Below are 124862 nucleotides of genomic sequence, written 5' to 3' on the forward strand. Positions count from 1 at the left end.
AAAAGAACCAGCATAGGGTGGCAATGTAGAAATTGGTGGTCAGGAAATGAATATTTTCATATGACCTGAAAGCACATAAAAAAAAATGAGGAAAGACCTACTAAGCCTCCAATAGTTTGGTATTTCACTGATGATCCATTATTAGCTTGCTTTGTAAGACTTGCTTTTCAGATGATTTGCTTTGAAAGCTTTTATACAAATGTTCAACTTCAAAACCTCTGAAGAGCATAAAGTAAACTTTTGTCTCCATATAACAACTACAATATAGATATTATAATCTCTTAAAAAATAAAAATGTTCTTGGAGCATTCATGTGGGCCACCTAACTGCTGGAGTAAGTTAAAGGCTTGTAAGGGTGAAGTTAACACCTTTGCCCAGTAAAAACATGCTGCTACAAATCATATGAAACCCAGCCTAACACAAGACAATGAAAACATACTTTAATCTGAAGGCAGAAGGGCATTACCATTTCCTCCTCATATAACCAAAGGGAAATATTTTCAATCAGCCTTGAAAATCAGTACGACTACAAAGATTTAAGTACAGCTGTTATTACAGAACAGCTGCTGTACTGTAAAGCACCTGCTTTACAGGTGCAGGACACAGGACACTGTTTCACACAGTAGCTGATACGCTAAGTGCATTCACCACAACAGAAACTCATTTGGGGACCCAATGATTTATTTCCATCCTTTGCAAAGTAAAGACTTGTCTGAAGCCATAGTACTCGAGAGAGAAGCCATGAAATCAGGTTTTCTAACTGATTTTTTTTTAATAAACTACGGAAGAACAAGATAACATTTCAACTGAAGTCAAGACAGCTGCATGCTTAAAAGCAGATACATACATGTCTCTGGATTTTTGGTGGTTTTTTTTAGAAAAAAGAAAAATGGTCATGTGAAAGCTGGAAATAATGTACAGATTTCTATACATATTTAACTAATAGCAAACTAAAACAAACAGTAACAATTGGAAAAATGTTTTAACAATGATTTCAAATCTAGGAAGCCTTAAAATTTCAGTTCTAGGAACCCTTATGCTGAACAAGTTACATTTTTATACAACATTGAAATAAGATCTATAAATTGAGGCACTAGAAACAAAACTTACACAATAGCTCAAATGCATCTAATGTGCAAACAGAACAATCTACAGGCAATAGTGTGCTAGAAATATAGAACTAAAATGGCTGAGTTAAACTTGCACTTGCTCACATCGACACAGTGATATTAGTGGAAAACTGCTATTTTTTCCAGTTAAGAGTAAAATCAGATTCTGATTGTTGATTCAAAACAGTTCCCTTCCTAGCCTTTTCTCATTGTCCTTGCTTGCCTCTTAAGTATTATTATTATGAAAAACATTGGAGATGTCCCTGTGCCACCCCATTCAGCTGTGGTTATAATGAAATGCAAAGCACATCTCTTTGTGCACTGTTGCATCTATGGTGTTCGATTCACCTATTCCATCCTTCTCCCCTACATGATTGAGCTTCTACAGAGCTGGTAAATCTGTTTAGAATTAGATACTCATGTTCTGAGAGATGTTTACTTTTCACTTTTTGATTTACATTTTCTGTGGGGGACACGGAGCATTAAAGATTAGTAGCCTTCACAAAGTAATTGGAGTGATCACATAGCAAGAACTTCAGACAAAGAAAGAAGCTCACATGGATACGTATGTCGCTTTCTTTAAGCGGAAGAGTATTCAAGATACAGTAAGGTTCACACCCAGATGCTACAGTAACTAGCACCCTCCAAACCCCCCTACAGTAAAGTATACCTTGCTATTTTAATCAGGCACTTAAAAAGAACAAAAAACAAAGAAAAACAAAAGTAGTGACATTTAACATAGGTATTGTGATAGCTATTCTATATGGCCAGAACATCTTGTATGAAGCACTCAAATTAACTGTCCCACAGAACTAAGGGCTACAGGAGGAGTGACTCCCCCACTACACAGCATGTTTAAAAAAATATGAAAAGTTTAGCAAATATTTGGTAGAAGCCACAAGTTCATATTCTTCACTATCTTAATGCAAAACATAATGCAAGGTAGTCCCTTAAGAAAATGGATCCAAAAGTAAATATTCAGTGTGCTTTAATTTACAAGGTAATTTTTTCTACCATAAAAAAATCTCTCCACAGATAATAAGCTCCCTGAGGGAATGCATAAAGTTTTGAGCTCTTTACTGGGGAAAAAATATCATATAAGACAATTTGAAACACTCCAACAATTAACAGTTGCCCTATGTTAATCAATTACACATTTTTGATTAACTTCTTTGAAAAACATGGGTTAAACCAACCAACCACTGGTCCTCTAAAATGGATCTTGATCTCTCTTCTTTTAAAAAGTTTTCTTGAGATCAGAGTAACTGTTCTTTTAAAGTGATAATGAAAATTTTTTAGTCCAATACACTTCAAAAGGTACAGGATTCTACTCACAAGACTTCATCTACCAGTATCAAAATGGTTAGTTATAGACTCAAAAAAAATAGAGGTTCAAGGAGAAGAGATGTAAATTCAGTTGTAAGGCTAAGCATTTGAGACATTATTTTGGCATTACAGCCAAGTGTAAATCAAGGGACAAATGAAAACATCTAAAAACACACAAAATACAATTTAATGGTAAGGAAATGCCAAGTGTTTAAACCATTCTTATGTAATTTATTTTTTACTGATGATTTACAAGGCCTTGATTATTAGACAAAATAGCTTATTTTAATTAAACTCAAAAGATACAAACCAGTAAGAGTACAGAAGGAAATGCTATGTAGTTCCATAGAATATATAACACCCAGTGCAAGCACTGTTCCATTTTTCTCATCTAATCCATTTTTATAGAATTTTTGCGAAGAAAGAAACATTTTGGTCTAGCCAACATGTAGTGTACAATTTCAAACCACTGAATTAGGTTCTAGTTCTGGCATTACTCTACAGTCTGTACTGCTGCCACAGATTTTTGAGTGTTTCATGTAATCAAAAACTGATCTAGATATTTTTGAGCAGTTAACAATGAACAAGAGTTATAGACTGCCTACAGTTCAGTATCGTACATTAACTGAAGCTGAAGTTTTAGTATCCTTATTGCAATTTTCTCCCAAATTTTTAACAAGCAGAGCTTCTATGCAGATCTATTATTGCTGAGGGTAATAAGGCTGTTGAGGAAACGGGTATCCAGGTTGTTGAGGTGTTGGATATGGTGGTTGTCCAGGGTTCTGAAAGACAGGTGATGGCACATATGGCAGATTATACTGGCCATACATGTATGGATTATAGCCTACTGGCATCGGCATCTGGCAATACCTGTGTGAAGAAAAAAAAGCATGCTTTAGTTGCCAAACACTGGTGACACTAGTTTGCAAGTAATTTAACTCATCGGTAAGACAAAAAAAATGCAATCACTGCAAACGTTTTCTTTTCATACTACTCTGTGCAACAGATAGTGTGGCAACTTTTAAGGACCAAAGTATAATGCATGGAACATAAATGGAGACCGAAGGTAGAGCAAAGTAACTTGCCAGAACTAGAAGAACTGATGCAAACTGATTCTCTTATGCTTAACATCATTGTACATATATTAACATTTTCATTGCCTGCTACTGAAAAAGATAGCAGCTGCCTCCAAATCCTTGTCCCGACTCCAAAAAAATGAAAAAGCATCATAAGAAAGTACATTATTCAAATGCAATTTGTTCTGTATACTTCAGCATCTTCAGCGAGATACCAGGATCTAAAAAATGATATGCCAACACTTAGCAGACAAACACCAACTAATTATGCAAGGGATGGCAACAGTCCACAAACCATGGTTAAGGAACTGCAGTCCTATCTCCTCCTTTTGAAAGGGGAAATGGAAAAAAAGGAAAAACCCTGCAACCAAAATGAACCCCCCCACAAATACTGTCAGCAAATGATTCCAACAGGAATTACATAATTAAAACTAAGAAATCACCACACCTCAAGAACACTAAACATATGTTCAATGATAAAAAACGATTTAAATATGTCACAAGTAACAAATAAGTGCTTTTAGATTATGGGATAACACAACAGCATAAGTACTCCAATAGCATACCCTGGGAAACCTGGATAAGTTGGGTAAGGAGGTCCCTGTGCCTGTGATGGTGCAGTGCTTGATGCACCAACTCCCGGAGCAGAAGCAACAGCAGGAGCTGCAGCAGGTCCAGATGGTGCTGATGCAGAAGGAGAACTGCTTGCCACAGAAATCACCGGTGGCGGCGGCCGTGCTGGTGGCTGTGGTTTAGCACCCTAACAAGAGACAGTGAATTAAGTTGGAGCTTCTTTCAGGAAGTCACGGAATTAAAAGCTATGGTTATATGATTCACCTTTTTTTTAAAAAAAAAAAAGAGACATTCTATATTCCCCTTATATAGATAATAATGCATAGCATCTGGAAAGCAATGAACTTTCCATTTCAGATATACAATTATGAAAACCACTAACTCTCCATAAAGTTTTGAGACTTCTCCCTCTATTTCACTTCTACACTTTTCTAAATACACCAATACGTTAAGGAATTATAAACAAGGTATAGATCAGAGTTCCAGCGTACCTGAACCTTCTATTTCCAACCCACCAATTCTGTAGCATTTACTTACCACCATGGTTCTGGGTGCTGGAGTGGGAGTTGATGATGCAGCAGGCTTACTTCCTCCAGCCGGTGTGGTCTGATATGTAGGCAGAGGAATAGAGGGTGCACTGGGCTCCCTAGCAATGCTTTGCTGCAAATCTCTATTAAAAACGGACAAGCAAACATACAGCTTTATTTACAAATTGTTATACACTTCAGCAAACTATATTAAGAAAATGTGACAAACTAAATTTAATATTTAAAGCATAATCAGTGAGCTAGCTCAAACAATTTAGAGTACAAATCACTTTCATTACAGAAAACCCTCCAGCCAATCTTTGATTAAATGTTACATTTATTTTTCTAATAACATCTTTAAGTTCCAGCTCAATACTAGGTATAGATCACTACTCTTGGATATTACTTTGGTAAGATACAAGGAGGCTTTGGTGTCATGTGTTAGCTTCCATTAAATGGTGAACAGATTTTACAGTCAGCTTGTCATGAAAATTCTGAGGAAGCAGTTCTAAGTTACATATTCAGATGGATGGAGTATATTTCTTGATGCAAGAGATTTAAAACTTGAGATTTGACAGATTCCTCCAAAACACTTCAGGAAGCAGTTAAAGTTTCAAAAAACTTCGCATAAAAATATAGTAGACAAGATACATAGCAACATATAACAGCTGGAACTTCATACCTGGTATTCTGAAACGGAAGACAAGGGAGACTGACAAAGGCATACAGTCTAGTTAGCAACAAACTACAGGCTCCTATTATATAGCATGCAAAGGTGAGCTCCAGAGAAGAACAAAACTAGCAACTTTACTGTTAGGAAAAAAGTGAAGAGACAAACAAGAGCTCCAAGAAAACTGTCTTCGCAGTTATCCCTGCTGTATCACTAGGAAAAAGGAATGGTGAGAAAAAGCTGGAAATATTGTCTTCTCTCACTGTTACATACACGTATATCAAACTACTTGTTGCAGACAGTGGAATAACTATTCAATGCTGTTATTATCCTGAAACTATCAAAAACAGTATCTACCGTCTTAGAAAAATAACTAAGAGAAGGAATTAGCAATTTTCTTCTTAAAACTAAGCTGCAAAGATTGGTGGCTTTCAGAATGAAGTCTATTTTGGCCAGCCAGCAACCAAGCACATCAAATGTAGAGCTTAAAACACTATTAAAACCGGTCATCCAGTGGGCAATCATGAAACAAGGTCTCCAGCGCTACATGAGATACCAGTTCACCAAATTCATTTTTGCTATATCAAGACAGAAACCACAGCCAGTATTTTGATTTTAATGGGGCGGAAGGGCAGGTAGGACACAGTGCACAACACATATTTCAGTCACTCAAGAACCATAGGCTGAGCATACTGAGAAATACATTTGGTAGACATACTACAAATATCCCAAATCCGATCATTTCTGCAAACCTTGAGAGTTTCATGTCAGTGAACAGTTAACACGTGAGAAGTAAAAGAGAGTATCATTGCAAGATTCAGCTGAATGTTATATCAACACTAAATCTACATGTTTAACACTGAATTTTAACATATTAGAGACGTGAAATATTCATACCTAAGCCTCAGTTCAGGAGCTTACAGCTTCCAAACTTCATGTATGTAGGAAGGGAGGGGAAAAAAAGAGGCAGAAGGGGTTGTATATGGTTGCAAAGTATTTAAAAACACAATAACCAAGTGATAAAAAGCAAATCCAAGGATGAGGTTAGAAGAGGTAAAATTTGAGGGCTGAGCATTCACAACAAGGTACATGCACAGAACAGCTTCAGTTTCACCAATTGTAATTTTACTAAAAACTAGCCCTTTTTATTAAAGGCTATGTGCTTTGCTGAAGGAAAGCTGAAAATTGGAAAATGCAAGCCTTTTCAGTTATCCGTTCTTCTTACACCAAGTGCATAAAAATTACATTTGAAGCATACTACACTAACTTGATCACATGCAAGGGACAATAGCAACACAACTGTTCCCTTCAGAGGAAGGATAAGAACTACTTCCCTTTCTTCAGTAGCACAGGCAACCCACATAATCCAAATAATAACATAACAGACCAGATCAGACTACAGAGCAGAGACCAGTGTTTTTCCCTCCACCACACTGGGGGACACAGAAGACAATTATATGCTGAAGCACTTAGATAACTTCTCAAACCAAGATGACAGCAAGGGCAAGGTACAGAAATCAAAAGCTCCTCAAACAAAAGAATAAAATAAAATTACCACCAGACGCACACCAAAAAAATGCAGTAGAGTAAAATCATGGTAAGATGAAATGTGTTCATGCTAAACTGTATATGGGAACAGGAGAACAGACTTCTAGGTAGCATTCACTATTTACGTCTATTATTTTTGTAGGTTTTCAAGGGAAGGGAGAGTAGGGTTAACACACAAGGCAAAGAGGAAATAGTCAACACATTCTTCCTTTCTTGTGTCATCAAGTACCATAATAAACTTGTCCAAGGATTACCTTCTGATAAATACTTAATTTCTACAATGCGTAAAGTATTTAAATCTTACTTGAGCAGTTCATCTCTTTCAGTCTTGCGAGCAAAGACAATGTCACTGCATTTGTTTTGGAATTTCAGAAGGATTTCTGTCAGCTCATTGTAAAACTAGTAAAGAAAAAATTAACATGCTCAATCAATACTTTCAGACTCCATGCTAGTGTATTTCTACATACTGACCCAGTTACAGGCATTACATTAATGCATTGCCCAGAACCTGCCATTCCAGTAAAATTTGCTAGTGCCTTTGTATTCTTTTCCGAAGCAGATACTAGTCAGCTCTTGTCCTTACCTCTAATATTGTACAACTGCACATATTTATAAGATTAAAAACTACATACATAGTTCAAGACTGGAAAGTCTATTTAAAAACAGAACAAAACTAGGTCACTTAGTGAGGAACTGTACGGATATTTTTTGATTTTTTTGTAATTGTTTTACTGCCTTCAGTCAGTTCCATGCATTCAATTTTCATTGACATTTCAAAGTTTTGTTTTCTTTTTTTCCTCTAGCAGACTACCAATTCAATAAATCAGTAAAAGCATTTAGTACTGAAGCAATAAGACACATTCCAGAAGCCCAGATCAAAAAAGCAAGTTAAATAAAACCCTCCTCATCTTTCCTCATGTATGCAGTAGCAGTATATAAAACACAGATTTGATAAACTGATTAATTATTATGAGAGAACAAATGAAAGAATTCTTCAGATAATATGGCTTTTCTGGGTACTTCAGCATTAGTTACTCAGCTGTAATCAATACCTGTTCCAATTTTAATATAAATCAACACTCAGAAAAGCTTGATTTTCAGAGAGGAACAAAGTGTTTCACAGCTGTCAAAACAATCAAAATTCAAGCAACTCACTGTCCTCACTTCAGCAGTACAATCTTCAAAAACGTACCTCCTATCTAGCATTGACTATGATGTTTATTATGACTTTAGATTCACATCTCACTGTGTAAATAAAACATTCTTCCAATTCTTTAAGAATTACTGTACCTTTGTGCCTTCTTTTAAATTGGCTACAAGTTCCACAAATTTGTCATTTGCCACAGCTAAGTTCTTCAAAACTTCTTCTCTTAAATTAGATTCATTGTTTGACTGTTTCATCTTTGAAAAATCTTGATGCGCATTCTTAAAAGGAAGAAGGGAAAAATGAGCAGTGATAATAATGCAGCCTGGTTCCATGTAAGATTCTGTATCTCCTGTTCTTAATTTTACTCATGGCTTCTACCCCCCTTTTCCCAATGCCTACCTTTATCACCTTCCAGCCACACACTGTACTTCCTGATACTTGTTAACTGCCAAGTGCAGTGGCTATTTCAGAATTAAACGTGTATTAATTGACAGGCAGGAGGTATCAACTAATTATCTGTTCTCTTTTGTTGACCTCCAGCTAATTCTTCAGTTCTACTGTAGAGATTCCTTCAGAGAATATACTAATTAGGCTCTCTGCTGCACTATACTCCACTGATATTCATAAAATCATCTCAAAAGTTACAATCTTTTTTAGAAGCTCTACCTCAAATTTGGTTGATATAGGCAAGCTATTAAGAGGACAGAGAAGCAGAAAACTGACAAGAGGCTCACTTGCATCTCATTTCTTTAGGAAAAAACTTAAAAGACTATTTCAGCTGCCAGAAGCAGCAATCAAACTTGTATTCCAGGACACACAAACATCAAAGTAATATCCATCAAGATTTTAGAAGTATCTATGTTAAGAAACGTGTGAATATAAGATCCCTGATAGAAGCAGTGTCCATATTGTCATCTAGAAACAACAACTCTTCAGAAAGGGAAAAATTAAGTGCAAGTTGTAGTCAGAAGTCACAAGTAACCTTGCACACAAATAGGCCCCCTCATCACTCAAACAATTATTCTTATTTGTCTAAGCACTAGGACCTACTCTTTTGCCAGACATTTCGGGTACCTGTCCCTAGTGTTACTGACAAATTAAGACTGAGATAAGTCACAGTTTAAGAAATTTTCAATAATTTTTACTTTGAGCATTACAGATGCTGGAAGTCAAGCACACTGTAAATAACAATAAGAAATAAACCAAAATGTTCTTCAGAGACAGTAAATGTCTAACAGACAAAGACAGGTCGCTTGTTATCCCACAAATAACTATCAAGATGGGATGACAGGAGGAGGAAAAAAAGATTAAACCAAACCAAACCTTCTTATGCACAGTTAAGTTTCTTCAAGGGCAAAACCATCTGCAGAATTGGGCCAAGAGAACTGACACTGTAGCTCTGGCAGAGTCTGCTAGAAATCTGCATTTCTTTCCAGTGAATACTAAACCAAAACCCTCTATTTTTCCGTGATCAGAAGAATAAAGGAGTATCAATTGTTCTATGACAGTCATAAGCAAAATGGAATAGAAAGCATATCTACAGAAAAAAAAGCTGTAGACTTCTACTGCACTGGAAATGCTGAGGAATTGCTGATAGTTAGTTTGAGAGCAAAGACAACATACAGACGGGTTGTTGTACCTGAATGTTTTTGAGAAGTTCTTCCTGCTTTTTCAAGGACTCCTGCACTTTCTGTGTGTAACTTCCATAAATTCTGTCCAACTCAGTCACAGAGATAGCCTCCTCATTTATAGCACCGTCTTGTGCAAGTGCAGCCAGGAATTTGCTCGTCATGTCAAAATTTACAGTTTTCATGTCATCTTCCAGTTGTTCTCTCTCCTTTTTAACTTCATCCAAACCAGCCAGCAAAGTTCTTAAGACATTAACAACCTAGGTAATAAAATTGTCAAGTTAATGAGTTCTGAAGAATTACTGCAAAAGTAAAAAATCCATTATTAGTTTCTATCTTGCACTCCTCACAGATACTAGCAATAATACTGCATGCACTTCTGTTTACAAATGTTATTTAAGATGACATATTTTAAGGATTCATGACTAAAGACAAAATGCAAAGTAGCAAAGACCTTCAAGCTTTCCTCAAGCTATATTCTCCTCTACAATATCTGCTTCCACTAATAACACTGAATTACTACAAACACAATGTTGTTGTTTTTTGTTTTTGTTTTTCCAAAAAGAGATCAGGCATCTCATAATACTGTAAACATGGAAATCAAATACATTTACTTCAAACCAATTCCCATGAGAAAAGTTACAATATGAGCCAGGACTTCCTCAGAAAGCAAATTGGTGTAATTGCCTAATATTTTAAAATCCTGGAAAACATTTATTTTTATTTTTTTAAATCTAATTGCCCCAAGAGCCTGAGCACTACTTTCTACCACCCTATACAAAGTATTAATCAAATACTGCTCCTTTTACAGCTGTTTGTTACCCAGTCTTGCTGTACTTAGCAACTGAACTTGCTTACATTAAGCATAACAAAATATACTCTAGCAGACTTTAAGCAGAACAAGCAAGCAAGTTTTTTGGAAGTTCTAGTCACCCCCCTGCATCAATTGGGATAGAAACAATAGCAGTTAAGAATCAGCCTCCACATCGGTCAACTTGAGTCTACTTTGTTAGATGAGTAGCCCTTCTATCCAAAACGGAGAATAATTTCCATGCTTTACCTCACTTCCTTGTAATGTTTTTGCTGGGTTAGCAGAAGGAATAGCTGCATTGAGCTCTGCCTCTGGCTTACACAGAAGTGCAATTGTATCCCGGTGGGACTGATAGCATTCTCTAACTTGCCCATCTGCTTGCACAGCTTTATTCAAGATACAATGGAAATTGGCTCCCTCTGGTGGTGGGAAGAGAAAATAGGCGTTAACATTTCAAAACCCGTCTCCCACCAGACCCGTTTTCAATGTTCTTCAGCAAGTCTTCATACATTTTTATGGACCAGCACATTAAATGTTTGTGTTAAGTCTTAACACCATAAGTTTCCTATACAAGCAGTGCTTAAGCAAAGCATCTCTATTATCCAGAGAGGAATATGACAGCATATTAATACACACTACTTTGAGCCACTCAGATTTTAAAGCCTGTGCCTTCACTTTACTAAGGCACTGGTACCAGTCCCTCGCTAGCTTCAAAACTAAAAAAACTAAAAAAAATAAAAAATATTAAGTACACAGAAGGCCTGATATTGTGATGATCGTGAGTAATTTAACTAACCGTTGGAAAAAAGAAAAATCAATGACAAAAGAACACCTTAGGAAATACAAAAAAAAGATGTTAACTCACAAAGACACACTAAACTAAAAGACCCACATAAGTGGTAATTGAAACCAAGTTCTTAGGAGGGCAGCTATCTTTCATTATATACCATCTCTGAAACTTTAGCATTCACACGCGCTCCATGGGTGCAAAAGCAGGAAACTCTCCACTACTGTAACAACCCTCAACTCCGAGTAATAGCACAGATAGCAACAAAGATGTTTTACCACACCCTCTCCTAAACTGTGATTTGTATCTTTAAAGACAGCATCACAACACTGAACGCTACTTCAATTTACACAATGAACATTTTTAGAACATTCCTAAGATCCAAGCCAAGAAATATTAACTTTACCTGCCCTTAAAGGCTTATAGAGTTCAATGGATGGCGTTCGCTGCCAGCGTTCTTTGAATTTTGTTCGGAGTTCATTGTCTGTAGTTTCTTCTTCATCTAACAACCGTAGGGACTGCAAGAGTTAAAAGTGTTACATGCATTATAACCCCTTGTAAACATGAAATAGCTAGTATAGAAAATACCACCAACACAAATATCTTGTATAAATTTAATTCGGCAAATAAAAGATATAGAAGACAAATGATTAAAATCTGTACGGCATGTTTCCCTGCCTCCCCCAACTTAATCTTAAAAAAGAAAATACTCATAAGTGAACATTCATACATGACAGCCTGGTTTTGGCATGTGTGGACTAAACACTTAAACAGCATGTTTTTATTACAAGCACTGCGGTTTTAAAACGCTATTAAAGTCTCAAGCGTTTTGTATAACCGTGCACCTTTTCTATTGCCACTTAGAGAAAACAAGTTGAGTGGTAGTGTGTTTTTTTTTTCCCCAAAGAATGTCTTGAGTGTTAGCAGTTGCTGAGCTTACTTCATCTAAGATTTCTTTGTTCCTTTGTAGCAGCTCAGGCAAATCTTTGATCAGCTGATCAACAGTCTGAATTCCTCCCTGTTCAATCACAGACTTGGACTTGTTCAAAATGGACTGAGGAACAGTATCACCAGAAACATCTTCAATAGCAGCCGGAAGATTGAGGGAAGCCAACACACTGAAAAAGTCAACATGTTATACAGCAACTTGTGTGATGTGTTAGATACCTGTAATATACCCTGTAATAACATTGCTATCCAAATAAATGATCACACAGTCCATTATCAGAATGGACGCATTGTACAACATACACTTGGACAGAAAGGTCAAACTGAATACTTTAAACTTATTCCTAGAGTACACCTCTCCAAAAGCAAGTTTCAAAGCTCTTAAAAGCTAAACAAATCCTAGTCTTCTAGCTTCCACAAAAGTGGCAAACATTTTCAGTAACAACTATCTGGTAAATAAATAACCAACTGCCTTGAGTTACGTTCCTATCTTTCAGGTTGATAAGATTTTATTATTATTAAAGAACAAAATCTTGGGGGAAGAATACCATGTAGTGTAGTGGATCACTGGCTCAATCAAGCTGACCACTGAAACATGAAAATCCCTGTAGATTAATGGTAGTGGAACTCTTTCTGAGCAAATGTCAGATCCCTAAAAACTGACGAAAGGCTGAAGAAAATGGAATACTGTTTGTTCTTTAGATGCATTCAAGTAGTTCTAAATACCACTATAGACCTCAAATTTGCCAGCCTACTACACAGGAATAAAAAACTTTACTGTAATCTGGATGCTGACAGGCTGCAAGGGAACTAGTATTGAGAGGCTGTTCCATAACTCATCTTGATAAAGTTAACTAGAAGCCATACTTACCCATTTGCCAAAGTTGTGGCTTCTCTCATCTGGGCTATTAGCCTGTTTACTAGATCTGCCTTTCTCTGGTTATAGACACTCACAGATTGCTGAACTTGCAATGGAACCATCTTCTCAAACAGGTCTACAAGGGAAGGAGCATAAATTACTGCAATTGCACTGTGAAAGTAAAAGGATACAAACATCTTCATGGCTCTTTAGTACAGGTTGCAATACAGAGACCGATCTACACAGTGTAAGATACTTCTCCTCTGCTCCCCAGGATGTGTTAAAAATAAATCTATTTCTACAGTTCTCTAGCTTAATATAGTGAATATTTCTACAGGTCTTTACCTAATATATTTAGATTTCTATCTAAGGCAGAAATTGAGTTGAAGTAATTTAAAAGCATTACATTGAGAACATCTGTATGACTACAAGTCATATCTTCCTTAAGGCTCTTTTTAAAAGGAAGAAAAGGAGAAAGACAAGAGCAGATCATTTTTCAGAACTTTCCTGTTCAGACAACGAACTGATATTTTGGAGCTTTACGAAGGCCAGCAACTAGATTAGTGAAGATTATATGATATGATACTTACCCCTACATTAGTGTTCTTTCTGAAGTTAAAAAGATTGGTTTAATATAGAAGAACAGCAGCTGAGAAAAATCTGAGAATATCTTAAAAGTAACATTGCAGATAATGACCTGTGGTTTAATCTCCTAGTATATTGGTCATCAAGCAGTAAAAGAACAAATTAGAAAAAAAAGACACTTTCAAAACTGTGGTAAACTTCATAGATTCAGAAGTAAACATTTGCATTTTCATGGCACAGAGGAGCATTGGTGACCATGTGCGTTTCACAAGATAGCAATTACGCCAAGCTTCACACACTTTGCTTACCCATGAATTTCTGACTGAGGGGAACAACAACTGGAGTAGACTTCACAAGGCTAGCTTTTCCAATGGGCTCCAAGTCTTTCAGGTCAGGAACACGGTCATGATAAATGAAGTCATTGTCTTTTTTGGCAGCTGTAAGTGCACGGTTGATTTTGTCAACCAAATCTTTAACATTTATGTATTCATCATAACGAGATGCCACTGTTTTAACCAAGTCTGCTGCATGCTAGAAAATAAAAAACACAGTTAAAATTAAAACAGTGTTTTCTCTCTCTCTCCATTATATTTATTTAGGAAAACAGAGGAGTATCCCAGTTAGCCAAGTGACTTTACTTCCAAAGCATTTGGTTGATATTCTTCTTTTCCATAAATGATGGGGAAGATATTTTTTTGGGTATCAAAATTGAAAAAATAATTTACTAATTATAATAGTTTCGTGGAAAAAAAGACAGTGGGCAAGGGCAAGTTAATATCCCACAACAGTTTCACTATGTGTCCCCAAAACAAAAAAGAAGCAAACATGGGTTAGAGGCAGTAACACCACGAAAACCCATTCTCAAAAAAAGTCACGTCATTTTCATGTTAATTTATGAAACCAACAGCTCGTTTTTGCAGATAAGGTTCAAATCTTGCTCGCTTGCTCACATGCATAGAAGACACAAGAACAGAGTCCTGGTTTTCACACCTGCTACCAACACCTAATCTCAAACTCAAAAGCTGCAGAAGTGTTGTTGAAATCCTACTGCACATTAAAATAAAATACAAGGTCCGATGTTTCTTCACTCCCATTTGCTGCATCTACATACAACTCTGATGTATCTGGCTTTCCTACACCCAATTTATTTTCAGAGTGATGCAGGACAACACACCATCTTTAGATTGTATCTGTTTCATCCTAATCACATTTGTGTTCCAAATACATAAAAACAAAACATGTAAGAGGCAATTTTAGTCAAAATTTATGTAAACTCACACCAGTTCAAGAACTCAAGGTTCTGAGGATTGAGAAGTGGAACCTAAGAGATATTAGAAATATATTTGAAGTTCGCTGACATTTTTTCTATTTTCCATTGTGCCAAAAAGCACTCTAACAGCAGTTCTTTTCTCCCTCCTTCCCCCCTCAATACTATAAGTCTAATTAGCATTTGCAAGAAACAGGGCAACAGGAGAACATACAGGAGTGTCATATATACTTTAATTTGGAAGCCTACAACAACTGTTCTTACCCCACCCCGTACCTAACCCATCTTTGATCTAGTTGGATCTAGGAAAATAAAAAAAGTATTACTTTATTTCACCTGAATTTCTCAGAGCAGCTCATCAGGAAGGATACTAGATCTCTCGTATACTTTAATTATGGAAGCAGCACTGTGATAACTACGGAGAACAGGATTTAAGCTTTACTTTACTAAATGTATTCAAATAAAAAGAGAGGACTAACTTCTGACTACACGCCATTCATGACAGTGCTAAAATAGGTAATAATGACATATTTCTCTTCAGAATTTACTAAAAAAATCTTAACTACTCAGCATGAAGGGATACTTCCTATAACAGAGCATTATGTGGGCTGAACATAAAAAGGCATTAATAGTCCATTACAGTGATATCCTAGAGAAAAAGCTCTGCCAGACAGATTTCAAACTCGAGAGTAAACAACAGGTATATATCTTCATCCATTACCCAGTAACAGTCATAGTATTCGCTATTAGAAGTTCATATAGGCACTTAATTGTTACACGAACATTAAAAAAAAAATCAAGCTCCAGAAGCAAGCAATAAATGCCTAACAGTAACTTTTAAAATGTCAACGTGATAATCCTACATCTCAAAACTTCCCTTGTGCTTTTCAAAAATAATGAAGATTTAAATTGGGGTTACAGGAAAGGATTTAAGTACAGAATAAGAAAATTTTCATTTATTTTAATAAAATTACTTAGGAACATTTATTAGCAAATCTGTCATGTTAACTATTCTGAGATAAGCGTACATAAATACAAAAACGCAGACTTAATGTGTCAAGCAGTATCAAACTGTCCAAAAATCATTAAAGTGCAGAGATATTTATCTTGGCAGCTGCTAGTAATTTGATTCACTTGATAAACATGACTTAATTTTTTCTTCCAAAAAATGCGAGAAAACAAGTATACATTTTACACACCTGTAGCCTCCCAATCTCTTCACCAAATTTCTTCTGCTGTTTCGCCAGGATAGATTGATGGTATTCTGCATTGGCCTGCATAAGGCAGTGCTTTGCAGCCAGAACAGGAAACACCTCCTGGAAATAAAAATACTGACCAGGGGAAAGTCCAACCACATAAACCACCACAGACAACATGGGATGCAGGAAGAAAAAGGAAGAAAAGGAAATTAGAATCACCCAATTAATGGTTTAGATAGGTTAAAATATTAGAGGTAAATGTCAGAGAACATGCGACTTAGCATGGATTGAATCCAGATTTTTTTTTAAAAAATCCATTGCTGCAAAATTCTTAATGGCTATTATATTAGATGAACTACAATTTAAATTCAAGCCATGGAGTCACAACATTTACTCCAAAGATTAGAAACGCATGCACATGTTAGAAAGGATAGTTACCAGAACATACCCAAACACCCCCAAGACAAAGCCAAGACAGTGTTCTTAAAAGAAGGGAGAAAGGGGAGGGAAGAAAACAGGTATTTTTTATTTAATGAAGCGATTACACTTATAACAGCAGAAGGCCATCAAGAAAGTAACTCCAGAATCACGAAAACAAATAACAAATAAAAGGACCAAAAACATTGAGATGTAAGCCATTAAAAAGTCACTTTTAGACTTCTATATAAATGCACTTATCTTCACAGAAGTACCAACCAAGACATGAAGAAAACATAATACTGCACCCCACGGCATTAGACATGGTCTTTGATCAAGGATTTGGCCTTACTGTTTTATTTCTTAAATCAAGGAGCACTGGAAAAGCAGAGTGATGTTTTAAAGAACTCAGGACATAAAAACTTCTTCTTCACATTTGTGCAACCTCGCTGCCCCCACCAGAAATGAAAAGAGGACTAATTTTAAAGAGAAGCAGCTAGGGAGACTGGTTGCAACTGGAGTCTGACACATCAAGTCACCTTCTATTTCACACTCCTAACTAAACAGGTAAGGGCTCTCAGAGCTGATGTTAACATAATAAGGTTTGCTGTTTCTGTGAGTTATTTCAAATAATCAATTGACAAATTACTGTACAACTGGAACAGGCAGCAAATCTATTGTTTAGAGAGATTCACAAGCACAAAAGACAAAGCAATAACTTCATTCAATCTCATCACCCCTCAGAATTCAATTACAACCACAGTACCTAAGCAAGAAATTGGCCCAATCTGTAAAACGCCAGTGAATGTACAAGAGGAAATACATGCACACACAAAAGAACCCGAAGTTGCAGCCCGATAAAATATCTATTTAAAGTTAAGTTAGGCTTTATTTTTTTCCCAAAATATATGTTAAAAAAAATCACTGACTGGCCAACAGCAAAGGCATTTCTGTGGGAATTATTGCTTAAAAATAAAAATGCGTACTTTTACTTTAGTACAGTAGCACTTACAGTTTATATGGCTATCAAGATTCTATTCTACAGTACAAGAAAAAAATGACCTGATTTTTTTTCCAGAGAAAATAATTGCCAAAATATTTACTAAAGAGACTTATCCGGCTAAGAACATATATCAACTTGAAGGACCAGACCTTGACATTTTTCATTTATCCCTAGTCAAAATATTTCCACTAAGTTTTCTAGTAGGGAAGGCATTATTTTTTTGCTTTGTTTTAGTAAATCTAGTATATTCCACATTTGTAACAAGACCAACCACTAAAAGCTGGAATAGTTATTTTAGAGTTCTGAAACTATCAATGAACAAGAAATAATTGAACATCAGCAGTGTGGGATGCTTCCCACAGATATTCAACCAAAAAGCACTGTGTAAACCAATCTCCTACTTTGCTTGATATAACTGTCAATAGTCAGTATCAAAAAATAAGTACATTTTATCCAAGTTTAAAGTAACTCACTGCACAAAAGAATTTCTACTGTCTTATGATTTGAATACCATGCGTAAAGCCTTCTTCATTTGCTCATTCTTAAAGTACCGGTTATTTAGTATATACTCAAAGTATGGAAAAAAAATCTTCCTGTATCCGCCAAAATCAAAGCCACTCACAGTCAAGCCTAAACAGAGATAACTTACAAATATCAAAATTGTTTTGGGGTGGAAGAAGAGGAGATGGTAGGGAAGCAGACAGAGGACACACTTTCAGCCATATTTTACATTAACAGATAGGTGATCAATGATACCATATTCATCCTGTCACCAAAGACAACAAATTTCAAATGAAAACTTGGACACTAGAAGCTGATTAAACCCCATTAGGAAGTGTTAGTTTGAAAAACAGATTTAGTGTATTAAGAAGGCATCCCTAAACATATCAAATATCCCAAGATCCCTTTAAGCAAATGTGTCACAAGTAAACACATCACTTTTTTTTTAGTTGCTTAAGAAAGTGTATTTTTCCTCCTAGATTCTTCACTGTTTTTTAAGGTACAGGTTCAAATACAACATAAATGTAGCAACGACGGTCAACTTTTCTCGAGGATAACATTTTACGTGTTCTTCATCAAGCATGTTGTGAACAACAGCAGATCCCATGTTATTTCTATGAGGGTTACTAACCTTGGGCAGAGTATCTTTATATTGACATTGTTTGTAAGCATCGCCATAATAATCTGCAGCTTGATTAGCTAGTTTAGCTATGATACCGTCTTTCATTTTATCTGGGGTTGGAGAAGAAAAAACAAAGAACGATTACGATTATCATCAGTTTTTGAAGATGACATAATTTACCTGTTTATTTTTAAGCAGCAACTGTATTGCAAGGGTATAATTTTACAAGGGTGGGATCCCGTTCTTCTCTCAATATCCAGCTGCAGCTTCCAGATTTTTTCACTTCAGTCATGAAGCTGCAAGTTCAATCAGTCCTAAGAGAAATCTTTCAGTAGCTGCTAGCATTTATGCAGGATTAAGAGTGATGCCTCACCTTGTACCAAGGGCAGGCTGCCAGTAACATGCACAGTTCCATTCTGGCTTTGGCAGCTCCTTCTCAGACCTTTCCTTGTGCCAGCACATGCCTTTGTGCGGTCACTCACAAAGAATTTAGCCAAAATATAGCCAGCAAAAATATATTCAATTTTCAGCAGGATCTGTTCCCTAATCAAACTCAATATCAAGACTCAAAAACTTGAAATGCGGCAGAAGAGAAGAGACCGGTCCTTTCCATAGCAGCCCATACTGAGGTCAACTTACAGCAAATATAGAAAGCATTCTTAAACATCAGTAACCACAGTTCCTCCAACTGGCGCCCACTGCTTCACAGTAGAGCCACATCCTCAGCAGCATTCCCTGCCTCTTGTTCTCACCCTGTTCCTAAAACTAGAACTGTTAAAATGGGAACACACTATCTATTTTCATCTCCTTTCATAATGGCCTCTGGCCTACACTAGCAATTCAGCCTCCACAGACAAGGCAGGCAATCAATGCAAGTGTTGGCCATCTAAATAGCTGCTCTTACAAACAAGCATTCACTGATTCAGGTGATTTTTATATACTGCCAGACTGATAGGCATTAGTAGGATGTATGGGAGGGGGGATTAAGAAGCCTGAAGGGCATACTTACTCACTAAAATCAAATCCCAAGTGGGCTGCTCATTCCAGCCCACGCACACATCTACAACACTGCAGATATGAGCTATGATGTATCTATGTTCTATGACAGAAATGTACTTAAGATATGCCAAACAGATCTTTTCACCGTGGAACACGATTCAGACATATGGAGAGAAAGGAATTGGCAACTAACTTTTTTGTTAAAGTGTTTCTCTCCAGTACACTAAATATTTAATAAAAACAAAACACCTAAATAGAACATCCTTGTAGCCCCATCTAGTGTGTGTGTGTGCTAGTTACATATTCTTTCACAGAGCCTCAGCTTAAACAGAAAAAAATATTAGTACATTAGCCACATTAACAACAGAAACATTAGAGATTCATTTGTCCATGTAAACAGTTTGGAATAGATCCTTCACCATTAGAGGCTTTTGTTTTCACTCACATATCCTTAAAATATCAAAGCTGCTATGCAAGCCTAGAGATGGAAGAGCAAACATTCAGACTTCAAGACACTTAAAACATTAAGTTCTTCAGAAACTCTGGAACTAATCTGTAGTTCTGCAATGAAGTTTGACTTTGCAGACCAATTTGTTTTTTGTCAAACAATTTTGCTTTCAATTTGTGAATAAACTCAGTTCCATCAGAACCAACAAGATCAGCTGGGTAAGGCTGCTAAACAGACTGTCTCATGCTAGACAAAAAACAAAAATTGCATGTAATGCAAATCATCAGTGCAGCAAGAAACTGAATTTGAGTTTTGAGACCAAGTTGTGGACTTATGTAAAAGCAATGTCCAAATATCCAGAGACCAAAATACTGCTAAACAGCCTAACAAAGAACATAATCATGGTTTATCATTTAGTTGAAGGACATTCATTTCTGGTTAAGATTCTTTTAAGATTAAGGCAGTATGGCTATGAGGCTTTTGAGAAATCTTCCCTGTGAAGAAGCATACAAGATAAGAAACATCGCCTTCCTCCACTGTACTGCAAACAATAGGGTGGAGAGCAGGGGTAGGGGGTGTGAGCATCACATCTGACCTTTAGGTCCTTAGTTTTACTTTTGGATACCTTTAAGTTCTAGATGTACAGCTTGTTGCAAGAGAGAGGAGCAGAAAAGCAAGAAAATCTAGTACTGAAGATGGTCCTGTTCCACAGGAAAGTTCCTGGAAGCATATGTTCTTCAATAACTGCATGAAAATATGCTGCTGCTGAATGAGTATTTCATGATCAGCCTTTAACGGTTAGGGACATAATTTTTGTTCTGCCTTCAGAATTTCACTTTCAGAGACAAACTGGGCATTCTCAAATTTAAACAAGGTCAAAGAGTTCCCCTCTTAAAAATGAGGGGCAATGGAACAATTTAATTCCACTAAACTCCTAGGAAATGTCCTTTGCTTCCCTGTACAGTCATTTCTCTAAGTTCTCATGAAATCATTCCCCATGTATAGGAGGGGAGTAGTGGTAAAGCTCCTGTGCACTATTTCTAGTACTCTTGGTTCTTTTAGATGATTTTAGTTTTCAACAAGGAAAAATATGTAAACCAACAAAATCCTTTCTAAAGCAAGGCTAATTGTTTTGAACACAAGAAGAAAGGAAAAACAAATGGAACAAATGCACTGTCAAATGAACCTTAGACAAATTCTAAAATGACATCTGTAGTTTGTTTAATGACCTGCATTTGCAGGTGGGCATGGTGTGGAAATACGTAATGGGAAAAATAAAAACATTTGAAAGGCCATTTACCAGCTCTTAGTAACATAATATGCTTTTAAATTTTTATGGAAGTTGCAATGAGCACTTAAATATTTAACCCAACCATTAAAGTATACCTCTTGTTGCTTTCAAAAAAAACACTTCTTGGGCTTGAGCCAACATAATAAGACTGAGAGTTCCAACTGTGTCTGGAGAGATGTCCACTGTAGGTTCTCGATTCAATGTTGACAGAACAGTGTCTTTAATGTGTTGGAAAGCACCACTTGCAAACTAAACAAAAGAAAACAATATATTATCCTTCACATTCTCAAACAGATTTTTACCTTTGCAAATATAATACATAAAATAATTTCAAAAAATAGAACTTGTTCGGTATCCCGTTTACTGTTTAGCTACCAAAAAAAACCCTTGCAATTTCTTGTTCTTGAAGTTAACTTGCATTGACACATTTATCAAGACAGACTACAAGTAAAAGCATTCTGGCTACGGCTAATCGCATAAGAACGGGAAAAACGTATTGCATTTTACCAAGAAGAATACAAGAGATTATTGCTGTAGAACTTGTTAAGAATATTAGCCAGTCACCAAATCTTAAGCTGAAGGTTGTTAGTTACCAACACTCCTGGGGGGAAGGGGCAGAGGGGAGCTAATATGCAATTAAATCCTTCAAAACTAGCAAATATGCACAAGCCAACACCAGGCAATTAGTCAACCTACCTTTGTAGGTAAGGGAAAAAAAAACACATGCAGCTATAAAATTGATGTTCTAAGATTAATAATAGAATTCAAAAGCATAAGCAGGGGTCCTCTGTACCTGATAGTGTTTGGCTGCAGCTTTCAGTCCCTCATCATTATCTAGATTCTGTTCTGCTGCAATCTGGCTTGCCAATGCTCCACAGTTGAACAAAACACAAGTCTTCTCATACCCCAAACTCGCCAGAGCTGCAATCAAGAGAGACAGTTACCCACACTGTTAAGAAAATAATCCTCAGTACTTTAGCGTCCTGCAGAGGAAACCACAGTTTCAAACCAAAAAATAAAGCAAATCATAATGAAGTTTTAAAGTTGAAGTCCTCTTTAGTCTGAAGGCTGAACAGAGCCTTGTTTAATACTTCCACTAAATGTTTCTAAGTGAGGAACTATAAAGACCATAGTATAAAGATCTACACAGTACATGAAATAATCTGAAAATCTCTTTTGAAGTGTGTTTTCCAATTTTTTTCTGAAAAAAACATCTTGTAGAGGTTACACATCGTTCAAAAGACTAAAACAAAAAATATTATTTCAAGTTTCTGAAGTGCAAAAATACTTTATTTCTAGAATTATTTTATACTTTGGACTGCTTTTCAAGTGTGATTTACTACAGTGAGAACAGCTGTTTAGCAATATTGCTTTTCCTCAGACTCATCTGTTTATGGTTCTACCTATTAACTTAAGCCAACATATTTCAGATTACATGCCATGATGTGAACTGGGTCACTTTTCAAGCAGTCACAGCATTTGTGATGGGCTGGATGGGCTTTAAGGTCCCTTCCAACCCAAACCATTTTATGATTATCCAGAAGAACCTTCTGGAAGAGTTAAGAAAATAGAGCAAGGAAATACATGCAGCATTTGCTTACATATAGGGATGTGGTATATTGTTCTGCATACAGTTCACCCAAGAATGGCTGTAGCACCTGTATTCAGAACACGGCAGTTGCATAGATTTTCAGTAGTTGCTAACAGAAAACTATATGCAGGATACAAAAAAAAATTTTTTTTTTTTTAAAAAAGAAGTATTGCAACAGATTTTTCAGGCTTTGTCTACAGCTTCAAAATTGCAATGGTCATCTTGCAACATCAGCCATGATGAACACTTAGGTATAAATAGAAACATCAGAGAATTATGACAGCTGGGCAGCTTTACACTTAATTCAAAAGCATTTAGTCTTCGTTTCTGCATTGGCAAGTGTTCCAAATCCATTTTATGACCCAAAAATTGCAGTGCAGAATTGTCCCTATGCAAGTAAAATGAAACAGACAAACTCCTTACATTTGCAGAAAACAAATATAATTTATTTTTTTAAGTGTTCAAATCTGTTTGAAAACATTTTATAAATTAATAGAAGAATCATTTCAGTGCATTGGCAGGCAGGTCCTTCTAGTCTCTTGAAGATCATGTGACATCCAATTATGTTACTGAAGCCAGATAAATGCTCTTCTTCTGCAGGGGACTTGCTTCTCTTAAAGATTGCACTTTTCAAGAGGATCTGACTCATATAAAGCAATTAAAAGATGGCTTACCAAAAGCCTACCTTTGAAACTTAATGTCATCTTGAATCGTTTTCACTAAAGTCAGCTGGGGGTGTGCAAGGAACAGAAGTGATTTATCTCTTAGTAACGTAGCTGGACTCGTGGAAAGTTATACTGATAATACTAGAAAGACTGTTAACCTTTCAGCTATAAAAAAACACTCTCAAATTTTATCATTAACTCTTGCATTCTCAGTGTGATTACATACCCAGTTTGACAGAGCCTCCAAAAAGCGATCCTTTATCAAAAGCATCTTTCCATGTAAACGTTACACAGACCTGAAAGTTGTGAAAAACATCTTTATTTCTAAAATAAACAATGGAGTCTTCAGAAAATATCCCAAATTTACATACTTATCTTTTTTAATTCTAACAATATAAAACATTTAATTCACCTGTGACATTACAAACACTGGAAGTGTCAGAAAATCATCAAGAGTTACTTAAAAAAATTATTATATTTTTTCCTTCCTGTTAGTTTTTTTCAAATCTTTTTTTAAAGCAAGCAAGATAAATTCTCAAAATAGACCTTCAGCTCCATTCCTCCTCTGAGTGACAGACAAATTTATTTCCAAACTAAGATATTCTTCTCACATGAAGTCTGACAGACAGGTATGGTGGTCACAGTTAAAGGAAACTACCCAACCAGGCAGTTGGGTACTAGCATATTCGGAACTTCTTTTTAATACAATATTTATAACATGATATTAAGAGTGAATTCAATAGCAGCATTGCCAGGAAATGCACTCAGGGAAGAGAAAGCAGGTAAAAAGTGTTTTATATTACACTTCTAGCATACATTCCATAGACAATGCAAATACTTCACAGAACCTGCTTTGAAGTTCCGCAATTTGATTCAGCTGATAAAATTGATTGTAGGCCACAGGTATCAGCCCAGGAAAGATAACAAAATCCCTCATTTTAAAATGCCCTCGGAGAATAACTTGAGAACACACAGTACTGTTCAGTAATATTTTCCTCCAGAAGAAATGCCGGTTCAGGAATTTCTGGTCCCAACTGTTCATTCCTGCTTCCACTGACTACTTCAATTTGATAGAACAGTTTACAGATCTGCAAATCTTGTTCCTGAAGTTTCCCAGTTCTCCACCTCCCAGAGTTAGCAGAGCACCACATCAAAACATTTGCACATTAAAACCAAAGTGTAGGTGGGCTTTACTTCACAAACAAGTGAAGGCAGCTACACAGAAGACTCAAATCAGTTTGAATTGCATCAAAACCACCCCCTTGTAATCCCCTAAATCTGAAAGAAATGTTTAAATTATAACCTTGCCATTCAAATATCATCTGCCAAAGAAACTGAAATTCTGTCCTACTTGTAAATGCCTCCAAAGAAAATCTACATCTCCCCCCGCCACCCACCCCCCACCCCCCCCAAAAAAAAAATATAGGAGCCTAAAGATCTATTTCAGTCTCCACTTGAGGAAAGAAGTTTTCTTAAGCTGAATTCATCCTCAAAACCATAGAATTCTAAAGAAATGTGTTAATTTTTTTTTCTTCCTCTAACACAGCTATAGAGGAACTACGTAATTTATAGATGCAGAGGCAGAAAAATAGTAGTAAACCAGTGGGTTTACTGTTATTGCTATGAATGAAACATCTGTTCTACCTCAAAAAACAAACATCATATTCCATCCATTACTAACTAAAGCTTTTCCCATATAAATTACGTTTTTAAAAAAGCATTTATAACATAGCCTGAAATAGACTTCTTGGGAAAAGGAAAGGAGTTGAAGAAGAATATTATGGCAAAGCACACTATCTAATTTAGACCACAATAACCACCAGCCAACAGCAGAACTTTTCTGAATCTTTAATATGAAGGCAATCCTGGCCACTAGAGGTGAAATTTCAGTGTAGACTATTTGTGAGTACAGACTGAAAATCAACAGAGGTTGGGAAAATAAGGCTCATAGTTTAAATGTCTTGCCTGAGAGAAGTACTGTTTTGTGGATTAGGTACAGGCTTGGCAGTCATATCCTAGTTGCCATGATCACAATTCAGTTTAATGGTTTGACACATCATCTTACCTGATTTTCAGAGAACGGAAACTTTGGTTCAATTGAACACAGCTGATCATAATATCTACAAAAAAAGGAAGAGATCCATGAGCTAAATCAAATTAAGAGTTTTGTTTCTTACGCTGGCAAGTAAAGAAGAGGGTACAACAACCTCCCCACCACCACCAATTATGGGGTTCACTCATAGCTATGAAGGATCTGCAGGACAGACAAATCCTGTCTAGAGGGATCTTTTCAGTAGATGAAAAAGTTCAAAGGGAATGATAATGTGGGAACCCTGTCACAATCCAAAGTAGAAGAAGAGTGTAACAGAATAAGCTGTCACCTTCTGATGAACAATAGGTGAGAAAAATGTTATGGAAAGGAGTCCCTGCATACCTAAACATAGAGGAGTACATCATCTTTGGAGCATGACTTAATGTCTAAAGTACATTTAACAGGCTACTCTATGGTCCCTTGATCTGAATATTATAACCTAGTCTCCTACAATTTGACACCTGTTTAAAGTTCAATGTATTTGAAATAGATGACATTTGCCTTGCAACATATCAATTGAAGAGCTTAATCCTTGATAAAATCTTTCAAGTTCCAAGTTTAGTTTGCATTACAGCATATTATAGCAATCACTGAATTAAAACCAGAAGTTTCCCTGCACCCGTATTTTGTCTACTGGGTGTAAGATGTTTAGGAAAGAGTGTCAGAAAGAGAGCAAGTACAGCACAGTCCCCCACACAATCAATCCAAGCAATAATTAGCAGTTCAAAGTTCTCCCACGTTATACACTAGACCTACACCACTTATTAAACATGATAGGCTACATGCAGAACAACACCCACTAAACTGCCAAATGAAAACACTTAACATATGAAGCCTGTTTTCTATATGCCCCCTGCAACAACTGCCATACGTAATGTTGGCTGTATGGCCATTGGTCAAGTTCTGTTTCTTTAAAAAAGATTTAATATTCCCAATATCCAAGACACCTAGTAGCAGCAAGTTTCACAACCTGTGAAACAGTTAACATTGTTCCTGTTTCCTCAGATTACTTTATTAAATATTAGCCGCTGTTGATAAACATGAAGCAGATGTACAAGTCCCACATGCAAGGAATGTTCGTTTAAAAATTCAGGAAGCATTTTTAATATACAATAAAAATAGTGTTAGCATTTTCTTCAGTAAATTACATCTGAAGATGTACAGGTTTATGGCTTCAGATGAAGCACTGCAATTTAAGGCTTTTTAAAGACACTTAACATGGATTTTAAAGCTTGTGGCAATTTTTCTGTTGTCTACACAAATCTATAAAACTCTATTCTACCTTATCACACACTGCAGCAATGAGATTGCTACTACAAGGGCAGCCATTATGAAGTAAGACTTCAAATATGCCTCACTGAGACACCTACTCCTACTCTATAAATCAAAGGTGTTTTCCCAAAAGAACTAAAATAGTGGCAGTAAGTCTGATAAATTTATACTATGTGACCAGGTTAAAGGTAAGAACTAAGATAATTACTTATGAAGTTAGCACATGAAAGGTACTGTTTTCAAAAACATCTGCTTATTTTTTTTAGTAAAACGATTTTTATTTTTGTCTGTTTTCTTCATCTTTCATTAGATGGTCATACTTTGAAAGCACATTTAACTACTACATTTTAAATACTAACAAGTACAATTTTCTTTAAGTGACCTTACACCCCAGGCCTGATATACAAAAGTCATACAAAACTGCCTCCCTTTTTTAGGTCAAGTTCAATTTTGCATTGTTATGCTCTCATCAGTTTAAGTTTGGTCTGATTTGTCACACGACCCCTCCACACACACAGAGTTCCTAATAAATTTCACTGATATAAACTAACACAAACAGTACTAACTATCACTTCAGTAAATACCAGCGCAGAATACCACTTCAACTGATGTACTTGAACACCTTCTTCATTGTCTGCTGTCTAGACAGTCTTTTCCATTTAGTATTACACAGAAAATGGGACTTCCTATTTAATCTCCTCCTGTTACCCAATTTAATTTGCCAACCAGAAGACGCCAACAAAGCCAAGCTGTCCTTCCACATTCCACAATTACCCTGTCCCCAACTGCCATTAGGGCAACATCAAGATGCAAAGCTTGCTAAATGGCCTTGGGAAGTCAGTGTGTTGCCAACAGACTATGCTTTGTATGGCGGCAGGACCCCGAAGAAAATAAACAGGTACATGTTCCTACCAATGCACACTGCCCCATTTACTACCTATGAATGCCAACAACATGGAGATTTTTGTTTAAAAGAACACAGAACTTCCTAGATTACAATTTTCTTTATTATTTCAAGTATACAATGTTTCTTTATACTAAAGAACCTGAAATTCCATTCAACACTAAGATTTCTTTAAAATTCTTTAGACCAAAAAAATCAATTAAAGTCATTCACTGTCCTTTAGCAGTAAGTAAACGTTAATATAATGGTAAACTCACATATTAACCATAAAAACAAAGCTAGCAAAGACAAAAATATTAAAGGAAAGGCCACATCTGCTGCATGAGTCAGTAACAAAGGTGTTACTTAAGATTTACAGTAATTTCGAAGTATCAAGACACAAAGAACAGAAGTTGCTGCACAATACGAGCATTGTGTGTTTGGCTCTGCTAACGTGGTGAACTAAGCAAAGTCACACAAACGTATCAACTGCCTGAGTTCCAACTACAGCAACAAAAAGGAGAACAGACGACAGCAACACAGATCTGGTTCTTTAACTAAGAACTCTTTCACTAAAACAGGCATTACATGCTCCCAAATGCTGACAAAAATGAGTTACAGCAGCCAAATGAGTTGGAAGTCAAGGTCTAAACTAGAATTTCATTGAAGTATATGCTTCATGCATTAAGAGCCTGAAATCCTCTTCCTCCTTTAAAGAATCACAAAGAAAAAAAAAGCTTCAAAAGAAGATAAGAGAGACCAAGATCTGTCTTCACTCTCCTAGATAAGAACTGAAGTCCTGAACTTGTAGCTGGGAACCAGAGCTGCGAATTTCAGCCCCCAGAGAATTTGACCACTCAAAATAAAGCCACACACTTCTTATTAGACCAATTAAACTCATACCACCACAGCACCACTCCAGAAGAGGGAAATGGAGTCCTGGTTATTTTCAGTATTAGGGGAGGAAGCAAGAAATCCCTTGAAGCTATAATTAGGCTAAGGGGAAAAAAAAAAAACACTAAAACAAATTTAGTATGACAGAATTTAAGGAGAAACGTGTACCAAGCTTACCTAGTCACCTTCAGAGCAGACAAATTCTCACAAAACAAAAAAAGCTTGGAAGCGAGCAGGGTTTTTTTCCCGAATTACATTTTCCCCCTTCTGTCAGGGTATCTCAAGTACTTCTCCAAGAAGCATTTGCACTGATCAGCCAAACAACAGCCTGTCTCACACATTCGAAGTTTTACTGCTCGGTGTTTGCCTAGATAGTGGAGTTGCAACTGAGTACTTTTCTTCCCTAAAAGTTCTGCAGTAACTACTCATCAAAGCAAGACTTCTAAAAGACTGCAAAACAGTGGGCATCCCTAGACTAATTAGCAGAAGATTAAGCCCTCTTTTCTTAACAGTTAAGTAGTCTACTGTGCTCCACTAGGTATTATGGTCTATAAAAAGCCACAAAGTAGTAAATGTACGCAAAGAGTATCCACATTTTAAATCAACTCTTCCAACCTTACTTCATTAACAAACCAGATTTAAATATACCAAGTGTAAAAATCCAACTTAAACACAAATCTTGCTAAAGTTGTTAGCAAAACACAAGACTTAGTACAACCCAAATAGCAATAGGAAAATACTGAAAGTTGGAAAGGGAAATGAATTTGCAGAGGAACCACAAGGCAATCTGAAGCTTGTGCTACTGCAGTCACAAGCTCAGCTGGATACTATTCAAACTTGTCAGCAGGTGCCCTCACTTTACAGAACATGAACAGAGAACGTAATCAGAGTATTTTTACAGAATAAGAATTTATTTTCCAACAACTGTAATTAATATAAACAGTCGGACAGGGACAAACCATAACTTTTCATTAGAGAGAAATGAAAACCTATCTGATAGTTTTCTCCCTCACTTAAGTACATTTTATGCCTATGCTATTGTTCCCATGAATGAGACTGAAGTAAAAAAGGATATTTAACTGTAAAATGAGAATTAACGACTAAGTTCAGACCACTGTATCTCACTTCCACTGTAGAGGGAACAATCTCAAACCACATCATTTTAAATGCAGGTGTTTTATGCTTTCTGTGTGAAGCAGCAGCCATTGCCTTTTCCACCTGTGGCACCAGTGAGAGGCCACATTCAACTTCTGACTACTGCCAACAGCACCTGGGCAAGTCGAAGCCACCTGCAGAGAGTACAGGTCTCTCTGCATATGGAACTGACTTGAAAAGTGGTTACTTACACCATTGCAAGCAGTTTCCCTTCATTATTTAGAGAGAAAACCTACAGTGAAGTTGCATACTATGACCTGAATTACTTTAATGACCTACTGACACCAAAAGAGGGAGGTCCCACTCAGCTTTGTGACTTTCAGCCACGCTCCTTCGACCCTCTTTTCCTCCTGCTCTGATGTTGATCTGACCTCACACTGAACTCACTGACATTAGAAAGCCACATACATCTTTTGGTTTTCAGAAATGGACTAAGAGGACCAAAACTGAAGAGATTGGGCAGGGCTTTCTCCTTTCAGCTGTATAAAGTTGTTATTGTGAGATCATATGAATTAGGTGGGCCAAACAAGGATTTCTGCTAGAAACTAATCATAAACCTGATTGGCATCATCAGGAAAGGGAGCTCAATTCCAGCATTCAAGAGAAGATAAAATTAAGCCTTCCAACATGGCTGGCTGAATCAATCTTTCAGCTCATAGATTCTCATTATTTCCCTGACCTTCACAAGGCATACACAGTAATACCTTCAAAAGCATGCACAGTAATAAACAGGAATAGAACAGGAAACTACAGAGATACTGTAAAACATGATCAGCACAGTCACAGCTTTTATAGTCCAAACACCCAGTGAGGGCTTGATAAGCCCTCAAAAAATAAAAAGGAGTAACGTGTATTACAAGTCTTTTCTTCAGCGTCACTGATTTCTTCTCCATTCCTCCTAACTTTAAAATAATTATTAATCAAATTCTAGTGGCAAACATCAAACGTGTTTGTACTTGTTCGTGATGTTACAGAAGCGTGTCAAGCTTATGGTTGGCATTTCTCTCCACCCTAAGAAATCCATCTACTTTTATTTTTCTGAAAAAAAAAAAAAAACCTTAATGCCACCTTGTAAAAACTCTTATTTTGGTACTGCAAATCTTTGATTCTAACTTTGCAAAGTGAAGTCTGTACTGGTGGTTCATTCACTAGGTTAATCACAGTGATTTCAGTGATTTGAGCTATGATGGGCTTGAAATGTTTCCTGCACAGAGAAAAAGAACAGGATTAACACAGTAAATCAAAGCTACAAACCGTTAATGTTCCAGAGACGGGAAAGAAGGAATGGTTTTGTAGATAACGGGGCAGTTAGTCCCACAGCAGCAGCCTTGGCACAGTTCAACAAGCAGAAGGCTCAGCCTCACCTTCTGCTCACCTAGCCTCTGGCAGTCCCTGCAGGAGGGAGGCACCACCCAGCCTCCCTTCACCAGGCAAAGTTTGGCGGAAAATACCAACGTGACCACGCAAAAACATCACACTGCCGGTGCACACCAAAAGAAGGCGTGACGGCAGGGGGGACTGAAAGAAGAGCGGCTTCTACATAGAACCAAGGGTCACCGGTACGCTGGAAGCACTCGAAAGGGGAAGTCGGTGTGGCAGCCTCCTCTTCCTCCTCCCCCTCCTCTTCTTCTTCCTCCGCTTCCTCCTCCTCCCCCATCCCTCCCACGCTCCCAGCCCGGCCCCGAGGCCCGCGGGCGGCCTCACCGAGGCGGGTCGTGCCGTGCCGTACCTGAGGAGGGTGTCGAGGCAGGCATCGTGCTTGTCGAGCGGGCGGCCCAGCGCGCTCTTGCGGAGCTTACTGAGCTCCTCGGCGGCACGGCAGTGCTCGGCCTGGGCGTCGCCGCCCGGGTAGCTCTGCTGGATGAACTTGCACAGCGGCTTGGCCAAGTCCACCTCCGAGGCCTTCTTCAGCTGCACCGAGATGAAGTTCGTCATGGCCGGGTGGCTCGGGGAGGCGGGGGGGGGGAGCTGAGGGGAGGGGAGCGGAGCGCGGCCCAGGGCGGCTGCTGCTGCTGCTGCTGCGCCGTCCCGCACTTCCGGGATCGCCGCGCGCGCTCCCTACGCAGCGTGGGCACGCACGCACGTACGCAGCCCTTTTCCCTCCCCCCCTCGCCCCGCGTATCTTCCCCGCCCCCGCGGTACCAGCCGCCTCTGCGATGAGGGGAGGGATAGGGTCCTGTGGACAACTCGCGCTGAAAACTGTCTTTTTAAATAAATTAACACATTGGTTCTCTGTAGGGAGTGCTGGAATCGCTCCAAAAGGGTCGTGGGATCACTCATTAAAAAAAAAATAATTCATCAAAGGGCGTTGGAAGCACTTGTCAAAAGGGTGGTGGAGGTGGGGAAGGGACGGGAGCACCTCTGCTGTGAGGGGAGGCTGAGAGAAGGGGGCTGCTCTGCCTGGGGGAAAGGAGGCTCAGGGGGCTCTCATACATGTCTATAAATACCTCCAAGGGGATCTCATCAATATCTGTAAATACTTGAAAGGAGGGTGCAAAGAGGATGGAGCCGGGCTCATGTTAGTGGTGCCCAGTGCCAGGACAAGAGGCAATGGGCACAAACTACATAGGAGGTTCCTCTGAACATCAGGAAACACTTTTTCACTGTGCAGGTGACAGAGCATTGGCACAGGCTGCCCAGAGAGGTTATGGAGCCTCTTCCTTGAAGATCTTCAAAAGCCTCTTGGACATGGTCCTGGGCAAGCAGCTCGAGGTGTCCCTGCTTGAGCAGGGAGCTTGGACCGGGTGGCCTCCAGAAGCCCCTTCCCACCTCAAACCATCAGCAGTTCTGTGAAATCTCTCTCCTGGTGCTAAAGGGCATTTTCACGTGTCTCTGTGGCTGAGGATATGTCATGCACATTGTGCTCACTTTCTGCTGAATCAGCCCTGTGTGGCTCAAATACGCAAGGCAGGCAGACCATGAGGCTTGCTCGAATGACGGCTGAAAAGGAATGTTTGATCTTTTTTCTTGTTCCCCATTTCTTGTTTCAGACAGGTAAAGTTGTGAGTCTGCTGTTTTCTTACTGCTTAAGCCATGAGTGATGATACCATAAAAGGGAGTGATAAAAGTATTTTTTAAATGGGGTTAAAGGTTTTGCTCTGCATCTCACATTTTGCTACAAACTGATCACAAGTTCTGCTATAAAGTCAGTGATTGTTTCCTATTTGGAGATGAACTAGGCAAAGGAAGGCAACCTCCTTTGTTATCTGATGAATGTCAGAGGAAGAGGGTAGAGCCTGAGAAGTGTGCCCTAGCTGCTGCTGTTGCCACTGGGACGGGCAGCTCCTCCAGCATTAGCAGCTGCTGTACGCAATCCAGAGCTGCAGGTCACTGGCACAGGGAAGGAGGAGATGGAGTTAACTTCCTGCTGCTGCTTGCATGGGCCCAAGTGGTGAGCCAGGTATTTACAACTTTGCCACCTTGCTTCTGCTGCAAACCTTTACTGCATTCACCAAAAAAAAAAATCAGTATGTATGTTAACATATGTTATATGTGGTGTATATTTATATATATATGTGTTGGTGCCCCACACAGAGTAAACGCTTCAATAAATTTCTCATAGCTGAATCCAAAACACATAGTAGTTAACTTGATTTTACATTAAAAAAAAAGAAAGGAATGTTATCATACAATGAATACAGAAAGTAAGCTGTCCCACCTTAGTCATATCTTGGAATGTGACTTCCTCACTGCTTTTTTTCCCCCAGGTTTTATTGCCCCGCATGCACTTCTAAGCATTTAGTCTCTGAGCCTGTGTCAGACTTGCCCTGGCGGCATTTTCCAGTCCCAGAGAACACCTCCACCCTCACAAGCTCAGATCCTGATCAGCCTCAAGATAGAGTCAGACGGGCTGTTGCCTCCCTCTGTTTCCAGCATCAACACCTTATCAACACCTTATGGGGTATATTTAACCTACACAGCATTACATGATGCACAGCTGCCTATACATGGGAGACAGAGGCCATTAATACTTCCCAGTATAAACAGTCAGAAACACGGGAAGGGTGTGAACAGGGAAGGGCAAAAATTGCAGCCATGAGATCATAGTTTTACTTTGGAGCCCCGGTGACCTTTAGATGATGTTGCTTAACACATTTAACGACTGATATTTTGCATTCCTAAACCATCCACCAACACAGCACAGAAATTTCACTTTGTTTCTGAGTAAGTTACCAGAATTCCAAACATACAGGTAATTTGCTTCTTTTCCATGGATTTCTTGTCAGTAGTCCCCTAATGCTCTTGTTCTGATTATTACAATCATTATAAGCTTTAATGACTTGTCTCCTTGTTACCTCTGGCCAGTTAAGTACTATTTCCCAATTTAGTGTGAAGAAGCCACGTTGTTGGTAGTCAGAAGTGCAGAGTGCATAATCTACATCTTCTGACTCAGAGTCCTGTGCTTTAAACAGAGCATACTTCCTTCTTCAACAGATTTATGCTAGTGTCTAAAGGAACCAGTTTAAAACGGCTTTCCCCTAAAATGTTTGAAATAATGCAGCATAAACAAGTTAGCCATATTTAAGCACTACCAAGGTCACTGATATATTTAATTTTGGTGTAGACAGATGATTAGGTGTCCCCAGTTTTCCTCTTTTTTTCCTGAACAACCACTGGGTATACATAGGCACTGCAGTTTTGCAAAAAGTATTTCTAAAAGCCAAATTTGCTTTCAGTACGCAACTGGCTTTTCTGCATGCTTCATATATTTGGTCTAGGATTTTTGGACAGAAAAGTTTTCACTGAATTCTGGTATCCTATTATGAGGGGAAGGAATTTGCAAGTAGCCTTGCGTTGTTTGACATGTCCCTGAACTAGAGATACTGAGGAAGTAAGTGGTAGAAACAAGAACTTGAGCAAGGTCAAGATAAACAACTTGGCTGCAGTGTTAAAGATGAGCTTTGCGCAGGGGCCAGTTGCTGGCTGTCTTGAGGCACGTGCCTAAGGCTCTCTGACCAATTGTATAACAGATACGGGTGCATGAACAGCGTATGGGGCTATGAGGAAAGTGTATGTAGTGGAGAAAAATTGCAATGAAGGTCTCCTGTTCAAGAGCCATCAGGAGTCCGTGCCGTTAATCCCTCCAAATGATGACCCCGATGTCATTGGGAGAGAGCAACACTGAGAGAAGCGTCGGGAGGGACCCCAGCCGAACGACTCAAGCTGGCGGCGGGACCGCAGTTTTAATCCCGGGACTTCACGTCAAGAGGCAGGTGAGCAGCTGGGGCATTAACTACGGGAGCTAATCTATCAGCCAAGGAGGAGGCGATAGTTAAGTTATTGACTCAACTCCTGGTAAAGAGAATGAAATATGACCCATATAAAGTGAAACTATTGCTAAAGTTCTTGCAAAAGAATGGGGCTCTGTCAACAGTTCCAGTGGTGTTTGATGTAAACACTTCGGAAAAGGTGGGGACAACTATATGGGATGCTGCCTTGTGGGGAGTTACAACAGCTGCTGAGGTGATGACAACCTGGTGCTTAGTGACTGAGACACTGAGATGATGGCAAGCGGAAAAAAGGCTACAGACAGTGGCCGCTCATGCTACGCAGGCGGGTGAAATAAAAAGCAGTGACTGCATACCACCAGAGAAAGCAAACCTGATAGACTTGGAACAGAAGCAGACCTGATAGGGGATCCACGTGTTCAGGCGCATCTAGATCCAAACATCCTCTTGCTAACTGCAACCCTAGTCCTCCAGGCAATGTTAAGAATCCCAGAGACCGGAAAGCCCACACAGCCCTTTACAAAGGTCCAGCAAGGGGTTTCTGAGCCATACATGCAGTTTATAGACCGGCTTTGCGATGCACTAGATAAGCAGATTGACAATCGGGAAGCAAAAGAGGCCTTGCTACAAAAGCTAGCAGTAGAAAACGCAAATACCGACTGTAAAAAGGTGCTACAGGCTCTGCCTGTGAATACAACAATAGTTCAGATGATAGAGGCGTGTAACCAAGTGGGCTCTATCGAACACCATACCGAATCGCTGGCATCTGCTTTTGCAGCGGCACTAACCATCAGTCAGGACCCCAAAGGTCAGAAAATAATGCTATCTGCGTGGAAACCCGAGCCACCTAATTTCCGCATGCCCCCCGCGTGGGCAAGGGGGCGGCTCGCCAGGAGTTCCGCCCACTTTATGTCCCAGATGTGGGAAAGGACGCCACGGGGCGAGCCACTGCCGCTCTAAATACAACGCGGAAGGGCAGCCTCTGTCGCCGCGGCAGGAAAACAGGAAGAGGAGCGCGGGGCGGGGCCGCACGACGATACCAGCAGCCCTGCCTCCCGGTCAAAGGAGGAGCCTCCCACAAGGGAGGGCTCCAAACGTAATGCTAAGGCAGGGTCCAGCGCTATCTGCACCCACGCCGACACCGCCGCCACCGTGGACACCCTCTCTGCCAAAACCAGAGGGAGTGCCGGAGTGGATGTCTCCGCAGTAACCTCCCCACCTTGTGGGGTGCTCACGTTCATAAAATTCCATTGAACATCAAAGGACCAATTGGGAATGGCTGTAGTGCATTGCTGCTAGGACGATCAAGTACATCTTTGACTGGATTGTTTGTTTTGCCAGGGATAATTGATGCCAACTATAATGGACAAATCCAAGCTATGGCTTGGACACCGTCTCCACCATTGTCAATACCAAAGGGAACTAGAACTGCTCAACTGATTATTTTCTGAGCAGTAGTACCAAAGGCTGTGGATGCTATCAGGGGAGCAGCAGGATTCAGATCAACTGGATTCTCCAAGGTATTTTGGGCCGTGACACAGCCCAACATCAGCCAACGCTTACTGTTACCCTTTGGAATAACTCTGAGCACCCACACTCCAGTCGATGCAAGATGCTGGTAGACACTGGAGCGGACGTTACCGTCATTGCCATTAAAGATTGGCCCTCTGCTTGACCCATGACAACTCCCACAGGCGAATTGGTTGGAGTGGGAGGAATGTCAAGCACCTTTCAGAGTGCCACGATGCTTACTATAAAAAAACAAGAAGGTACTACGTGCACAGTACGCCTGTACATTACTAATATCCTCATCAGCCTGATGGGGCGAGATGTGATGGGACAATGTAAATTCACCATCCCCTCCCCTGAAAATTTTCGGTAGCGGTCATTGATGAGCGACCGACACTCTGTCTCACATGGGAAAGGGAATCACCTGTATGGGTGGATCAATGACCACTCACAAGAGATAAGGTCACGGTGCTGCAGGAGTTGCTTCAAGAACAACTCCAACAAGGACATGTTCCGACAAACAGCACATGGAATTCACCAGTGTTTGTCATCAAGAAGAAGAGTGAGAAATGGAGACTACTACATGATTTGCAACAAATTAATGCAGTGATCGAGGACATGGGGTCCTTGCAGCCAGGATTACCCTCACCTACAATAATACCCTGTAATTGGGACATCATTGTTATGGACTTGAAAGATTGTTTTTTCACAATTCCTTTGCATCCTGACGACGCTCCTTATTTTGCCTTTTCGGTGCCAAAGATAGGGAGGAGCCTGTGGACCGATATCATTGGACCATACTACCACAGGGAAGTTAAAAACAAGCTCATTAGGACTTGATATGTGGTTAAGTGACCTAGGTTATCACGGGTTGGTTAAGGGAATTAGTCAAGATGGCAATTGTAATTCTGCTTGTGATTTTCACTCTATTGCTTATTGTACCTTGCTTATTGCAATGTCTGCGGTGCTTGATAGAAAAATCTATAAAAAGCATTCGGGTGGTTGAAAATAAAAAAGGGGGAATTGAGGGGAAGGAATTCGCAAGTAGCCTTGCGTTGTTTGACACGTCCCTGAACTAGAGATAATGAAGTAAGTGGTAGAAACAAGAACTTGAGCAAGGTCGAGATAAACAACTTGGCTGCAGTGTTAAAGATGAGCTTTGTGCAGTGGCCAGTTGCTGGCTGTCTTGAGGCGCGTGCCTAAGGCTCTCTTGTTAGCGTAGCAACCACATAACCACCAAGTGATTATATGAAGGTGCTTTATTCAGCGCTGGAAGCCGGGGCAGGTGCCCAAATCTGGCTTCAAGTCCCGTTACTTCCCAGCCATTATTTATACATACAATATTGCGTCAGGTATACATATTCATTACAGGTTGCAACATCAGCCTCGCTTTTCATTCTAATTAGCTCCCCTCCCCTTTGCACATGCGTGGCGCACTCTGGTGGTCGTCCAGGTGGTCGTCCAGATGAAGTAAGGAGTCTTCCTCTCCGCTAAACTCTTTCACCTTTCTCACTCGACGCATGCTCCCTCCGCTCCTTGGTTCTGCTTCAACTCATTTCATCATCTCCAGGCCCTTATCCAAGGTCAGGTTGTACCTATTCCCTCCCAGGGTTCCCCTTCAACGATTCCTTTAAATGTTCAATGTACTCCCTAGGTTTCCAGTATACATAGATTACTTGATAATGTAAGTACATTTAATAATATTTAATTATACCGTATGATCCATCACCTGAGAAACATTAATAGAACATCCATTCGATTCTCCCCAACACTAACATTTCCCCCCTTTGAAAATACTTCACTCATACCAAGAGCAAGTATTTTCATTACTATTAAAACATAATTATATACATCCTGTTTACCGGTAACATGCATATTCGGGTTCGGTTCAGGAGACTCATAAGGTTTTCCATACATGATTTCATAGGGACTTACTGACATCCCACTTCTTGGCTTTATTCTAATTCTTAGCAAAGCTATCGGTAAGGCCTGTGGCCACTGTATCTTAGCCTCCTGACAGATTTTGCTTAATTGTCCTTTTAAAGTTTGGTTCATCCTCTCTACTTGACCACTAGATTGAGGCCTCCATGGGGTATGTAAGTTCCAGGTAATTCCTAGTAACCTACTAACCTCTTTAACCACATTGGCAATGAAATGTGGTCCCCTGTCTGAAGAAATACCCAATGGTACACCAAATCTAGGGACTATTTCCCATAGTAACCATTTTACCGTTTCTTTAGCTTGGTTGGTTCGACAGGGAAGGGCCTCTGGCCATCCTGAAAAAGTATCAACCCCTACCAATAGGTATTTATAACCTCTTGCTTTAGGCAGTTCCACGAAATCTATTTGCCAGTAATCTCCAGGCTCTATTCCAGCTCTAATTCTCCCCATCTCAGCATGTTTCCTTGCTACCAGGTTATTCTTTAAGCAAAGCTCACATTTTGACATTACTGACTTTGCCATTGTTAACATGTGTACCGAGATGACACCTCGTTTCAAATAGGTCACCATTGCTTCTGCACCCCAGTGACATTCATTATGTTATATTTGTAAGATTTCTCGCATTACTATAGGAGGCACTATAAGTTGTCCTGTCGCAGTCACATACCATCCATCAGGATTCTTCTGGGCCTTCATCAAATTTGCAAGTCTCTCATCTTCTGCTGAATACTTTGGGTTTTTAGGTAATTTGAAACAAGAGAGGCCTACCTTCGATGGAATTAGAGCCATTACTTTCCGTACTTCACGCGCGACCTTCCGGGCCGTCAAATCTGCCAATCTGTTACCTTCTGCAATCTCTGACATCCCTCCTTGATGAGCTTTACAATGCATTATGGCCACCTGTTGGGGTTTCTGTACAGCTGTTATTAATTTCAATATTTCTTCCTGATATTTTATATTAGTCCCTTGTGAGGATAGCATTCCCCTTTCTTTCCATAATGCCCCATGTACGTGGACTACCCGGAATGCATATTTTGAATCTGTCCAAATATTCACATTCTTACCCTCGCTTAGTTCCAGGGCCCGCGTCAGGGCGACTATTTCTGCTCGTTGGGCTGAAGTCCCCGGAGGTAGGGAATTTGCCTCGATCACTACCTTTGATGTAGTTACTGCGTATCCTGCATAACGAGTCCCATTTTCCACAAAGCTGCTTCCATCCGTGAAAAGTTCCCAATCCGGTCTCCCCAGAGGCTGATCCTTTAAGTCTGTTCTGCTGGCATAGGTATATTCGATGATCTCCACGCAATCATGACTGAGGTCTCCTTCCTCCGTAGTTGTTCCTAGAAACACTGCTGGGTTCAATAGGTTAGTAGTTCTTAAGATTACATCATCTTGCTCAGTTAATATAGCTTGATATTTCATCATTCGGCTGGGCGATAGCCAATGGCCCCCCTTTTGCTCCAATACCGTAGTCACCATATGTGGCACGAACACTTCAATTTGTTTCCCTAATGTGAGCTTCCTGGCTTCCTGTATTAAAAGGACTGTGGCTGCCACGGCCCTTAAACACGAGGGCCATCCGGCGCTTACCGCATCCAATTGTTTAGAAAAATACCCCACAGGTCTTTTCCAGCTCCCAAGTCGCTGGGTCAGTACTCCTAATGCCAATCGTTGTCTCTCATGCACAAACAGCTGAAAGTCCTTTGATAAGTCCGGCAAGCCCAAGGCAGGCGCCTTCATCAGGGCTTCTTTTAATTTCTTAAAGGCCTCTTGTTGTGGCTTTCCCCAGGTAAATGTACAGGCCTTTTGGGTTTCATAGAGGGGCTTTGCTATGAGTCCATAGTCCATTACCCACAGTCTACACCACCCGGCCATACCTAGGAAAGCCCGTAGTTCATGCAGATTTCGCGGCTCGGGGATTTCACAAATAGCTTGTATTCGGTTAACTCCCAATTTTCTTTGTCCTTGAGAAATTTCACATCCCAAATAAATTACTGTTGTGCACGCGATTTGTGCCTTTTGTTTAGAAACCTTATACCCATTTAGTCCCAATTGATTCAAAATATCAATAGTCACCTGAATACATTCCGACTCTCCTTCGGTAGCTATTAATATATCGTCCGCATATTGTAGCAGCAAGTATCGGTCCTTTGGTACCTGGATCTGTTCTTGGTTAATCCAGTCTTCTATTTCTTTAGCTAGTTGACTGCCGAAGAGGGTCGGGCTATTCTTGAATCCTTGAGGCAACCTTGTCCAGGTTAGTTGCATCTTTCGTCCGTTCCATGGATTTTCCCATTCAAAAGCAAAAAGCTTTCTACTTTCCTTGTCAATGGGTATGCAGAAGAAGGCGTCTTTTAAATCAATTACCGTAAACCACTTATATTTCTCTTTTACAGATGTTAACAATGTATAAGGATTAGCCACCACTGGGTGAATATCTTTTGTTATTTCGTTTATTGCCCTAAGGTCCTGCACTAGCCTGTATTCCCCATTAGGTTTCTTTACTGGGAAAATTGGGGTATTATATTCAGATTTGCATTCCTCCAGAATGTGGTAGCTAAGAAATTTATCTATAATCTTTACTATCCCTAGCCTAGCTTCTAGCTTCAACGGGTACTGTTTAATCCGTACCGGTCGGGCCCCTTCCTTAAGTTCAATTTTTACTGGCTGGGCTAGTTTTGATTTTCCAGGCCATTTCCAACAGCCTATCCAAATTTCTCAAATCTGCACCTTCTAACTTTTGCAATTTCTTCCTAATATCCTCTTGGGCTTGTCCCAAGAAAATGAGTGCTAATTGAGCTTTAGCTTGCTCAGTCTCTACGTCTAAATCTGTATATTTCTTAGCAGTTTCTTTCAATCTCTCTAAAAAGGCGGAAGGTGATTCCGCTTTTTCTTGCCTGACATTATACAATTTTGACCAATTTATGGTCCGGGGCATGGCATTCTGTACCCCGATTTGTACCCAATCTTGATATCTCTTCAGCCTCCTTATTCCATCCCCTGAGTTATAATCCCATTGGGGATCCTCGGTGGGGAAGTTTTGATCTAGATTTCCAAGCACTAATCCATTACGTATATCTTCTCGGGCTCTCTCTCTGGCTGCCCGTAATACCATGTCCTTTTCTGTTGAATCCATCAAAGTATCCAGGATCACCTGGAGATCATCCCAATCGGGATTTTGGGTTTTAATTGTCATTTTCATTATCCTAGCTACTTTATCTGGGTTTTCCCTGTAGGTGCCGGCTGCTTGCTTCCATATCATTAAATCCCCAGCTGAAAAAAAGGCACCTTAACATATACCGGTCCTTCTGTCCCCACTCCTTGCCTGAGGGGAGCGATTATTTTCCCTCCCTGTTCATTTATAGTTTCTCCTGCCCTTCGCTGTTGCCGGGTCCTATGTGACACGGGGAGACTAAAATCGGGGATTCTCCATCACTACTGCTATCTTCCTTTTCTCTTTTCCCTCCCTGTCCTGGCTCTTCCGGCGGAGCCAACGGCGCAACTTCCAGATCAATATTTCCATTATTATATTATTATATTATATTATTATATTATTATATACATTATTATATTATTATATTATATTATTTCCCATAATACTTATTATTCTCTATTGCCTGATGCTGTATACAGCGTCCCTCCTTAGTACATGCACAACAACGTTCCTCAGTTTAAACTTCAAGCACCATTATTCCACAAGCATGCTGCCATTCAGGCTTTCGGCGCAAATAAAAGAATAATTCCACATACGGCAGTTCATCATATTCTCCTTCCCACTTACAAAATAGCATTAATTGTAAAATTGTATTATATTGCAATGTCCCATTCTCAGGCCAAGTTTCTTGGTCCTCTAGTTTATACTGTGGCCACCAAATGTTACAATAATCAATCAGCTTTCCTTTCCGCATTTCTTGACCAAAACCTCCCTCTTTCCAGTGTGCTAGCAAACACCCCAGCGGGGATGTCCGCGGGATAGGTACATCTTTTCCCAGAATTTCTTTAATCTTTTTCATTTTGAGCTTATGATACGGACCCGAAAGCTGCCGGAGCAGCAACACACTCTCCCGAAAGCTGCCGGAGCAGCAACACACTCTCCCGAAAGCTGCCGGAGCAGCAACACACTCTCCCGAAAGCTGCCGGAGCAGCAACACACTCTCCCGAAAGCTGCCGGAGCAGCAACACACTCTCTCGAAAGCTGCCGGAGCAGCAACACACTCTCCCGAAAGCTGCCGGAGCAGCAACACACTCTCTCGAAAGCTGCCGGAGCAGCAACACACTCTCCCGAAAGCTGCCGGAGCAGCAACACACTCTCCCGAAAGCTGCCGGAGCAGCAACACACTCTCTCGAAAGCTGCCGGAGCAGCAACACACTCTCCCGAAAGCTGCCGGAGCAGCAACACACTCTCTCGAAAGCTGCCGGAGCAGCAACACACTCTCCCGAAAGCTGCCGGAGCAGCAACACACTCTCCCGAAAGCTGCCGGAGCAGCAACACACTCTCCCGAAAGCTGCCGGAGCAGCAACACACTCTTCCGAAAGCTGCCGGAGCAGCAACACACTCTTCCGAAAGCTGCCGGAGCAGCAATACACTCTCCCGAAAGCTACCGGAGCAACAACACACTCTCCCGAAAGCTGCAGCAACACACTCTCCCGAAAGCTGCAGCAACACACTCTCCCGAAAGCTGCAGCAACAACACACTCTCCCGAAAGCTGCTGGAGCAACAACACACTCTCCCGAAAGCTGCAGCAACAACACACTCTCCCGAAAGCTGCAGCAACAACACACTCTCCCGAAAGCTGCCAGAGCAACAACACACTCTCCCGAAAGCTGCCGGAGCAACAACACACTCTCCCGAAAGCTGCAGCAACACACTCTCCCGAAAGCTGCCGGAGCAGCAACAGCACACTTTCCAGAAGCTGCCGGAGCAGCAGTGTGCTTTCCCAAAAGCTGCCGGAGCAGCAGCGTGCTTTCGCAAAAGCTGCCGGAGCAGCAGCAGCACGCTTTCTACATACCAATAATACCTGGTGCTGACCCTTCAGCACAAACCAATACAGTTACCAATGCCGAACCTGCAGAGCTTTCGCTCTGTCTAACGGACGGCGCCTAGGCTTACCCCGGGAGCTCCCTGCCCAACCGAGCGTGGCTTTCGCTGCGTCTGACCGGCAGGCTTTCCCAACCAAATCGGTACCGAATACCCAAAGTTGAAAGCACCTTTGCTTACCACTCCAGTGGTACGTCGTGAGCAGCGGAGGTCGGTCGTGGTCGACTGCTCCCCGAGAATCCCTCGGTGCCGGCTGGAGCGAAACCGAGACACGATCCGCCTCAGCAGTGCCCACGCTGTCCCATCTGGGTCGCCAAAATGTTAGCGTAGCAACCACATAACCACCAAGTGATTATATGAAGGTGCTTTATTCAGCGCTGGAAGCCGGGGCAGGTGCCCAAATCTGGCTTCAAGTCCCGTTACTTCCCAGCCATTATTTATACATACAATATTGCGTCAGGTATACATATTCATTACAGGTTGCAACATCAGCCTCGCTTTTCATTCTAATTAGCTCCCCTCCCCTTTGCACATGCGTGGCGCACTCTGGTGGTCGTCCAGGTGGTCGTCCAGATGAAGTAAGGAGTCTTCCTCTCCGCTAAACTCTTTCACCTTTCTCACTCGACGCATGCTCCCTCCGCTCCTTGGTTCTGCTTCAACTCATTTCATCATCTCCAGGCCCTTATCCAAGGTCAGGTTGTACCTATTCCCTCCCAGGGTTCCCCTTCAACGATTCCTTTAAATGTTCAATGTACTCCCTAGGTTTCCAGTATACATAGATTACTTGATAATGTAAGTACATTTAATAATATTTAATTATACCGTATGATCCATCACCTGAGAAACATTAATAGAACATCCATTCGATTCTCCCCAACACTAACACTCTGACCAATTGTATAACAGATACGGGTGCATGAACAGCGTATGGGACTACAGGGAAAGTATATGTAGTGGAGAAAAGTTGCAATAAAGGTCTCCTGTTCAAGAGCCATCGGGAGTCCGTGTCGTTAATCCCTTCACTATTATAAGCTTGCTTTCTGTTAACAAGTTCTGTGTACAGGTATTTCACTGAGGCAAGATTTTATTGTGTAGATTCCGATCATGCCACTTTATCATTCAGGTTCCTCCCCATTTTGATATTCATAATCTTCTGGTGACAAAAGGTAATCCTGAAATTTTATCATCATTATCTTTGGACTATGAGTTTCAAGAGTGATGATCTTGCCAAAATGGGGGAATGCAGAAAAGATGCTGTATGAAAGAAGTTCAGAAGAATAAAAGAAGTTGCAGAAAAGGCTCTGACTGGATCCAAATAACCCATCTAGTCCTGCTGCCTGTTTAAAAGCAAATGTAAAATTCTCCTGACACAAGTGCGATGTAAGAGAGGTCAGGCACCAGCTTTATTAACCGTGACTGCGGGGAGAGTGCACCTGGGCAGCATCACCCTCTGCCCCTGCTCTCTGCCTGGCAGCTGCAGAGACCAAACTTACACACTACTTGGAAGATGGGGAAGAGGTGAGGAAAACCAGGCTGCTGTTAACAAAGCCAGTTGTGTGTTCTGGAGAAGAATGGGCTTCAGACAATCATTCATTTGTTAACAAAGCACACCTAACCACGTACCCTCTCCTGGGAGGCATGGGCTTCTCAAGTGCCTTACTAACTGCCACAGTGCTAACACTGTGTTGGGGCCTGTGCAGGTTGCACCCGCTGATGTCTGAGCTCAGAACTGGGAGACAGACACAGACTGCTAGCTTTTTGTTGAAGGGAATGTTCCTTTTGAAAGGATAAATTTCTTAGTCAGACCTCTCAAATCTTAATAATTTTTCCACCACACTCAAGATCTGTCAATGAAATTTCTCCATAATCAGAAGGACATGGAAACATTCCTACCCTTTCCTTCAAATTCCACACTCCTTTACCTTTCATTTAAAAATGTAGAGGATCAGTCCCATTTTTCCTGAATTTTGATTTATTAGGGTTTTGTATTTTTCAGAGGTGAGGAGAGACCTGAAACAGAAGATAAATGGATAGAAACTGTCAGGCAGAGTCCATGCTCGTCGTTGTGCTTTCAGAGCCACGTTCACAAGAACACTCTAAATACCGCCCTCCTGCTGTTCCAGCACTGAATAAGAAAAACACATCTTCAGTCTAAATTCCAAGTGTGATACAGGTCAGGAAGAAGTGAGAGAATGGAGGACAGGGAAAACAGGTCTAAATCAGTACTGTCAGTGCTCTCACTTAAGCTAAACAGTGTTGTATCATGGTGATTCCAACAAAGTTGCATTTCAAGCACAAACTAAATAAAGATAATAAGTATGTCTTTTACTTGAAGAGAGAGTGCTGGCATAATGAGACAGAATAAGAAGAGCATCAAATGTGTAGCTGGTGGCAAGGAAAAGAAGCTAGTGGATGAAATAAATGGCAAGAAGGAGCAAAAGTTGGCATCAGAGAAGGCTGAAGATAGAGGTGAAGTAATATTAACTTAGATCAGATATGAAAGACAGAGAGGTTATGCAAGGCCTGGAAATTGATGACCTAGGTAAATGATTTTACATGATGCATTGTAGATGGTCTAGAGTGGAGCAAGCAGGGAATCCAACCAGCATTAATACAGTATTTTCCATAAGCAGTTACAAAAATATTAGCTACGAGGCCAATTAGAGTGCAGCTTACCTAGAATTTTCCTCAAGTCTTAGCAGGCTTCAGAAATACGCCATATTACCGATCACATAACAATTGCACCTGTGTTTGTTAGTCAAATGCACCACATTAACAAGAAGAAATAGTTTTTAACTGTCCTACATCATGTTATGTGGTATTGGGTCCTCATAATAAGCACCAAAATCATTGCTAAGTTATATATCCTATTAAAAATTTGTGGTAAAATTATGTTCCACTCAAAAGATTTATAATCCTATGAGATTTTTAAAACATGATTATTTTTTCCTGCTTACGTTATTCATATCACTGTAGTTTTAGAAGATTTACAAAGCAGAACAGCTTGTAGAAGACAGCAGCAACATTCATTACTAAATATTTGAGAGGCTATTAAAACATCTCACAGAAGCTGAAGGTCAGGATTAGCACATGTTGATATAAGCATAAAATGCTTCTTGCAATGCATTGAATAAAACTGCTGTTTACTTATATCACCATAGTCCTATATACTTTATACTAAGTTAAAGTCACACTCTGCCTCCAGATACACACTTTCTACTTAAACAGATGAAATGTTTGCATAGGAAATTATCTCGATACCAGGCAAAGCATAAATGTACACTGCTATAGATGCACTGATACACGTCAGTATATCTGTGTTTGTGAAGATACTTACCTTGAGGGGCATCCATGCATAAGGAGAGGCAATATCATTGTGATTTGATGATGGACATATGCACAGCCATTTACTGAGTCCAACCCTGCATATAATTTTCTGAAAAATCCGAAGACATGCATGAATATTTGACTTAGACTTTGGCCTGAAAACTCTGTAGCCAACACTTTGGTGTGGTGTTTATGGTGTGTGGTTTGAAAAATATCCACGGCCTTCCTCTGAAAGTTTGTTGAAAGAAGGTAAAAGATTTGTTCTATCTTTGTTCAGCATTGAAGTGTTGATGTTACTCAGTAAACTGTTAATTCAATTTTGCATATGTAAATTACATATTTTAAAATAATTTTTACCCCTAGGAATGTAAAACAAGGTACGTGTCATATTGCTTTAGAAGCAGGTGAAAAATCGAACGTCTGTTTTTTGTGATAATGGGCTAAATTTTGCATTACATTGCACTTATTCTTGCTATGAACATTTCCTTCAACTGTCATAGGATTTCAGAAGCCCCAACAGGAGATGGATAGCATTCTTATGTTATCACATCTTTAATGAAAAGTTAAAAGAATAACGGATTAATGACCTCAAAACAGAAGGTCTTCCAATACATGTGTTACATTCCTAACTGTGCTGTGGTTTTACTGCTTCCAATTTTAAAATAAGAAACAAAATAGAATTAAATATGTGTTTTTTAATTCATGCCAGAATAGAGACGAGTTTTTGATTTTACAAATTGCTCTTACAAACTTGGCCAATTAAGCTGCCCCTTAAGATCTGAAAGCCAGAAAGCTTTCACTTAAATCTTTTTAATTTTTCAATTAAAAATTAAGTCAATAATGTGAAGTAAGAAAATAGATGACAGATAGCTGGGTAACCTTCAATCTCTTAATTACTGCAATACAGGGTGTACCTAAAGCAACAACTTTGTTTCATTCACAGTAAAACATTGCTTTCTTTATTTAAAGCATTTTATTTAACATTTTATTAAAAAAAAAATCTGAATACATCAGAATATATGTATTCAGACAAAATTTCAAACTCTGTGTTTAATTTGAAGACTAGGAGGTTTATTACACTGAAGATATGAAAGAAATTACATCTGCTTAATTGAGGAAGATCCTTTATAAGTCATCTTTCACTTAGCATTTATTTTAATAGTATTTTCTATTTGGAGTATTTCTTATGCTGAAACATAAAATATTCTATTAGAAATCACTTCACATAGCTTGAAATAGGTCTGGAATGGACATAGGTAATTAGGCTGTCAGTCATTATACAGCATCATGTGTGCTACCGTAGAGAGATCACATCTTGCTACGTGGAGCAAGCAAGATGGTAAATAAGATCTTGACAGAAATACCTTCACTTGAAGTTCACACAAAAAGCACCGCTGAAATTTGGTTGTAAGGTCTCTTTTTATGGCAAGTGGGAGGTTCACACCGCTAAGCTGTACACTAACCCTCTGTACAGACAGCGACGGATTATATTTGCAGCACTTCAAGTAGGGAAGAGCCTGTAGTAAGTCGCAGTCCAAATATCGACAAGTCCCTCACTGCACAAGGCAGCCTTCTATTTTGAGAAGACTGTAATCACCGTTGTTCCCCCAGTGGAGACAAGCCTGTCACTCATGTGTGAGGCAGGAAGCATCTGTCCTCTAGCTGGGGGCATCTGCCTCTGCTACTGCCACTAGCTGCCATGACCGGCCAAATGTGTAGTGCAGCTCCTCCCTTGTTGCTGCGTTATTCGCCACCTACGCATTGGGACAAGCAACGTGAGGCTGTGCTCTGCCTGCTCAGTAAAGTTGCAGGGTTTTACAAGTGTGGTGTTAAATGCAAAACCAAAACTGTTTTTGAGCATGCTTCTATGGACTTGTCCTCTGTGTCCCTGCCCATGCACATTGCCATTGGCACTGCGTGGATGAAATCTGTTACGCAGAAAGGAGCTCACAGTCAGAGGATAGAGCTTGCCATACTGCTGGGGCAGTATTCAGAGACAGTAGCAGGAACCAAGGCCTAATTCTACGTCCAAAGGGGGTGGTAAGGATGCAAAGAGAAAAGGAAAAACCTGATTTTAAAGCTGTAAATATCAAGGTTTCTCCATCTAGTGTGTGAGTTGAATGAACTGCTCCCCACGAACGACGAATGCAGTAGAGGAAGAACAGGAATGTGGGCCCAATTTGGTGGAAACAACTCCACAACAGACCTTGAAAAAAGGAGAAAGATCAAACAAAACACAGAAGACCCTGAGAGCATGGCTGTTCCATGGCCCATCCAGGGTGGGGTTTGTGCCTTTTCCCAGTTAAAGACATCTCATTAACACCTGCACTGCCAGTCTTACAAAGAGCCACCGCTAATAACAATATAGGGAATCCACTTCTGAAAGCAGCGAAGATCGAAGATCGTTGTATCCTGCTGTTAAACTTGCCATAATATCATCTTATCTTACACATTCCAAAGGTAATGAATCAGAACAAGGTTTCTGTTACATAATGTAACAAAAGCCAGCACAGACAGCTCTTTTGCAAAGTTTCGTTCAGCCACAAAAATCTGGGGATGAAGAAGTGGCAACAGGATTTGCTAACAACACTGCCAGAGTATTCCTCCTAAAAATGCTTGCTTTGCAATGTTCAAAGGAGAAAGGAAATCCAAGCTCAGACTGGCGCAGACTTCAAAAAGAAAGATGCAAAAAATGTGGTTTAATCTATTTGATTGTTCTACTGGCTGTACATGGACGTTTGTGGTGCAGGCAGGCAGCAAAATGCAGCATTAGCAGCGTGCTTGAATTGCATGGAAAAAGGGAAGGGGAGGATGGTTTGATCAAGGGCATTTTTATAGTACGTGTCTTTTTATAAATCTATTTTTTTTTTCATAAAAGGAGATAAATGTGACTAGAGTTGCTTTTAATCATGGTAGGACAACCGCAGGAGATCACGGAGTCTGACTCAGATATTAAAGGAGAGAGTTTGAGACACTGGATGAGCCAGCTTGTGTTAGGGGACTGCACTTCAGCCAACAACACCTTTGCAGAAGTTAGGCAATTAGGGCAGATTCTAGTCCACTGGTTGTCACATATATGATTCATCCTGGCATGATGTATCTGGACATACCTTGATTAATACCAGGAGGTAAAATGTTACTGCAAGGAATTCAGCATGCAAATTATGCTCTGCAAAGCTCAGGAGATTATCCCTAGTGCCCACCTCTTGAATTCCCAGGTTCGTCTGGCATTCTCTCTGATGTTCCTGGAGGTTCTTAATGGCATGTGGGCAAACTGAAATGTGTGTAATGAGTAGCTTTTAGAGGAAAAAAAAAATCAATTTTCTTAACTGTAATGTTTTTCTCTGTGAAATCAGACAGATATTCATTAGATTTGTGTATGCAACATTTCTTTTATTCATGCTGATTGGTATAAACTATGATGTAGCATTCCTTTCAAACTAGTAAGCCTGGCAGCTTAACACTGTTTCCTCTACTTCCAGATACAGAGATGTTGACATGCAATAAGATACTTCAAGAAATACAAGATAGTATATTCCTGCTTCAAATATTATGTCTAAATGAATGTTTAATTACTACCCATTCTTCATGCAGGCATGACAGGTTTATCAGCAGCCACTTTTGCAATCAGCCAGCGCTACCTACAAGCTACTTAGCTAGGTGTTTGACAATGACTAGGCATAACTGACATAAAATTGTCCTTGGAGTCACTCTGGGACAGCAAGTGAATTTCACGGTGTCTTAAAGTAAAAAGTGCAGACTAACAGCTTATTTACCAGCAGAATCCTTCACGTTTCTGTAACTCCGGTAACACCAGATATGCATGCATCTGTCTACTTTCAGGCTTGTGTTTTTGTTTATTCTGTCTCTACCTCTATGTCTGCATTTATTTCTAGCATCTGCGTCTTCCACTTTTAACAGGGTTCAAAGACTACACTCAGATTGGTTAGCTGAATGTGAGTCATCGTAGCAGATCAGTTCATCTTCCCATGGCATGTTTTGCTTTATCTCATGACTGTCATTTTTTCCAGTTCAATCTCACCAGTATTACCTGTTTGGCATGGTAATTTATCAGTCATTAATGAGGTACCTATTTTCAGGGATGAAACAGCTGAATAATTTTTTTCTTTACTATGTAGATGATTCAATATGATTTTCATTCAACACACCTAGTGCTTATATGCTAATTATTTAAATGTTCTCTTTTATTGCCCAGAAATGTGTGCAGCGATTCAATCGTAACCATGCCTGTTTGTACAAAACTCACATAAGGTCTAAATACATACACATTGTGTCTAAAAAACAGCTCAGTGAGAGAGAGGGGAAATTTTACTTGTGATGTACTGTTTGTTAAGAGGAAAAATAAAAACTGAAGAGGAAGCTTTCAGGCTTCTTTTCAAAAGTGCTGCAGTTGTACTCAGTAATTTATACTCTTGGGGCTAGGGCAGCATGCCAACACTGTATCTCGTCACCAGCAAACACAAAGTTTGGTCCAACTTGCTTCCCCTCCTGTTTCCTCATGTACTCACACATAATAATAAATCATGTCTGAGAATAGCACATTAGCCAGATTACATGCAGAGAAACGGAGGAATTAGGAATGTTGTCACTTTAGGAAATGGCAAAGGGAATGCTGCAAAGAATGGAGCACTGTTGGGCAATTATTGCAAGCTGAGGTAATGACTCAGAATACTTGTTGTGAAAAAGCATCACATTCAAGGTGTCCCAATTAAGCCAACTTCAATTTTTCTACAGCTTCTACTTGCTCAATGAGGGACATTGAGAGTATGCTTGTATTTCTGTAATACCTGTTATATTACTATAGGTATTTGCAGGGGTCTCTGCAAAGATTTAGGAACACTTTGTAAATGCTAGTTAAACTAGGCAATAATTGAAGCAATTACACACTAATAGACTTGTCTTAAATATAGGACAGAAGCGATTTGCTGGAAGAACTCTCATTCCAGGCCCAGGAAAAGAACCAGGGACTTCTGTTTGAGTAGATTTCATTAATATATTATGGCTGTCACTGTCTCTCCCCTTTTACTTCTCTTCACATTCCTGAGAACACATGTACCACAAGAGGTTTTCCTAACTAATGAAATGACTAGGCTGGTAGTATTTGCTAAGGACCTTTCAGTGAGTAAGCCAGCACGAAAGCAGTCTGAGGTGTGGCCAAGATGTCCGTCAGTACTTCTCATGCATAGTGCTGAAAATGCCTATGGGAAACAGCAATTATGGTACAAGTTAGGGCAACTCTTAGGGTAGCTGGAATGTTTCCAGGGACCGAACAGGCCTGTGGCAACTTCAGAATGGAGATAATTACATATTTCTTATACCTGAGAGGATCTAACCTGCCTGACATTGTCTCAGTTTTCCTGTGTTTCTCTTACTGTTCTGAAGAGAAGACTCAGTCATGGGACACAAGGCTGCTGCTTGAAGTACTGTACATGAAAAAAACAAACAAACAAACATGTCTGAAACAACACACAGTGGCAAAGAGCCAGCAGATGAAGATAGGCCGAAAGGTCCAAGGTTACTTATCTAACACACCATGCAGATTCCTGACATAGCCCCAACGGAACTAGTTCCCAAACTAGAAACCTGTACAAGCACAGCCCCAAGCCAACTTATTTTGTATCTCAGCATAGTATATGGAGGGTTACAGCACAGAGGTAGCTTTAATGCCACATTGTGCAATCCACAATTCTGTTACTGTCCATGAACAAAACGCACTTTTCCCCTTCTATCTTAAAAAATCAATGTTAGGAGGGAATGAAAAAGTTTTAAAGACCATTACCATATAAATGTTGTTTCCACCCTCACCCTCAGCACTGCCTAAATAAATAGGGCATACTAATAAAAGTGAGAAGAAGCTCATTTTTTCTAGCCACAAGGTAAAGATAAAAGTAATAATACTCATGCCAGGCTTTTGATTTATTTCCTGAGAGTGGTAGTGTCTATTATGAATCCAATACCAACTGCAAATGCCATGGTGACAAAATTCACCTCAGAGTAAAGAGATTACATATAAAGCTATGGTGTATTAATTTAATATCTGATTTTCTCCTTGTTGCAGGATCAACTCTGTACTTATGACTACTGACGTGAAATAAAATGCAGTGACCAGAAGTCATTTGAAATTAAGCCAGATTTTATTGTATAATGGACTTTTATCAGTGTGGGAGAAAAACGGGACTCTTAAAACTTGTGTAGTTAGTGGTTATGGAAAGAAAGTCAATCTGCAATTAAACTACAACGGTGGTACGTTAAGTAAGACTGAGTAATGGCAGTTAAACTTAATTAAATCTAGAAGATACTTAAACTATCAGTAACAGTTTTATGCTGAAACCATATGATGAGTTTTGATTTGATTACTCTCAGAAGGCCCACAGCTGTACAACTCTTTAGGCAAAACACCTACTGAGATCCATATGCTGGTAAAGAGAGATTACAGACACATTTTGAAGTCAAAAAAGACAGTCTGGATTCAAGCAAGGATTACATAGCCACTGCATAGTTCTGTGCGATACTGTCTGTGTTATCTTTTGATGGGGGGTGCCTCTTCATGGAAAAATATTGTTTGGATTAAATATTTGTTTACATGGACTTCTGGAAAAAATTACAGCTTAGGAAAACTTTCTGCAATAATTCTGTTCTGGGATTTAAATGCAATGAACATGTCTTGGCAGGGAAGGTGTGGAGTCTACTTGCAGCTATATTTTGTGGTACGGGTTCTGTGGTCTCAGCTGCATCACGTAAACACACTGTGCACTGCCAGAAGCCCTGACTCCCCACTATCCACTGTTTCTGCACACCCCGAGACATTGAGAGAGAGTAACCCAGTGAAGCCAGCAGAGCATCCTTCTGGCAGCACCCACCAGTATGCACAGCCAGGAGATCTGGGCCAGTCTGGTCTCGAGAGTACTGCTGCTGAGACAATGTATGGCAACAGGACCATGCCACAGCCTGCACCACCAGCACATACCTTCACCCGTGATGTGCTTCTTCACATTTTCTGCCACACAGATAGGGTGTTCCCCCTCATTTGCTGTGCTGACCACACTGTCCACGAGACACAAGAGAGGACCTCATTTCACATGCCAGCTCCAGAAGGTCTAAGTGCTTGGTGACCACTGGATGCAGAGTCTGCCTACGATAACAAGCAAAAAGCCATGCTGGTGGCAGACAAGCACAACTACAGCAGCTATACCTGTGCTCTCGCTTTGGCTTTCACCCATGACTGCAGACCTTCCTCCAGCAATGCCAGCTGACTGACTACCAAACCCTGGGATGCCAAGCACTGCCTAGCAAGATGCTGCCGCAGAGCCTGCAGCAGTAGCACGGTGTGCCTGGGTGCTTTGTTTAATATACACACGGGTGTCCAGCTGGCTGATAGGTGCCAGATTTCTAAGTATCTGCAAGATACTCTAAAACCAGACAGTGGGAGGCATAATTTAGGTTTTGGGTGGTTTCTGAAGAAGAGGGGACCAAATCAATGCAGCATTGTTCTCTAGAGCTGACTGTGATAGCCTCTATTTGGGTATAGCTTATGCTAGTAAGGACAGCAAAAGTATTTTTTTTCTTGAAAAATATTTGCTTTTGGGCCTGACCAGGAACATGGTCACGAAACCACACAAATACCATGTTTCCAGAAATGGTGCCTTGGAGACAGCTTCTGTTTTGCATGCTCTCACATCTTTAAATGCATGAGATTGCACAAATACTCCAGAAATGCTTTCAAAACCCAAAGATGTGTTTTCTTTTTTTGACATACCTATAGCATATCCTTATGTGTGGACATCCCTATAATAGTCTGGAAGCACTCTGCAGCGTGAACATAGACAGAATAACCTCGAACACAGTGTAGGCATAGCCAACATATCTGTTTCATTCTCTAGGCTCAAGTTAACGTTTCTGGAAGCAGCATCAAGATATTGATTACATTGTACCAAAGAGGGAAAATATCACTCTGGTAGTCTGACCCATTGAAATCCAGAGAGCATGGTCCTTGTGAAACTCCTAGGATCCCAGAGAAAAGAAGGGAGTGCTGCAAAATGCCAGGAATGTTGCAGCTTCAGTAAAAGCCTTCTCAAATAGAAAGATCTGATTGACTGAAGTGTTTGCTTGAAGAAATAAAATGGATAATCCAGAAGTGGTTTCCTTTCATCATACATACTTTAGGCAAATCAGACTGGGAGAATAACACATTCTTATCCTCTGTTGAAGAATGTCTTGATCTTTTTTTCTAAGAATACATATAACTGGATGCTAGTTCTGAAGATGTCATCATGCCCTAGGATTGCTTGAATAAATAAGGGGAATTGTAGCTATTGCCAAGATGTTCTTCATTCCTATTTTCGGGCATACTTCTGAAATTCATTCTTAAGCAACACTCACTGCAATCAAGGGAACTTGTGCTTAGGTAAGGACTGACACAAAGCCTCATCACAGCAGGATTTTCTGGATTACTGAATTTCAGCCCAAGTCTACAGCTCAAGTCATGAAACTGCTCCATACACTTAAAACACTTCTTGCCGAGGCGATCGGCTCCGGGGCAGTCGCGTATGCGTAGCGGGGGATCAGGGCAGGCAGGGCTATTTTTCCGGCATCGAGGCCACTCGAGGGATCCTCCAGGACCCGGCAGCCCTCGCGAGGGACACTGACGAGGCGTAGGCGGAGCCAGCAGCGCCCCCTCCCCGGCCGTTCAAAAGCAGCCCCTAGGGAGCGCGGCGCATCAGAAAGGAGTGGCGGGGGAGGGCAAGGAGGGGGGCAGAGCGTTGCCCCCCGTCCATACGAACATCTTCTGTAACGGCTGTCGACCGCTAGCTAGGCTGCGATGGTCTACACCAGGCAGAGTGCTCTCTCTAGAAAGTCTGTAACCACCCACCCAGACTGACTGCCTGCTCAAAAATGCGGCAGTTCAGGTCTCTGGATTCAGGGAGTGTCTGAGCCTGTTGCTGCCATCTGAGGGAGGCAGAGAGACTGTGTGTGTGAGGTGCGAGCAGGCGGATGACCTGGTGGCCCGCCTGGTGGCAGAACTCAAGGAGGAGGTGGAGGGGTTGAGGGCTATCAGGGAGTGTGAGCGGGAGATAGACTGGTGGAGCAACTCCCTGCAGGGCCTGAAGGAGAGGTACCGCGGTAAGACACCCCAAATGGGGGTGTACCCCTTGCCCCATCGCTGTCGGGCAGAGGGAGGGGACCTAGGAGTTGAGGAGGAATGGAGACAGGTCCCTGCTCGACCTCGCAGACGACGACCCCCCCCTACCGGCACCACCTTTCCAGGTGCAACAGATTTGAAGCCCTGGAGCTTGAGAGACCGGTGGGTGAGGATGAGGTAGAAAGTCTACCCAGGAGGATGCCTAGGGCGAGGAAGTCGACTCCACGCCTCAAGACTGCCTCCACCAAGAAAGACAGAAGGGTAATCTTTATAGGCGACTCCCTCCTCAGGGGAACAGAGGGCCCTATTTGTCGGCCTGACCCTACCCATAGGGAAGTCTGCTGCCTCCCTTGGGCCAGGGTCAGGGATGTTGCCAGAAAGCTTCCCAACCTGGTTTGCCCCTCTGACTACTATCCTCTGTTGATAGTCCAGGCTGGCAGTGATAATATTGAAGAGAGAAGCCTGAAGGCTATCAAATGGGACTTTAGGGGACTGGGACAGTTAGTGGATGGAGCAGGAGTTCAGGTGGTGTTTTCGTCTATCCCTACAGTGGCAGGGAGGGGTACGGAGAGGACACGGAAAGCCCACCTGATTAACACGTGGCTCAGAGGCTGGTGCCGACACAGAAATCTTGTTTTTTTGACCATGGGGCGCTTTACTCGGCACCCAGCCTGATAACTGCAGATGGGTCCCACCTATCTCTAAGGGGAAACCGGATCCTAGCCCAGGAGCTGGCAGGGCTCATTGAGAAGGCCCTAAACTAGGTAAGAAGGGGGACGGGGATGAAATAAGGCTCGTTAGAGGTGTGCCGGGGGAACAGTGTCAGGGCCCAGGCAGAAGGCAGTGGCCCAAATGAAGTGCATCTACACTAATGCACACAGTCTGAGCAAAAAACAAGAGGAGCTGGAAGCCATCGTGCAGCAGGCAAACTATGACTTGGTTGCCATCACGGAAATGTGGTGGGACCACTCCCGTGACTGGAGTGCTGCAATGACTGGCTATAGGCTCTTCAGAAGGGACAGGCAGCACAGAAGGGGTGGTGGTGTGGCTCTCCATATTAGAGAGCGTTTTGATGTTGTGGAACTCGAGACTGAGTCTGGGAATGATAAGGTTGAGTCCCTATGGGTTAGGATCAGCGGGAAGGCCAACAAGGCAAGCGTCCTGGTGGGGGTCTGTTATAGACTGCCGAACCAGGATGAGGAGACGGACGAGGAGTTCTAAAGGCAGCTGGCAGAAGTTGCGAAATCACCAGCACTTATTCTCGTGGGGGACTTCAACTTCCCAGACATATCCTGGAAGCACAACACAGCCCAGAGAAAGCAGTCTAGGAGATTTCTGGAGAGCGTGGAAGATAGCTTCCTGATGCAGCTGGTTAGAGAGCCTACCAGGGGAGGTGCCCCGCTAGACCTTCTGTTCACAAACAGTGACGGACTGGTGGGAGATGTGGTGGTCGGGAGCTGCCTTGGGCAGAGTGACCAGGAAATGGTAGAGTTCTCTATTCTTGGCGAAGTCAGGAAGGGGACCAGTAAAACCGCTGCCTTGGACTTCTGGAGGGCTGACTTTGCAGACTTTGAGCTGTTCAGGACACTGGTTGGCAGAGTCCCTTGGGAGGTGGTTCTGAAGGGCAGAGGAGTCCAGGAAGGCTGTGTACTCTTCAAGAAGGAAATCTTAATGGCTCAGGAGCGGTCTGTCCCCACGTGCCCAAAGACGAGCCAGTGCCAACGAAGACCGGCCTGGCTGAGCAGAGAGTTATGGCTTGAGCTTAGGAGAAAAAAAAGAGGGTTTATAATCTTTGGAGAAGAGGGCGGGCCACTCAGGAGGACTATAAGGATGTTGCGAGGCTGTGCAGGGACAAAATTAGAAAGGCCAAAGCTCATCTGGAGCTCAATCTGGCTACTGCCTGTTAAGAAAATGTTTTTACAAATACATCAACACAAAAAGGAGGACTAAGGAGAATCTCCATCCTTTACTGGATGCAGGGGGAAACTTAGTTAGAAAAGATGAGGAAAAGGCTGAGGTGCTTAATGCCTTCTTTGCCTCAGTCTTTAGTGGTAAAACCAGTTGTTCTCTGGATACCCAGTACCCTGAGCTGGTGGAAGGGGATGGGGAGCAGGATGTGGCCCTCACTATCCACGAGGAAATGGTTGGCGACCTGCTACAGCACTTGGATGTATGTGAATTGATGGGGACGGATGGGATCCACCCGAGGGTACTGAGCGAACTGCCGGAGGAGCTGGCCAAGCCGCTTTCCACCATTTATCAGCAGTCCTGGCTATTGGGGGAGGTCCCAGTCGACTGGTGGCTAGCAGATGTGGCGCCCATCTACAAGAAGGGCCAGAGGGTAGACCCAGGGAACTATAGGCCTGTTAGTTTGACCTCAGTGCCAGGGAAGCTTATATATAAGTTCTTGATATATGCTCTTATATAGAGCAGATTATCTTGAGTGTCATCACGTGGCACTTGCAGGGAAAGCAGGCGATCAGGCCCAGTCAGCATGGGTTTGTGAAAGGCAGGTCCTGCTTGATGAACCTGATCTCCTTCTATGACAAAGTGACACGCTTAGTGGATGAGGGAAAGGCTGTGGATGTGGTCTGCCTTGACTTCAGTAAGGCTTTTGACACTGTTTCCCACAGCAATCTCCTGAAGAAACTGGCTGCTCATGGCTTGGACTGATGTATGCTTCGTTGGGTTAAAAACTGGCTGGATATCTGGGCCCAAAGAGTCGTGGTGAATGGAGTTAAATCCAGTTGGAGGCCGGTCACTAGTGGAGTCCCCCAGGGCTCAGTACTGGGGCCGGTCCTCTTTAATATCTTTATTGATGATCTGGATGAGGGGATTGAGTGCACCCTCAGTAAGTTGGCAGATGACACCAAGTTAGGTGCGTGTGTCGATCTGCTCGAGGGCAGGAAGGCTCTGCAGGAGGATCTGGATAGGCTGGACCAATGGGCTGAGGCCAACTGTATGAAGTTCAACAAGGCCAAGTGCTGGGTCCTGCACCAGGGGCACAACAACCCCAACCAGCGCTACAGGCTGGGAGATGAGTGGTTAGAAAGCTGCCTGGCAGAGAAGGACCTGGGAGTACTGGTTGATAGTCAGCTGAATATGAGCCAGTAGTGTGCTCAGGTGGCCAAGAAGGCCAACAGCATCCTGGCCTGTATAAGAAGCAGTGTGGCCAGCAGGTCTAGGGAAGTGATTGTCCCCCTGTACTCGGCTCTGGTGAGGCCGCACCTCGAGTACTGTGTTCAGTCTTGGGCCCCTCGCTACAGGAAGGACATGGAGGTGCTCGAGCGAGTCCAGAGAAGGGCGACCAAGCTGGTGAGGGGTCTGGAGGACAAGTCTTACGAGGAGCGGCTGAGGGAGCTGGAATTGTTCGGCCTGGAGAAGAGGAGGCTCAGGGGCGACCTTATCGCTCTCTATAGGTACCTTAAAGGAGGCTGTAGCGAGGTAGGGGTTGGTCTATTCTCCCACGTGCCTGGTGACAGGACGAGGGGGAATGGGCTAAAGTTGTGCCAGGGGAGGTTTAGGTTGGATATTAGGAAGAGCTCCTTTACCAAAAGGGTTGTTAGGCATTGGAATGGGCTGCCCAGGGAAGTGGTTGAGTCACCATCCCTGGAGGTCTTTAAAAGACGTTTAGATGTTGAGCTTAGTGATATGGTTTAGTGGAGGACTTGTTAGCGTTAGGTCAGAGGTTGGACTAGGTGATCTTGGAGGTCTCTTCCAACCTAGACGATTCTGTGATTCTGTGAAAATGGTCCACAACAAAGCCAGAGAGATGAACAAAAGTGAACTGTGGGTGGAAAACTCTATGTTGAAATTTTAGATGTTGTCATTCAGGTCCATCTCAAAATTAAATCAGTATTTTGGGTGGACTGGTTCTACTGCTCTTGCTCCTCCTCTACCACATAGCTCTGGGACTGAAGTGGGATACAAGTGCTCATACTTGTATCAACACCAGGAACTTAAAGCATTTAAGACAAAGCAGCACTGCCATTCTTGTACACATGAAGAAGCATGTATTTTTACACTCAAGAAAAAAAAAAAGAGAGAGAGAGAAAGTATATATTGGGGAAAGAAATTAGCTTATTTTAATTATGGCAAAAGAACCTAAGACTTCAAATTTGCCACTAAATCCACAGGGGTCTGACTGCTGGTGCTGGAGGCTGATGCTGATGGGATGTAGCTGTGTCACCTTGGGTTAGACACCTGTGAGGAGCCATGCTGAGGGCTTCTTCCCCCTTTCTCTTGAAAGTTACATTTCAGCTCCAGCTTGCACCCCAGTTGTGTACCTGCGCCAGCCAACTGGCTTGACCTCAGACCTGCTTTGTGAGTACAGACTTGTCTGGCTGTGGCTGTCCCTGGGTGCTGCTGCAGAATCTGCTTTGCTTGCCCTGCTCCATCTCATGGGCCTGCCTAGCTTTGCCAGTGGTGAACCTAGAGGAACATCTGCTTGGTATGAGGATGCTTGGTATGTTATTGAGACCTAAAAATGGAGAAGTAAAATTAAAATGGAGAATAAAAAAAAAGGTTTATTACACAAAACCGGCCAATGTCTCCAAATTGCTATTATTTTAGCTTAGGCTCTGCAGTCTTTTCCTTCCTGAAAGACTGGGCTGTAGACTGCCATGTAAACTAGTTTAAAATAAGCCAATGTGTTTAAAACAAGCAGGTATCTAAACTGGGTTAAGTCTGGTTGTAGATGGTGGTTGGCTAATCACTCCCATTTTCATACAGCCTCAGTTCTTTTCGAGTGCTTGGCATGACATCAGTGAGAATGAATAGACTGGAAGATTTAGGCATCTGCTGCAAAGGTGGACATGCAGTGTGCTGGAGACAGGCGTATCTGTTGACATTCTGACAACTGATACACCCATGCTTACTTATGCACTGGGCATGTGTTCTGGAAAATCCAGAGCATACAGGATACATTGGCATGCAGAAATATTCGTATACAGAAATTTTTGTTTCCATGGGAATTCACTTCTAAATAGTCCGGTTATTGTGTTTAAACACTGACAGTGAGTACAAGAATGTTTGTGCTATGAATCATAATATATTAAAAAGAGAACAAAAGTTAATTTTTCATTGAGGCATCACAGACATTATGGTTACTCAATTAAAGCAGATTAAAAAGAGTCTACTTCTGCTGCCATGAATTTTGTATGATATTACTTGGGATTTTACACAAAAAGTAATATCATATATTTTTCTTGATTTGTCTATAATGAAATAATTCCCCAGCCCTGGAATGAGGACAAGTGAGTTTTCTCATTGCAAAGATAGAGGCTCTAAAAGAGGAACAGAAATCTTATTCATAATCTGACTTTAATAAATCTTGTTTGCTCAGAGTGCCTATGTATCAAATCTGTATCTTCACTTCTTTTATCATTTCCCTTCTAGAATATAGGAATGGTAAAATACCTAAACTTATTATTAAAATACAGCTAAATTGGCATCTAAATGTTGTTTTATGAATCTCAGAACTGCAACTTTATGGATTAAGGTAAATGAATATCAAATTCCTTATACTTGGGTGTCAAAAGGCATCTGCAAACATCAAATAAATTAGTGGCAGTGGAATTTACTGGAAAGCAAACTGAGGATCTACATAGATTCAGAAAATTTCAAAGAAAAGTCAGAAGTTGTTTTTAACAGTTGTTTGAAACAGGTTGTTTTTAAGGTAATTTGCATGTATACGTAAAAATGTATCATTTAAGTTCTGACAATTATATTACTCATTTTTGTTATTTCAATTAATAAATATTTGCACGTATTTTCATTAAAAGGTCACATAAGTACATACCACAGCAGTACCTCAACCTCTTCTAAAAAAGATCAGCAAAATAACAAGCCCAAATCCTGACATTGGTCAGCACCATAAGATCTGAATCCAACCCTAGTTTTCACAAATTGCCTGAATCTGAGTTGCTTGGATTCAAGTATTCTGTTACCTGTTTCTGATGATGTATGACTAAATACTTTATTAAGACTAAATACTTTATTTTATTGATGAAGCAAGCTATCTGTTAATCTGATCATTGCAGCTCTATGAGTCCAACTATATTTAAACAGTCTATTTCAGAACGCACAAGACACATATAAACACAAAACCAACCTTACTATTTTCCCCTGTAACCCACCTTACTTTTCCGACTATTTTACCTGATTCATGGCACTGTTATTTTATAGCTGCACTTTATGGCTATTACCTCATTTTAATTTTCATTCTAAAACAGTATGATTCATGTTAGCTTGGAAGATCTGGACAAGCCATCTTCAGCCTTTTAACTTCAACCACAGGAAATCAGTGCACCGGCTGTATGCTTAGAAGCAACCTCCACGCTCCCTTGATGCAGACGTACCAAAGACTGTGACTCAGCCTCTCTCCTAGGAGACATAGAGACTGTTCCAGTGACTCCACCACGTTGCAAAAGAGGTTCGCAGGATTTGTGTCTGCTGCTTCAGTCCCTGATGCTGCAGGTCCGTATCTTTTCGCAGGTGAGGAACAAAAGGTAGGGACTTGGCGGAAGGGAGGATGTTCTGAATTTCTTTTTTCAAGCCATTTGTATTCCTGCAGTGTGGGAGACAACCTGAGTTCTGAACTGTAAAGTGATTTAGTAAAAACACACCCTTCTATTGCATAGATCCTTCATATCATGCATTTGGTCAGAGCAAATTAACATTTTTTATTCTAGAACACAGATGAGTGCTTAACATTTTTCTTATGCAGGCTCATTTACAGATATCCCCCCAAAATACCAACTTATATTTGCATCCATGCAAACCTAATAGGTTTCTATGTGAGAAGGGTGAACAGCCAAGCAAAAAATATTTCTAGCAACTGCTATCGTGGCTTCTTCCTTTTTCTGCACAGCGTTATCAGTAACAGATAGGGTAGGTAAAGTTTCAACTACGTGCCTCTGGACAGGAATGCTTGTTAAGATCTCCCAGGAAAGTCACCACTAGAGGGAGCTCTCCAGCAACCAGACAAGATTTTTCAACCCACTAAAGAAAAAGCCTATTAAAATTATGCAACTGCCAAAAAACTCATCTAGCTCACATTCGTTCCAAAATGTAAATGTACACAATTCCTTATGGCAAACAAATAGGCAAACAAGCTATATGCTTGAAACTTTAGGCATTCATTAAACTATATGTATGTAAGGAAAACTTTCTCTTGTTGAGGAAGAACGCTGCAGACTCTACTTATGTAACAAAACCTCTCTTGATCAATCCTTGTAACGTAGGAATTACACAAGTAATAAATGATTGCTGAATCTGGTTCTATTTATAGCAGGGCTTGCATGATGGAAAAAAAAAATGGGGGGAGTAGGGTGAGAAGAAAGCCAAAGCAGACAACTTTTTTTTTTCCCTTTCTCTTCTAATTCCCATGCAGTGAGAAGTGGTTGCTTTGTGTAAATGTGAGCACAGTCTGCAGCCGTGTTGGTGTCACCAGGATGAGTGGCAACACACTATTTTTTTCATATTGTTTTGCACATTTGCTGTCTTGCAACTTTCATGTAGATAATAAAAATGCCACAACTTGTTTTGCAAGAATAGAGATTTTGCCAGTCCAAGGCCAAAATATACCCAACTACATACGTCCCTTGATACTGCTGTGCAGTACAGTGTGTGCTGGCTACTTTTCACTTTTCAGGTCAGATGAATCAAGTGCTTTGGATCCCTTTCCAGTTCTTTCGTACTGCTGTCAAAACAGTAATATTTCAGTATTAAGGTAATTGCATCTATTTGGAAAAGCTCTTGTAAGTATTTTAAAATAAAATTTTAATTTCTAAAATTAATTTTCTAATTTAATTTTAATTTTAATTTCTAAAAGTTTAATTTCTTTAGCTTAACAAGATAGAAAATTTTATATTGATGGACTATTGTGGTGAGCTATTGCATCACATTCTTTTTCCAGCAACTACTATACAGCAACATTACACAAATGTATTAGACACAACACAGGCATGCTGACAAACAACTCTTGACGAACAACAGCTAGATATCCCTACCACTAGAGACAAATCTCTCTGCCACTGCACAGAAAAGACATACAGGACACTGAGTTATGTAGCAGTACTTTGGGTAATTACAGAAGATATCACAGACTGACATGATAAAAGAGAAATGGCCACTTACAAGTTAACTCTGACACTATTATCTTGATCTATGTTATTTTTTTCATTACCTGTATCTTTTAATTTATTCTTCCTTCTCTGTATCACACATATCAAGAAAATTAGCAAATGAATCATAAAAGATTTATCAGGATGAATTATGTAATTGCAGCATCTACATGTTAAAACATATTTGACAATAAGGAACAAATTAATACCTTTGAGTAATCCAGTAATCAGGCATCAGTCTGCACACCCTCACCTCCTATTTCTGTAATCAAATTCACTTAGGATATATAAGAAATATACGAGACTACTAGTTGCAACTTCTGACTCTTTCATAAACAGGCAAATGAAAATGATCTATACTAAATGTGTAATTTCAAAAACATCTGTGGCACAGGCCAAAATGTAGCAAACATTAGAAGGCACTGAATACAGTTTTAGCACAGATACAACTGATTTCATCGTTAAGGCCTTGTGACAAAAATGGGCTTTAATACTTTAACTAGCTGGCTACAGATATGGCATCACCAGAAGAACTTTCCATAGTGCATTAATTGAATGGTATTCAGAAGATATTTATTACTTTATTATTCTGATATTCTTCATCTTGGAGGGGGGAATTCAAATGATTCTTAAAAGTTATCAACAGTGATAAATTCACCTTTAAAAGTAACACTTCATTATTTTAAAATTAATGTAAGAAAAGGTGTGAAATAAATACCTGTACATCATGGACAGAAAAAAAATGACATATTCGTGCTTCAAAATGCAAAATATGGCACTGTTTTACCTCCTGAGAGCACTAAGAAAAACCCTGATGAAATGATCTCTGACCTATGCACAGGTAAAAACATGGTGGCTCCGGAATATATCCACTAAGAGAAGGGAGCGTACGATGGAAGGGCTCCATCCAAGACCCAATCTCAATGCCAACCTCAAGCCCCCCAGGGCTGGAACATGGTGCAGAAGCTCTGTCATGGCTGCTGAGGAATCTGCCAGGAATGTAAGGACAACTTTCTCATACACTTCTTCAGTGCAAACTGAGGCCATGTCAACTGCAATTTACGGGAACTTTCTGAATGACTCATATTTAAATTTACTCTATTTTTATTATTACGGCATGTGCTTCCTATTTTTGACAGAGACCTTTAAATCACAGGGATTTTCAATGGATTTTTATGGTTCTTTCACTGATGGGACTACATCTTCTGTATAGGAATGATTTTTCAGATGTCAGTGCGTGGAAGTAGCTTGACTGTCAGAATGACTGACAGGCACACAAAAGGAGTTCAAGAACTGGCTTGCACGAGGTCCCTGCCTGTTGAAGCTACTGCTGGGAAAAGAAAGGGCAGAGACAGACTAAGAGACACACTTTCTTATCAGCCAAAGGAATGAAGAGCACAGCGTTCTTCCTCCCCAGCCTATTTCTCTGAATAATTCTTGCCCTTTTCAGAACAGGATGTTACATGCAATAATTGTGCAGCTTGCTTATATGGAGTGGGGACACAGAAACAGGTTTGGTGTGCAATTCAGGTTGGAAATGTACCTCAGTGAATTAGTGTCATTTACCTCAGCTCCTGGTGTAATTGCTTATGTTGCTAGCCAGTCATACTCAGAAGACTGAAGGAAATTTTTATTCTGCATTCAATTATGAGGCTTAATTGCTCTACAAAATATTACGCATTGTTACAAACACACCAGAGTAGTGGATTTACCCTCACATGCTTGCATATGAAAAAGAAGATTGCATTCCACAGGAAGCAATCCCCTTAACTGCAAATAAGAGGCTTTAAAAAATCTTTGGCTTGAATGAAAAAAATGCCTTCTTCTTGGAGCCTAGCCCACATCCTTGGGTATAAAGCCCACTAGGACTTTGTGAGAACATTGAACAACAAAACCGTGTCCTTTGTCCAACTTGGAGGTCTGCTGTAGATGCAGAGTTAGAGTGCTACTTGTGCCTTGCCAAAAAAAAAATGCATATCCAGAAGCTCTATTTGCAATATGAAAATACTGTCGATTTGCAGAGAAAGAAATGAACCAACATTTTTTGTTCCCCCCACCCACCAAAAAAAAAAAAAAAATCTGTTCAGTGGTTGGGTTTCAAAGGAAAATGTCATGATTGTACCAGAACAACTCAGCAGTAAAATGTCTACCATTTTTCTAGTGTTATACCAATGTCCATCCAGTATATAAAGGCATGAGTGCTGTCAGGATGAAATACAGTAGTTTAATCTTCTGATTTTACAGCAAGGCTGTAAAAATTATTTCTTCCTGTGTTTTCTGAAAAAGTTCTTTTGACGTGAAATGGAAAAAAAACAGAAGCTGCATATTCCAACATGGCTTTTTTCCCTTAACATAGCTGTGCAATGTCATCTTTGGGCTGACAAAATAGTTTCAATATTCCAAGTGTGTACCTTATTATACTTAACCCTTCCCCTCAGCTTTAGTGCCATTCACGGATTATTAGATTATATAGTCAGTTTATTTGCTTTGAATCAAGAGAAATTCAGAGAAGCTACTGCCATGAGCTTTCCACCACTTCTTTTTTTTGCTCAGGATTTTCTATCTTAGGAGACTGACATTAACTTGGACTACAACGAAAGGTGATTTTTAATTTTTTTTTTGGGGGGGTGCATTTTGTTGTTTTTCCTGTGTTTCTGCAAAGTTCATCTGGTGGACTGAAACTGTTTACAGTTCTCAATATTCTAAGAGGCCAGTACAATCTATTCACTTATTTTCTGTTTAGTTAATCTTATTAGATCGGCAGTTACTTTTGAAACTCACAGCAAGAAAGTTACTCTTTAAACTGACAATACCGCAGAATCAGATTTCTAATGCACTGAAAAAAATATGACAATACAGACACATTTTTTGCTGTTTGTTTTTATATTTCTATCAGTTTCATGGGTCACATTTTCAATAAAAAGAATTCATAAATATATGCAAAAATTTCACAGCCTTTCTTAGAAAATGGCATTGCAAACGTAAGACAAGAACTATTCAGCTGCATCCAAAATTATAGTTCTTTATATGTGCAAGGGGAAATCCAGCTGTGAAAACAAGTTGAGGAACTGATAATCTTTTGGTGAAACTATAATAGGCTCAAAGTATAACACATACATTTCTGTTTTAAATGTATCTACTATTTCAATGCCTTCGTCTTTATTATTTCAATGCCTAGGGACCAATTAGGGAAGGGATCCCAAATTTGCTAGGTCACACCAAAATCAGCAAAGGGCTGCGTGTAGTCTTGCCTTCTGCTGTGCTCGTGGATGTAGATCTCTATTGTGTGAGGTCATGCAGATGTCAGCGCATGGGACAGAGCAGATGTGCAAAATTCCTGAAAATGGGATTTGTGAGAAGCAAGCAAGTGGGACCACTGTAGCACCAATTTAGTTTGGTTTAAACCACTGTGAAACTGCAGCTTGGAAACGTGACTCCTCAACTTGAAGGTGTGGTTGCTATAAACTTGTTTTATACCTGTCTAAATCCTGCAGCCAAATGAAGGGAGTACCTCCTTTTCCTGCAGTCTCACCCATCCCCAGTATTAGCACTAATGAGGCAAGCTAGACAGTCAGACTGTGTTGTCTTGAAACTAAGTTGGGCTTCCATGACACAACGACTATCATTGAAAAAGGAAAATATTACCTCCCTGTCCTTGTTTACATAAGGCCAAATAAACACCAACTGGGGTGTAAGAACAAGGGAAGGACCTTATATGTGACAGCACAGGAAGAAAAGGATGGCCTGTACAAAGAGCAGCTTGCATTTTAGCGTAATGTGACGTCTCCAAGTGCTGGAGGGATGGCAGATGGACATCACCCTTTTCTGCCACTGAAAGGAGTTGCTCCACTTCTTCCCTCCTGAGTCCTTTGCTTCTGCCCTCAGGACTTGTGGGCCAGCCCAGCTTGCTGGCACCAATGGTCACTCAGCTCATTAATTCAACCTGGTAATTAATCCTGCCTGTAAGCGCAAATGCTGGCATAGGGAAAAGACTGGGCCCAAGCAGAGCAACACTGGTGGGATCTAAACCCTGAAGTCTGCTCTGGTGAGGCTGCTCCCTGTGTTCAGCTTCGGGTCCCTCAGTACAAGAAGGACATGGAGGCCCTGCAGCGTGTCCAGAGAAGGGCTGAGACTGGTGAAGGGCCTGGAACACAAGTCCTGTGAGGAGCGGCTGAGGGAACTGGGGTTGTTCAGTCTGGAGAAGAGGAGGCTCAGGGGAGACCTTATTGCTCTCTACATCTACCCGAAAGGAAGGTGTGGGGAGCTGGGGGTCAGCCTCTTCTCGTAGATAACTAGCGATAGGACTAGAGGGAATGGCCTCAAGTTGCGCCAGGGGAGGTTTAGGTTGGAAATCAGGAAACATTTTATCTCAGAAAGAGTAGTCAGGCATTGGAACGGGTTGCCCAGGGAGGTGGTGGTATCACCGTCCCCGGGGGTGTTCAAGGAAAGGTTGGACATGGTGCTTAGGGACATGGTTTAGTGGGTGACAGTGGTGGGAGGGTGATGGTTGGACTAGGCAATCTAGGAGGTCTTTTGCAAGCTTTATGATTCTGTAAGTGTGTGATTTAGAACTGTTACTGAAACAGCAATTCCAGCCACTACGGAGGTTAGGGCAGTCAACCCACAAGCAAACTCCGCGCACCCACCCTGAACCCCACCTCCCCCTTGCGGCCGCCAAAACCCCCTCAGAGCCCCGGGCCCCTCCCCTCAGCGCCTCGGGGAGAGCGGGACGGGCAGGCTGCGCATGCGCCTCCTCCGGCGGGCCACAACCCGCGTGGAGGCGGTGGGCGGGGCGGGAGAGGGCGGATCTATTGAGGGGCGGGGCTATGAGGAGCCCCCGCCCAGTGTCAGGCCCCGCCCCCTCAGTCCGGCGCTGGCCCGCGGGGGGGCCGCAACTTGGCCGGGACGGCGGCGGCGGTTCTGCGGGGCTCGGCTCGGCCTGGCCTGGCCTGCGGGGAGAGGGGGACGGCCGTTGGCACGGAGCTCCCCCGCGGTGGGGACCGGGGGCTGACGAGGCTGCCGGGGTCCGAGGGGATGCGAGCTGCGGGCCGGCCCCGCCGCGGCGTGGCGCGGGGGAGGCCGGGCCGGGCCCCGCGGCGCTGAGGAGCTGGAGCCCCCCCCCCCGTGCCCCCGGCCCGGAGCCGCCCGGGATGGATCATTTCTGTCAGCAGGTGCAGCAGAAGGACGTGGGCCGCAGGCTGCAGGTCGGGCAGGAGCTGCTGGAGTACCTGCGCGACCCCGCGGCGTCCCCGGACGTGGAGCAGGACCCGCAGCGGCTCGACAGAGTGATCGACGAGCTGGCGGCATGGGTCAACTCCAGCAACTTCAAGGTGCGGGGGCGGGGAGGGGCCCGGGGTGCGCTTTCGCCACGCACCGGCACACGTACAGACCGGCGTCTGGCCCAGGCTCCTGCCCTTCCTCCCCCAGAGACTCGGAAATTTTGCCTGGCTTTGGTTAATACTTCTTGCTTTCTATTCCTTTTATCATTGCCTAAACATTGCAGCGCATAACATCTTGGGGGACCCACCCCCCAGCTATTTTCTTAGCCTGAAATAACATAGCTAGTAATTCTTACTTTTTTTTTTTTTTCTTTCCCACCATTCCCTTCCCATGTCCTGCTCTCTGCACTTGGTCTGATGTTTCCTGGGATTGCCAGTATTTCCTGCAGGTCCTAAAGAGTGCTGTTTCACTGTGTTCATATTTCTCTCCACTTAATGACTGATTTGCTTCTTTGGGTTCCAGTTGTAAATTTCAAATTTTTCTATCGCCTTTAGGCAGCTTTTCCATAGACGAGAAGTTATACGGTATTTTTATAGCTACCCAATGATGACTCATGTTTGGCTTTTTTTTTTTTCCCCTGGTGCACTCTTGACTGACATACAGGGAAACAGTATTTACAGTGGACGTGTGGGGGAGTAATATTTGTAAATTTTTCTGCTGTTGGTCAGCCGATAACGATAGACAATGTAGCTTTATTACTAAGGGCAATAGAGTTCGTCTTAGCGCTTTTTTTCTTTTTTATTTTTTTTTCTGCTGTATGTAACTGTCACTGGTCTGCACTCCCATCATCTGGTGGCGGTGTTGATCTGTAATGCTGAACTCAGGTCTGGCAGCTGGTGAGAGCCGCCCTTCCTGCTGCCCTTCCTGCTGCGCAGAGTCCCTGAGTTGCTGTCTCATCTCTTAAGACGGTCATCCTTAGGACCTCTGGACTTAGTGTGTTGAGGTTACGGTATTTTTTTTCCCTATTTCTGTAGTCTCAGGAGGAAAGCATAGGAACACCTTGCAAAGGCAGTGTGTTTGTGAAATACTTATTTTTATTCCTTAGATTTGACAATGCTGTGTACTTGGCAGTGTTTGCACATAGCACTTCTAAATTTGAGGCTTGAAAATGATCAGGCTCAGCTGTATTTGCATGTATCTTGCCTTTTTTTTTTTTTTTTTTTCAAGTAAACTTGTTCCTAAAGGTCAGGTTAGTTAGAGGGACTAATGTGCGTTGGATGAAAATGATTTACTTGCTTTTGAATTCTTAATCTGAGCATAGCTGTTGGCAATTGATAAATGAGAAAGCTAGGCAAGTTATGTTAAAACACCCTTTAGTGTAAAGAGGAACTGGCTGGTTACTTATCTCAGTAGGACAACATAAAAGTTTTTTCCTGCACTTCTAAACTGATGAAAGTAGGAACTGAAAAGGAAATTTCAAGGTGTTGTGGTGGTCATTTCTTTTTGTCTCTGTAAAGCAGGTAATTCTGCTTACTGTTGATGCAAGGTGACAGTGATGTTAGCTGTTAGGACTGTACAAACAAAGGAGGAATGTACAGTAGGCTGATAACATCACATTTTGACTGAGGCTTGTGAAGGTTATTATAAAATCTTATAATTAATAATTATAACTCATAATAACTATTATAAGTCTATAAATAGATTTATATGAAGTATAATAATTATTATATTATTACAGTCTCCTTTTCTGCATGTCACCTGGTGGTGGCTCTTTATACATGCAAAACTGCATTTCAAAGCATATTGTACATGCAGTATTAATGGTAACAGCATAAGGTCTTGGATGGTTTGTTTGCGATCAGTGTCCCTGGCTATGATGGTATTGGTCGGCACCTGATGTTTCCAAATGAAAATTAGGAATATTCTGGAGAATTGTGGTTGGCATTGTTATAAATGAAGATATAACTCAATCTGAATTTAGTAATATTTATAAAAGGCAAGTAAACAGCGCTGGGTGCGCGGGGAGTCTACGCTCTACCAACATGCACGCACAACCGTCGAACTTTCTAAATATATAGAACATTGCTTTTACATATTCATAAGAAACCCGAGTACGCCTATACATATGTACAATCAGAAAAGGTATCAATTGAAACATAAACATGGCAAAGTTTTCCTAATTCTGGCAAGTGTTAAACAAACAATCCTTTAAGTCTATTACTATTAATGTCCATGACTGGGGGAGCATATTTGGAGATGGTAATCCTGGTTGAAGTGCTCCCATATCTTCCATGACTTCATTAATTTTTCTCAGATCATATAACACTCTCTATTTTCCATTCCTCTTCTTGATTACAAACACCGGAGAGTTCCAGGGCTAGTCGTGGAAACAATATGTCTCGCTTTAAGTTGTTAAGCAACTCGGCCTTCGGGCCTTATGTATCTTATTCCTTCCGGATTGAAGGGAAACAGATCCGGCTCCTTTTCAGGGCCTATAGGGCCTGCATCAAAAGGAACGTCCAGGTCACCAGAGGGTGTAACAGCAAAGGCCTGCGATGGTGGTAGCGGCGGGGGGGGGCGATGATGTAGCAGAAGGATTGGTGGATGAGCCCGCAGCTCCCTCACTATCTGGCAAACCACACATTTCTGATTGTGGTCGCACACGGCTCTTTAAGGCCTCGGAGATTGCTCGCCAGGTGCCAGGCAATCCCACCGCAACCTTGTCGTTTTTAGTAGCGGAGTCCCACACCTTGACCTCAGTTTGGTCCCATGTTTCAGGATCATAAACTGTCTTAATAAGCTGTAAGGTTACCAGGACAGTCTTTTTTTCTAAGGACGTATGATTCCCCATAATGCGCAACTGCTTACTTTCGGCCAGTGAGGGGCAGTTGTGTGCACAGGTCCGCTTCTCTCAGCTTGAGCTTCCTTCCAGCTCCGGTGCGCCCATTTCCAACGACTTTCTATATGAGCTTCTTAGAGCGGTTTGCTGAGTTTGGTCGAACCATCTTCATTAGGTGATCAATGTCCCTGTTCTGTTAGCCTGTCCTTGTTTGTTTTCTTCAGGTCCTTGTTCGTTTTCTTCAGGTCCCTGTTCAGGTGCCATTTGTGGCGTAACGACCACACGGACACCAGGGTTCTTTTAGGATCAGTAACTGCTACTACCTTATTGATGACAGAACATCATATCGTGTTGCATCCCATATTGAGGACAGGCTCCCTTCTTATACCATTTGCCCTACAGCAGTACTTTTTCACTAACTCTTCATTGGTCAAACAACTTTGCCCAGCAACCAGCAAACCCCCAGCAACTTCCATGCCTAAACAGCGGGAGAACAAGCAACACGAGATGGCATGGCGTCTCCTGAATCACCCTTCTTTGTTCCCTCAAAACTGTTTACATTCCTTCTGGCCTCATCGTTAAGAGTCTGATGTTGTCACCAGCCATGGGGCTTGTCGACCCCCGTGGCCACACTCCCACATTTCCCCCTTCTTTATTAACATCAACCATCTTCTTGACACGAATTATTATTCCATATATCACAGCATCTAAAATTCCTATTTCATCTTAAACAAGCATGGATGTGGGAGTATCGCCATGGGGGTCGGCAAGCCCCGTGGTTGGTGATTGTAGTGGGTAAAGCCTTGTTTGTTCATTAAATATTGCTGATGGGAGGTTTTCAACGGTTGACTGCTTATATCCCCAATATCCTGTTGAAGGAAAAAAACAAGTATGGGAATTTCCTGATAAGTTAACAATTGCAGTAGAAACCAGCTTCAAATATGGGCAAAATGGCATTCCCCCTCACATGAGAACACACATATCGCAGCAAAGTCATGACCCCAACGCAGAGGAAGATGACGATCTTGGTCCTGTGGGTGGGTCGGAACCCAAGGCTGCCTCCGATACCACCAGGGAGCCCGTTAGGGTTAATGATTAAACATTGGAACGATTACCCCTCTAGGCGGGGTAAGGATATAGTTAAGATGATACATTATTGTATGGAAGTCTGGGGTGGGAAGCAAATTAGGGGCTCACCCATTATATTGGCCCGTGTTTGGGTCCTTTGAGGAATGGATCTGTCAGGCTCTAAACCTTTATGTGAATTCAAAGGAGCCTTTCAGCCTAAGAGGGAGAGGATACCCTCTCCTCTGCAACCTCCAGCCCCCCCCACGGCTCCGGGTTACCATACTGACTCTGATTTGGCCACAGACACCCCTCGGGGAACTAGACGGGTAACTTAGAGCCAAACTAGAAATCGAGAGGGTGAGAGTAGACTATATCCCCTAAGAGAGGTTGCAATGGGAGGCCCCAACCCAGTATGGGATACGTCTCCATACCCCTAAATACGGGAGACGTCAGAGAATTCAAGAAGGAAATGGGAAATCTCTTAGAAGATCCTCTTGGAGTCTCTGAGCGAGTAGACCAATTTTTGGGGCCTAATGTTTACACCTGGGAAGAACTCCAGGCCATTTTAGGTATATTATTCACTGCAGAAGAAAGGAATATGATCCGGAGGGCTGGAATGTGAATCTGGGACCAGCAACACCAGCAGGGTCCTGCGGGAGATCTTAAATGACCCCTACAGAGGCCTAACTGGAATAACCAAAATGAACAAGATAGGGGTCATATGCAGGATTTAAGGACTATTATTGTACAAGGTATAAGGGAGTCAGTCCCTAGAGGACAAAATATAAATAAGGTCTTTAGTGAACATCAGTCCCTAGAGGACAAAATATAAATAAGGTCTTTAGTGAACATCAAAAGAAGGATGAAACTCCCACAGAATGGCTGGAGAGATTAAGGAAGAACCTCCAGCTTTATTTGGGACTGGACCCCGGTACACCAGTGGGACAGGCCTTGTTAAAAATGCAATTTGTGGCAAAATCATGGGGGGATATCAGGCGGAAATTAGAAAAATTATAGGATTGGCAGGATAGAGGGATGGATGAACTGCTGAGAGAAGCTCAGAAGGTATATGTGCGAAGAGAAGAAGAGATTCATAAAAGGCAGGCCAGGATTCTAGTGGCAGTGGTCCGGGAAGGACAAAAAGGGCCCCCCCGTCGCCCAAAGGGTGTTCCGCTACCACGAAAAAGACCTCCGAGGAGCCAGAGTGATCAGAAGGATCTAAGACAGATAAAATGTTTTTACTGCCAAAAGAAGGGACACATGAAAAAGGACTGCAGAAAACGCTTAAAAGATGAGCGAATGTTTAAAGAAGATTAGGGGAGTCAGGGGCTCCATCTACTGGGGACTTCTGGTATAACGGAGCCCTTGATAAAATTGAAGTTAGGTCCCCAGCATCAAGAAGTGGAGTTCCTTGTGGACTCTGGGGCAGAAAGATCGACTGTCCAAATGGTACCCCGGGGATGTCAACCTTCCTCGGAGAAATTACAGGTGATAGGAGCAAAAGGAGAGCCCTTTAGGGTCTCGATAGGGTCTCAATAATAAAGGGGGTGAAAATAGAGACCCCAGCCCAAAGTTGCACAGGATCCTTCTTATTAGTACCAGAAGCTGAATATACCCTGTTGGGAAGAAACTTAATGGTTAAGCTAAAAATTAATTTGGAGGTGGAAAATAAAGGAATTGAGGTTAAATTATATGCCCTCACTGTAGAGGAAGAGGCAAAAATAAACCCTGAGGTGTGGTATTCTCCCAAATCAGTAGGCCGTTTAGATATTAGTCCCTTTGAAGTCACTATCAGGAATCCTATCAGGGTAAAACAATACCCAGTGTCTCAAGAAGGCAGGGAGGGGCTGCAACCAGTAATCGAGAGGCTACTACAGCAGGGATTACTGGAGACTTGCATGTCACCTCATAACACTCCTATATTACCTATTGAGAAACCTGATGGCTCTTATCGGCTAGTCCAAGACTTGAGGGAGGTCAACTATAATCAGATTTCCTGTAGTAGCTAACCCACATACCTTGCTAAGCCAGCTGTCCCCAGCGCAGAAATGGTATAGTGTCATAGACCTAAAAGATGCGTTTTGGGCATGTCCTTTAAAAAGGGAATGCAGGGATTATTTCGCCTTCGAGTGGGAAGATCCTGCAACCCATCGGAAACAACAATTAAGATGGACCGTGCTTCCCCAAGGATTCACGAATCACCAAATCTATTCGGTGAGGCATTAGAACAAATATTAGAGAACTATGAACCAAATCCTGAAGTAACCTTAGTCCAATATGTGGATGATTTGCTGTTAGCAGGAGAGAGTCAGGAGGCAGTCAGGACAGAAAGTATCAAGCTACTAAACTTCTTGAGCTTAAAGGGACTAAAAGTATCAAAGTTAAAATTACAGTTCACAGAGGAAGAGGTGAAATATTTAGGACATCGGCTAAGTAAGGGCACTAAGAAACTAGACCCCGAACGAGTAAATGGGATTTTGTCACTACAAGCGCCAAAAAGCAAAAGACAAGTTAGGCAGCTGCTGGGATTGTTAGGATATTGTTGGCAATGGATTGAAAATTATAGTAGTAAGGTGATGTTTTTGTATCAGAAACTGGTTGGGGAAGGATTAATGAAATGGAGCCAAAGCGATGAGCAAGGCCTGACAGACTTAAACATGGATTTAGTGAACACTTCTGTGTTAAATTTACCCGACGTGAAGAGACCCTTTTATCTATTTATCAATGTAGAGGAGGGGACAGTGTTCGGGGTCTTAAGACTGGGCAGGGAAAAAGAAACCTGTGGGATATCTTTCTAAACTTTTGGACGCCGTGAGTAGGGGATGGCCCACCTGTCTCCAGGCAGTGGTCGCGGCTGCGCTCTTGGTGGAAGAAACGCATAAAATCACCTTTGGGGGCGAACTGAGGGTATTGTCACCTCACAATATAAGGGGGATCCTGCAGCAAAAGGAGTAGTACAATGGCCCCCCCCCCCCCCCCCCCCCCCCCCCCCGAGGTGGCCATACACAGGATCAAACCAGGAGACCAGGTTCTGATAAAATCCTGGAAAGAGACCTCTTTAACTCCTCATTGGGAAGGACCCTACCTTGTTCTACTTACTGCAGACACAGCTGTCTGGACAGCCAAGAAAGGATGGACTCACGCTAGCCGAGTTAAAGGACCAGTACCAGAGGAACGGTGGAGAGTGGTCAGCCGACCTGGAGACTTGAGACTGACCATGCGAAAAGGGACTGATGAGTGAATTCGTAATTGTATGACCGGTAACCCTAAGGAATTAACTAAGGAATAATAGGTTCAGTGTAAACGAAACTGGGAAGTAGAGGAAGGGAAATTCCTTAATGTACCAAGACCCATACATCAGAAGGGTAACGCGCCTAAGGATGAGTGAGTAACTGGGACTGGGAGTGGCTGAAACAGGGAAATTGGTACCTAGGCCCCTGAAGATTACCCTTGCTGCTGCGAAGAAAGTGAACCCCGCTGCTTGAGGCAACCAAGTAGGCGGGCGAGGCAGAGGGGTACAACAGTGGGGAGAGTTATTTGGTACCCACCCCTATTTGAGATGATGGAGTCCGGCCGAATAAACCACCCTAGTACCCACCATAATTCGAAGCCGCCTCCCCAGAATTATAAAAGGACGTTGCCCTTCTGGTGTATGTTGGCGCTACCTCTCCTATTGAATATCCCCTGTCCGGCTGGGGCCGACCAGGGATATTCGCACCAGCCCTTTAAGTGGAGTTTAATTAGGTGGGAGGACCAAGTTATCATTAACCAAGTAACTACGGCGGGTGCACCAAGTTTTCTCACATCCCTTTGTCAACTGGCACCCATAAGCCCGTGTCTGAACCAAATAGGTTTCTACCTCTGCCCCAGCTCGAACCCAGGAAGGGGATACTGCAATTATCCCAACTCCTACTATTGTGCTTATTGGGGTTGTCAAACAATTACTTCAGATTGGAGTCCGGGAGCTGGGAGGGATAAGTTCCTAACTGTAGGATATGGACCCTACGGATGTAGGCCTCCGAGCCGAGACTGGAGTGGAGGGATCCGGATGCCCTATGGAGATTGCGAACAACCGTATGTAAATATAACGGATCCGACCGACCGACCCAGCCTGGTTTATGGGGAAAACATGGGGTGTAAGATATTGGGAACCTGGAGTTGATAGAGGAGGTCTAATATTTATAAAAAAGGAGGCCGTACCACCGGAACCTGAATTGGTGGGACCCAACCCGCTATTGAACCCAAGCTTGGATGGAGAGGGTATCAAGAATAATACTAGAAATTTCCCTGTTAATAAGGACACTGTCGTCTAGAATCTCAAGAACGACAATGGGGAAAATTCCCTGTGGAAACTGATGCAAGTAAGCTACCAGCCGTTAAATGCTACCAACCCTAACCTGACTGAGCGGTGCTGGCTCTGTTAGGTAAGGCCGCCCTTTTACGAAGCTGTAGGGGTCAATGAGAAGGCCCGGCGGGTAAATGGATCCAATCCCTCGCAATGTACGTGGGGGAAAGAGGGTCAGGGCATAACGCTGACCCAAGTGACTGGGAAGTGGAGATGCGTGGGACAAGTCCAGCCCAATAAAATGCACTTGTGTGCAAATCAAACTAACGTCGGAAGTACAAAAAAAATGGCAAAATGGTTATTACCAGCAGAGAATGCTGGGTGGTTATACTCAAAGATGGGAGTTACCCCTTGTCTATCCCTGGACTTGTTCGATGAGTCTGTAGAATTTGTGTTCAAGTAATAATCATCCCAAAGATACTGTACCACCCAGAGAGTTTCATGTATGACAATCAGATCAATCAAGAACACCATTTGACAAAACGGGAACCAATTTCCACATTGACAGTGGCTACCCTAATAATTTGGGGGGGTGCAGGGGTAGGCACAAGGGTTGCCTCGTTAATCAAACAAGGGAAAGAGATCACCTCTCTGAGAGCGGCTGTGGATGAAGACTTAGCCAGAACTGAAAAATCTATCAGTGCTTTAGAAAAATCTATAAGATCGTTATCTGAAGTGGTATTACAGAATCGCAGAGGACTAGATTTATTGTATTTACAACAAGGAGGGTTGTGCGCCGCACTCAAGGAGGAATGTTGTGTATATGCTGATCATACTGGAATTGTGAGGGATACCATGACCAAACTTAGAGAAGGATTGGAAAGGAGAAAAAGAGTGGGAGGCCCAGCAAAGCTGGTACGAGTCCTGGTATAATCACTCGCTGTGGCTCACCACTCTGTTGTCAACAATAGCTGGCCCGCTGATTTTATTAACCCTAGGACTAACGTTTGGGCCTTGTATCCTTAACAAAGTCATAGCTATTGTTAAAGGTAGATTGGAGGCTGCTCATCTGATGCTTATGAGGACAAAGTACGAATCGATAAATGATGGATCCATACTAGAGGAAACATTAATCCTGAGTCAATTAGAACTGAATAGATTTAATGAACAAAATGATACAGAGAAAAAGGGGGGATTGTAATGGGTAAAGCCTTGTTTGTTCATTAAATATTGCTGATGGGAAGGTTTTCAACGGTTGACTGCTTATACCCCCAATATCCCGTTGAAGGAAAAAAACAAGTATGGGAATTTCCTGTTAACAACTGCAGTAGAAACCAGCTCCAAATACGGGCAAAATGGCATTCCCCCTCACATGAGAACACACATATCGCAGCAAAGTCATGACCCCAACGCAGAGGAAGATGACGATCTTCATCCCCGCGACCACCAGAGGAGTGACGAAGACCCCCTAGCAACAGGCCTTGCAGTCGTAAGAAGACACCAGGATGTGCCACTAAACCCGGAACTACCAGGCTATAAATCGAGACTCTGGCGGGCTTAGTTGTACGCCGTTGGTGGAGCAGGAGACTCCCCGGCCGCCCAGCGCTGTTTTACTTAACGCTGCTTGCTAAATTGCTCAAATAAATAGAAATTCAATCTACCTTACCCACGATGTGTCGGGAATGATTTCTACCAGAACGAATTTATAACAGTGATAACATCGGATTCCTGAGGATGAAGCCATGAGGAATGTAAACAAACTAGAAGGAACAAAGAAGAGTGATTCACGAGACCCTTGCTGTCTCAAACTGCTTGTTCTCCAACCGTTAAGACATGGAAGTTGCTAAATGTTTACTGTTGCCGGGTGAAGTCATTAACCAATGAATAGCTAGTGGGAAAGTACCGCTTGTAGAGCTAATGGTATAAGAAGGAAGCCTGTCCTCAATAAAAGTTATTGAAGTTATTGATCCTTAAAGAAACCCTGGCATCCGTGTGGTCATTATGCCACAAATGGCGCCTGAACAGGGGCTTGAAGGGCTGGGGCTTGAAGAAAAAATGAATGAACACAGACAGGTTAATGGAGCAGGGGCTTGAAGATGTAAGAAATGGTCCAGCAATTCGTGCCACTAAGGGGTTTTGAAGGGTTAACATTGAGGCCTGGGTTTAGGCGAGAAAAGAACAAGGGATTTCTTCGGAGAAAAACTACTGACTTTGCACGGATGTGCAGTAACTTCTGATAGCCGGCCAAGAGACCACCAGATAAGGAGGAAGAATGAGAGCCTTCCTGTCTTCCTGTCTCCCTGGACCACCAGATAAGGAGGAAGAATGAGGGCCTTCCTGTCTCCCTGTTCGAGCAGCCCCTGAGAAAGTAACAGAGATTGATAAGCAGGCGACATCGGATTCGGGAAACCAATTATAATAACCTTGCCTCTTTTAGAAGTAGTAATAAATATGTATTAGCCTAGGAGTATAAAAAAGTAGATGCCTTACGTAACGGGTGTGCGTCCCGGTGGAGCAGAGACTCCCGGCGCACCCAGCGCTGTTTGCTTGCCTCTATTCGTTTAATAAATTGTAAACTCTGATTGTAATCCTATTTGGGACTCAGTCATTTATAACAATTGGGGGCTCGTCCGGGATGGTCTTGGTTCCTGAATTCTGACTTGATCTAGGAGGGGCGCCCCCACCATTTGGTGGCTCCTGTTCGAGTCAGGTCGGGGCTAACACCATCCTGAACCTGAATAAGGGCAAGCAAAGATTTAGATTTTTTTTATGAGCTCCCTTTGCCGGCTGCAGCACTATATTTTGCCCGTAATTCTGCGCGCGAAGATCCGAACGAAGACGACGGAGTCGTAAGTATTTAATGTGTATACCGTTCGGTTGGGTGGGTTTCGGTTGCCTGTGTGTGTGAGAGTGTGACTGAGACGGAACGTAGTTCCAAAGCGATTGTGGAGGTCTTCTAACCGCGGTTCCAATCTCCCGCGAGGGACTTGGCCGGTGAAGGACCGAAGCGATTCCTATAGGATTCGTGGGTGGGTGATAGGTCCTAAACCCCCTGCAAGACACTCTCACTAAGGCAACCAAGGGCTGTAGGAATTGCCACAGTAAAATTCCTAGATGGGTCAGACAAAATTGAAGACCCGGGACCAGAGAAAAGGGAGCAAATTACCAGACATACCACCAGAAAGTCCATTAGGGATAATGATTAGAAATTGGAACGATAGGGGCCCCAGAAAAGGAAAAAGCAAAGTAAAAATGATTCAGTATTGTATGATAGAATGGCCAAAGGAGCCTTTAAGACCACATGTCTTTTGGCCTATTTTCGGATCTTTTGAAGACTGGGTTTGCCAGGCTTTAAATCTACATGTTAACTCAAAGGAACCTTTTAGCCAGGAGGAAAGTGATTATGCAGGATTATGGATCAGGATCTCACGTCCTTTTCCAGCCTCAATATTTACACTAAAAGCAGACGAGAAGTTTGACGAAGAAGAGAACAAAAAAATAAAAAATAAAAAAAAAGGAAAAAGAAAAAGATGATGAATGGGAGTCATTGGATAACCTACCACCTCTATATCCTAACAATCCACCCCCGGTGGTGCATCTTGTAATCCTGTTTTGTTCTTAAATGTTTTGACTGTGTCAAGGAGGAAGGTGGGAGCATTATCTAAGTAACAGTTTAAAAGTTTGGGTATATTCGCGGTGGTGTTCAGTCAGTTTCCCAAGTATCGGGGGAGAGGGGCTGACTGATTATCAAAGTGGTAGAACGGAGAGTCACTTCTTTGGTGGTTCGGGCCTGAGCCCTAGGAATTTGGTAAGAAGGGGGAGAGCGAATTTATTTAGGCCTCAATACCTTTTTAAACCCCCATCTTGACGGATACACAGGAGTGATTCCTTGTTTTGTGTAGGCTTACTAACAAAGTGCATGAGAAAAATTAGCATTCGGCTTGAAATTCGGTCTTATTGAAATGTAAATTTTGTGGAAAAGGTGTTATTGTTTGTCTAGAAGACAGAAGGCTGAGTGCTTCAGGTGTTTTTCCGAAGTCCTGCGGATTTATGATTGGAATGGGGCTCATTAATAATCTGAAATAGTAAAGTTTGTATGTGGAAAGAAGAGTTTAATCCCAAAGAATTGGGACATTTGGGAAGAAGATTAGGAAAAGATAGTAAAAACCTGCAATAAAAAGGTTTGCGTGGAAATTGAAACAAGGGACAGTAAGTAATATAAATAAATAAAAGGGAATGGGAAATCAAGGAAAAGGGGAAAATCCAAAAAAAAAAAAAAAAAAAAAAAAAAAGACGTCCTAAAAAAAAAAAAAAAAAAAAAAAGCCTCCTTGGGTGCATATTGGCACATTGGAAGGATATTGTTAGAAATGGGGGCACAGAAAGCAAGAGGACTTTCACTAAGTATTGCAATCAATTGTGGCCACTATATAAACTAAATGGCCACTTTATGGATCAATCGACTATAACAGTGTCTTGCAATTAATGTTTTTGAGGAGAGAAGGAAAATAGGATGAAATGTTGTATAGTGATATGTTGTTTCAGCATCTTGGAGGGAAAAGGTTTGGAATTAAGTTGGCCCCTGACTGAGCCTTTGGTGTTGGCATTAGAAAAGTACGGGCTGGAGAAAGATAAAGGAAGTGTTAAAAGGGTTGTTGAAGGTGTTAAAGGCTGTGTGGCATGTAGTATTTAACAGAGCTGTTTGAAGTTGAATGAGCAGGGGAAGAGGATGTAGGAATGTTAATAGTTCCGCCTCAACCCGAGGCTGAGATCTCTAAATCGCGGTGTGAGCCCTCTGGGGCAGGGGGACCGTGATGGGTCCGAGAGAGTTGTCGTGGAAACAGAAAAGCAGCTAACTCTTGAAACAACCTGAGTTCCTGTGTGAGCTCAGATTGCCAATGGGACCGCTCAGGGAACTGTCAACGATTGCATTCCCCTGACCGACCCCCTCACTGAGACCCTAATCACCCCGGAAATTATGTAAATACCAAAATCTGGTTAAAATGGGAAACGAGAATCTGTTCCAACAAGGTCCAAAAGAAACCCCTATGGAATTTTTGAATTTTTGGACCAACTTTGAAATGCAATGAGAAAAAAAAATGGACCTGGCTTAAAAACAAACAAACAAACAAACAAACAAACAGAGGCAACTGGCTAACCTCTTTCCAGGGCAATCAGCCCCTGATATCAGAAAGAAATTGTCTTAGGCTGCAGGACAAACAACAGTCAGGAATGATGGGGACCTGGGGCATCTACCCTAGCAGGTCCACTAGTTGAAATAAAGCTAGGAAACGAAGACAGGCTTGAATTTTTTGTTGGTTATGGGAGCTTCTTTCTCTGTGTTAATTAGGCTGTAAATGTAATAGGAGCAACATATTCAGTGTTAAATAGTTTAAAAGGACGATTAGGAACTAAGACAACTACAATAATTGGAGCCACAGGGAAAGAGGAAGAATGGTCATTCTTACGACCCCTTGATTTGCGTTTTGGGGGTGAGGAACTAACCCATAAATTTTAGTATGTACCAGAATGCCCGATGCCACTCTTGGGACGGGATCTATTAGCCAAATTAGATGCAACAATAACCTTTGAGGATGGAGAATTAATAATGAAGGTACCTGAGTCCAAAGTAGGCCAAATCCTAATGATCAAAGATAAACCCTTTGTTAATATTCCAAGAGAAGTAGAAAATGCAGTTATAGCAACAGTACGGGAAACAGATGTACCAGGGAAGTCGAAACTGGCACAACTGGTAAAGGTGGAATTAAAGGAAGGAGCCAAACCTGTTTGAATCAAACAATATCCACTTAAGATAGAAGCTAGGCACGGGAATAGTGAAAATTATTGACAAATTTCTCAAATATCAGATTCTGGAAGAATGTAAATCGGAATACAATACTCCAATTTTTCCAGTAAAGAAGCCGAATGGCGAGTATAGATCTGTACAAGATCTTAGAGCAGTAAATGAAATAACAAAGGATATTCACCCGGTAGTAGCTAATCCTTACACATTGTTAACATCTGTGAAAGAGAAATATAAATGGTTTACCGTGATAGATTTAAAGGATGCCTTCTTTTGCATACCTCTTGATAAAGATAGTAGAAAATTATTTGCCTTCAAATGGGAAAACGTATTGAAGTTTTTGGACCACATATGGTAACAACCGTTTTGGAACAAAAGGGGGGGGCACTGGTTATCACCCAGCCGGATGATGAAATATCAGGCAATACTAACTGAACAAGATGACATAACCTTGAAAACGACTAACCTGTTATATCCAGCAGTATTTCTAGGAACTGTTCCAGAAGAAGGACCATTGGAACACAATTGTGTGGAAATAATCGAACATACGCCAGCCGTGAATATTCGAAGGATGTACCCCTTGAAAGGTATTCAGTGGGAATACCACACTCCGTGGCACCCACAAAGCTCAGGGAAAGTAGAAAGGATGAATCAAACAATAAAACAACAATTGGCTAAGTTAATGATCGAGACACAGCTGCCCTGGACGAAATGCTTACCATTGGCACTTTTAAACATAAGAACTAAACCACACAGTGAGACTGGTTATCATCATATGAAATGTTATATGGTACGCCTTATTCTCAAGGGATGCCCCTAGGGAACAATGTAGTTGAGGATCATAGTATCCAGAAATACATAATTACCATTGGAAGGAGATTACAGGAGATAAGATAAATTGGGATGATGACTCAGACACCACCTTTAGGATTTGCTATTCATAAAATACAACCAGGAGACAAGGTCTTAATAAAAACCTGGAGAGAAGAATCATTGAACCCCCGATGGGAGGGACTGTACCTTGTTTTACTTACTACTGAAACAGCTGTGAGAACAGCAAGAAGGGGTTGGACCCACGCATCCAGAATAAAAGGACCAATAACTACCGAAGCCTGGAGGGTTGAGTCCACTCCTGGGGAACTGAAACTGAGACTAAAGAGGAACTGATATCCCAGCAATGAGGTTCTGCATGAATTAAGGGCACTGGATAAAGAGGACAAGTCTGAAGGGAGGAAAGGGAGAAGGCAAGACCGGGGTAGGACCCTCCACTGCGGCGTGTATGGTCTACCGAGGGAGGCAACCCCTATGGGTATTGACCGCCGAGTGAGAGTGCCTCGACCGGACTTCTCCCTCACCAAGATCAGTTTGTCCTGAGAAAAATAACATGAGAACCTTTTAAACCCATAATAAAATTGTGATTAGTTTTTCCAGGAGCTGGATCACCCTGAAGGGCTGAATGGTAACACAAGCTCTGAAAGCGGGCCCAACCCCATGATTGAAGGCGCTTCCCACACTCTCAAGATTGGACGGCGAAAAAGGCTTATAATATGACAGGTCGCCAAAGAGAACTGAATTGTGACTGTAAGTGGAAACCCAACGTGGGAGCTTGGAAGCGTGCATATACGAGTACAAACGGGGCAGACATTGTAACAGGACCACTCGGTAACAAGGACACTCTGTATTATCACGCCCCAAAGGGTAAATATGGATGGGATGGTCATTTTCCAAACGGGACGTGGGCCCTAAAGGGACATTATTGGGTGTGTGGCAAACATGCTTACAAGAGGCTACCTGGAAACTGGTCGGGAATATGCTATGGGGGGTACATAAGACCCTTGTTCTTTTTATTGTCACAAACACAAGGAAATCATTTAGGAATAAGATTATATGATGACCTGAACAGAGTAAAACGATCTATTGATACTTCCTTATCCGGGGGTAGTGCCCAAAAATGGGGAAAGGATGAATGGCCTCCTGAAAGAATCATACAGCATTATGGGCCAGCCACCTGGAACCCAAATGAGTTGATATCAGGAGCCCGAGAACCTATTTATAATTTGAACCGAATAATTAGGTTGCAAGCTATCCTCGAAGTTGTAACAAATCAAACAGCGACAGCCTTGGATCTTTTGGCTGACCAATCCACTCAAATGAGAAATGCTATATTCCAACATAGAATGGTCTTAGACTATTTACTAGCAGAAGAAGGGGGAGTATGTGGAAAACTGAACGATTCTAATTGTTGTCTACAGATTGATGATAATGGAAAAGTGGTCAAGCAGATAACAAAGGAAATTAGAAAGTTAGCCCACGTCCCAGTACAAACTTGGAAGGGTATGGATTGGGATTTCTTTTCATGGTTGCCTGGTGAACCATGGGTTAAAAGGATGCTGTTTTTATTTTTATGTGGTGTAATGACATTATTGTTTATACCTTGTATGATACCTTGCTTTACGTTGTTGATACGGCGAGTAATAAATAGCACCCAATTTGTGATGACTTCAGTGGAGAGAAAAGGTGACGTGTCGATAATGATGCTTAAGAAGTGGACACCCCGAGAACTGACTGATGAAATCCAATTGTTACTGACAAAGGTTGAAGGAGAGACACGAATTGATGATTAAAAAAAAAAAAAAGGGAGGAATTGTAAGAAATGGTCCAGCAATTCGTGCCACTAAGGGGTTTTGAAGGGTTAACATTGAGGCCTGGGTTTAGGCGAGAAAAGAACAAAGGGATTTCTTCGGAGAAAAACTGCTGACTTTGCACGGATGTGCAGTAACTTCTGATAGCCGGCCAAGAGACCACTAGATAAGGAGGAAGAATAAGAGCCTTCCTGTCTCCCTGTCTCCCTGGACCACGAGATAAGGAGGAAAATATGAGCCTCCCTGTCTCCCTGTTCGAACGGCCCCTGAGAAAGTAACAGAGACTGATAAGCAGGCGACATCGGATTTGGGAAACCAATTATAATAACCCTGCCTCTTCTAGAAGTAGTAATAAATATGTATTAGCCTAGGAGTATAAAAAAGTAGATGCCTTACGTAACGGGTGTGCGTCCCGGTGGAGCAGAGACTCCCGGCGCACCCAGCGCTGTTTGCTTGCCTCTATTCGTTTAATAAATTGTAAACTCTGATTGTAATCCTATTTGGGACTCAGTCATTTATAACAAAGAGAAAAAGAACGAACAGGGAGGGACAGGCTAATGGAGCAGGGACAGGGACACTGATCGCCTCATGAGGATAGGTTTGGTCAAACTCAGCAAGCTGAAAGGAAGCTCAGGCTACTGAAAGGAAGCACACACGAGCTGAAAGGAAGCTCAAGCTGCTCAGAGAAGCAGACCCTGCACTGAAAGGAAGCGCACCCGAGCTGAAAGGAAGCTGAAGCTGAGAGAAGCAGACCCACGCACACAACTGCCTCTCACTGGCCGAAGGTCCAGTTGGGTATTTATTTTTTTTGTTTTGTTTTTTAAATTACCATCAGCAGTCTCCCAGTGTAATCGAGGTGATTGGTATCAGCTAGTTTTATCTTACTAATTACCAGTGGACCTCACTGTGGGAATAAAAATGTTTTTTGCAGAGTTACATTGTTTAAAGGTAAGGAATGGGGTATTGAGATATGCTCGCAGTGATAAGAAAATTTAGCAGGCGACCTTGTAAAATGCAGACAACCAGACTCCTTAGAACAATTAGGTGAAAATCACGGTGTTAAGTCAAGTCAGATAAGTGAAGAAACATTACCACTTCAAACAGTAAAAAAGTCAAAAGAAATTTGAAATCTAACAGGCGGGCAACTGAAGGCCATGTATTGTCTGTGAAGCATCAGATAGATTGTGAACCTGGATTACCCACTCCAGTGGGGAAACAGGGGAGGGTCCTGTCATCAAAAAGTATATAAACTGTGTTTTGGAAGCAGTAGGCGCGCTCCTGCTTGTGGGACGCCCGCCATTGCAATCGCGAATAAATTACTACTTCACTGAAATCCTCGCCTGAGCCTAAGTTATTGGCTACGGAGTGTTTCTCACAGAGTATCACCTTGTCATAGAAATTTTGTTCTACTTTCTCAAGCAGGACTGGGTGGTTAGTTTGGAATGACAGCTTGATGAATGCAAGATGAAAATATACGTTTTTTTCTGTGCCCATTATAAAAACTCTCCTGGGTAAAAAATTGCTATTTATACACTTTTTCTGAGATGGTTAGGAATGTAAGAGTTTTTCCTATCAGCATGACTTTCAGAGGGTCACTCCCCTACACAGAGATGGTGTGCACCTGTTTCCAAATATGTAACATAGCTTTACCCATGTCCTCAATTAAAGTGCACACTGGATTAAATGTTGTTCCACAGCGATCCTACGAAGTCTACAAGTGTCTTAATTAAGGTCTACACTACTACTGTTTAAGAACTGCAAGAAACCTTGACTGTTTGGCAGTGTATTTCCAAAAAGATAATTTTCTTCATCTCAGAAATAAATCATTTAAAAAACTAAATTGAAAAGAGACAAAAATAAAATAAAAAACCACTACACACTGGCATCTGCCTAAATGTCTGTTGGAAACAAATTATGAGTTGGCACTTAGTGAAGTATAAATCCAGCAAGTGCTTTGGAAGCTGGGGTTTTAGGTGTTGTTTTTGTGTGTGTCACTGCATTCCTCTGCACCTGTCCTATACTGTACACATTTGGAATTTTTCTGTATTCCTTATCATTTCAAAGATAGGAACATAAACACCTCTGCGTTTCCTGAGATGACTGTCAGTATGTCTGTGTATGCATCACTGAAACCTCCTAGACTCCAGTGCTGTTTTCCCATGCCAGACACCACTATGCGCCTTCCTGAACAGCAGGCATTTTTTCAATAGCAACTTAACAGCTACTAAGGGAGAGTAGAAGGTCAGTCTCTAAGACAGGATCCCAAAAGGACAGGAATCGAACGGTGCTGGCTAGCAGTGAGACACCATGCAGTGTGGTCTCCAGGGAAATAGCTCATGAGCCTGAAGTATGAGATAAACCTGCAACTAAAGCATTCCTAGGCAACTGCGATAACAATGTGTCACATTCCTGAGGACTCAAAACAAAAGCTGCAGGAGTCCCTGCAAGGTAGTGCTCCCTTAGACAGCTGTGCTCTCAAGGAAAATGAAAGATTCGTGCAAGTCTTGTTACTTCTTTCCATTTTCTGAAAACAAAACCGGGAAGTTAGGGATTTTGAGAGGGACTAACCTAACCCTAAAGTAAATGATAGCAGAAAGTAGCTGTAAAATTCTTTAACTGGTTAAAAACAAAATATGCAGAAAACACTCATGCTTTCACAGTGTATTGAAAATAATGTAAGTGTCAAAATAAGGAGGTGGCAAACAAGTTGTTTCGCTGTATATTACAAATAACTAATTGTCCTGATGTAGTGTTAACCACCAGCTGGGAAGATTAAACGCATCTCTTCAAATTGGGCTTCTTACCCTTTTCATTTAGGCATTGTACTGCTTTTTGTAGGTAAGTAGTCCCTTCACTGCTGCTCATAAATTGAGTACAAAACAGCCCAAGATACTCATTTTTTTTATTATTATTATTTGCCATTGTTCAGTGACTAGTCTGTGCAAACAAACAGATCATGAAATGGCTGCAGCAAGTATTTATTTGTTGTTAATTATTTATTCTGGCTCACTGGCCAAGTGCCATAGGCTGGAGGAGAGGAGGGGGAAGGAACGGGAGACCAAAACAAAACACCTTTACTGGTGTGATAGACAAAATTCTAGCAGTCATGTACAAAAGACGGGTTGCAGCATGAGATTTAACAGGATAAGCACAGCCCACAGTACCCTTCTGGGAAGTGAGGAAAGGAAGATCAAGAGCATTCCAGAATTCATAATTACATTGCACTTCTGAGAATCAGATCAATCTTAATACCTCACCTTGTTTTCAATCAGTGCTGGAAGCAGCAAACCTCAAGCTTATTTCAGATCTGAAGCACTCAAGAACTCATTTGCTTCTTTCTTCCAGATATTCCTGCCAGTAGCAATGTAAATAACAGATTTCTCTTGTGTTGCTTTGTAAAAATTCTTTAATATCAAAGACTTTTCCATAGCAGAGTGTCACAGCACACCTCGCAACACAACACTTCCACAGTGGGTGGAAGGCTTTCCTGCCAGTACCTGAAGCCAGAGGTGATTAGGTGAATTGTAATAGTTAATCACCACTGAATTAAAAAAACAAAACAAAACAAACAAAAAAAACCACAACACATCAGGAACAGAAAAAATAACGTGGAAAAAAAAGCATCAGAATTACTCCACTCCAGATAGAAAAGCTGTATACCAAGAAAGAAAGTGACTGGAAAACCACCAGGACAACAGCTGAGCCATCTGTATCAAGGCTGTCTCTCTCACATGCAACCCCGAGAACTAGGACAGCTATTAAGCAAAACTAAGGTAAACACTGCCTTCTTGCTTCTCAACGGCATCCAGAATTCATACATTGAGTGTGAAACACATCTACATGAAAAAGAAAAAAGCTACAAAAAAGTTTCTGTAAAAGAAGCTGCTATGTAAGGGCATAACACCACTGGACCACAAAATCAAAGCTTAATTACAGGTGGGAGTCTCCTATGCAATAGTTTCCGTTTCTGGCACTGTTTCTTAACGCATCTTTTTGTCTGGCTACGCCATTTGTGGGTATTGTATTGCTGTTTATGCAGGGCTTTATTTCCAACTCCAACTGCATGACAGATCTCTCAAAGACCTCACAGGACACTGTTTAGACCATCATATTTAAAAAATTAACTTGTTAACAGTCATTGTCATTTTGCAAGGATTGAAAATTATCTTCAAGCACTCCAGCAGCTTCTAATTAAGAATATGCCAAGTGTCAACCTGATCAGATAAAGTGTTAAAAAGCTATTTAGCAAGCACAATTTGCCTGCGTAACTGTCTCCTGAAGAAACACCCAAAGGTTGCCATTACTTTGTTTTCAGAAGAGCATATAAAATAATCTGCCCTTTGTTTCACCAGTAATCCGTATACTAACAGAGCTTTCTCCATTTTTATCTGTCCCCAGTCTGTGAGTCTGAAGAAAGACAGAGCCATAGAAATAAACATTAGTTGTAATGTCTCCCACTCACTCCCATGGACTAATTCCTTCCCTTCCTCCCATATGTCTGTTCACAGAGGCATGCTCACTGACAAAGCTGTCCATCCCATTGACAGGTAAGAGTACTAGATGGTTTGGGAACTTGAGACATTTTGCGTCCCCTTTCTTTTTTTCCCTACTACTAGAGAACACAGTCCTTGTGAGTACCCGAGCTGTGCAAGGATAAGGTATTATCCAGAAGCCCTGGTCACCTTCCCTCTGTCCCATGCCAACTCCAAATCTCCTGGGCAGTCGGCTGCTTTTCCAATCAAATCCACAGAAAATTCTTCCACACACACTGGAGAAGAATATGAATTCTTTGGTTTGGATTTGCATCCTGAGTTTTCCCAAGCATTCAGAGTTGCTCAGACTTAATTTTCCAGTTCAGGCACACTAGCAGAGATTAATACATTTGGGAAAAACAAGAATAGCACATTAGAACAGTGATACAAAGCCTGCAAACAAACAAACACATTAGTATTCTCTGCAGGCGCCGCTTATAGCTGAATGTATGTATTCATCACAAACCTATTATAGGGTTGACTCTTGGTTTCAACTTCCTCACACTCAAACAACTACACAATTATTTCCTTGATGATTCTTTCCTTCCTAACCTCCCCAGCCACTGCCCTTCCTAGATGCATGCCAGTTACATTACTGCTTAAAGGTGAAAAACAAAATCTACCCCAGGAACTCACTTTGGCAAAGTCTATCCTAACACGATTAATTTAAGAGAAGCAAAATGACCAAGCAGGGCCAGTAGCACCATTATGGCACAGAAAGCTGCGTGCACCTACATTCATTCCACTTGCAGCAATAGCGCTGAAAGTCCTGCAAGTACAGAGGGCTAAACACACTTAGACCTGTGATTAACCTCCAGGCAAGTAACTAAGGATGTTGCCACAGGTGTGCTATGGAATGAAAAGGGAAGAACTTGAGAACGAAAGGGAAGTGAGCCTTTCTATCAGAAGCGATGTTTCCCTCCCATGTAGCCCCAACACATAGCTAAAGATTTTCTCCATTTCTACGTTTTGTGAAACAATCTGACTAGGCATCTAGTTTGCCTAGGGGTAACCTACCGCTTCTGTAAAAACAACCTGCAAAGTAAAGCTGAATAACAAAGCACTGATTGTTTGTACCAACTGGAGACCTGTTCCCCCCCAGAATCATCAGGTCTCTGCAAAAATTTCAGTGTCACAATTTCACACTTTCCGTTTCAACTTACAAGATCAATGTCTTGCTGCTTTGTTGTAGTATTATATAAGAAAATAAGAAGCCATTATATGGAATTGAATTAGTCTTTATTCAAAACATGTTTTGCAAAAGGTTTGATTTATTCAGTGCCAGCCAGAGACAGTGAACTTATTTATGAGGGTTGTATCTATTGTCTAGGTTTAATTAGATAATTATTAGACTTCCCATTTCTGTTGTTGCTGATCCTTAATACTTCTTGTAACATGATGTGTTTAGGATGTTTTCCAAAGAAAGCAGAAGACATTTGTATTCATTCTAATTGTTCATGAAATTAAAACTTACCTTTTTTTTTTCTCCAGCTGATTAGCTGAAAGACCTTGCTTCTCACTCCCAGAAATGACCTGTAACATCTTTCTCTCCCCTTAAATAACCAACCATTCATTTACTTCTTTTCACAGTCTTACATCACTCAGCAACTTTTTCCACAGAATTTCCTCTCACTAGTTGCCCATAAGAAAACATATCCTAAAGGCTGCACTAAAGTTTGTTCTCCAGATATCAACATAGCACATTACTGTTGGTGGCTGAAGCCACTTTTGGATGAAGAGAAGGTGCTGCTTCATGATGCAAAGGGGTATAGGACTGTGAATGTGCAATATACCACCATACTGCAGTCATAGAGAGTATGTACAGTCATAAACAGTAGAGAGAACTGTGTATGTGGGCCCTCTTACTTAAGAATTTCTTTTTCACCTTTATTCCATATTGTGGAAAACATCTATAGGAAGCCAAGCATTATACATCTTATTTTGAAAGCCCCTCTGCTTTTTGAAGTACTTGAGATTGGACCTGTCTATATGCAATTTGATTGTGTTATCACAAGAGGAAATGATTTAAAAACAAAATTGACCCCTTCTTTTGACATTGGATCAACACACCCATGAAATGTACAGCAACAAAGAATTATGGGTGAAAAGCATTTACTAATGTATGCCTTGTTTTTGCAGCTGCTTCAGCAAAACATGGAGTGGTTACTTACAAAAATAAGTGGCATGAAACAGCTATCCAATGTTTTCCGATGAAAATAAGAGGATGTTTAAAATAACAGTAATTCTCCTGAAAGACTTAACATTATTATTCATACAGTACCAAGACACAGAATATTCACTCTACCCATAAATCACACATCACAGAGAACAGCAGTAGGATTTCATGTTTTCCTTTCCTACCACTTCAGACCCTCTCTGATACCACTACCCTGGTGAAATGATGAACACTTACAGGAAGAAAACTGCTCTACTCCCAAACCCATTCAATCCCTGTCATCTTTTAGAACATGGCAATAGCTTGTTACAGTGACATTTGCAATATGAACAGTCATCTACAAAGGAAGAAATCATCAATATATTTCAAGATATATCCTGGATTTATTACAAAGTTTCAAAATTCTGTTGACTGTCTTCTTTGTCTTTCTTCCATTTTTTGTTTTTAATGTCTTTTGGCTTAGAAAAATATCCTAGAAATCTTACAACATGCAGCTGGTCAAAAGTATATTTAACACACTGAATATTCTCTAATCAAAGCTGTGGTAATGCTCATCTAGCTAAAGAATAACCCCAGTTCTCAGATTAAAAAATGAAACTACATCAATACATCTTTTCTCCTTTCTCCACTCCAACAGTTTTCTCATGGCAGGAAAGCAAATGAACAACGAAATACTGTAAAGTATTTTGCAAAAATCTCACATAACTTCATCTTGAATCTCCCTGCTGTTCCTTAGCAGATTGTTTCTTGGTAAACTGGGAAAGGCAGAGATTTTTATTTTTTAAACTATTTTATGCCTGCATGATTCTCCCCACTCCTAAAAGCCATTAACCATCTTCTCTGTGTCCTCTTGCATGGCATAAATCAGTTATCACTTTTTTTGTTGTTGTTTACAGCTGAAAGGAGCCAGAGACTTTCAGTCAGACAGCTACAGCATGTCTTTAGAACATGGATTAGGCTACCAGACAGCAAGTACACAGTACTGCTGTCCAGAGCTAACAATTCTGTTTTTCCCTAGTATATTAGTATTTTTTCCTTGAATTCACAATTCTTATAAATTTTTAAAAGTTGGTTTTAAGCTACTTAGCTTTTGTCTCAAACTACATACAGGAAAAGTTCACTTTCCATAGACCACTTAAAGAATCCAGCCAATATGATGCAGCCAAAAGCAAATCCCGGCACAAAGGAATATTTGTCAGTGTTTATGCATAGCATCACATTTGTAATACCAACTGTCCCAGGCAATTAAAGACAAGTCATTCTGGATATTTTGAGGAAAGCTCCATTGGAACTGTGGGGAGCAGTGCCAAGACATGCAAAAGCAGCTGTAATTTCATGTCAGAATATAAATCAAAGAATCACCATATAAATAAAAGAATCACTGTAATTCTAAAATGGAAAGCCAGAGAAAAACCTTCAGCAGGAATTAAAAGCAATTTGGAAGAAAGTTATCTTCACTGAAAGAGAGACTCATATTCAACGGAGGTGCCAACAAACATACAACATGAATATGACCTGGCAGATAGCAGAGATTTAGAAACCCATAAAAGCCTGTTAAGAGCAATTAAATAGAATTGTGTGTTGTGAGACCAGTACTGATGAGGAATTATGCCTTCACTCCAGCTTGTATTACCTTAGTAAGTATGCATATGAGACAGTGCATGCCTAAAACAGTTATTTTGTACGCGTATACCTCAGCTGGCTACAGTAATGAAAGAAATACATTCCATATTTTTACTTAATATCATACTCACTGTAACAAGCGAGTTACAGAATGACAGCGGAACCACACTGGAATAGAGACCAGCACAGGTAAATTACAGCCTTTCTGCAGAGTGCTGCTGCAATAACCACAACAACCTGTGAATGACAAGGCAATAGAGTGACACCTATTAGTGAACTGAAACTACTGAGAAGCAAGCTACTCATAAAGCTGTTCACACCTAAAGCTTAGATCAGCCTTTTAGGGCCCTGTGCTGTTTATAAAAGAGCAGAGACTATGCAAGCACCGCGGAGATTTCACAGAGTATTTACCGCCATGGAAAGGAACATAACTAACATCCAGTTCACTTTTAAGCAGGGCTCTTTTACACAATGTTCTAAATGCAAATGCTATGACCTTCCAACCCCATCCCCCAAATGATGCATGCTCTTACGGTCTTGAGACATACATAAGCTCTCAGCCATCACTTTCATGTAACAGTACAAGCCAAGCAATCTGACCATGCCCCTATTAAATTGCACGTTTGTGAAACTGACCCTGGAAAGAGAAATTTCCTGACAATTACAGAAGAGTAGCTGAAAAGATCAGATGATATAACTTGTTTATGACCCATCTATTATTCAGAGGAAGTAATAGGGCAAATAGTGTTACAATCACTAATAGTTTCACAGTTTCACAAAGGTGCAGCACCATTTGCTTCTGCTCTTTTTTTTTTTTCTTTTCTTTCCCATGTGGCTATTACATATTCAGTCCTAAATACTTAATTTAGGTGTAGAGTGAAATCAGTAGGTTGTATCTTTATCAGCGCAGGGAGACCAATGTCAAACACTTTGAGGAAGATCTGCAGAACTGAAGCCTGAAGAAGCCTAACACTAGGCTGCATCTTGCAGACTTTTAGGTTAAAGTTTCTAATAGCCACTTTACCAAACAGCAAAGATACTCTTTGAAGACTCAAATACACGTGTTCATAGTTGGATGGGGCTCACTGTTTCAGTAAGTCTGAGACTTCACTAGCAGAGACCATTTCCTTCTCTCATGTAGACTTCCAAAGTTGGGGGCAACAATCTCTTAATCAGCTGTACTTGCGTATTTTCATCCAGATCACAATGCTGATCAGTACTGGGTTTTCAGAGGGGTCATACTGGACTGTTTGGTTTGATACATGCCGTAATTAATTTGGACAAAAGGAACCTATTTCAAAAAATCCTCTAAATAATTGAGATATGTATCCTATTTTACAGTTGAACATAGGCTCTACTCACACTACACTTCTGTGCCCAAACTTACTAGGAGTACTTACAAAAAGAAATAACAGGTATTATTCCTAAAGAGAAGGGTAAAAATCACAATTTACACAAAGCATTTATATCCACTATAAGAGTTCAGGTAAACATGGACAAATATGTATATATACACACAAAAAATTCCATATTATATTTACATCTACATATATGATATCTTATACAAAACATTAATGTGCAGTCTTACTCTGGTAACATCCATCTTGGCAGGCTAATTAGTTTTGGTATTGAAAAAGTGAAATTATTACTTTTTTTGACACATGAGAAAATTTGATTCCAAAACCGTTTTTTTGTGAAGCAGAGCAAAGAGTAATGGCTTAACACCACTACCCCAAAACAAAACTTCCCATAAAGCAAGAAAGCCTGTTCTTCAGGAAAGATACCTCTTAAAAATAAACCCATTTAATTTTTCAGAAAGGAAATTGTGTCCTACCTAACCGGTTCTGAATGAGCTACTTCGGCACATTGGAAACCGCACCTGGGTATCATTCTTTCCAGAGAGAGGGCCCCAGTTTGGGAGCAGGGGTGTCTTACCTTGGAGCAGCTCTGGCACTCACGGTCCTCCCAGTTCATGACATGGATGTGGCTCAGTTTTCCCCCACAGGCATCCCACAGCAGTATGGGGCAGGCAGCCAGGAAACACTGCAGCTTTGAGGCATCTCTGCGGTCAGAAGAAGAACCCAAAAGGTGCCCAGCTGCTCTGCAAAGGCACTTAGCCCACGCAGGGTACAAAAATTAAAGTAGCTACTTTCTTCTAGCAGTTACCGTGAAAGTTTATGCTTTTGCATAATATTGTGTCATATTATATATGAGGCCCTCAAGTTTATAATCAGAAGAACTCAGGTATTTTGAGTCTTCTCCTCCAGACCAATTTCAATTCTTGTGCCTCCACCCTCAGCAAGAAAAGCTTGTCTTGAAAGCAACATTATCTTACAAATAATAAAAACAACAACAAACACTACTTTAAGCTATAGCAACCTTTTAATACTCTCCTTAGCCCCTTAAGCTCTTCACAAGAAATTAGCTGTTGTAATGCAGTCTATAAAAGAAGTAATTTCAGTCTGCATGGAAAAAAAAAAAGATTTACCAACAAACATTCTCTGATTGACTTAATATAAAGCAAATAAAACCATATCTTATTTAAGACAGGCATTACAAAGTTTACATTATAACTTGTCAAAATGGCATCTCCAAGAAGTAGTAATTAATACACTTATAGTGAATTAAGCTTCCTTAAAAACGAAATGCATGTGACAGAAACAGGAACAAACAGCATCTTTATGCTTCAGCAGGTCAACAAAATAAACTAGGCAAAAACACTTGCATCACGTTGACTCAGTATATTTTATCCCAAATAGTATTAAATTGCTAGCTGACAATCTGATGAACCACAGAAAAATCAATTTTTTTTTTTGTCACCGCTTCTAAATTATGCATATCCACTTGCATAAACAAATCCTTATTACAGTCACAGAAGCAGGTGCTCAGATTCCGTTCTAACTAGCCTTTTACATACATTTAGTTTACTCCAGCATTTTTTCCCCCCATATGCTAAAATTTAACCAGCAGATGCAGAGGCTGGAAGTATTAAGACCATGGAGGAGGGGAGGAGAAATTAAAGTCTTACTCACACCACATTAGTGGGACCTATGTTGGCACAAGACTAAGGGTTTTCTTATATTTATGAAGCATTTATGAAGCAGAACTAAGATGCTTGCAGGAACACACCATTACAGTCTAGAGGAATATGCGTCACTCAAGTATTAATTTTAGCTTTATTTTATGTGTACATTGGTACATTTAAATTGGGTTCACAGAGCATAAAACTTTTGTTACCAAGGTGTGACGGATGTACCCAACTCCTCGACACAACTAGTAGTCGTTTGGTTCAGTCTCTGAAGGAAGTAGATGCCTAGACCCTGACTGGGCCATTCACTTCTTTAATTCCAACCTGTTATCGAAACACACCCATAGGAAGAGGCGACATGGTGTGCTTTGATGTTCGGGAGCTCGGAAAGCAGAACATCGATCATGGAGCAACAGCAGTTGTATGCACAAGGAGTCTCTATGCTTACCTTCTCCATCCTCTGTAATCTGACTACCAGCAAGTCACCGTATTCCATAAACATGATAGCCTGAGTGAGCTTATTTACTAAGCAGCAGGCTGCACAGCAGTGATCTCCCCTGGAGCTGGGATGCCTCTCACAAATACTCCTCAAGGTCGAGACCCCTTACCAACTACACATCTTTGGTAAGCAACTGACACTGTGCGTAACTCGTACCACTGGAAATTAAGATCACATACTGGTAATTTGGACGTTAAGCCTCACTTTTACAACGTTTTACTTCAATAAACCATTTTTGCTATACTTTTCGTGGTGATTCTTTAAACAGCTTAAACTTCGCCCATGACAGTGCATTTCATACGAAGGTTGGTGTGTAGTTTTCCTATGAGTTATTTATCAGCACATGCAATAAACTATGAAAAGTTGCTGAAATTATTTTAACAGAAATTTTTAATCCAATAAATGAGGAGAAATTGTTTGACTTGTAAATTTCATATATAAGGCTGCTACCAAATATTTCCTATCACACACAAAAGATTAAAACTACTTAAAGGCTCTTGAAATCTTACAATTAGAATAGGGTTTCCATTGTGCATCCATACCAAAGTATAGAAGTGAAAACAGTGCTAAAAAATGTTTTACTTTAAATAACAGTCCAGCTGTTATTGCTGCTTTTCAAAGAACCTGGAAGTATATAATGAAAACAAAGCTAAATAGTTAAATGGATATACTTCGATCATTACCGCCAATATAATGAGAAAGTTAGCTACCAAAGGTTCTCAAAAAAATTTTATTATGTACATAGAGAACTGTACACAAATAGGGAAATAAAAAAAAGTTGCTTTAAAATGAAAAAGTAATGATCAAATACAGTATTCAGAGCTTAAGTGTCACCCACTAGTCTTATTTTATTTTCTTGTATTAGAGCTATTACACAAACATGCAGTATGTCCACAATTTAAAATGAGCACCTTTTTCAAAGACATAGTCCTGTACGATGCATAAGTCAACTGTTTGCTTATGTCACTCCTCTCCTTCACTGTTCTCGTTCTGAAACTCAAGACAGAAATGCCTAGGTCACGATCCTTAGCTCAGGTAGCTTCAACAAGTGGAAACGAACATTTAGTTCTAAAATGCAAACTGACAGAATGCTTTCTATCCACAAAACAGTTTATGGAGAGATAATCTGCATCATGCACAATCTACTGTTTAAGTCAAGCTTTATGAAAAGTGTGTGTGTCAGGGCACAGTTTTTTTTTTCAATGGGCTAAATGGATGCTAATTTTGCCTTCTTCATTTTTAAAGATTTTCAGACTCACATTTCTTACCCCTCCTTATTTGCTCAGCCAAATTGGGATGGTCATAACGGTGGCTGTATTTGTAAAACTTACAGTACAACTGTTGCAGTCCTTAGTATAGATGTCAAATACTTTATCTATTTTACAGTTAGAAAAAGGCTAACTATCTTAAGTGGATTCTGTAAATGTTTCTAAAGAATTATTTGCTTTTCTATATATTGCCACAGTCAAAAGTTTAGTTACATAAATACCTGGTTATCCTCTGAAAACAACAAAAATGTTAAGAACTTTTGAAACGGCATTATCTGTATATAAACTGAGCACTGTTTAAATGGGTAGAAACCTTAAGCCAAGTTATCAAGTTACTTTAAAAGACTTGAGGTTTTTAGCTCTGATAGCTTCAACAGTATACGTTATAACAATGGATAATCTGAAAACATATTGTACAATGGTGATATTAAGTAACTTAAACCTAAGTTAGATTTCAAATTAAAAGAAATGTCATTTTTAAAACGATCAAGCATTTATTCTTTCGAAGTTTCCCTTCTTCACTTTGCCTTAACACTTCCTTTCCAAATCACAAGAGAAGAAACACAAAAGGACATATTATCCATTCCTTTTAATCACTAATAAATCTTAGTAGTATTCATGAAATAACTTCATGAAGTAACTTCTTAAAGTCTTCAGTTGCTACAATGAACAACCAAAATCATGGAATAAAAAACGTGTTCCTGAAAGAAAAAGCTTCTCTACATCATTTACTAGACTTCAGAGTAAAATTGTATATCACTGCAGACTTGAGACATCTTGGTCATTACATTTAAACTTAATGCACAAACTGTTTTCAAGTATAACTCCGGGCACAAGTTGGAGGAAACAGCTTGCTATCAGCACACAATCTTTCTTACTTTCAAGTATCAAAGTATGTACTCAGATTAAAGTCTACTTTCTATGACAACCTTTTTTTTTTTTTTAATCAAAGTATGTGCAGTTAAGTACACAAAGTGTCAGCTAGCCGAAGACTTCCTTGCTGTAACAGAGTACAATACTTCTCACTGAACTTACAGGCTACAAAAATTGACTTTTAATCCAATACGTTTTTTCAGCTGTGTTAAATTCACCTGCACACAAAGAACACTATCTTTCTGAAGCAACATCTGAGGATTTAAACAGCCATTTCCATTTTGGGCTGCTTCCAGTCTAGACATTAAAAAAATGAACCTTTCAAGAGGTATTCTGCCTATATGTATTTATGCATATATATGTTAAGTTCTGGTGACAGTTCAAATAAAGTTATGTTCTAGCCTTTTATGTGTGTGTGTGTTGTATTTTTCAAATTGAATTTTTCAAATTTTTGGTTTGATTTTGAATTTCAAATTTGAATTTTTCCAATTGCTGATCTTGGCAGCATACCTTATAATATGGTATATATGCTAGCAAAATCAGCAATTTTTGATAAATATTGCTGGCACAAACAGCTTACACCCTGTCCTCTGCCTATGACTGTTTATTTTCGCAACACGAACTTTTAAGTCAGGACATTTAAAAGCATGATCTAAAAAAGACTCAGCTGACTCTGGTGCAGACATCAGAATTTGATAGATCAGCTTTAAAACATACAGCTAAGCCATGACCAGCAGTAAAGAAAATGGATTTTGATAAATCTGGATTGTCGAGTTGATTTACTTAATCTGAAATGAAGCACATCTTCATAAGCCAATTATACTTAAAATGTACATTTCTTCTAGGTAACACAATCAGTTATGAGAAAGGAATTATGAGAATGAGCCAAGATTTACTTCACCTGCTTAAGTGCCTCATCATTAATTTCATCTGCCAGAGCTATGAGTCACACAAATAAAAGATGCTTCACAGTAGTAGCTGGCAAGCTGATATGAAAATTTCTATCATACTGGCTTCATGGAAGCACTGAGAATGTTACAATATCACACAGTATCACAGATTTCTAGGTTGGAAGAGACCTCAAGATCATCGAGTCCAACCTCCGACCTAACACTAAGTACTCCACTAAACCATATCGCTAAGCTCTACATCTAAACGTCTTTTAAAGACCTCCAGGGATGGTGACTCCACCACCTCCCTGGGCAGCCCGTTCCAATGCTTAATAACCCTTTTGGTAAAGAAGTACTTCCTAACATCCAACCTAAAACTCCTCTGTCGCAACTTTCGCCCATTCCCCCTCGTCCTGTCACCAGGCACGTAGGAGAACAGACCAACCCCCACCTCTTTACAGCCTCCTTTAAGGTAACTGTAGAGAGCGATGAGGTCGCCCCTGAGCCTCCTCTTCTCCAGGCTGAACAAGCCCAGCTCCCTCAGCCGCTCCTCATAAGACTTGTTCTCCAGACCCCTCACCAGCTTGGTCGCCCTTCTCTGGACTCGCTCGAGCACGTCCATGTCCTTCCTGTAGCGAGGGGCCCAAGACTGAACACAGTACTCGAGGTGCGGCCTCACCAGAGCCGAGTACAGGGGCACAATCACTTCCCTAGACCTGCTGGCCACACTGCTTCTTATACAGGCCAGGATGCTGTTGGCCTTCTTGGCCACCTGGGCACACTGCTGGCTCATATTCAGCCGACTATCAACCAATACTCCCAGGTCCTTCTCTGCCAGGCAGCTTTCCAGCCACTCATCTCCCAGCCTGTAGCTCTGCTTGGGGTTGTTGCGCCCCAGGTGCAGGACCCGGCACTTGGCCTTGCTGAACTTCATACAGTTGACCTCAGCCCATCGCTCCAGCCTATCCAGATCCTCCTGCAGAGCCTTCCTGCCCTCGAGCAGATCGACACATGCACCTAACTTGGTGTCATCTGCAAACTTACTGAGGATGCACTCAATCCCCTCATCCAGATCATCGATAAAGATATTAAAGAGGACCAGCCCCAGTACCGAGCCCTGGGGGACACCACTAGTGACCGGCCTCCAACCAGATTTGACTCCATTCACCACAACTCTCTGGGCCCGGCTATCCAGCCAGTTTCTAACCCAGCAAAGCGTACGCCAGTCCAAGCCCCAGCAGCCAGTTTCTTGAGGAGAATGTTGTGGGGAACGGTGTCAAAAGCCTTACTGAGGTCAAGGTAAACCACATCCACAGCCTTTCCCTCATCCACCAAGTGCGTCACTTTGTCATAGAAGGAGATCAGGTTCGTCAAGCAGGACCTGCCTTTCATAAACTCATGCTGACTGGGCCTGATCGCCTGCTTGCCCTGCAAGTGCCGCGTGATGACCCTCAAGATAACAAGATGTTTCATGTTAGCTGTTATTTTCAGACATATCAGACTTTGACCTCTGTGAAAGCTGGTGGAACATGCTATTTCTTTTCAACTGCTAACATACTAAGAGACATTAAACACTGAAGGAACGAACATAGACAAAGTGAGCATCTTTTGCGTGTTTTGCCTATTTATGACCACCAGGTACAGTAGTTCTTACTGCTCCAAAGATTATTCTCCCCCAACACACACACAAAAAATAGTAAAGATGTTTTATTTGGAAGCTGAATTCAAAAAACTGTTTAAGATAGAAGTTCAGCATGCCCTGAATTGCTCAAAAGTGGATTTCTTACCCAGTCTCTCTCCTGCCAATTCAATTACCTTCTGTTTTGCACAGGCAACTAGTGACTGACTAGGGTAGAGTGGGTCTACTGGCTCAGGTGTTATTTTTATTCCAGTACCCACAGGACTTCCATTCTTTTACTCCTCAAAACTATTAGTCACCCAAGACGAAGCAAATACACAACCGTGAACTCTGCATGTTTGCTAGCATGCTGAATAACAAGTTTATGTGAGAAACATCCCAAACTGCTCCCCAGCCCCTCTGACAAGAGGATAGAAATAACAAAAAAGTTCACCTGGAGTCTTACATTATTTCAGCGACTTTTTAAAATTTCCATGGACAGAAGTACGCACTGTATGTAAAACTCTCAAGCCACCAAATTACTAGAAATAACCTATTATACTGTTTCTCATGCTTGGGGTACCACAGGCACAAATCAGGAGAGAAGTAAAAATTAACTAAACCATTTCTGTAAGAAATAAAAACTAGTTAAAGCAGTTTAATGGTTTTCACTTGTAATAAGGGGTGCAGAAGAACATGGGAAAGTGCTTAATCTCTAGGAAATAATTCATTCCTCATAGTTGCATTTATTTCTCTCATATATACGTAGCATTCCATTATAATTTAAAATGAAATTCTCAATTTTGTTTGTATCTCAAATTGCTTGGTATAAGGTTGCAATTTTCATCCTATCGACCAGTCTCTGCATTTTCCCCATAGCTGATATACAAACGATTAAAAAGCATATTTCCAAAAAGAGAAAAGTAACCAAAAATAATCTCATCACGTTCACAATTGTTCTTCTATAACCTTGTTAAGATTCATAGTTCTTTTTGGTCTAAACTGATTCATCCACACTCAGTTACACCTAGGAATACTGTTGTGTCTGAAGAAGAAAATTAATTTATTCCATGGAATTAGACATGTATGATTTTGAATGGCCATATACAAAACCATGCAACTCAGTAAGACAATGAAAGATGAAAGAAAGGCATTATTAGCATCTGCTTAGTAAATGAAATACATCAAACAGAAAACAATGAGAACCATTATCACAGGTATTAGAGCTTTGACTCCAGCTTCCTCTCCAATGGCATTACATATCTATCCTCCAACACAATTCAAATAGATATAAACTGTAACCAAAATAAATATCGGTATTCCTTCTTCAGTATCATTTCCTTCAGAACAGCAAAAAACATTGTACTTTAAAAAGAGAAAGCTACAAGTAACAAAATCAGGAGTCCTGTCTTTGGTCCACATTGATTACTCAAAACTTGTTAAATTATTGGTTTCTTTAAGAAACTGAACAGCAAACCTCAAATTACACCATTAGTCATAGTACACAGATTACTTTCATAAACTTGTAACTACCCATAAATAAAAGAATAACTATTTGGAAGATTTTCTGAAAACTAGATCTTTGGTTATATCAGTAAGTCAGAATTGCGTGGAATGTATAAATCTTTAACAATAGCAGCTTCTAACAAAGCAACAGAAGCATCTTCACATTAAACAGTATATTCGGTATTCCTGCCTCCTCCAAAGATTAAAACTGCGTTGATATATTTGTTCTCTACTATAAATTAATAACATTGTTAGTTATTAATTTATAAGCACAGAATGTGCTTAAATTTAAATTATAAGCACAGAATGTGCTTAGCGATACAATGCAGAAACATGCAGAGCTATTTAAAGATAGCTCTAAAAGATTCTGGGTAGACATCTGCACAATGCTTTATTGTCCAAAGCAAAGCAGAGTACCATCTGTGCCACAAGATATTTCTGTAGCCTAGTAATGATGAAAAAACCCTAGGTTATCCTAAGTTATTTCCTTTTTCTTGGGCAAATTATTTCAACTGTTACTTTCTGTAAAGTACAGAATACACCTCCAAAACATAATACATGTATTTATATAAATAGCATATATACACACACACTGCTTTGAATAGAGCACCTTTTACAAGTTTAACAATGCTGTTCCTAAGGATGTGGAATGAAGCCTCCAAGTTTCAGAGATGTAAGGCCACTTGTATTTGTTTTCTCTACTGGAATTATTATTCATTAAGTTCATGCCATGATCAAGGAACATTTCACAGACAAACTAGTCATCCTCATTTATCCCTCACAAGACACAGTTAAAAACTTCGTCTGTTACACCAGTTAGGCACTACATTAACTGCCTATTCATTGTTGCTAGACAATGTCATATAAAGCAGAGACAAATAAGCACCTAACCACTTTAAAAATGATTACAATGATCTATACAATAAAAATTATTTGGAGGAAGGTTATTCAACATCTGCAAAGATACCTCCTTGTCAAAGGAGGAAGGTTAGAATGGCAAAAAATTCATTGGCACCACAACTAAAATGAAGAATGAAGTTCATCAATAAAATTTTATTAGTTACATAAATTTCTTAAGGTAGCACTGGTCTGATAAGAGTTTAAGTTAGTGAAATAAAACAAGCCTTTGACCAGTGATAGCATAAAAACCCCATATAATAAGAATCAAGATGCTCAATGTAATTTGGAGACTGGGAACATGATACAGGGTGAGGTAAAGCCACAAGACGTTTTAAATTACTGAATGCAATGCTTTGTGAGAGGGTTGTTTTTGATCCAGACAAGTATTTCTAAGTTGTCAAACACAGACACTTTAATGTCTGTTGGATGAGGCATATCAAACAACAACCAAGTTGATTCATAATACCTAAAAAAGAACAACAATGAAGAGATAGCAACTTTTTAAAATCTCCCTTAAAAATGTGTTACAAGGCACATTAGGAGAAATATCATTATTTTATTTTATTATTCCATTTGAATTAAATACCTGAAACCAGTTCTCATATCGTAAGACAATGGGGAGAAGTTTAAAATGCATTTTGACAGACGCAACTTAATTGTCTATTAAAGTGCTATGATTGTTATGCCAAAAAGTATCAGCAGAAAGTAAAAAAAAAAAAAAAGCCATGAAAAGTAAGTTTTGAAATCAAAGTAAGGAAAATATAGGTATTCCACAGCATTTTAAAGTGATTCAAAGCTAAAAGTATAACACTGAGAAGGTTTATAAACCTGCATTTTACATTGTTCCCTTCATAGCCTGTGACTTTGTACATTTTCAAAAAAAGTAAAATACTTTGAAAGAAAAAAATATCAGCATCCTTAGCACTTAAAAAAAAGAATGGTTTATGTGGAAGAAAATAACAGCAAGCAGGTTAATTCATTATACTGCTTTGAAGCACTACGCAATAAAGCTGGATTGTAAATTGTATTTTAACCCTATTCTTTTAGCTGTACAGCAGATGCCAGTGATTTCAACAACTCTGAAAGTCTTTTTGACATCTTAACAGCAAAACCTTTGGGCAACTTATTCTTCTTATCAGTATTAACAGTCAACTGCTGAAAAGCATTCAGTTGAATAAGTATGTAAAAGATGTCTTATTCTTCATAGAGAACTTTGGGCCCTTTAAATTTTGCACTTCGTAAATAAGATTAAAATTTCTATTCACTCCAAATATTCACACTTAAGACATCTCACATGCACAACACTACTGTTCCCTTTAAACTAGAAATGCACAAACTCTACTGAAAGCTACCTACTTGAAAGTTCCAGGTATCTTAACCTTTCCAAGGATACAAAGTGTTCAGAAACAAGGTAGTAAATTCACTAGTGCTGCCCCACTTCCAAACTTCTAAAGTAAGATAACTGTTTTATTAAGCAAACTTAACAAGTCTTCTATTGAACAAAACTGTTTTTTTTTTTTAAACCCTTTCCATTTTCATCATAGGTATACTCTCAAAGTCTGTATTACATTTGTCTGTTCTTTAAAGAATATGTGTAGGGTTAATAGTCCTATCAGTACTTAAAGGGAGCTTACTTGCAGCAAGTAGCTTTTCTAAGGTTTTCAGAAGGGCTGGTAACCATCTGTATGTTTCAGACAAACTAACTGAAAGGAATGCATTAGTTTAAGATTCATATGTATATACACAACAGATTATACTTCTTTCTCGCACAGTCTCCTTAAACCTCCTTAAGGTTGTCTGAAGAATCAAAACCATGAAAAAATGATGTGCTGATCTGCAGTAAACTGACAATTCATTCTGAGATCATGCTAATTACATCATGATTGGTAAAGTTGTAGTTCTTAAATCCCATTAATATTTGTCTACCACTTCAATTGGACCTAACTGTTGTTTTTAATGCTGAATAAGAATATTCAGCGTTCACAGAGATTATGTTTGAACAAAAATCAGTTATCTTACTATTCCTCCTAAAGTCAAACGCAGTGTATATCCACAGCGCTCTTCTATATCTACAATTTCAAAAAAGCTTACCCAATCAACAGTTAAGAACTAAACTCCGAGTTTGGCACATACAGCAACTTTCAGGAGTGTCCCTTTAGTTTTATTAAAACACTGATAAGAACAACGATCCTATCACCAAGCATTAGCCTGACTGGCAGCTACTCAAGGTGCTTTATCTCAACTTTGCACACAGGGACCGCACCTTGCCTATGACTGAGGCACATAAGGCACAGTGCAGAAGTACAAGAGTTCAGACACTAGAGGACAGTCTGTTCATTCGACTGAACCTCCAGATTTGTACTGCATGTTCCACATCGCTTCCTTTCTCTTGCACTAGCATTCAAGTTCATAAGCTGCTGAATCCACTTCCAGGAAGCTTCTCTTCAGATCAGAGATTTCTTTAGGCTAGTTGAAATTCTTTTTACATAAACCTCAGAGTGTTGCAAGAATCCTTGAAAATGAGATAATTAATGTCAGTACTGTCTGTCCAACACCAAAGATGAGAGCTTCTAAGGGAGCCATATTCTTTCCTGCTACTCTGTAAATTCCAGCTACTGCAGCACCTAAGAATCACAGGAAAAACAACCATCAAATTACAGATGTAAACCCAAGGCTGAAATATATGATAAATAATTTACTGTGCTTATGCATCAGCTATTTCTAGAGTATTACCAAACACTGTATTACTTCATGGCATTATGCAATTATTTAGCCTTGCTTGACTTTTTCTAGTTTTATGAAAAGCCTTCAGGGATGATTTTCCCAATTGAATCAGATTAACTTTCACAACACAAGCTTGATTTGAAAAAAAGTGAATCTTGCCATTTCCCTTTAGGTGTCTTCAAATTTAGTATTTTTTTTCTTCATATTTGCCTTCTGCTAATTTGAAAAATTAGCAAAAAAAACGTTCAAATTTGGTTTAATTGTGCTTGCATAAGCAGGGAGAAGCCAACAGGAAGATTGCTGGAGTCTACAAAACGACTAAAAATTTCCATCATCTTCATTTAATATTTCAGTTAAATAACAAGCCAAACTGAGTCAGTTTAAATTTGATTTAAACTACTAATCTGATAACAATTGTTCAGAAAAATCAAGCAAAACATGAAAAAAGATCAAGAAGTCTTATATTGTCATCCATGAATGTGTATAAGAAGAAATCTCTACAGATATCATTAGATTTTGAGTTATATCAAATGAAGACACCATTATTCTTGTAGATGTGCGCAGATTCCCATTTGTATAATATCACATGATCAAGATAAGCCAGCAACAAAATACTGCATTTTAAACAAAGCCAGTTGCTCCTACCTCCCTCCCACTGTCTTTTACATGCTGAATTTATCACATGCATATAAAGAGCAAAAGTCACACAGCAAGCAAATAGTTGTGTTGACTTGAAACAAGTGCCTGAGAAAGGTACTCTTTGCTACCAGTCAAAAATACCAGGCTAATGATGAAGAACATTTTCTTCTCAAACGATGTCTGAGCATGAAGACACCAAAATGTTCATCCAAAAAAAAAAAAAAGAGTCTTGTATACAGCTGTGTCTGTGGATAAAAATTTTACTCAATCTATACCTCAGAAGTTCACTTAGAATAAAGCTTTTTTTTTAAAAAAATATTTTTTTCTGAACTAATATTTGTTGTACAGTGCTTGCTTCCCTTACCTAAGGGATCACTGAATTTGCCGTCTTATGAGGTTATGATCTTCAGGAAAAAAAAAAAAACTTAATTCTGAAATAATTGTAGAACCTTTTGTACATAATGTCTGAGAAGCCAATTAACTACAATTAAATGCTTCTAGAAAACACAAAGATGCTTTTGCAAGCTCTAAGAAAACTGAAGAGCCACCACAACATTTGAAATAAATACCAAGAATTAAAAAAAACAACAGAATTTCCTTGGTTTTGCTCAGTCATTAATGTGAATAGTCTGCTGAAGTGATCAAAATCCATCTTAAAAAAACACTTCTCAAACATTGTAGGAAAAGAATTCACTAATAATTATTTCTTTACCAAAAAAAACATAAAGTATATTTTGTCAGAAACTTCACCACAAGGCTAGCCTTATGTTATTTCATTCAGACACCTTGCATAAGCTTTTCCATTTGTTCCTCTACGATTGACTGTCAAAAACTGAAAGAGATCCTTGAGACTGAGCCCAGTGCTGACACTAAAATTATTCAGGTGATTGAACTCTCAAACTGAATTGAAATGGCTAAGATTTATTAACTAGTAGCATCAAATTATGGTATCCCAATAATAGACTTGTCTTGCTTAAGAAAACATTGAGATATTTTGGAAAACATCAATAATGAAAACATTAAAAGCATTACAGCTTGATAATTATGTATTTATATTTGTTAAATAAGTGTGTGTAATACAACCTGTAATGCATAACCCAGCACAACTGGTACAGAGCCAGAGTATACTACAATAAGTTGCCATTGAGGAAATGAGAACATCACCAAAAGAGTGTGTATGGAGGGAGGAGGAAGAACAAACCCTTTGGGATAAAATGCAGCCGAAATCATTACCTCAAACTGCCTAACATATCTATTCCTCAGGTTATTTTTGACAGTATTCACCACTGTTCACTCAGTTTGTTGTCTTTTCTCAAAAACCCATAAAGTTTGAAAGATCTATCATGAGCAAAATTGAACTTTCATCATTTAACAGGCCATATTGCATTCAACTACACAAACAATTCAGAGAACTGGAAATACAATTGGAAATCAGTTTGATATTTAAATTTCTTAAGTACTGGATTTCGCCTATCCAAAAGGCTAAATACTTAACTTAAATTCCAGCTTGCAGCATAATAGCTATTGAAAATACTCTTTAATATCGTACTACCATAATTGGCCTTCAGAAGCTCCTCACAGAATTTCTTTCAGGATGAAACAACCCAGTGCTGTCCAGAAACAAAAATACCTCAATGTTTTTATTTAACCCAGTTACAACGTTCTGTGCAAAACCATTGGGAACAGTGTAATAAAAGTCCACAGTGTTATCTTGGAGAAATTCTTAGGTGAAATGCATTATTTACACATAAACAGTGCTGTTTATTTGTTAAATGTTTTGACATGTAAAACTGGATGCCTAAAAACACAACTGTGTTGCTCCTCTTATGCATAGAGGAAAGAAAGTAATTTCATTTCACAAACACTGATCCTTCCCCAGTGCAGAATACTACTGAAAAAGTCTCGGCTTGGATATCCAGCAACACATTTCTTATCTTTTGTTCTTCAGAAACAGTCATGCACAGTTGACCTCCTAACAGGGCCACTGCCATTTTATATGTAGGACAGTTCGATGTCAGCATAACTCACAATGTAAGGTTCTCAACGGGTTCCATATATGCCTTACCTTAGAAGAAAAAAAAAAAGTAGAATTACACTGAACTGTTGTTAAACACTGGAAATTCTAGGCTAGGAAATACACAGCAATTAAAACCACTTTGAGGAAAGCCTTAAGGAAATATTTCTTCAGAAACTTGTATTTTTATTTAATCTTGAAAGCTAACAGGCAAGAATGACTTTCAGTATAAGAAACTTTAAGAAATAATCTCCTACAAAACACCCAAGAGTGAAGCTCAAGTGTTACCACTACTCTAATAATCTGTACAATTCAAAGACAGAATGAAAGGCAACACGGCTCACCTACAGTTTCAGGCTATATGACAGTCTCTAAATTTACACAGCTCCATACCCTCAAAGGCTTTACCCTCAAAGGCATCATTCCTCCCTACACCAAATAAATTGGAAATTATCATTATAACCACAAAAGACTGGGAAGGTCTTTCAAATCCATAAACCAAATTGTTTGGTCTGTTCTCTGAGTGGCATGAATAGTTCAGATTGTTATCCAGTCACTAAAAAAAAAAAAAGTTTCTCTGCTGCAAGTCAGTACCTACATGGCACCTTTCCTTCCTTTAAGAGAGCAACATCCTATCCAAATGCAACTTAAAAACCTCCAGCAGGCTCAAGGAAATGAGCAAGAAGTCAGTCCTGCAATCAATGGGATCAGAGCTTCATTTCCAAACGAAATGGCTGTCTTTAAGGGTATTAACAGGTGATCTTGATCAAAAACTTTTGGCAAAAGGTCTGCACAAGTACGATAAGACAGGACTGCACTTTCTGGTCTCAAAAAGGTATTACCTGTCAAGCACACACATTTGAACAGCCTGGTACCCAAAGTTTACAAGATGAAAGACTAGGACAATCGTCCACTGACAATTCTGGAATCATTTTTATCTTTACCACAACATGAAGAGAAACTCAGCTGTGATTTTCATTAGAATTGCTACATGACTAAAGCAAAATCCTTAATAAACAATAACCAAACCACTAAGAGAAGGTTTATTTGTTTTAATATTGATTTAAATTTAGAGTAAATAAGTAAAAGCACAAAAGACAAACTTACTGGTTATCATGGCTCCTGTTATAGAAGCCAGAAATCCAATGCTGACCACAATGACAGAGATTAGTCTCCCCTGTCTATGTCTCTGCAGCATCAGAAACATTAACACTCCCACAGCACCATGGACAAAGAGAGAGGAGAAGAGAGCCCAGAGGAAAACCCAGTACCACATCTCTGAAAGAAAGCAGTCAAAAGATTAGTATTTTTCAGGCAATAAATTTATAAGAGATTTAGAAACATTGCATATAATCAATAGTAAAAGAAAAGCAATACCCATTTCAGTCTTAAAAGGAGTCAATGTGAAAACACTGGCATATACTCAAGACACTATCCCCTTTTAGCGGTCTACCAAAGAAGTAACTCTATTATGATCAAAAATTTGTAAAAAGAAATCTAGTACAGTTTTTTGTAATAATACACCCGATTAAAGACCACCATATTTTCTTCAAAGGTTTCTTTTTTTAAAAAAAAACACAACACAATAATTGTAACTTCTTACTAGGATTTTGCAAATACAGCTGCAGAACAAAAAATTATCTGAAACCAACTGAACCAGAAAAAAGTCAAGAACTCTCTTTTATAATAAGAGACCACATCAAGCTAACATCAAATGCAAAAAATGAGGTTAAAGACTTCAGTATATCTACCCAGGTAAGTGTTCTACTGAATTAGCTTCAAAAGGAAAAAAAGAGAAATAAAATATATTAAAATGTAGTAATACATCCAGCAGCTTTATTCTAATTGCTTAGCACACACTTTTATAGATACGGGTAGTCACTATTATTTAAGTCACTGAGCAAGGACAGGAGATCTTGAGAACGTGCAGAGTACAGACATTTCTAAGATTGCCAGACGTGATCATTACTTTCAAATAAAAGATCAGAGAGCATCAGCAAAGCTACATAAAAATCAAAGAAGCTTCCTTACTTGGTGATAATCTCCTAAAAGCATTTACTATAATTCAAAAGGGTAAGAAAAACTAAGAAAAGAAAAAAGTGAAACCCTAAATATATCCACCTTTTTTAAAGGTCAACTACAGTGATGATCTTGTGTCTCTCTATCATCACAGAATTTAGCAAACTGGGAGACGTTTTCCCAGCTGTCACAATCCCAAACTTAATTAGCTTTTCCCACAGTTCACCCTAAAAAAAAGATACAGCTTCCATACAACAGCAGGACAATGTTTATCAGGTGAGCCTGTATTACTGTAGCTTGACACACAGTCATTCAAGCAGAAATATGACCCAATTAGCTAACTTTAAAAAAAAAATACACAAACACAGCAGATTAAGCAAAGCATTCTGTAAAAGGATGCTCAGAAAGAATTGTTGCCACACAGTAACTGCAGTCCTTTAAGTCCAAGTCTGTAGAGTATACATAACCACAGCACAAAAAAAAAAGAGTTCAGTACTTTTTCAGTACTTGTTCATTTAGCAGTACTTGGAGTGTAGTCTCAACCCTTCCCCTTTCATACAGCCATAAAAGGCAAATCCATGTCACAGGACTTAGAACTCCTATAAATCAGGAGAATCAAAAGACCCACTTAGGAGGGCAAGAAGGAAGGTGAGCGGTAAATATACATAGAGTTAATACTAACTGCTGTAGTTCAAGACACATCCTCTCTTTCTGAGTGTTTGGATACACACACATATTGGGGGGTAGCTCTAAGCAAGTCCATGGAAGTTCTCCATCCACATTATACAGGTTTGCAAAATACAGTAAAAGAGAGGCCCGTACAGGACAGTGTATTTACAAGACTTGTCCCAAGCTTTCATCTTTCTTAACTAAAGCAGATACAAGAGATGAAACACCTACCTAAGGAAAGCGCAATCTTGCAATATTACGAAGGTCAAGATAACCTGATACCACAGTGATGGACTCAGAGTAGGTATTTCAAATTTACAGATGAAGAAAATGCTCAGTTCTTATGCAGCATGACATGACAACTGCATGCTGTAAGATTCCCAAACACTCCTTAGCTATGACAGCGGTCTATTGATCAAGGTTATCCCCTGCAGTTTCCACATGGGATATGAGGCACCACAATGCCTTTTAGGAAATCAGTGGTTGTGGTCATTGTTGACCCTTGCCAGGTGGAAAAATAAATGAATTTGCAGTCATAGGAAGACTTCTTATGATGACTGTATTCATAGAAGAAAAGGTAATATTATGAAATGGAACTCCAAATGGAAGAACCCAAACATATTCACAGCCCCTCTACACAACAAAATAACTGCACAATGATCAACTATCTTGGTCTTATTTAGATTCCAAATAAGGCTCAAGGAAAATTAGCATCCTGCCGCACTTTATATTTAGGGCAGAAGACAGTAGAACAGAACCAATCCCAAATGTTAGATAAAATTGAGTTCTTTCACACACACTTTCCCCTCCTATTCCTTAAAGTGACAATGCATACTGAGTGCATTCAAAAGGCAATTAGATAACATCCAGAAATATTTCTTGTTCTACATGAATGCAGCTGTAGTGTTTAAAGAACTCAGCTATAAACCATGACTTCACAAAGCCTTAGGTTTTCAGCTCAATAGTATCACAAAGTCAGCAATGCAAGAAACGCAGGTAGCGTTACATGCAACTGCAATAACCCAGTACCTTCTCATAATATATCATTCATATCTTCTGTTTTTGCCAGACTGACTGTAGATACTAAAATCTGCAGGTATTTACTTCAGAGCAGTTGGAGTGGGTAGAGGGAGGAACCCCTCATATCTTCATGATGGTAGGAACCAAACATTTGTTTAGATGTGAAAAGGGCTAGGACATAGGCCTGTGAGGCTCCTAGATGCAGAAGTCAGGCAGCAGGATGAGGGACACAGCAAGCAGTTGTGAACTGGTTAACTGTCTTTCACCCTGCAAGTAGGCAGTTGGAGTTTGTGCACCTCCAAGTACACGTTGCAGATTATCCACTCTCCACCAACTTGTGTGCAAATTTGTTAAGTAGCTGATTAGCAAGTTACTAGACAGAGTTATGAGCAGAGAAACTAAATGTTTTTTCCCCTTACACACATTCTTGCTAGAGAGCAATGAGTCATTTTTATCCCAACAGGTTGAAAACAGAACTTAATCCACAGTTTTTTTTTCCTGTGTAAGAGTTTGAGGTTCTCTAAAATTCATTATCATCCAACTCCATAATTATGATGAAAGATGGCCCTTGGAAAAATACTGTGCTAGACCTACACTGAAGGAAGCAAAGAATGGGTTGAGGATAACACAGAGATGCCATAAGGGAACGGAGAAAGAGAACGTGAACGTCTGAACCCAAAGGGTCAAGGCTTTGCTTGACCAAAAAATAACCCAGTAGTTGAAAGGTTTTTAATATCTATAAATGAAGCAGAAATGAGACTGCAGTGTTTTAAGAGCATGCTGATAAAACAGACTTATGTCTTATGTATGAGATTCATACTCTAAGAGGTATAAACATACCTGATCAATTGCTACTACCTTGACAAACAAAGCATGCTGTCAAAAAAGTTCATTATTTGTGTAACTACACTAATTAACTTGCTCTTCTGATGATATGAACTACACAATTGGAATACTTTGCTGGTATGATAATAATGATTTAGCTTTAGCTAGCAGAAAGCTCCAAACACAAACCTAGCCTCAGTTACTTAGTCACATCCTCATAGAGCTACCTGAAAGAGCCCTGAACAAAATGACAAAATTACAAAAAAAAAAAGAAAGAAAAAAGCACTGGAAGATATCCAGTATTTTGTGGCTTACAAGCCACAACATCCAACGCATAGCACAGATCACCCTGGCTTTATGTGGGTGGAATTTCCCTCCCACCCCCCAGAAGAGCCGCAGGGCTCAAGCACTTGCGATTCATGCTCTTTCTCTCCAGATTTAGGGTACTGCTCTGTTAATTTAGGTATTTATAGCTATCATATATAAATTATACATATAATACACAAATCATATTATGCTTATCTGTTACATATGTACTTTGAACATATCACTGTAGGCATATACAACCTCAAAGATTAGACTTTTATGATTAGAAAAAAGACAAAGGATGCTAAAGTTTAGAATAACATCTGTATTGACTTATCAAATTTGAAGTTGCATTCCATTAACAGCTTTATCTTGGGCAAATAAAAAATGCAAAGTCAAAGTATGTAAATGCTAACACTTTTGAATATTATCTATATACATGAACATGTCCCACTGCCACTCAGCTTCAGTAAACAGGGAGTGAGTACATCATTAGTCCTTCATCTTCAACATTTTTCTTTCCCTCTAGTCCTTGCCAGGTGAATAGTGATTGCCTATAACATTTCATAAACCAAGACTGATTGCTCCAAAACCAAGTACCTGTCTTGAGATTCTGATCTACGTACCCAGTAACTATCTACCACTTGCTACAGAATTAAGTCTTTGTGCAGAATTTAAGTATCTGCGCCCTGAACACAAAGATACAAATTTCAGCCAACAAGATAGCACGTGCTGAAGTTTGAATTAAAAAACTACATAACATTATATCCTTGCAGATTTATGAACTCAACACACTCAGATTAAGAAATGCCTGTTTATTATACGTGCAAACTTAACTCAGCTCTTTATACATTATGGTGTTTTCTTCATCACTAGGTCCTTTCTTTAGTTATTGTATTAACTGGTGCACTGGAAGTTATCAGGTCTATACAGTCAAATTGTTGTTTGTAGATGCTACCATTTTTGCTGTATTAACTGGAAGAGAAGAACTTGCTGAAGAGCATTTAAATCCTTAGAGACTAGACCCCCTGAAGTTGCAGGGTAGGGGAGAACAACATAGTCCAGAAAAATCAGGGGACAAATAATTGCAGGATGAAGCTTAGGAAAAAAAATAGAAGGCGGCTTCAGTCTTTGGAACAAATAATTAACGAGACATAAACAAAACACCTACTTTGCTTACAGGAAGGACAGAAATATTGCAAAGTTCCCTAAACTTGAGGTAGCCTATAACATGAATATTTACTACAACTGACACTCATGCGGGGACATTTTTCAGTTCAGTTCATTTTTCAGTTTTCATTAGCCAACTCATTCTAGTAATGCCCGATCTACCACTTAGTGCATAACTGGTGCACGTGAAGCGGCCACTTGGATTTGCTGGAGGAGCTAAAATAGGGTGAGGTAGGAGCCCCCTCTCCTCTCCAACAGGTCGCAGAACCTTACCCCCACCATTTATAGTAACATGCCCAAGTGAAGGCAAGAAGCTATGAAGCAAAAGTCAGTGGGCCTGGGTTCAGCTACAGCAAACAGTGCTTGCTATCGTGGAGCGTGATGAGCACATGGCAGGAATTCAGTTGTCCGCAGTCTCCTGTGGTACTTTGTACTATATTATCCTACATGAAAGCCTGGATTTCTCTTTTTGTATTGAGCATGAACCAGACTTATGGTATAAAAAAAACATTGGTTCAACTTCTCATAAAAACACCAAAAACCAACAACAAAACCAATCACACACATAAATTAAACCACTGAGGTTTCAAACACTTCCTGGTTAAGGCTGGAGCTCGTATTTTATTTCAAAACATTGAATAGAGTTGATACATTTTTTTAATAAAGAACATAACTTTGCTGATAAAATTGTATAACTTTGTGCATACATAACCAGCATTGTTTATCTAAAGACAAATTCTTGCTTGAACAACTTAACTCCCAAATCCAAACCACAACTTTAAGTCCAAAAATAAACACAAAGCAGTCTTGAGGAATATTCATGGAATGCTGTATATTTCTTTCCAGTACTCTGAAGAAGTTTCTCCTTCACTTTCTCCTTTCTTTTCAGCACAGAAAAGCAGAACATCTGTTTTTGAACAATAATTACTTCTACAGTCAGTAAATATTTTAGAAAGTTTTTATGCAAGTTTAACAACAGTTACTCATTAATATCAGTTACTACACTAAAAAAAAAAATCACCTTTAAATTAAAAATAACCATTTGACATTAAAATACCTTCTGCAACTTCTTGTTATATCGCAAAAGCACCAAGAAACATTTTTTCTTACCTAACACTTAGCACTGAACTTCACAGAAATGCCTGCATTGCATCACGTTCTAATAAGAAAAACTTTGCAGGATGTCTAACACAAAGAAAAGTTACATCCATTGTTAACTCCTTCCTTTAACAGTACAACTAGTATTTCTATAGAAAGAATGCAAAAATAACTATTCAGGAAAGGAACTATATTCGTGTGGGGACACACTAATACCTTTAAGATTTAATCACCAGACACAGCGATACAAAATGTATGCACTTCAAAAAGTTTATTGGTCAAATTAATAAAGTAGAACCTATTAAAAGTTACTTTTAACTGGAAGTCAACAAGAAAGATCATAAAGCCTAAGACAATTGTTTTGTTTGCAACATCTTCAAACCCCAACTCCACCTCTGCGCTACACATGTTTATATGTATCTTTTACACAGATGGGAGGGAAAAGATGACATAATACTTTTTCATAAATATTAGAAACATACACCCTTTACTCAAGATTTTTCCAGGGAATATACTCAGTAACATCCCTACTATCAATACGAAGCCCCTTCTAGTCTGGAGGTAGAAACTCACCATTCCCTTTACGCCTGGACACGACAAGTAGCACACAGACACATTTCCCTGCTCTGTACCTTCTAACATAGGCTACAAAGGACTGCTGTGGAACTTTTTTTCCTGCCAAAGCTCCCCTCTCCTAGCAGGCCGTAACGACCTGTCTCGAGCGCCCCTTCCACAGCTCGGCTTCACCTTTCCAGAGCAGAACCCCTGAAGCTTACAATTAGGTTTATGTGCCAGCAAACACCTGCCACCCTGTTACCTCCCTCACTGCGCAGGGTGAAAAATATAACAACGAAACAGTAAAAGTCTCTGCTGCTGGCATTCATTTTTCGTTTAAATGGCTTTCCCTCAAACGCCACCCATAAAAAATAAAACCCGCTGGCAGAGCTACAGGAGCCCTCGCGGCCACCCCACTCCGAGCATCCCCTGGCACCAGCAGTCCCCAGAAGGAGAACCCCAATCCTACCCGAAAACCCAACCACCCCAATCCCAACCACCCCAACCTGCCCCCGGTTACCGGTGAGGCTGCGCAGGACGGTGCCATGTGCCCAGAGGCTCAGCACCTGCTGCACCGACAGGTTGATCGCGGACAGGTCCCCCGCCTCCACCTTCATGCTGCCGGCCCGGGGGGGCCGCCCAACGGCCGTGCCTGTGTCTCCCCCCGGCCCGTCACCTTCCCGGCGCCAACGACCACCACCGCCCATCCCAACACCCCGACCACCGCCATCACCTTCGGAGGGCGGGGCGGGGTAACGAGGCCCCGACCCCCGCACGCGCGAGGCCCCGCCCGCTCGGCCGTGACCGTTGGGCCGCGCGCCGCCTGATTGGTCCTCGCCGCGAGGGGCGGGCGCGCGGCTGGGGCCGTTGCAGCGGTTGCGGCCGTTGTCCCGCCGCCGCTGGGGCGTTGGCACCTCTCAGTGTTCCGTGTGGGTTACCGGCGGCGGCACGCAGAGAGGTCGCCCGGGCACGGGGCAGGGCAAAAAAGCGGCGAGGAAGACGCGAGTGGTCCTTGCTCGCAGTGTTCCTGTCCGCTCCTTTGAGCCTCAGCCCTACAGCCGGGGCCTGTTGCAGATTTAAGCCCTCAAAAGTTAGAAAAGATGACAGACCTTGAGTCAGTCCTAATTCCGTAACTACGCTTAAGCCCCTAGTTCCTTTCCTTACATAATGAAAGAAATACAACCATTAAGTTGAATGCTGCGTCTTTGGAAGTGCAGTATGTGTGGTGATTACTGATTTAATAGCAATTTTTTCCCCATTCTTAAATAAGATGTCCTAAGCTACATTTACTGCACATTTCCTATCTTTAATAAATAGCGCTTGCTACAGTACTTCATAAGCATCATTTTCTGTCAGCACCCTTTGATATATGGGGTTGGGGTGGTAAAGTAATTTGCAGTATAATTTGCAGTTTATAGATGAAACTATGACAGATAAATCAGCTAATATCCTGCTTGATGCCAATTACCTGATTTTTCAGATATTCTATTGCATGGTGTTTAGTTCAGAGGACTTTTGTTTGCAGCTGACAATGCTTGGCATTTCTGCAAATAGGTATCAAGCCAGGCAATGAAAACACACAATGAATGACTCCTTAGAGGGCTCCAGGTTTGGCTGATTAAGCACAGCATCACTGCAGCAGAGAAAGAACCCGACTTCCAGGACAGATCTGTTCCAGGATGGAGGGAACGTCCTCTCTCCCTCTCCCTGCAATCTCACCAGCAGCAACCTACAGTTGTGTGATTCAGGCAGGGTGCCCACAGATATCAGTCTACTTCACTGCACACAGGGGTGCAGTGGGAAAATAGTGTATCTTCTATGTTTAAAGGTAAAACATACAAAGGAGCGTCCAGAAAAAAAAGTTATGCTGGTTTATTCTTTTTAACTTCTGCATGCTCAACTCTGAGAAAGCAAACATTTCTCAACGAGCTTAAGAAAACCCAACCCTAAATCTGTTTGTATATTAGACCACTGTCTCAACACCAAGCGTGCTCCGCTTCATGATGGAGGTACAGAGAAAGGTTGCACAGATCATTCTTTCCCTGGAGACACAAACATTGGAAACTTGTTGGGCTTAACAGTAGTGCCAGGTGCTGCTTTTCAGCTCATGCAGCACCCTTTGTCCTGTGCTTTCCATAGGTCTTTCTCCAGTGCTTCTCCAGGTAACTCATAGCAAATCTCTCTCTCAGTGATTTTGCTTATGTTACCTCTGTTCAGCTTCAAAAATGTTCTCCCTGGATTCTCTCTGTTGTGTCCTGCTCTTTGTCTTTCATTACCCACTGAGCAGGTGATCTGGATACAAATTTGTAATGCACTTTTTGTCATATGAAAATTGGGCTGATTGGATCATTGAGGAAAAGATTGTCAGAACTACTGACACAAGTAAAAGAAGGGTGGAACATGACATTTAATGTTAGCACAACACGGGGAGGACTGTGCAGGAGGAATGAAATGCCTTGAATGCAGCAGCAGAAACCATCAAAATTCCCTCTGTAGGAGCCATAACTTTATACAAGCAGGGACTTGTGGCCAGCATTTTGTCCTCAGAAGGCACCCCTTCACCTGGGAGACGTTGCCAAGGAGGACCTGAGAGTATTAGTTTCCTGTGCTGCCGTAGGGGTTATCATAAGCTCTGCAGACGTAAATAAAGCAGAAAAAAGAAAAAGAAAAAGAAAAAGAAAAAGAAAAAGAAAAAGAAAAAGAAAAAGAAAAAGAAAAAGAAAAAGAAAAAGAAAAAGAAAAAGAAAAAGAAAAAAAAGAAAAAGAAAAAGAAAAAGAAAAAGAAAAAAAGACAGGAACATGATCTTAATGTTTAATCAGGTAAGGTAGTTCCTTTAAGTCCTGAAGATTACAAAAGAGAAATAGCCCTTCTGTAAGGGCCTGGTGAGCCCTCCTCTAACATGCTTCATGCCACTGTGGCACCTCATATTGAAGGAAAGGAGTCAGTCAGGGCAGGCCCAGAAGAGGACATTGGAAAAGATCAGAGGAGGTCGTTGTGTGAGAGAGGGTCAAGGGAGCTGGCTGAGGGGCTTAGCTGGGTAGAAGGAAAGCTGCCAAGCTGTGTGTCTAACTGGAACCTATCAACACCCCGCAGGAGTAACCACCAGCAAAGGGAGATGATTTATAGTGTGGAGTTGGGGCAGGGGCAGAACAAGTATAAATGGGCCATTAATACAATTAGGCTAGGAATTAGGAGAAGGTTTATAGCCGGAGGGAAGAGTCCTGGCCACAGTTTTTCCTAGGAAAACAACAGTGAGGGAGTAGGGAGGGAAATAACCCACAGGATATACATCAAAATACCCATTCATTGAGCTCAGAAGCTGCCTGCTTTCCTGCATTTTGAGAAGAGAGGCAACACCTGCAATTTATTAATAAACACTGGAGATACCTGACTCTGTGCACTTGGTGAAGCTTGAGAGAGTTGGCCATGTTTTACATGCAGCGCCAACATTGCTGGCTTGTGATCATTAGGTCTATGAGGCTCAGGTCTGCCTTTACAAGTGCGAACACACCAAAGAAAAAGTCCGCAAGGAACTCCTGAAAACCTACACAAGGACTAATCTTTATTCCAGAAGACCTCACTTTCCTCCCCGCGTAACTTTAGTTCCCCATATCTCCCTTCTGTAGATGGAAGATGTGGACAATTCCTAGAGCTGCATGAATGTGAAGTATGGCAAAAAGCTGATGGTAATGCATGGCTTTGGGTGAAGAAGGTTAGTTTTACAGGTGGAAAAGTAGGGTCAACATAGTTTCTCTGCCCTTTAAAAGATTAGTCTATGTCTACATACAATGTTTAGACACTTTTTCTGTTATTACTTTCAGAAGCTGAAGAAATAATGATAAATTTGTTTGGATAGCCCTTGGCTCAATCATTTTCCATTTGAAAAGGTAATGCTGTTCAAAATGAAACAATTTCTTAAGTCATGTCTGTGTAGGGAAATGAACTACACTGAGCATCCTGTATTGTCATGCTTTGAAACAAATGATTTTTGCATCATGAAATCAGCTTTCTGTAATGTAAAAGTCAAAATCCAAATGATGTATTTTGGTTACATTGAAGAAAAAATTTCCCCTGGAGATCTTCTAGCTAGAGTTAGCCATGCAGATCTACTGGCATTGCAGTTAAAGATTTGTTCGAGACAACCTGCTTTTACAGAATGGATAATCCCAGCACAGTTCAGATATCCAGACATTTTTTTCCACTTCAAAGGGCTTTTTTTAGCTTATGTTTCAAGCTGCTGACAGGACATGACCAAGTGCAGATAGCAAATGACGTTAACCTCCAACATTATCAATAGATTTTTGCATGCTCGCCCCCCCTTAAGACCACAGCTTCACACACAACAGTTACTGCTCAGCCAGAAGAGCTGGCAGCCATGGTTAGTTGTTAGTTTGTTTGAGCACTGGGTCACTCAGAAATAACTTGGCCTTGTAACCCCAGCTCTTCAAAGGCCAAAAGGCGAGCTCAGCCCCTACACCTGTAAGGAATGGTCCAGCAATTCATGCCACTAAGGGATTTGAAGGGTTAACATTGAGGCCTGGGTTTAGGTGAGAAGAGAACAAAGGGATTTCTTCAGAGAAAAACTGCTGACTCTGCACGGACGTGTAGTAACTTCTGACATCCGGCCAAGAGACCCCTAGATAAGGAGGAAGAATATGAGCCTCCCCGTCCGAGCGGCCCCCGAGAGACTAACAGAGACTGATAAGCAGGCGCACCTGGGAGGACTTAGGATTCGGGAAACCAAATATAATAACCCTGCCTCTTCTAGAAGTAGTAATGAATATGCACTAGCCTAGGAGCATAAAAACCAGCCGCCTTACGTAACAGGTGTGTGTCCTGGTGGAGCAGAGACTCCCAGCGCACCCAGCGCTGTTTGCTTGCCTCTATTCGTTTAATAAATTGTAAACTTTGATTGTAATCCTATTTGGGACTCAGTCATTTATAACACACCTGATGATGGATGAAGGTGCCTCCACGGCGATGGAGGAGAGGAAGGAAGGTGCTATCACGGGCTAACCATCGCAACTCATCCCAGCACGAGAACAGCCTCACAAGTTGATCTAAGCCACCAAAACTCGTTCAGCGCCGGCTTGCAAGGCTCTAGAAGGTGTTGGTGGCAAGGGGAGGAGGTGGCGCCCAGGAGACTTCTCCCTCACGCCAGTAGATGGAGCCCTGTGTCCCTGAAGAGCTCGGCACGGCCGGCTGGCCACCGCGGGGTCAGGCCTCAGCCGTCGTGGGGAGCTGCCGTGACCCTGTAATGCCGCTCTTTGGGTTTTGTAGAGAAGCTCAGGTGTTAGTTCGCCCCACAACCTGTGGGTAGCTAAAATATCGGCAGCTAGAATGTCGTTTTTCAATTAAAGCTTTGAAAGACAAAGTCTGCTTAGTAGCATCAGAATATCCCTCTGTAGAAGCCACTGGCAGTTTGTACGTATCAAAAAGTCGTGAAGTCTTAAAGATTGGCCACGCTGTGAAATATGTATAAAAGTCCCACTGACTTGTGGGACTTGTAAAGTGCTGTTGTAAATAATCCTCTGCCTACACTTGGGATCTGAAATTGTTTTTTTTTCTTTAGCATTTATGTCTGCACTGCTTTAAAGAGTGAGCAATGTGCTTGTTTTAGACAAGATCATCACTCAGAAAAATGTTGCTTTCTCCTGCTGTCACTGGACACACACAAGTATGCACTCATACACATTAACAGTGCAGTTTTAAGTCAGGCCTGCTGTTAGTATCAGCTATGCTACTTCTTATACAAGGCCTCACATACTCTGTGTTTACACTTCTAAAGTACTCTTTTCTTGTGATTAAGAACATTACGAGGGTTCACCCTGAAGACTAAGTTAGCCTTTGTATTTCCCTTTTTCAAGATCACTGGAAAAAAAGGCAATTACATGTAAAAATTGTCTTCGGAAAACATTTGGAATAGGCTAGAGGAAACAACCGTCTTTCAAAACATGAATGAAATTAATTCCACTGTTCCCTCAGGATTTAAGAATAAAGTAGAAATGAGGAACAACCCTCGCTCCTTTGTTCTCTTCCATGCCATGTTCAAAAACGTTTGGCTAAAATGCAAAAACCTTAAATCCTGTAAGATGCGTTTCTTTTAGAGTAGTTCCCTCTTGTCCCACATACCCCCCCCCCCCCTTTTTTAAAACAAAAAATAATATACCAAACTCAAGAGATCCATGTCAACAAATGATAGTCACGTTGAGTTTCTTATATGCTTAGGTCATTAGCTAGCAGGACTGTTAAGCTATTAGTTTTGAAATATCTTCTTTTTAATTTCTTTGTTTTGAAGTTGCCAGAAGTTTGGTAGAGAAATATGTTCCTTCATTAAACTAGTTTTTATTTAACCCTCACATAAGCATGTTACTCTCCAGAAAGAGTACAGGATTTTCTGCATAGTTTGTTTTTACAATCCTAAGTACAGAGGCAACTGATTTGTAAAACATATTTGCAATTCTTTTCTGATTCAGAATTCAGGAAAACTCAGCTTCAAATATGTACATTTTGTTGAAATACCTGTAACTTGAACCTGCACAATTAAAGCAATATTTGTGTGTATATATATATATGTGTGTATATATATATACACACACTTATGATCTGTAGCACCCTTACACTGAACTCCATCTCTCGCCTTGTTTGCTCCTCACTCAGTGCACTTTTGAGCAGGCAGGAGCTGGCACATCAGCATCACAAACCAAGACATGTCCTCAAAACTCCTACTTTTCCTCCAAGGCAGCTGTGCTATGCACAAATCATTCCTGTGCTTTGCAATACCACAGTAAGTTCCTAGCAACTGATTCCACATCCATTGAAGTAAATGGA

The 124862-nt window shown here is 40.7% G+C and overlaps 2 protein-coding genes and 3 long non-coding RNA genes across 8 annotated transcripts; 2 read left to right on the top strand and 3 right to left on the bottom strand.

Annotated features, from left to right (window-relative positions):
- Positions 1–747: 747 nt before the first annotated feature.
- PDCD6IP (programmed cell death 6 interacting protein) lies at positions 748–31913 on the bottom strand. Of its 2 annotated transcripts, none has more exons than XM_013190366.3 (18): positions 31623–31913; positions 25663–25717; positions 23824–23893; positions 22135–22262; positions 21437–21590; positions 18613–18713; positions 16061–16177; positions 13903–14125; positions 13022–13145; positions 12143–12320; positions 11609–11720; positions 10665–10834; positions 9616–9864; positions 8120–8254; positions 7134–7228; positions 4622–4754; positions 4078–4271; positions 748–3305 (listed from the first exon to the last, which is right to left on the bottom strand). In XM_013190366.3, exons 1-18 carry the CDS (start codon positions 31826–31828, stop codon positions 3137–3139), a joined length of 2613 nt encoding a protein of 870 aa, XP_013045820.2. In that variant the 5' UTR covers positions 31829–31913; the 3' UTR covers positions 748–3136. The 2 variants fall into 2 exon arrangements, with proteins under 2 accessions (XP_013045820.2, XP_047908133.1); XM_048052176.2 differs by having other exon boundaries at positions 16061–16192; positions 31623–31905.
- Positions 31914–32014: 101 nt separating this feature from the next.
- LOC106041856 (uncharacterized) lies at positions 32015–66673 on the top strand. Its single transcript, XR_010829415.1, has 3 exons — positions 32015–35106; positions 62331–62592; positions 65065–66673. It is a non-coding gene; the product is annotated as an uncharacterized lncRNA (long non-coding RNA).
- A 3842-nt stretch (positions 66674–70515) lies between these two features.
- LOC136790119 (uncharacterized) lies at positions 70516–92754 on the bottom strand. The gene is made up of 2 exons (XR_010829414.1): positions 89336–92754; positions 70516–71944 (listed from the first exon to the last, which is right to left on the bottom strand). It is a non-coding gene; the product is annotated as an uncharacterized lncRNA (long non-coding RNA).
- Positions 79740–86577, top strand: LOC136790118 (uncharacterized). Its single transcript, XR_010829413.1, has 2 exons — positions 79740–80484; positions 83916–86577. It is a non-coding gene; the product is annotated as an uncharacterized lncRNA (long non-coding RNA).
- Positions 92755–103297: 10543 nt separating the features above from the next.
- Positions 103298–119225, bottom strand: LOC106044332 (transmembrane protein 170B). Of its 3 annotated transcripts, XM_066992433.1 has the most exons (4): positions 118551–118848; positions 111476–111646; positions 110383–110419; positions 103298–107615 (listed from the first exon to the last, which is right to left on the bottom strand). In XM_066992433.1, exons 1-4 carry the CDS (start codon positions 118735–118737, stop codon positions 107474–107476), a joined length of 537 nt encoding a protein of 178 aa, XP_066848534.1. In that variant the 5' UTR covers positions 118738–118848; the 3' UTR covers positions 103298–107473. The 3 variants fall into 3 exon arrangements, 2 of the variants coding, with proteins under 2 accessions (XP_066848534.1, XP_066848535.1); XM_066992434.1 differs by lacking the exon at positions 110383–110419 and having other exon boundaries at positions 118551–118844; XR_010829412.1 differs by lacking the exons at positions 103298–107615; positions 110383–110419; positions 111476–111646 and adding an exon at positions 116979–117284 and having other exon boundaries at positions 118551–119225.
- Positions 119226–124862: the final 5637 nt, after the last annotated feature.

Source organism: Anser cygnoides, chromosome 2 (genome assembly GCF_040182565.1).
Source record: "Anser cygnoides isolate HZ-2024a breed goose chromosome 2, Taihu_goose_T2T_genome, whole genome shotgun sequence".
NCBI classification, from domain to species: Eukaryota; Metazoa; Chordata; class Aves; order Anseriformes; family Anatidae; genus Anser; species Anser cygnoides.

Bases quoted from the DNA above. Each gene is read 5' to 3' on its own strand.
- PDCD6IP (XM_048052176.2), bottom strand. From the start codon at position 31,828: ATGACGAACTTCATCTCGGTGCAGCTGAAGAAGGCCTCGGAGGTGGAC. The intron at 13,146-13,902 runs GTAAGCAAAGTG...CTTCCCTTGTAG, and splicing joins CCTCAGTCAGAAATTCATGG to ACCTGTTTGAGAAGATGGTT. The intron at 8,255-9,615 runs GTACAACAACCC...CTTCCTTTTAAG, and splicing joins AACTTCTCAAAAACATTCAG to AATGCGCATCAAGATTTTTC.
- LOC106044332 (XM_066992433.1), bottom strand. From the start codon at position 118,737: ATGGGCGGTGGTGGTCGTTGGCGCCGGGAAGGTGACGGGCCGGGGGGA. The intron at 110,420-111,475 runs GTAAGTTTGTCT...TTTTCTTCTAAG, and splicing joins AACAGGAGCCATGATAACCA to GTAAGGCATATATGGAACCC. The intron at 107,616-110,382 runs GTGAGTTATGCT...TGTGATTCTTAG, and splicing joins CCCGTTGAGAACCTTACATT to GTGCTGCAGTAGCTGGAATT.